Below are 132247 nucleotides of genomic sequence, written 5' to 3'. Positions count from 1 at the left end.
GTGTGTGTGCGCGCGAGACTGTCTCTCGCTCGGTCTCTCTGTCTGTGTGTGTGATTCTGTGTCTCTTTCCTTCTGTGTGTCTCTGTTCCTGTGTGTTTGTGTCTTCTTCTCTCGTCTGTGTGTGTGTGTGTTGTGCCTCTGTCTGTGTGTGTGTGTTGTGTTGTCTGTTCCTGTGTGTGTGTGCCTCTGTCCTGTGTGTGTGTGTGTGTGTTGTGTTGTCTGTTCTGTGTGTGTTGTGCCTCTGTCCTGTGTGTGTTTTCCCGGCAGGGATCAGTCTGCCCGAGGGAGTGGACCCCTCTTTCCTGGCAGCGCTGCCTGAGGATATCCGGAGGGAAGTGCTACAGAACCAGCTGGGAATCCGGCCTCCGAACCGGGTGCGCGAGAGGGAGCGGGAGAGAGAGCGAGACCGGGAGAGAGAGAGAGCGACGGCAGCGACTGTAGCCACTGCTGTCGCTGCTGCTGCTGCTGCTTCTCTGGTGGGTACCCAGCCCGTCAGCGAGGTCAGCCCTGAGTTCCTGGCCGCCCTGCCCCCCGCCATCCAGGAGGAGGTACGTACCCCCTAACACACCCTCACACACACACACTCTCACACATACACCCTCACACATCATCACCCACACACACCCTCACATACACACACACCCTCACACACACACACACACCCTCTCACACACACACGCATCATGTTGATGATGATGTTAGTGTTGATGTTAATGGTGCTATCCCCAGGTCCTTGCCCAGCAGAGAGTAGAGCAGCAGCGGCGAGAGCTGGCGCACACAGCGAACCCTGACACCCCGATGGACCCGGTGACTTTTATCCAGACCTTGCCCTCTGACCTGAGGCGCAGTGTGCTGGAGGACATGGAGGACAGTGTCCTGGCTGTGATGCCCCCGGACATTGCTGCCGAGGCCCAGGCCCTGAGGAGAGAGCAGGAGGCCAGGCAGCGGCAGCTCATGCACGAGAGGCTGTTCAGTCACAGCAGCTCCTCTGCCCTCTCTGCCATCCTCCGCAGCACAGGTAACGAGGAGTTAACTCCGCTCTGTGAGCACTGCAGTCGCCTGTCCACTCCCTCCCCTTGTGTGTCGTGTGTGTGTAATGGTGTGTGTTGTGTGTCTGTGTGAGAGTGTCGTGGTGTGTGAGGGTGTGTATGTGTGTGAAGGGGAGTGTGTGCAACATCTCACTGATATGTACCTGTGTGTGTATATATTGTGTGTGTGTGTGCGCGCACACATGGGTGTATGTGTGTGAGGGTGTGTAACATGTCACTGGCGTGTACCTGTGTTTGTATATATTAGGGTGTGTGTGAGAGTGTGTTTGTGCGTGTGTGTGAGTGTGTGTAACATGTCACTGATATGTACCTGTGTGTGTGCAGGGGTGTATGTGTGTGAGGGTGTGTAACGTGTCACTGACGTGTACTTTGTTTATAACCAGGTTTCACTGGACGGCTGGGAGGAAACCGAGGAGTGCAGTACACACGCCTCGCGGTGCAGCGAAGTGGGGCCTTTCAGTGGGGCAGCGGCAGCCATAACAGGTACCGTAACCACAGCCACAACATCACAGGCACCACAGCCACAGCCACAACATCACAGGCGCCACAGCCACAGCCACAACATCACAGGCGCCACAGCCACAACATCACAGGCACCACAGCCACAGCCACAACATCACAGGCGCCACAGCCACAACATCACAGGCACCACAGCCACAGCCACAACATCACAGGCACCACAGCCACAGCCACAACATCACAGGCACCACAGCCACAGCCACAACATCACAGGCACCACAGCCACAGCCACAGTATGTGTCAGCTTGCCTCAGGGCAAGAGGGAGATGGGTAGAGACTTGGGGGGAGTCGGGGTGTGGATCGAGGTGTAACCTTGAGATGTTCCTCCTCAGAGCCTCGAGCAGCAGTAACGTGGACAGCCTCCTGCGCCTCCGCGGACGCTTGCTGTTGGACCACGAGGCCCTGTCCTGTCTGCTGGTGCTGCTGTTTTGGACGAGCCGAAGCTGAACACCAGCCGCCTTCACCGTGTGCTGAGGAACCTCTGCTATCACACCCAGACCCGCAACTGGGTCATCAAGAGCTTGCTGTCCATCCTGCAGCGGAGCAGCGAGAGCGAGCTGTGCATCGAGATCCCCAAACACCTGGAGGAGAAGGGCAAGAAGGTCAAGAGCTGCCTGGCTTCTCCCCCGCCCCCTCCTCCCCCTGGCACCGGAGCCCTAGCTCTACACGAACAGAAAACCCTGGACCTGCTCCACAAGGTGGAGGCCAAAGCCACCAGCCAGCTGTCGTGGCTCTCCGTGTCCATGGACGCTGCTCTGGGCTGTCGCACCAACATCTTCCAGATACAGCGGTCGGGAGGGCGGAAGCATTCGGAGAAGCATCCCGGCTGTGGCTCCACCGTCCACATCCACCCCCAGGCAGCTCCCGTGGTCTGTAGACACGTGTTAGACACCCTCATCCAGCTCGCCAAGGTAACCTCCCCCCCCCCCTCTCTCTGTGTCTGTCTCCTTCCCTTCTCTCCCCTCTCTCACTCCCTCACACTCCCTCCCCTCCCCCTCCCCTCCCCTCGCTCTCGCTCTTCTCACCCCCTCACCCCATCTCTCTCTCTCACACTCCCTCCCTCTCCCCCTCTCTCTCGCTCTCTCAAGCTGCCTCCCTCTCCCACAAATATACAGTCAATTCACTTTACAGTCTATTCTGTGAAGCGCTTTGGGACGTCCTCCCGACGTGAAAAGCGCTATATCAAATGCAAGGATTATTATTATTATTATTATTATTATTCTCTCTCTCTCGCACTCTCACCCTCTCTCTCTCTCTCTCTCTCTCCCTCAGGTATTCCCCAGTCACTTCACACAGCAGCGCAGTAAAGACAGCTGCGGGGAGACAGACAGAGAGAAGCTGGGGAGGCCGGCAGCGACCAGCCCTGGACAGGGCCAGGGCCAGGCACAGGGACAGAGCCCGAGCCCGGCCGGAGCTGGCTCCACCTCCAGCTCCATCTCCACCGACTTCTGGGACCTTCTGGTCAAACTGGACAACATGAACGTGAGCCGCAAGGGGAAGACCTCAATCAAGGCTCTGCCTCTGCCGGGCAGCGAGGGGGAGAGCAGTCAAGGCAGCCTGGAGTCCTCGCCCCTGGGGCAGCTCATGAACATGCTCTCTCACCCCGTCATCCGCCGCAGCTCGCTGCTCACCGAGAAACTGCTCCGTCTCCTCTCCCTCATCTCCATCGCCCTCCCCGACAACAAGGCCACGGAGATCAGCCCCAACCACAGCAACAGCAACAGCCACAGCAACAGCCACAGCAACAGTAACAGCAGCGCCACCTGCCCCCCCCTCACAGCCACCCCCAACCCTAGCCTTACCCCCAACCCCAACCTCAGCGTCAACACAACAGCCAACGTCACTGCTACACGTGAGTACTGGGGGAGGGAGAGTGAGGGGGGCACAGGGAGAGAGAGAGAGAGAAGGGGAGAGAGGGACAGAGAGAGGGGAAAGAGGGAGGGAGGGAGGGGAAAAGAGACCGAGCAATAGATAGAGAGAGAGAGAGCAGCGAGGCTGATCCCAGTGTAAACGTGTTGCGTGTGTCTTGACGTGTTTTGCAGCGACTCAGAAAGTGGCCAAGTCCCCGGCGAGGGTGGGGGAGACCGGCGGCAGCAGCAGCGACAGCAAAGCCCCCACCTCAGGCCTCACAGAGAAACAGCTCCAGCTGTCAGTGGAGGTAACGTGACTGTGTGTCTGTGTGTGTCTCGTCTCTTCATCTCTCTCTCTCTCTCTCTCTCAGTCTCTATCTCTCTCTGTCTCTCTCTCTCTCTCTCTCTCTCTCTCATGCGTCTCTATCTCTCTCTGTCTCTCTCTCTCTGACTGTCTGTCTCCCCCCCCAACCCTCCCCAATCCCCCCTCTCTCTCTCCCTACTTGCTGGCCGCAGTGACTGAGCCCCTGTGTGTGTGTGTGTGTGTGTGTCTCTCTCTCTCTCTCCCCCCCCCCCCCCCCGGCTGTTACCCACAGTGACTGTTTTCTCCTCTCCTGGCAGGTGTTGACGTCACACTCGTGTTCAGAGGAGGGTCTGGAGGACGCAGCTAACATCCTATTACAGTTGTCCCGCGGGGAACCGGGAACCAGAGACACCGTCCTCAAACTACTACTGAGCGGAGCTCGGCAGCTCGGCTACACCCTGTGTCAGCAGATAGGTAGGTCATCCTGTGGGACGCCTGTAGCTCAGGGGCCGAGAGGTTACCACAATCCCCTCGCAAGTGAGAGGACCTGGGTTCGATTCCCGGCCGGGCTGGACAGGACCCTCCCTCCTCACCTCCAAATCCCACCTAAAGGCCTTCCTTTTTGATGGTGCTGACGGTCACCTCTCCCTCCCTCTCCCCACCCCTACTCCCCCCCCCCACCCCGGCTCGGGGTCAGACTTCACCACCGTCAATCATTCCGGACACTACCCCATGTGAAGGGCGCTGCTGCTGCTGCTGTTGTTGTTGTCGCTGCTCCGGCACAGGCACAGACACGATGGGCTCCAGTGCTGTCGGGCCTGTGGTGTTATGTCTCTCTCTCTCTCTCTCTGCCCACAGGGACGCTGCTGGCTGAGTTACGAGAGTATAACCTGGAGCAGCAGAGACGAGCTCAGGCTGACAGTCAGCCCCCAGAGCTCAGCCACGATGATCAGCCGCACATGGCCAAACTGAAGGGCAAGATGCTGAGCAGGTGAGAAAGGGAGAGTCTGTCACCACTTTTCCCCCCCACCCCCCCACCTCCCTCTCTCTCCCATCGACTGGCGGGGTAGGGGAAGGGGAGAGAGGGGAGCGCTCGGTGTCAGCACGTTCAGTCACCTACAGGCTGATAGAGATAGAGAGAAAGGGAGAGAGAAAGAGATGGAGGGGGAGAGATAGACTGATATACACACACACGGACACACAGAGTGAGAGAGACAGACACAGGGAAAAGGTAACACCCCAGTTTGTCTCTGTCTCTCAGAGAGAGAGAGAGAGACGGAGGGGGAGAGAGTGATAGAGAGACACAGACAGCCATACACACAGACAGACACAGACAGAGGTATCAACACCCCAGTTTGTCTTCGTCTCTCGCCCACGGGCTGACAGAGCGAGAGAGTGATGGAGAGAGACAGAGTGAGAGAGAGAGTGAGACAGGCACAGAGGGGTTACTTCAAAGAAAAAGTTGCTAAAAAAAAAGTATATAGAGTGGGGGGACGGTGGGGGGGGACACAATACCACGACGATTTGCGCAACTGGGTATCTAACTGTCTGGAGTGAAACTTGGCAAAGATTTTACACACTCACACGCGCAGACACACACACACACACACACACACAAAAACACCTGGAAGTTGATCCCTTTAACTCTGCTCTCCTCTCCTCTTTTTTTCCCTCCCCCTCCCTCCCTCTCCTTTCCTCTTACCATCTGCCGACCCCCCCCCTCTCTCTCTCTCACCCACACCCCTCTCTCTCTCGCCTCTTCTTTCCTCCCCTCCCAGAGTTAGGTTGCATTGAAGTTTTGATGTGTGAGCGAGTGAGTGAGTGAGTGAGCGAGTGAGCGAGCGAGTGAGTGAGTGAGTGAGTGAGTGAGCGAGTGAGCGAGCGAGTGAGTGTGCGGTTGTGTGAGCGTGTGAGCGCGCGCGCGGGTGTGTGCGCACTCGCAGTTTCCTTGTGCAGTTTTTGGGGGGAGTGAGGGGAGGGGAGGTGGGGGTGAGCGGGGTGTGGGGGGGGGGTGTGGGGTTCGGGGGGGGGGGTGGGGGGGGAAGGAAATTTAAAATAAAACGAGTCGCTCGGTTGTCGCTAATTCAGAATAATAAAAAGAGCAAAACTCTTGTTACAAAGCACTCCACCTCACTGTGTGTGGTTTTTTAACACAGTGACACACACACTCACACACACACACACACACACACAACACTCACACACACACTCACACACTCACACACACACTCACACACACACACTCACAGACACACACACAGACTCACATACACACACTCATACACACACAGACTCACACACACACACACACTCACACACAGACTCACACACACTCACACACATACACTCACACACACACTCACACACACACACTCACACACATACACTCACACACACACTCACACACACACTCACACACACACACTCACACACATACACTCACACACACACTCACACACACACACTCACACACATACACTCCACACTCACACACACACACAGACTCACATACACACAGACTCACATACACACACTCACACACACACTCACACACACACTCACACACACACACACTCACTCACACACACACAGACACTCACACACACACACACACACTCACACACAGACTCTCACACACACACACACTCACACACACACACTCACACACACACCACACTCACTCACACACACACAGACACTCACACACACACACACACACTCACACACAGACTCTCACACACACACACACTCACACACACACACTCACACACACACACACTCACTCACACACACACAGACACTCACACACACACTCACACACACACACACAGACACTCACACACACACTCACACACACAGACACACACACACACACCGACGCGCGCGCGGACGCAGCGCTTCTGGAACCAAAAACTTCTTTCGCGTTTCCTAAAGTGAAGCGCGAAGCCGTTTCTCTCACAAAACCCACGTCAGGAAATGGTTGTGTTTTGCAGATGTGAGAAGCTTCGGACACAGAGAGAGAGAGAGAGAGACACAGAGAGAGAGACAGAGAGAGAGAGAGAGAGAGAGATGTCAGTACAGTGAGAGAGGCGTTTTGTGGTCGAAACGGTTTAATTGTAATCGCTGTTTTGCGAACTGGAGAACTGGAGAGGAAAGAGGTTCGTATTCGCTTCTCTCTCTCTCTCCGAGTCAGAAGGGCAGTGAGTTGGAGCCCCCACTCCCCCCCCGGACCCCCCCCACCGCCCCTCACACTCCCCCCCACTCCCCCCCACCGGCCCCCCCACACCCACTCCCCCCCCGGACCCCCCACACCGCCCCCCCACCGCCCCCCCCCACTCCCCCCCCCACCGCCCCCCCCGGACCCCCCACTCCCCCCCACCGCCCCCCACACCCACTCCCCCCCCGGCCCCCCCACTCCCCCCACTCCCCCCCCCCGCCCCCACACAACCGTCTGGTGCTCAGCTGACACACACCCTCACACTCCCCCCCCCCCCCCCCCCCACTCCCCCCCCCGGGGCCCCTCCCCTCCCGCCCGGCGCTGTCGGTGGGGCAAAGAGAAGGGCCTTTCTCTCCCCCTCTCTCTCCCTCTCTCCCGGTGTCCTCCCTCCCACTCGCTCCCTTCACGGCTGTTTCCGGGCGCGTCGCTGGCCCTGCAAAACGCACAGTCACTACACTTGGCAGTGATTCGGGCGGAACGCGACCCGCGCGGGAGAGGGAGAGGGAGAGAGAGGGAGAGAGAGAGGGAGAGGGAGAGAGGAACGGACCACCGGGGCCACAACCGCACAGGAAGATGTTGGACGTGTTCCTCGACGACCGCGTAAGAGTCTCTGTCACTGTCTGTCTGTGTGTGTGAGGGGGTGAGGGTGTGAGGGTGTGTGAGGGGGGGTTGAGGGTGAGGGGGGGGTTGAGGGGCTGTGAGGGTGTGAGGGGTTGAGGGGCTGTGAGGGGGGGGTGTGAGGGGGGGTGTGAGGGGGTTGAGGGGCTGTGAGGGTGTGAGGGGTTGAGGGGCTGTGAGGGGGGGGTTGAGGGTGTGAGGGGTTGAGGGGGTGAGGGAGGGGTTGAGGGGGTGTGAGGGGTTGAGGGGGTGTGTGAGTGAGGGGTTGAGAGCGGTGTATCCGCTCGGAATGAGGAGTTGAGGTCACAGAGAACCTCAGACTTTTGTGTTTATTTACAGTTTGACAGTTGGTCACTGTGAGCAGATCCGAGACGTTGGGGGTTTTACCCCTTCACTGCCCCCAACTGCCCCCCCACTGCCCCCCACTGCCCCCCCACTGCCCCACTGCCCCCCCTCTGCCCACTGCCCCCCACTGCCCCCCACTGCCCCCCACTGCCCCCCCACTGCCCCCCCACTGCCCCCCACTGCCCCCCCTCCGCCCACTGCCCCCCCAGTGCCCCCCCACTGCCCCCAACTACCCCCCCACTGCCCCCCCACTACCCCCCCACTGCCCCCCCACTACCCCCCCACTGCCCCCAACTACCCCCCAACTACCCCTTCACTGCCCCCCCACTGCCCCCCACTGCCCCCCCTCCGCCCACTGCCCCCCAACTACCCCTCAACTACCCCCTAACTACCCCCTCACTGCCCTCCACCACCCACTACTATCCCCCACCGCCCGCGGACCCCCCCACCGCCCGCGGCCCCCCACCGCCCGCGGCCCCCCCCACCGCCCGCGGCCCCCCCACCGCCCGCGGCCCCCCCACCGCCCGCGGCCCCCCCCACCGCCCGCGGCCCCCCCACCGCCCCCGGCCCCCCACCGCCCGCGGCCCCCCCACCGCCCGCGGACCCCCACCGCCCGCGGCCCCCCCACCGCCCGCGGACCCCCCACCGCCCGCGGCCCCCCCACCGCCCGCGGACCCCCCACCGCCCGCGGACCCCCCACCGCCCGCGGACCCCCCCACCGCCCGCGACCCCCCACCGCCCGCGGCCCCCCCACCGCCCGCGGCCCCCCCACCGCCCGCGGGACCCCCCACCGCCCGCGGCCCCCCCCACCGCCCGCGGCCCCCCCCACCGCCCGCGGACCCCCCACCGCCCGCGGCCCCCCCACCGCCCGCGGACCCCCACCGCCCGCGGACCCCCCACCGCCTCACTCCCCCGTCCTTTGTGTTTCAGCCCAACAGCTATTACTGTGGATTCTCGTTACAGTCTCACTTCGTGAGTGAGAGGACGTGGAATCAACTCCGTCACAACCTCAGGCAAAGTCTCCTCTCTCACACTCACTCACACTCACACTCACACACACACCCTCACACACACCCTCACACACACCCTCACACACACTCACACACACCCTCACACACTCACACACTCACACACTCACACACACCCTCACACACTCGCACCCACCCTCACACACACCCTCACACACACCCTCACACACACTCACACACACCCTCACACACTCACACACCCTCACACACACCCTCACTCACACTCACACTCACTCACACTCACACTCACTCACACTCACACACACCCTCACACTCACACACACCCTCACACACACACTCACACACACACTCACACACTCACACACACACTCACACACACACTCACACACACCCTCACACACCCTCACACACCCTCTCACACTCGCACACACCCTCACACACACTCACACACACCCTCACACACACTCACACACACCCTCACACACACACACCCTCACACACTCGCACCCACCCTCACACACACCCTCACACACTCGCACCCACCCTCACACACACCCTCACACACACCCTCACACACTCACACACCCTCACACACTCACACTCACACACCCTCTCACACTCACACACACCCTCTCACACTCGCACACACCCTCACACACACTCACACACACCCTCACACACACGCGCACTCACACACGCCTCACACACACCTCACACACACCTCACACACGAATTCACACACACGCACTCACACACGCCCACACACACGCCCACACACACACGCGCCTGTGACGTTGCTGACGTTGTTGTTGTTGTTGTTGTTGATGTTAAACAGGCTGCAGTTGGACGGCCCAGACCACCCCCCAACGTCCCCACAGATGGAGGAGAAGCAGGTGGACAGTGGGGTGAAGGAGAGTGGGGTCAGCGAGCCTCGGACCTCCCATTCCTCATTCCAGGCCCCTCGCCCTGCCCCGCCCTCTGCCCCGTCCACACCCCAGGGCATCTTGAAGCTGGACTCTGCCCGCCACTCCCTGGATTACAGGGAGGAGGAGAAGGACTCCAGGCCTCCCAAGGAACGCAAGTCCAGCTCCTCGTCCAGAAGCTCCTTTGCCCACAGTTTGTGGTCCCTGGGCTGGCTCCGGGGGTGGATATCGGGGCCTCAGGAGGAGAGCGGGAGCCGGGCAGAGGAGGACAGATCGAGATTCGGCTCCAGTCTGAGCCAGAGCCAAGCCTCGGCCAAGCTGGACAAGCAACACGCACAGGACAGCCCCTCCGTGTACTTCGCACGGAAGCCATCCTCCCACAGGGACTCCACGGACAGCTCCGCCGCTCAGTCCCACCCCCCATCCATAGAGCAGCCCCCGCCCGCACCCCAGGCCCAGGCCCCGCCCCAGCCCAGGCCCCGCAGGAAGTCGGTGATCGACACGGTCCTGGGCAGGACGGACTCCGAAGCCGAGCCGGTCAGTGACAAGACCCGGACACCAGGAGAGGAAACCCGCAGGATTTCACTGCCCTGGAATCTGGTCCGAGCCACCAAGGGGGAGCGGAGAGACAAGGTAGGGATCATGATTCCTCTCCCGAGCCCCCCCACTCCCTCCCTCCCTCCCAAACCCCCTCCCAACCATCCCTCCCAAACCCCCTCCCAACCATCCCTCCCAAACCCCCTCCCAACCATCCCTCCCAACACTCCCACACAATTTCCCCTCCCAAACCCCCTCCCAACCATCCCTCCCAACACTCCTACCCAATTTCCCCTCCCAAACCCCCTCCCAACCATCCCTCCCAACACTCCCACCCAATTTCCCCTCCCAAACCCCCTCCCAACCATCCCTCCCAAACCCCCTTCCCAATCATCCCTCCCAACACTCCTACCCAATTCCCCTCCCAAACCCCCTCCCAACCATCCCTCCCAACACTCCTACCCAATTCCCCCTCCCAAACCCCCTCCCAACCATCCCTCCCAACACTCCCACCCAATTTCCCCTCCCAAACCCCCTCCCAACCATCCCTCCCAAACCCCCTTCCCAATCATCCCTCCCAAACCCCCTCCCAACCATCCCTCCCAACACTCCTACCCAATTCCCCCTCCCAAATACCCCTCCCAAACTCCCTCCCCCCCCACCCAAACCCCTTCCCAAATACCCCTCTCAAGGCCCCTCCCAAAACCCCTCCCTCCAACGCCCCTCCCAACCACCTTCCCAACCCCCCCCCCCCACCCCCCACTCCCCTCTCCTTCCCGAACCCCTCATTTTATTATTATTCATCATTGTTTTGCCGTCGTTGTGATGGTATTGATTATCGTTAATGACGCCCATCGTGTGAGATTATTAATGATCCGGTTGCTATTGTCATGAGGAGGGAACGGGCGCCGGGGCCGGGGCCGGGGCGGGCGCCGAATCGATCGACCCCTCGAAGCCGCCCTCGGGCTACGGGGAGATTCCGGACCCGGCTCCGGACGGTTCAGCAGAAGCCCAGCAATGGGAGGAGCTGCGGACGCTGAGGGAACAGCTCAGCAAAAAGGTTCTCGCGGCCTCCGAGCAGATCCGTGTTCTACAAAGTCAGCGCGACATCAACGTGTCCGAGTATCTACGTCTCGTCAGCAACGCCGACCATACGCAAGCCGTCCGTATCAGGTCTGTGTGCGTGCGTGCGCGTGTGTGTGTGTGTGCGCGTGTGTGTGTGTGTCTCTGTGTGTGCGTGTGTGTGCGTGTGTGTGTGTGTCTCTGTGTGTGCGTGTGTGTGTGTGTGTCTCTGTGTGCGCGTGTGTGTGTGTCTGTGTGTGTATGTGTGTGTCTCTCTCTTATTGTTATTGTTTATTATTATTTATTGTTATTATTGATTATTATTTATTTATTGTTCTGGTTATTACTGATTATTATTTATTTATTTATTGTTCTGGTTATTATTGATTATTATTATTGATTGTTCTGGTTATTATTGATTATTATTATTGATTGTTCTGGTTATTATTGATTATTATTATTGATTGTTCTGGTTATTATTGATTATTATTATTGATTGTTCTGGTTATTATTGCCAGGGTCACCTTTGAGAAGCTGAACCAGAGATTGTCTCTGGCCATCGCTCAGTTACAGAAGAAGCTGGACTTGTATCAGCAGAAACTGCAAGAGATGGAAACCCACCTCCTGAGAGATCAGCCCCTGAGCTCGAAACCACCCACACCCATCATCCCCAGCCAGGAAGCCGGCCTGAACCAGTCCCCCCTCTCCCCCGTCTCCCCCCACACCGACACCTCCAAACACAGCCTGGACAGCGAGAACCCCTCCCTGGGCACCAACAGCTTCAACCTCAGCGACTTCCTCGACTCCCTCCAGACCCTGCGCAGAGGCAGCACCTTGTCCCAGACGGGGATGGAGGAGCTGGAGATGGGGCTGGGGCTGAGGGAGAAGTCGGGGGGCCGGAGGCTCAGCTTCCTGACTGTCATGGAGGAGATCCTGGAGGTGAAAGAGGCCCAAACACAACTGGACATTAACCTCAAGAGCTTAGCGGAGATGTACACAACCGACATGACCAACTTCCAGGCCGCCGTCCAGGACGAGAAGCAGAGGTTTGTGACTCCCGCTCGCTCTCCCCCTCCATCCCCCTCGCTCTCCCCCACCCTCCCCCTCGCTCTCTCCCTCGCTCTCCCCCTCCCCCTCTCTCTCCTCCACCATAGATTGATCGGAATATTTAACAGGGAGATGGCTGGAGACTCGGGGCGGTGGGGTGGGGGGGGGTGGCCTTCCGGGGAAGGAGTGAGCGTGAGAGGGAGAGGGGTGGAGAGAGCAGGGAGCGGTGGTGTGAGGGCTGGCGGGGAGAAGGGAGTGGGGTGGGGTGGGGGTGGCGGTGGGGATGTGGGGGTGGGGGGGGGGCGGGGCGCGAGCTCGGGGCGCGAGCTCGGGGCTCGGGGTGCGGACAGCGACACTGAGAGGTCTTGTTGCCGGGTCTGAAGGAACCTCCATCTGGAGACGCAGCTGAACGACCTGACGGAACTGCACCAGAACGAGGTGTTCATCCTGAAGCAGGACCTGGCCAGCCTGGAGGAGAAGATGATGTACCAGGCGTACGAGAACAGCCGCGATATCTGGGTCAGTGACCAAAAATACCCCCCACCCCCACCCCCACGCCCACCCCGCGGCTGTTCGTGAGGACGTCGCCGCGCTCCCGCCCGCAAAAACACACACACACCACACAGTCACTACACTTTACAGCGTGTCCCGCGAAGCGCTTTGAGACGGCTTTCCCGATGTCAATGTGAGGATTATTATTATTATTATTATTATAATATTGTGTGTGCTTTGTCCCCCTCTCTCTCTCTCTCTCTCTCTCTCTCTCGCCCTCTCACCCTCCCCCCCACCCTCCCCCCACCCTCTCTCCCCCTCTCTCTCTCTCTCTCCGTCCCCCCCGACCCCCGGGGAGCAGGAGGTATTGGAGAGCTTACACAGTAAGGTGGGCCGTGTTGAGCAACAGCAGCAGAGTGCGCAGCTGGAGGTGTTGGACCATGTGAACACTCGGGAGCTGGTGGGGAAGGGGGTGAACCTGCTGCTCGCTTTGCTCACTGTCTTACTGATGCTCATCTCCAGCCTGTCCGCCTGCATCATCCCCTTCGTCCGCACCAAACTCCGAGCCACCGGCAGCCTCCTCCTCCTCACAACCTGCGTCCTGGCCTGGAAACACCGGGACCTCCTGAGAGGGGCAGCTCATGCGCACCTCGGCTTCGGGGAGAGAGAGTGAGGGCTCCACCCTCTGCACTGTGCGTCCGTCCACACTCCCAGGTCAGGGCGAGAGACGCACTAAAGCTCCCTCTACACTGTGCGTCCGTCCACACTCCCAGGTCAGGGTTAAGAGACGCAGTAACACAGTCACTACACTCCCAGGTCAGGGTTGGAGGCGCAGTAACACAGTCACTACACTCCCAGGTCAGGGTGAGAGACACAGTAAAGCTCCTCACACTGTGTGTCCACACTCCCAGGTCAGGGTTAGAGACGCAGTAACACAGTCACTACACTCCCAGGTCAGGGTTAGAGACGCAGTAAATTTGCCTCTGACATGTTTCCGAATTGTTGAGATGAGAAAAGACTTAACTTTGCAATTTGCCACATAATTTATTTTAATATATATATATATATAAAAAAAAAGTTTCTCTTATCTGTTGGGACTTCGTGGTGTATATGTTTACTAAATAGATGTAAACGTGTTCCACGGATAACGCGCCCTGTCCAGGGCGGACGTTAAAGCTCTCCCGCGGCCCTGTCGGGGTGAGGAGGGGGGCGGGGGGGGCGGGGGGGGGAAAGAGAAGGGAATTTGTCTCCCTCCTGGTGTCCTGCCCGACAATCCCCCACAAATAAACATCGCTCGCTCACTTGCCGGCTGCTTGCGGGGACGTCACTGTGCGCGTTGCGTGTTGGCTGCGCAACACACAGTCACTACACACTTGAGCAGTGAATGCCGTGAAGCGCCTCGAGACGTCCTCCCGAGTGAAAGGCGCTGTGTCAACGTGAGAATAAGTTTAGTCAAAAGATACCGGGAAACCTCTTCCTCCCCCCACTGACCCCCCCCACCCCCCCCCCCCACCACCCCCTCCCCCTCCCCTCCCATCTTGTGTCAATGACTGTGGAGCAGGTCATCGGCCTGAAGCCAAGTCACTGCTACATGGAGCGCCACCGCCCCCCTGTGGCCTCCTGTGGTAATGCGAGCGGTGAAGGTGAAGACGCGAAACTGTACATTCGCAGTCAACGTCGCCCTCCTGTGGTGGAGATTGGCACTGCGTCAATCTGAACACACGGTCATAATAATAATAATAATAATAATAATAATAATAATCCGTGTGTGTGTGTGTGTGACACAGCGCCTTATCGCGTCTTAAAGCGCCGCACGACATACACTGGAAAGTGCGGTGACTGTTTTGCTGTGGGCGAAACACGGCAGTCGTTTAATAATAATAATAATAATGATAATCCTGGCGTTTGACCCGGCGCCCGATCACGTCGCCGAGGCGTCTCAAAGCGCTTCACGGGATACGCTGTGAAGCGTAGTGACTGTGTGCTTTGTGGGCGAGGCCCCGAGCCAAGGGCGGGTGGGGGGGGGGGGGGAGGCGAATGCAAGCAAATCAAAAGACGTGACCTGAAGGTGGGAGTGGGAAAGGCGGAGGTAATGGGGAACAGAGTTCCAGAGAGAGCGCTTCACCCAAACCCACAGTCACTGCACTTTACACTGTATCCTGTGAAGCGCTTTGAGACGCCCCAAAGCGCTGCACAGGGACACACCGTGTGGTGAATTGACTGTATGTTTGTGGGTGAAGCGCAGCAGTCAATTGCCAAAGCCAAATCCCCGGCCGCGCGGGACAGAGCCAAACCTCACACACACACACAGACACACACACACAGACACACAGACACACACACACACACACACACACACAGACACACACACACACACGACACACACACACAGACACACACACACACACACACACACAGACACACACACAGACACACACACAGACACACACACACACACAGACACACACACACACACAGACACACACACAGACACACACACACACAACACACACACAGACACACACACACACACAGACACACACACACAGACACACAGACACACACACACACACAGACACACACACACAGACACACACACACACACACACACACACAGACACACACACACACACACACACACAGACACACACACACACAGACACACACACACAGACACACACACAGACACACACACACACACACAGACACACACAGACACACACACAGACACACAGACACACACACACAGACACACAGACAGACACAGACATAGTTTCACCCACAAAACATACAGTCACTACACTTCCTCCTGTGGCCCTGAAGCCCCGCCCCTCACCATCAGCCCCCGCCTGTGTCTCTGACGTCACGGTGATGGATGTACCTTTGGGCCAATCACAGTGTTCGGGGTGCGGGGGGGGCGATTGTTCACTGATTGACAGTCCATCAGGGGGCGGGACCCAGGAGGGAGGCGGGGTTTACTATGCGGCTGAGCATTGAACGCCAGCAGTCGCCCCCGCCACCGACCTCCGGCTCGTCCAATCGGATCGCAGATCGATGTGACTGACGCGAGGTGTTCCAATCAGGAGCGAGGGGGCGGGGATCTCGGCCGAGAGTGGGCCAATGGGATTTGTCGGTCGGTTGATGGATGTGTGGGTGTCACTGGGCGGGCGGTGGGGGGGGCTGGTGGGCGGGACGTCGCGCGGTCTGGGCGGGGTGAGTGACGTGGAGGCGGCGGTGGCACGTGACGGGGTGGCGCGGGGGCGCGAGGCGGGTGACGTCAGAGGGTAACGGTCGGACGCCGTTTGAATGCGATTCGAAAGGGGGAGAAGCCCAACGGCCGCGGAGCCTCGCGCCACAGCCACCGGGTAACCGAGGGGTTAAACCCCGTCACTGGGGGTCATGGGGGGGTTTGAGGGGAAAAGTGGCGTTAGTTTGAGTTTTGTTGGGAAGGTTTCTGAGGGTAAACGGGGGTTCAGTTTGAGCAGCAAAAGGGGGGGAATGGGGTTCAGTTCGCGTGAGGGGGGAAGAGGGGTGAGGGGGGAAGAGGGGGTGAGGGGGGAAGAGGGGGTGAGGGGTGAGGGGGGGAAGAGGGGGTGAGGGGGAAAGAGGGGTGAGGGGGGAAAGGGGGGAAGAGGGGGTGAGGGGGAAGAGGGGGTGAGGGGGGAGAGTGCGGGAGGGAAGAGGGGGAAAGGTTTAAAGAGTTTTAGTTGGAAGTGTAAAAGGCGAAGGGACGATGTTTGAGGGGAAAACAAAAAGGGGGTTTTTCAAGTGAACTCCCACGAGTTTTTGGGGCGGAAAACGCGCCGTTTACAGTGTGAAAAGGGGTGTTTGAGGGGAAAAGGATCAAATGCAAAGATTATTGTTGTTACTGTCAGGAGGAAAGTGTGGCGTAAAAGTGTATTTTTTTTGCTGTTCAGGGGATTGGGGGGAAAAGAAGCTCAGATTTGGGGTTAAGGGCTGTTTCGGGGGGAAAAGGGGGCGAAGGGGGAGAATGTTCTTTCCCCCGTGTTTTCTTTTGCGGAGGAAAGTGACACCGAGTGATTTTTTTTTTAAGGAGTTTTCTGAGGGGCAAATGCCGCGTGAAAGGCGCACGAACCTCGAAGGAGAAGTTGCGGCAAAGTTTTATTTAATTTCAGATTTAAAAGAAAAACTATTTCTCTGCGTTATATTTATGTTTCTCTTTCCTTTTTCCCCATTCTCTCCCTCTCTCCCTCCCTCTCTGGTAGATTTTTTTGTGTGTGTGTGGGTTAAAACAGGATAAAGAAAGGAGAAATAAATAAAAGTGCGGGTTTTTGTTTGACAGGAACCAGTCGGGGCTCAGGTTTCCTTTAATTTGGATGTATAAAATTCAAGTGCCGAGAGAGGGCTTTTGAGCTGCGTTTCGGCCGATAATATTGAGGTAAAATGTCAAGGGAGGAAAGCCGAATAGTTTGGGGTTGAAAAGGTTTTTTTTGGGGGGTGAAGGAGAAGGGAAAGGGGGTTTGGTTAGGAAGGAGAGAGGCAGCGAAGAGAGGGCGAAGGTTATTTTTAAGTGAGTGGGAGAGAGAGGGGGTTTGGGGCCGGTTTCGCAAAGAAGGAGCGAAAAGAGCGGAAGGAAGGAAGGAAAATCTTTTTTTTTTTTAAAAAAAACTCCCAACGTCCTTCGGTCTTGAGCTGTGGAAGTGAGAGGGAACGCGTGAAAGAGAAAAGGCTTCAAGGTTGGCTGCGGGGCCCGTGACCGCGGCGGCGGTGAGAGACGGCGGTTTTACAGTGAGGGGAGAGGAGAGGAAAGACCACACGGGGGCAGTTTGTTTGGTCGCCGGTGCGGTGTCAGATGGATGTTTTGGTCGCTGGTGGGAGTGAAGAGGGTGGGGGGGCGGTGTGGGCAGATACCGGGGGAGAGCTGGAGAGACTGAAGGCTGAGTTACGGCGGCTGAGCGCCGAGCTACAGGAAGCCAGTGAGCAGAAGGTGCGGGCGGCGGAGTGCGGGCTGGCCGTGCTGGAGGAGAAGCTGTGTCTGAAGCAACGTTACTGTGAGCTGGAGCAGCAACATGAAAGCACCAAACAGGAGCTCGAGCACCTCAAACAGGTAACGTCTGACACGCACCGAAACCCGTCACCGGGACCGGCCGGGTGTCTGACACACACACACGCGGTAACCCGTCACGGTGACCGGCCGGGTGTCTGACACACACACACGCGGTAACCCGTCACCGTGACCGGCCGGGTGTCTGACACACACACACACACGCGGTAACCCGTCACCGTGACCGGCCGGGTGTCTGACACACACACACACACGGAAACCCGTCACCATGACCAGACGGGTGTCTGACACACACACGCGGAAACCCGTCACCATGACCAGCCGGGTGTCTGACACACACAGTAACCCATTACGGTGATCAGCCTGACACATGTCGAAACCCATCGCTGTGATGACACATAATAATAATTCTGGCATTTGATACAGCGCCTTATCACGTCTTTGAGATGTCTCAAAGCGCTTCACAGAATATACTGTAAAGTGAATTGACTGTATATTTTGTGGGCAAAATGCAGCAGCCAATTGCGCGCAGCAGCGTCCCACAAACAGCAGTGGATTGAGTGACCAAATTATTATTTTTTTGAAAGGATTATAACTATTGGTCATCGAAAGTAATGGGCAACTGCATAACTTTGTGATTGATGTAAAGTAACGGGTAACTTATAGAACTGTGTGAACTGACACCACAGGTAAGTTTTGTGGCACGAAGAGGTAACCACAATGTAAGATTGACGTGTATAACCCGACTGAGACTATTAACACTGTGGAAAGTTCGGATCACGGAGAAGTTTTCTTCCACCTTCCCGCGGGATGATTGCTGTCCCGCCTCCCTCCCATCCCAGGGCTCTGATTGGCTCGGCGAGACTGCCACTCACCATCACCCTTGACAGCCCTGGGTCAGGGGGTGTGCGTCAGGACCGTGTTTACGCTGATCAGCAGTCGGCCTGGGGCTGTTAGCTGGGCCTAAACCAGTACGACCTCTACATTTCATGTCATTTTTAATAATAATAAGCCTTACGTTTGACACAGCGCCTTATCCTGTCAGCGAGACGTCTCAAAGCCCGTCACAGGTTATGCTGTCAAGTGGATTGTATTTTTTATGGGTGAAAAGTGGCAGCCAATTGGATAAATGCCGATTGGCCTTCACGTTTGCCCACAAAATACACAGTCATTACACTTCCCAGCGTATCCCGTGGAGCGCTTTGAGACGGTCTTGACGATGTGACAAGGTGCTGTATCACATGGAAGGATTATTATTGCTGAAAATTCCTGACAACTCAACCCTGACTTAACTTGTCACTACCGCTTGTCATCGTACTGTCAATATCCCAGCCACATTCATTTATGTATTTATACACACATCTAACTCGCTGCTCCTGATATCTAGTCGCTGAGCCCTTTCCCCTTGGAGCGAGGAGTTGTCAGGGTTTAGTGTATTTCATAAGTCTGAAAAGCCCCGAAGTTAAGACAAGTGCAGTCGAGTTATTTTGAGATCTTAGCTACAGGAGAAACTATGGCAGGAATCTGCTGATAATCGGAGATGGTAAAAGCCAGTGCTTCTCCAGCTTTACATCTGTCACAAAAAGAATTTGTGACTTGTGTCTGGAGGCTATTTGGCCTCTGCTTGCACTCTGAGTAACTCTAAAATGATAGCAGGAACCCTCACGTGAACATAGCTTATTGCCTCAATTAGTTTATAAAGATTCACTGTAAAGTGCAGGGTTCGCATATGTTGTGGGTGAACCTGGCGGCCAATTTGCTCACAGCAACGTCCCACAAACAGCTGTGGAGCAAGGGAGCGGGTTTATTTGGGGATTGTTGTTAAGGCCCCAGGAGAGACAGAGAAACTTCCTTCTCTTTTCCTGACAGCGCAGTGGGTGATGTTTAACGTTCACCTGAACAGGGCCCAGACGGGGAGTTTGATTTAACATCTCATCCTCAAGCGATGGTCTCTGGGTGTTGGTGGACTGAATCCTGGTATCAATGTGACTGTGGTTTCATGACTCACTCTCAAACGTTCCTCCTTAAGGCAGTCATCCATTTGTTGCTGTTTGTCTCATTGTTCATGGAAATCATTAGCACATGGTTGAAAAGCCCAGCAGAATTTCTTCCAGCTCTGTGTACAGTTTGCAGCACAGAATGCAATGTGGGGGAGATAAACTCATGTTAATGATTTGCCTAATACTGGATTGCGGTGGCATCTTGGACTATTTGTGGTTCAAATCGTGCTGTTTTTCAACTTAAATTTTCCTCTAAACTTGCCCCATCAACTCTAAACTTGCCTTCAGTTGATCCCTTGAGATTTTGACCTCTGTGACTGAAGGCTATACATTTAAGTGTCTCAGGCTATTTAAATAGCGGGGGGGGGGGGGGCGGGGGGAGTCCAGAGATGGTTATGTTTCTCTATTTACAGTAAGGTAACACTGAGACCAGCTATTTCTATATTACTGTATATTTAGTGCCAGGGAGTATGTAGCAGGAAGCTTAAAATAACATGATGCCATTGAGGTAAAGAAATGCTAGCCTGCTTAGTCTTCCCTCCGGCCTTTACCCTACCTTACCCGCCCCATCATCCACAGCCGGGCTTTCAGCCTATCTGCTCCCGCTCTCTGGAACTCCATCCTCGAGTCCCTTAGCCTCACCCATTCCCTCGCCTCCTTCAAGGTCCACCTCAAGACCTTCCTCTTTGATCATCCTTCCCCTCCTTTGCTCCCACTCCCAACTTGGGCACCAATTCAGTCGAATTAAGCATCTCGGGATGTCCTCCTGGATTGAAAGCTGCTGTGTAAATGTGAATGTATATTGTTAGGATGGAGAGCACTTAACTGTGGACTTTAAGCTCTTCGTTAGTGAATCCTGATCTCTTGTGTTGTGAAATAGTCTGTTTGTCAGTGACGGATTGTTTTTATACAGTGACTCAGTGAGTGGTGATGGATTAATTCCATTCAGTCCTGTTCCAATGGCAGGAATATAGTCCCTGCCGGGTGTAATCTGGGCTGCGGTGGTCAATGTGGCTACAGGGTGCATGTTAAACTCCACTTCAGGATCAGCCAGGAGCAAGGCTTATGTGGGTGTGACTGAGGCTCACAATGCTGCTCTGACTGTTTGTTTTGACCCTATCAAATCAGTCCCAGCTGCAGCAACGGCAAAACGTGAGTCAGACATGCAGACAACTGGCAGGTCAGTCAGGAACTGAGCCACAGCTCCGTCACAGCCTGAGCCACATCACCTCTTATTTGAAGCAGGCAGAAACTATTTGTGATTCAATATGCTCCCTGTTGTGGGAGAGTGTGCCAAAGCTCGTTGCTGCCTCACTTCACAGGGTGTAATGGCAGCCCAGGCTGGTGCATTACATGTCCGAGTTGTCAGGGAGCTAAAGTAAAGGGGCAGTGCTGTGCTAAGTTGGAAGAAGACTGATTCAAACTTCTGTCTCCCTGGCATGTGGCGTGACTATCTCGGAATGGGGCCATGATAGAGGCATTTGCTGGCACGTCTCATGGTTCTGTCCTCAAGGCCAAGAGGAGAGAGAAATGCTTTTGTTCAGTGAAGTTCAAAGCTTCTTTTCCCGAGCTGCGTCCTAGCAGTTACTGTGACACTTTCCAAACCACCATTGTAGACTGGGTTGGTATTTCGGCTGAGTTCTCTCTCTCAGTCTTCACATGCCTCGCTTCACCTCTCCTTCAGTTCCATTTTCCTGCCCGTCCCCTCCCTCTTCCAACTGATAATGAGAACATTACATATGACTCAGCGCCTTTCACGTTGGGAGAGCATCTCAAAGCGCTTCACAGGCGATGCTGTAAAAGTGCAATGACTGCAGGAAAACACAGCAGCCAGTTTACTCACAGCGACGTCCTGCAAACTACCATGAAGGGGGATTGTCAGTCAGGACAACAGAGAGAGTTACTCCCTTCTCTTCTTCAACAGTGCTATAGGATGTTTAACATCCACCTCAACGTCTCGTTCCCCCAGCACTGCACTGGTGTCAACTTAGATTATATGGTTTCCAAGTCTTGACATTCCCCCAAATAAAATCTTATGTTTATTGGGTAAATACCAATTTGATGGTTTTTGCATTGGGGGGGGGGTGGGGGGGGGTTACCACGCGCTCTGGGACGCCAGCCTGCGTAAGGGTGTCATTATCAGAAGCCATGTGTATATATGAGGCGTGTGTTGTTTTACAGGCCTTTGCAGAAGCTTACAGCAATCACAAGAAGGTGGCGGCCGATGGGGAGACGCGTGAGGAGACGTTGTTGCGAGATTCTGCCAAGAAGGAGGCCTTGCTGGTGACCAAGGTGATGGAGCTGCAGGCCGAGGGCAGGCAGGCCAAGCTGGTGGTCACCAACGCCGTGTCTGATATCGAGTGTGTGCATGGCGAGCTCCAGGAACTCAGGAAGGTAAAGCAATCTCTTATAATTATTATAATAATAATAATCCTTGCATTTGATATATGTCTGAAAGAGCTTCACAGAATATGCTGTAAAGTTTTTGTGGGTGAACGTGGCAGCCATTTGGGTACAGGGACGTCCCACGCACTGCCATTGAAGTGAACAAATGTATATATTATTTATTGATAGATATTTACGCTCGTCTCAGACAGTATCAAACCCTTTCTAGAAAAGAAGACGCAACATGTTATTATTCCTGTTATAGAACTCAACAGACCCGGCCCCTCGTGGCGGGTGGGGGGACCTCTGCACATTCCACTTTGGTGAAGGGACCGCCTCGGGCTTCTGCCGCCTTTAACTGGGCACAGTAACAAATGGGGTCTTGTACCTCCCTCCCTATCCCTCCACTCTTAGTGGGGAGTGTGGCTAGGTTTACAGCTCCCAGGTTGTACGCTCGTGTGTCAGCTTAGACCATATGAGTTCCAGGCCCCGATGTGGGGCTTTCACTCGGAGACAAGAACCAGGCTGACACACTTCACATTCAGAGTGCTTGCTCTTCTCAGTGTAACAGCTTTTATACAATCATTGCCCAGTTGGTGGTATCCTGTTAGGCGAGGCTGTTGTTTTGATGTTGGACTAAGCAGAGAGGATTGAATAGCGAGAGCCTTGAGAGGAAATGGGTTGCAGGATGCCATGTCTGAGCACAAACCACAGCGGCATTCAGTGTCTGTGTGTCACGCACAGACGAGGAGGTGGTCCTTACAGAGAGGAAGCCAGGGCGGGGAGCAGGCCAGTGCAGTAACAATAGCTATTAACATGGCTTTGGTTTCTGAGTGACGAGCTCCCATGTGTCCATAGGGAAGTCTGAGATTTGATCTGATCCTCTGTTGTCTATGTAGAGTCCCTGTAGCTTAGTGGTTAGAGTGCTCGCCTCGCAAGTCAGAGGACGCGGGTTCGATTCGCGGGCGGGTGAAACCTTAGACAAGTTTCCTTACTCCACACGCGTAATTCTTTTAGTAGTAAGTAGGAACCCAGTTATCAATTGGCAGATCGCTGTCTGAAGGTAAAAATCCCTCCCCCCCCCAAAAAAGTAATAATGTGGTCACTCAATCCATGACTGATTGTGGTACACTGCTGTGTGCAATTGGCTGCCGCCCACAAAATACACAATCACTACACTTTACAGTATATCCTGTGAAGCACTTTGAGATGTGATAAGGTCATATATCAAGTGCAAGGATTATTATTAGAAGAATTAGGAAACTCAATCCGCATTGTTGGCACAAGCAAAACAAGGACTTGCATTTACACAGCGCCCTTCACACGGGGTAGTGTTTCAGAGCACTTAACAACAGGGAGCTTGAGGCCAAGGCAGAACATGATTGTATGTGGCCGGAGCCAGGGGAGTAATGGACCAATTGAAAGGGTGGTGCGTGCAGTGCTGTTGGAGTCAGTGTGGCAGAATTGGTCTGTCTGCCTGCTGTCTGTGTGGTTGAGTTAACCTGTGTGTGCGTGTGTGTGTGTGTCTGGTTGAGTTAATCTCTCTCTCCCCCCGGCAGAAAAACGAGCAGGTGGAGCTGGAGAAGAGCCACCTACGACAGGAGATCAAGGAGCTGAAGGTGAGGGAGAGTCAGCACCTCCAGGACTGTGTGGACCTGGAGGAGGAGAACATTTCCTTACAGAAGCAGGTGTCTACACTGAAGGAGAGCCAGGTACGTACTGTCATCAGCAGAGAATTATTAGAACCTTACAGCACAGAAGGAGGCCATTCGGCCCACCGTGCCTCTGCTGGCTCTTTCAAAGAGCTACCAACTAGTGCCACTCCTGCACTCTACCCCAACTAGTGCCACTCTCCCTCTGCTCTTACCCCAGCTAGTCCCATTCCCTCACTCTTAATGCAACTAGTCCCACTCCCCTGCTCTTACCCCATAAATCTGCACAGTGTAATGTCTCTTGTGTGTTTCTCCTCCTGTCCCCTCACTATGTATGTGTGTGTGTGCCTTTTACAGTGTAACTAACATCTCTGTGTCTGCTCGTCAGGTGGAGCTTGAGGGACTGAAGCATGAGATCAAGCAGAGAGAAGAGGAGATTGAGATCCTGAACGGGCAGCTGGAGGCAGTGACACGGCTGAGGGAAATCGGGGAACAGCATCTGGACGAAGCTCTGGAGACGCTGAAGACTGAGCGAGAGCAGAAGAACAGCCTCCGCAAGGAGCTCTCGGCCTTCCTCAACAGCAACGACTCACTCAGCAGTGTCCACATCAACCTGGAGGAGTGGAGGTTTGAAGAGAGTGTGAGCCAGGATGAGCTGGACAGCGGCTATAACCATGAGGGTTTGAGAGTGTCCACTCCGCAGGCCGGCCAGACCTTCCACCCTGCTCCCAGCCTGGTGTCTGACCTGCTCACTGAGCTCAACCTGTCTGAGGTGCACAAGCTCAGGCAGCAACTGCAACAGGTGGAAGCAGAGAAGACCTCCCTGGTGTCTGCTGTTCAGGACCTACAGGGGCAGCTCGAGAGAGAGCAGCGAGACAAGGCCGAGAAGCTGGCACAGTGTGCTGAGACACAGCTGCTCAATGGTGGGGAGAGGCTGGGGACTGAGCAGGCCAGCACTCAGCCCAGCGAGGACTATGATGTGGATGTGAATGGGCTGGAGGTTGTCCAGTGTAAATACAGAACTGTGGTGAGAGAGCTCCAGCAGCTAAGGGCAGAACTGGCTGAGCTGCAGGTGAAGTACATGGAGTGTGAGACCCAGCACCAGGAGGGACACCAGAGACAGCGTCTGGAGTGTGAGGAGCTCCTGGGCAGCCTGGCCAAGCACGCACAGAGTAGCCAGGAGGACAGAGACAGCATCGCCAGGCTCCACCGGGAGCTCAGAGCGAGCAGCAAGGTGGCCGCCGAGAGCCAGAGCGGCCTGTCGCTAGCTCAGGAGGAGCTGGTATCACTCAGTGAGGAGCTGGCTAGTCTATATCACCACGTGTGTATGTATAACAACCTGACCCCCAGCCGCGTCATGCTGGACCACTTCAGAGGGAGCTCTCCTCATCGCCGCAAGCGCACCTCCGACCTGTACTGCCGGAGGATCTTGTCTCCCGAGTCCGTGCCTGAGAGTGGGGGGGACCTCTCTCCTCGCTCGCTCCCTCCCTCCCCCCTCCCCGAGCCCCTGGAGTGCCCCAAGGAGCCGATGACCATCCTGAACCTGAGCGCTGTGATCCGCAGCCAACTCAAACACCTGCAGGTGGTGGTGGAGGTGTCCAGGCAGAGAGCAGCCCTCCAGCTGCTCTCCCCCGAGGTGGAGAAGGACAAACAGGCCCTGGTGGAGGAGGTGCTCAAGCTCAAGTCTCTGCTCAGCACCAAGAGAGAACAGATCGCCACGCTGCGGACTGTGCTCAAAGCCAACAAACAGGTCAGGACTTTGTGTGGCAGCCCGACTCACTCAGTCACTCGCTCGGTCAGTCACTCGCTCGGTCAGTCAGTCTCTCGCCTTCTCACTATCTCTCTCACCTCAGGATTTAGAACTCACAGTCCAGGCCAGCTTTCTGGTCGGCCAAAACAATACATTTTCTGATCTACATTCCTTGATTTTTGCCGTAAACCTAGAAATATTCATTCAAGGAAAAAATGGAAATGCACCAGCAATCGAACCCAGACTTACCTGGACCTGTGTGAGTGTTAGTGGGGAGCAGTGGGGAGCACGGATAGCTGTGCTGTCAGTCACCACACCTGAACCTGTGAGACTTTGCCTTTACCCCTCTGCTTTTGCCCCTGTTTAGATCGTACCTAAATTAAACGGGTCACTCAATCCATGACTGTTTGTGGAACGTTGCTGTGCGCAGTTGGCTGCAGCCTCTCACCCACAAAACACACAGTCGCTACACTTTACCTGTGAAGCGCTTTGAGGCTTCTCAATGATGTGATAATGCGCTGCATGAAATACAAGGATTATTATTCCTCTTCGATCGCCTCTCCCTCTCTGGTACTAAGTGCTCCTTGACACTGCCCCGCGTGAAGGATGTCTAGAGTTCTTGTTGTGCTTTACTTGGTTGGAACGAGAGTTCAGTTCAGGATTGTTTGTGGTTACAGACGGCAGAGGTGGCCATGGCTAACCTGAAGAGTAAATATGACAATGAGAAGACTCTGGTGTCAGAGACGATGGTGAAGCTGCGTAACGAGCTGAAGGCTCTGAAGGAGGACGCGGCCACTTTCTCCTCCCTACGCTCCATCTTCGCCAGCAGGTGAGAGTCTTGTACAGGTCAGGGGATAGCTCTGGGGTAGGAGATAGCTGGTCACTGAGAGCTAGCCCTGGGCCAGGAACCTGTCACTGTCAGCCTGTCAGAGCCACTACGTTCTCTTCCCTGTGCTCCATCTTTTCCAGCAGGTGAGAGAGTAGAGCAAACTTTGGGCCAAAAGATAGCCATGGGCCAGCAGCCTGTCAGAGCCACCTTGTCCTTGAAGCTTTCCCACCTTCATTATGGTTTTGGTTCTTCCCCAAGTGAGCAGCCAGGGGCTGATGTGCCAGTGAGCCAGTCTAACCTGATTATATAACCATAGCCCTGGCCCACGCGGCACGCTCACTGTTCACTAGCTCTGTGCCATCCAGTTACATTGTGCCTTGTTCTAATCTGGTGTCCAGCCAACACACAGGGCTGCTTTTCTCTCTCTCTCTCTCTCTCTCTCTCCTCCCACTGTTGTCTCTGCTTCACATTTGATCTGGCTACCAATGTCAGCCTGGCTCAGTGAGTCTCTGGGTTCAAGCTGCCATGTTGGGGCTTGAGATAGTGTAGCTAGCCCCGGGCCAGGGGATAGCGAGTCACTGAGATAGTCTAAGCTGAAGCTCCCCTCCACCCACACCCTTGTGGATCGGGGGCCACAGTGTGAGTGACCGAGCCAGCATGACAGCACAGGAGTTTAAGTAGATGAAACGTTAAAGCTCACTCACTCTTGGTTAAACTTATTAAAGGTGGATGTTAAAGATCTTCTGTTGTGCAGTCAGGGGGGAAAAGAGCAGGGAGTTTCTCTCTGTCACCCTCTCTCTCCTTCAGAGGTGAAAGCGCTACCACTGAGCCAGGCTGATCTGTTGTCAGTCCTCTGAGTGAACGTCCCTGTGGCATGTCAGTTACCGTGCTGTGACGGGTTCTCTTGCTCTAACATGTCCCTGTGCTGTGTGGGTTACTGTGCTGTCGCACGTCCTCTCGCTCTGTGTGGCTTGTTGACCATTGCCTTGTCTCCCGTCTGCCCCAGGTGTGATCAGTATGTCACACAGCTGGACGAGATGCAGAGGCAGTTGGCTGCGGCTGAGGATGAGAAGAAGACGCTGAACTCGCTGTTACGTATGGCCATCCAGCAGAAGCTGGCCCTGACACAGCGCCTGGAGGAGCTGGACTTCAGACCGGAGTCCAGACACTCTCGCAGCAAAGCCAGAGCCAGACCTCTCCGCTACACCCAGCAGGTTAGTGTCCCCCCGGCCCCCAGCTGGACCCATCTGGGCAGCAGGTTAGTGTCTTTCCTCACAGGCTGTTAGTGACCTGGCTCAGCCCTGTCAGCCGCTACCCCACGTGATTACTATGGAGGCCTGGAGTGAAGTGATTTCAGCACTCACCTCGCAAAGCCAGAGAACATGAGTTTCATTGCCGGGCGGGCAGTGTGACACCTTAGGCAAGTTTCCCTTCTCCCCACACACACCTGTTTATCAGCCGTAAGTAGCATCGATCGGCGGATCGCTTTCCGGAGGTAATAATCCCTCAAAATAATAATGTGGTTACTCAATCCACGACTATTTGTGGGACACTGCTGTGTGCAATTGGCTGCTTCACCCACAAAATACACCCTAGTCACTACATTTTACAGTTTATTCTGTGAAGCGCTTTGAATCGTCTTGAAGATGGGATAAGGTGCTGTGTCAAATGCAAGAATTATTGTTACACAAACGCGCCCCCCCCCCCCCTTTCCCAGCTGGGATGCCAGCACAGTGTAAGGCTGAGATCAAGCCGGGCTGTCTCCACACCGGGGTCAGGAGTGGAGTGTGTTTACTGCGCACAGGCAGCAAACAAGCCCTCTCTGTGTGGTCAGGCAGATGTACAATCCCAGAATCCTGGCACAGAAGCAGCCATTCGGCCTGACTCGGTCACTCGCGCTCTGGTCTCTGAGTCAGGAGATTCAGGCCCCGCATCAGGCAGGGCTCTGAGCTCACAGGCTGGCCTTGTTCTTTACTTTTTTTCTCCATGTGAAGCTGAAACTGACTCCCCCGCCCGCTCCCTCTTCACTCAGCCGCCTCCTGCCCGTCCCTCGTCCTCTCCTCTCCACCATGAGCAGCCTTCCGTGCTCTCAGCCACCAAACCTGTCATAATAATAATAATACTTGCATTTGATAGAGTCCAAATTTTGTGTCTTGCCTCCTGTTCAGATCCCACCTGAAGACCTTCCTCTGCGACTGCGCCTACTCTCCCTTCCCCCGACCCTCACCTCCTCTCTCTCTTCCCGCACACTCTCTCTCCCCCTGGCTCGGTGTCAGGCTCCGCCACTGTTAAGCACTCCGAGACACTGCCCTGCCTGATGGGTACTCTGTAACCGTGAGCTGTTTTAGGTTTTACCCTTTGTGTACCTGACATTTTACCTTTTAGAGACAATAACATTGTTTCCTTGTGTTTTTCCAGCAACAGAATATTTGAGTTGGAGGGATCAGTAAAATTGGACAACGCCTTAATCCCATTGACCTTGTGCCTCCCCATTGCTGGCCTCCGAGAGAAAAGGAACAAGAAACCGGAGAGCAGAGGGTACGAGAGAAAGAGAGGAAGCATAGACTGTGTGAGCCAGACTGTTCCTTCCAGGAGCCTTAAGCTCCGCTTCTCCCCATTCACTAGAATGAATGAAAGTTGGCAAAGCTGGGCTCATTTGGTGAATGTATGCACACGTGAAGCAGCCATTAGGGGAAAACTGTCTGTGTCCATAGTTTTAGCCCTTTTTCCCCCCTCTCTCTCCGTGTCACTGATTGCAGTGCGGGCTGTAATGTCCGTGTGCTTCTCGAGCAAATCAGCTCCTCCGGTCCTCACTCACTTCTGGTGAGGCAAGTGTTAAACAGCAGAGAGACACTGTGCCGGGTGTCAGCCCACCTAGTGCTCAGGCAGGAGGAGCTCTAAGCTGCAGTGCCACAATCAGTAATTTTTATTGGATGCACATTTTGATTGAATCTCTGCCCCGTGTGCCTGTCTGGGTATTCCCACCCGAACACGACACTTTATAAACCCCATCCGTGCCTTTAGCATCTGCCTGACGTGCTGAGCGACCTCACACACAGGGCTGTGTTGCGTTTCCTCCCCAAGAAAAGAACGAATGTCAAGCTTCCTGATTGTCCCGGTCACCGCGGCCTGATCAGGGTTAGAGGCTTTGCCCGTCTGCCCGGGTATCAAACCCGGGTCCTCTGGCTGTGAGGCGAGCGCTAACCACTCAAATGAGTTGTGAGGTGAAGGAGTCAGTGTTGCTCTATACTGTAAAATCTCTGCCCCTCCGTGGCAGAGTGAAGCCAAGCGATCACACTGTGCCTTTATTTAGTGGTTCCAACCTTTACAGCGATGATTTCAGGCTGTGAGAAGGCACACACTCGCTCACACTCGCACACACGCTCACACTCGCACACACGCTCGCACTCGCACACACGCTCGCACTCGCACACACGCTCACACTCACGCTCGCTCACACTCGCACACACGCTCACACTCGCACACACGCTCACACTCGCACACACTCTCACACTCGCACACACACTCACATGCACACACACAGGCCCGTGCAGCACAAAAGCCTTTTTATATGTATATTTCCCTCCACCTCCCAGACTGGACCCCAAACCCCATAGCTCAGTCAAGACCTTATGTGTTCACCGTAACCGGATCTGTGCTTTACACCAGATCTCTGTCCATCACTGAAACAAAACAACAAGCTCGGAGTCATTGCTGTCCCTGAAATCTCGGCAGCTCCATATCCCTACTGGTCAGACCAGCACGGTCGTTCCTCTCTCCTCTCTGCAAACAGACAGCGAGCATTAAACTCTAACCCTGCTCACAGGTGCCTTAACTGTAGCTGCAGATTCCTCGCTTGGTGTTCACCCTCCCCGGGATGTAGAGGCCTGGATTCTGTCAGTTCTCACTGTTATATCCGTGTAACCCACAAAGCAGGACAGTAGCTGCTTTAGTCTGGGTTGTCTGACCGATCCCCTCCTCATTGCCCGCGACAGAGATGAACCGTGATTCGGCAATGCTGAGACTTTGTCAGTAAAGAAGCAGAAAAATTTGCCTTTGTTGGATCAGCCTCCAGGACTCGCAAGATCCTGTCAGCTCCTGAACCCAACTTATTAGAGAAGATATTTATTTCAAGAGGAAGGCCGTCCAATGTGTTTGGTCAGTTTTGTTCGAGGAGAGGGAGACTCGGAACGGGTTGAGTCGCTCGTCCTCGCGTCTCCAAGTCAAGACAGTCGTGGGTTTGAGCCCCACCCACATGTGGGGGAGTTTGAGCTCACAGTCCAGGCTGGGGGGGGGGGGGGGGGGGCAGAGAGAGAGAGCGCCACATGGACCTTCCGCCGCATGGAGGCGCCGTCTTTCACTTGAGACATTAAACTCAGCTCCTGTGGGGGTTTTGGAGGCGGATGTTAAAGATCTGACAACAGTTCTGATGGCTGAGATCGAGTATGGAGTGTGTGTGTGTGTGAGAGAAACTGGGGGACACTGTGAGAGGGGTAATCCCTTGTGTGTGTGTGTGAGAGAGAGAGAGAGAGAGAGACTGGGGGGGGACACTGTGAGAGGGGTAATCCCTTGCGTGTGGCTGTGTGTTAGACAGTAACCCTGGAATCCTCACGGCCAGTCTGCACTACAGCAGAACCTTTTTAAATATTCTTTATCATTGCGGTCAATCACTGCCATATTCTTTATACAATTATGTCATCTCGCCTTTGGAGAACTGACAAGCGGTTCATTTCTAATAGGGAAGAAAGAGGCAGAGAGAAGGTGCCATGTGTGTGTGTGTGTGTGTGTGTGTGTATCTCTCTTGACACAAGCAATGAAAACCAATAAATATCTTCTTTAAAAAAAAAGCTTGTTTGGTACTCAATCTCAACTCTTTATTTACATACAACTTGCCTCCTTCAAGGCCCTCCTCTTCAACCGCAAATTCGGTCACCCTCCACCCCTCCTGATCTCAACCACCAGCTCGGGTCCAAATCCCTAACTATCCAGTGCCTTGGGATGTCCTCCTGACATGAAAGACTATATACAAATGTAGTGTGAAGTGCATTGCAGGTAAGAGTGAGGAGTCTGCAACAGAGCCTGTCGAGCCTGGCAAGGATAGGGGTGATGGGTGAACGGAGTGTAGTGTGTGTAATAGGGAGCCTGGCGAGGGCTGGGGTGATGGGATGTGGAGTTTGGTGCAGGTAAGATGGAGTTAATAATAATCCTTGCATTTGATATAATAATATAATAATATAGCGCCTTATCAAGTCGTTGAGACATATCAAAGTGCTTCACAGATATATTGTAAAGTGTAGTGACTATTTTGTGGGCAAAACGCAGCAGCCAATTGGGCACAGTAGTGTCCCACAAACAGTCATATATTGAGTGACCAAATCATTATTTTTTTTTTGAAGGGATTATTACCCCTGGAAAGCAATCTGCCAATCGCCGACTAATAACCAGGTTCCTACTTACTGCTAGGTAAAGAGAGGCACGTGTGCGGAGTAAGGAAACTTGCCTCGGGTTTCGCCATGCCCGGCCAGGAATCAAACCCGGGTCCTCTCGCTCGGAGGTGAGTGCTCTAACCACTACGCCAATCGCAATCGAATTCTGTTCATTTTGCTGCTTTGTGTGGGGACGTCGTCACTGGGCGCAGATTAGCCATAAAATGAACAGTGACTTCACTTTGCAGTGAATCCTATCTATGAAATAGATTATAATTCCTTTTAAAAAAAAAGAAAAATAATGCAGATGCTGTAAATCTGAAAACAAAGACAGAAGACCCTGGGAACACTGAGCGTTCCCTCAACACTGTGCGTCTACACTCCCAGGTCACAGACACAGTAAAGCTCCCCCTATACTCTGCGTCCACACGGTTCCCAGCGACATCTGTTTTTGTTTTCAGATTATAATTCCGATTGTTGCAGTACTGAGCTGCAACCACGAGATGTAGGTGTTTCACTCTCGAGATGATAATGGTGTGTGATCATAAAATTCCAACTGCTTAAAGTGAAGCTATTTAACTCAGCCACAAGGAGCTTATTTACTTTAGAGACACAGTAAAGCTCCTCTACACTGTGCGTCCGTCCACACTCCCAGGTTAGGGTTATAGACACAGTAACGCTCCTCTACACTGTGCGTCCGTCCACACTCCCAGGTCAGGGTTAGAGACACAGTAAAGCTCCTCTACACTGTGTGTCCACACTCCCAGGTCAGGGTTAGAGACACAGTAAAGCTCCTCTACACTGTGTGTCCACACTCCCAGGTCAGGGTTAGAGACACAGTAAAGCTCCTCTACACTGTGTGTCCACACTCCCAGGTCAGGGTTAGAGACACAGTAACGCTCCTCTACACTGTGTGTCCACACTCCCAGGTCAGGGTTACAGACACAGTAACGCTCCCTCTACACTGTGTGTCCACACTCCCGGGTCAGGGTTAGAGACACAGTAAAGCTCCTCTACACTGTGCGTCCACACTCCCAGGTCAGGGTTAGAGACACAGTAACGCTCCTCTACACTGTGTGTCCACACTCCCAGGTCAGGGTTAGAGACACAGTAAAGCTCCTCTACACTGTGTGTCCACACTCCCAGGTCAGGGTTAGAGACACAGTAAAGCTCCTCTACACTGTGCGTCCGTCCACACTCCCAGGTCAGGGTTAGAGACACAGTAAAGCTCTACACTGTGTGTCCACACTCCCAGGTCAGGGTTAGAGACACAGTAAAGCTCCTCTACACTGTGCGTCCACACTCCCAGGTCAGGGTTAGAGACACAGTAAAGCTCCCTCGCACTCCCAGGTTAGATGTTGGAGCACTTGAGATTGTGGTGTGCAGCAGCTTGGAGTAGATTCCTGTTGCCTCGCTTGCTGTCTCCGCTTTAACAAGGAGACTGTTAATGTGAAACACATTCTTTCCACCCTGCTGTGTAAGTCGAGAAAGCCACAGAGGCTGAAACGTTCCTCCCTGGAACCCACATTGCCACAGATATCAGAAAAATATGAAAAAAGATATTTTTTTTCTGTACATACAGTGGGGGCCGCTCAAGTCTCAGTCTGGTTAACCTCGGTCACTGTTTATTTTGGGGCAGAACGCCAGCTCCCAATGCGTTTCTGTTCTGAACCGATTTAATATATTCTGGTTAATTCAGACACGTCGCCTGCTCTGACATGTCCGAATTAGGCAGCCTCCACTGCATAGAAATTTAGTGTTCCCAATGTATTGCTTTCTGATTTTCATCCCACATACACACACATACACACACACACATACATACACACACACGTACACACACACATACACACACACACACATACATACACACACACACACACACACACATACATACACACACACACACACACACACATACATACCTGCTGACATCCTTTGGATGAGACGTTAAACCAAGGTCTCACCTATACCTGTTCAGGTGGACATTAAAGGTCTCCCACAGGGCTATTGATCAGGGAGTTTCTCTCCCGATGTCCTGACTGACAATCCCCCGGATAGAGTTGGTCACTCGCTCCGTGGCTGTTTACGGGACGTTGCTGTGTGCAAACTGCCCACAAATCCACAGTTAATGCATTTCACAGTTATTACCTTCCCCTCTGCTTTGAGAATAACACCCCTCGCATTGCCACACAGCACCTTATCACATCGGGAGGACGTCTCAAAGCACCTCACAGGATATTGGCGTGAAACGTAGTGACTGTGCCATAACGGCAGCCAATTTGCACACGACCTCTCTCCCCCCCCCCACCCCCCCCACCCCCCCACCACCCCACTCCCTTTCTCTACCTTTCAGTCTGTGTATGTGTGTCTCTTGTCTCTATCTGTCTCGACCCCTCTCCGACTCTGTCTCCCACCACCCCCCCCGTTTCCCTCCACCGTCTCTGTACATCTCTCTTCCCCCCCACCTCTTTCTCCCCTCCCTCTCTTCCCTCCTCTCTCTCTCTCTCCCCCCTCTCTCTCTCTCTCCCCTCTCTCTCTCTCTCTCCCCTCTCTCCCTCCCTCCTCCCTCTCTCCCCTCCCTCCCTCTCTCCCCTCCCTCTCTCTCTCCCCCCTCCCTCCCCCTCTCCCAATCTCTGTGCTGTGAGTCCCGCACTGGGCCACATCCTCTATTATTACTATTAAAGTTTTCAGAGGCCGGACTGTGCTGAGTGTGGATTCCCGAGGGGAGAGGGCGGAAGCCATGTGTTAGCCCGTAGTTAACCCTCTCCTCCCGCCCCCCCTTAACCCTCTCCTCCCCCCCCCCCCCCTTAACCCTCTCTCTGCCCCAGGCCAGGATGGGGGCTGAGGCTCACAGATAAAGGGCACGAGCGGGGAGTGAGGTTTATTATTATTATAAGGTTTAAACGTCTCATCCGAAGGGTGGCAATGCCGACAAGACAAACCTCCGCCCAGCGCTGCGCTGGAGCATCAGCTTAGCCTATACCCGACGTGCGTGTGTGTGTGTGTGTGTGTGTGTGTGATGGGGGTGAGTCCCACATAGGGACTCATCTGAAGGACCTCTGACAGTGGGGAGCGCTCTCTCCTCCCCCCCCCCCCCCCCAGAGCTGCACTGGAGCGTCAGCTCAGACTGTGAGCTCAAAGCCTCCCCGTGTGGGGGTGAGGGCTCGGGGTGTGGGTGTGTGTGTGTGTGTGTGTGGAGTTTGCTGAGGGTGAGCAGCTTTTAAGTCGCTGCGCTGGGAGACGAGGAGCCTGAAGGGTTTGTCCTGTGCCTTTAAGGAAAGGGCGTATATCCTGTGCGGAGAGGAATAACTGATTTTTTTGTGTGTGAGTCGGGACAGAGACAGAGAGAGTTTGGGGTCAGTTGAAGGCATCGGTTTGGAGCCCTCAAATTCGGAGCCGCTCCACCGCACAAGAGAACGGGAAACAGATATGTGTTCGTGACCGACACAGATATATGTTTACGCAAAAAAAGAGAAGGAAACGGGGGGGGAGAGAGATAGAGGGTCGGGAAATGTACGTTGTGAATGGAAGCGATCGAGACACAAAGAAACTTTCAAACAAGTTCTGAGGACTTTTCGCTGGTACGGGGGAGGGGCGTCAGTACAGCCACAGGGAAAGGGGGAGAAGGAGAGAGCTTGTGGGTCTGTGTTTGTCTTAAGTGTGTGTGTGTGTGTTTGTGTGTGTGATTGTGAGTGTTTGTGTACGAGTGTGTGTGTGATTGTGAGTGTTTGTGTGCGAGTGTGTGTGTGATTGTGAGTGTTTGTGTGAGAGTGTGTGTGTGATTGTGAGTGTTTGTGTGAGAGTGTGTGTGTGATTGTGAGTGTTTGTGTGCGAGTGTTTGTGAGTGTTTGTGTGCGAGTGTTTGTGAGTGTTTGTGTGTGTGTGATTGTGAGTGTTTGTGTGAGAGTGTGTGTGTGTGTTTGTGTGTGATTGTGAGTGTTTGTGTGAGAGTGTGTGTGTGTGTGTGTGTGTGATTGTGAGTGTTTGTGTGAGAGTGTGTGTGTGTGTGTGTGTGTGATTGTGAGTGTTTGTGTGAGAGTGTGTGTGTGTGATTGTGAGTGTTTGTGTGAGAGTGTGTGTGTGTGTGTGATTGTGAGTGTTTGTGTGAGAGTGTGTGTGTGTGTGATTGTGAGTGTTTGTGTGAGAGTGTGTGTGTGTGTGTGATTGTGAGTGTTTGTGTGAGAGTGTGTGTGTGTGTGATTGTGAGTGTTTGTGTGTGTGATTGTGAGTGTTTGTGTACGAGTGTGAGAGTGTTTGTGTGTGTGTGATTGTGAGTGTTTGTGTGTGTGATTGTGAGTGTTTGTGTGCGAGTGTTTGTGAGTGTTTGTGTGTGTGTGATTGTGAGTGTTTGTGTACGAGTGTGAGAGTGTTTGTGTGTGTGTGTGATTGTGAGTGTTTGTGTGTGAGAGTGTTTGTGTGTGTGCAATTGTGAGTGTTTGTGTGTGAGAGTGTTTGTGTGAGAGAGTGTTTGTATGTGTGTGTTTGTGTGGCAGTCTTTGAGTGTGAGTGTGAGAGTTTATGTGTGAGTGAGTGTTTGTGTGTGTGTGTTTGTGTGGCAGTCTTTGAGTGTGAGTGTGAGAGTTTATGTGTGAGTGTGAGGGAGTGTTTGTGTGTGTGAGTGTTTGTGTGTGAGTGTTTGTGTGGCAGTCTTTGAGTGTGAGTGAGTGTTTGTATGTGTGTGTGTTTGCGTGTGTGAGAGAGTGTTTGTGTACGAGTGTGAGAGTGTTTGTGTGTGTGTTTGTGAGTGTTTGTGTGTGAGAGTGTTTGTGTGTGAGAAAGTGTTTATGTGATTGTGACAGTGTTTGTGTGTGAGTGTATGAGAGTATGTGTGTGTATCAGTGTGAGAGTTTGTGTGTGAGTGTGAGAGTGTTTGTGTGTGAGTGTGACAGTGTTAGTGTTTGTGTGTGAGTGTTTGTGTGTGTTTGTGTGTGAGAGTGTTTGTATGTGTGTGTTTGTGTGGCAGTCTGTGAGTGTGAGAGTTTATGTGTGAGTGTGAGGGAGTGTTTGTGTGTGTGAGTGTTTGTGTGTGAGTGTTTGTGTGGCAGTCTTTGAGTGTGAGTGAGTGTTTGTATGTGTGTGTGTTTGCGTGTGTGAGAGAGTGTTTGTGTACGAGTGTGAGAGTGTTTGTGTGTGTGTTTGTGTGTGAGTGTTTGTGTGAGTGTGACAGTGTGTGAGTGTGAGAGTGGTTGTGTGTGTGTGAGTGTGACAGTGTCTGTGTGTGAGTGTTGTGAGTGTGAGTGTGACAGTGTCTGTGTGTGAGTGTGAGAGTGTTTGTGTGAGTGTGACAGTGTCTGTGTGTGAGTGTGACAGTGTCTGTGTGTGAGTGTTTGTGAGTGTGATAGTGTCTGTGTGTGAGTGTGTGAGTGTGAGTGTGACAGTGTCTGTGTGAGTGTGAGAGTGAGTGTGACAGTGTCTGTGTGTGAGTGTGTGACAGTGTCTGAGTGTGACAGTGTCTGTGTGTGAGTGTGAGAGTGTTTGTGTGTGTGTGAGTGTGACAGTGTGTGTGTGTGAGAGTATTTGTGTGTGTGTGAGTGTGAGAGTGAGAGTGTTTGTGTGTGTCTGAGTGTGAGAGTGTCTGTGTGTGAGTGTGAGAGTGTTTGTGTGTTTGCAGGAGAAGATGCAGCTGAACCCGGTGAGGATGCCTTTGTCAGACCTGCCATCGCCTCCCTGTAGCTGTGAGCCCAGCGCCTCAGCCTCTCCTCGGCAGCTCAGGACCGCCAGCTTCTCTGTGCTCTGCTCAGGTGGTGAGTGTTACTGTGATCACAGGCAACACACAGAGAGAGCGCGAGGGGGGGAGAGAGCGCGAGGGGGAGAGAGAGCGCGAGGGGGGGAGAGAGCGCGAGGGGGGGAGAGAGCGCGAGGGGGTGAGAGAGTGGGTGGCGGGGAGAGAGGGAGAGAGAGAGACACACAGAGAGATAGACAGGGAGTGAGAGGGACACAGAGACAGAGAGATGGACAGAGATAGCGATACACAAGGGGAGTTTTGCTCTATCTCTAACCCTGACCTGGGGAGTGTGGATGGGCAGAGAGAGAGAGAGATCGAGAGGGGGTGGGGTGGGGGGGGGCGTAAAATTAGCTTTGCACAAAGAATCCTGTAAAAGGAGAGGTTTGTGTTAGCGTGTGAGGGGAGTGTGTGTGTGAGGGTGGGGGGAGTGTGTGTGTATGAGGGTGGGTGTGTGTGTGTGTGTGTGTATGAGAGGTGTGTGTGTGTATGAGGGTGTGTGTGTGTATGAGGGGTGTGTGTGTCTGTATGAGGGTGTGTGTGTATGAGGGGTGTGTGTGTGTGTATGAGGGGAGTGTGTGTGTGTATGAAGGGTGTGTGTGTGTATGAAGGTGGGTGTGTGTGTGTGAGGGTGGGGGGTGTATGTGTGTATGAGGGGAGTGTGTGTGAGGGGAGTGTGTGTGTGTGTATGAGGGGAGTGTGTGTGTATGAGGGGAGTGTGTGTGTATGAAGGTGGGGGTGTGTGTGTGAGGGTGGGGGGGTGTATGTGTGTATGAGGGGAGTGTGTGTGAGGGGAGTGTGTGTGTGTGTGAGGGGAGTGTGTGTGTGTGTGTATGAGGGTGGGGATGTGTGTGTATGGGGGTGGGTGTGTGTATGAGGGTGGGGGTGTGTGTATGAGGGTGGGGGTGTGTGTATGAGGGGAGTGTGTGTGTATGAGGGGAGTGTGTGTGTGTGAGGGTGGGGGTGTGTGTGTGAGGGGAGTGTGTGTGTGGCCTGGAGTGGGTTGGCAGGGAAGGTGCTGCTGGGATGGAGAGAGTTGGGGGCACTGGTTGATCACAGAGAGAGAGAGTGTCTGATATCTGAGGGCTGAGTGTGTGTGTGAACAACCTCTCTCTGTCTCTCACTCTCTATATATTGCTGTCTGTCTCTCTGTGTTTCTCTCTGTCTGTGTCTGTGTTTGTGTGTGTATCGCTCTGTGTGTGTGTATCGCTTTGTCTGTCTGTGTGTGTGTGTGTGTGTGTGTCTCTCTGTGTTTGTACGTGTGTGTACCTCCCTCTGTACATGTCTCTCTTTGTGCTTCTCTCTCTCTCTCTCCCTCTCTCTCTGTCTGTGCCGGTGTGCGTGCGTCCCTGTGTATGTGTCTCTAATAATAATAATAATCCCTGCATTTGACATAGCGCTTTTCGTGTCTTCCAGACGTCTCAAAGCGCTTCTTTGAGACACAGTGACACCCCCGTAAACAGTCATTAAAGCGAGCGAGTGATTTTATCTGGAGAGGCTCGTCGGCCAGGGCAAGGGGGTGGTGAGAGAGAGAGATTCCCTTCCCTAAGGTCTAGGTGGGGGAGAAAGAGCGATGGGATGAGAGGAGAGCTGCAGCGTGGGGGTGGGCTTGGGACGAGGTAATGGTTTGCAGACACGTGGGTTTAATAACTAGTTAGTTACCAGAATGGCTCACTCCCATCTGGTAGTGTTTAAACCTCTTCCCCACCCCCCCACCCCCACAAGCTTCAAGCCTTTACTTTTGAATTCATCTCTCTCGTCTCTTTTCCGTACCATTTCTCCCAAATCGCTCTCTCCTGTGTGTGTGTGTGTGTGTGTGTGTGTGTGTGGCTGTGTTTCTCACAGAGACAGACACACGCAGAGAGAGAGGGAGGGAGGAAGAGAGAGAGTCTGGGACGCTACCCTGTGTGAGGGGTGCTGCATAAATGCAAGTTGTTGTTTTGGGAGCGAGAGAGACTGCGAGGCGAGTGTGAAAGCGAGAGGCGCGGCGCGAGACAGAAGACAGAGAGGGAGACAAGCAGAGAGGGGGAGAGAGAGAGAGAGAGAGACAGAAGGGGGAGAGAGAGGGAGAGCCCGAAGAGTGGACAGAGAGAGTGATCGTAGAGCAGTGAGTGTCTCTGTGGACTCTGTGATTGAGAGCAGCTGCACAGTCTGTTAGTTCCAGTTACAGTATCTGTTTGTTTGTCTCACTCGGACTCTGACTCCCTCACAGTCTTTCTCTCTCTCTCTCTCTCTCCCCCTCTCTCTCTGTACTGACCCCCTCTCTCACTGTGTGTCTTTAGGGGTGTCTGCCTCCTGCTCGCTGGTGAGGAGCTTGTCGCTGGAAACCCCACGATGGCCCGAAGGAGGGGCTGAATCCCAACACCCCAGCTTCCCCCCCAACATTGACAGCATTGCCACGGGGGTCAGTGACCCCAAACCAGTCCCCCCCAAAGCCAAACCACAAGGTGAGCATCAGCGATCAATAATACAATCAATAATACTGTGTCAGCCCTGACCCGGACAGTGCAGACAGAGAGAGCTTTACTGTGTCTCTAACCCTGACCTGGGAGTGTGGACACACAGTGTAGAGCTTTACTGTGTCTCTAACCCTGACCTGGGAGTGCGGACACACAGTGTAGTGGAAATGGCTTGTGGTTGTCCTCCAGTGGTCACCTGTAGTATTGCCGGATGCAAAATGTTTCGCAGAATCACTAAAGTGTAGTGACTGTGTGTTGTGCAGCTGTGTTGTGCATGGCGACGTCAAACTGAGCTTCCGCCTGCCTGTTCGGGTGGACGTTAAAGACCTCCCTCAGGCTGTTCAAAAAGAGAAGGGAATCTCTCTCTCTCGCTCTTCTGGTGTCCTGACTGACAATCCAGTCCAATCCCGGCCGATAATAATGTGGTCACTCAACACACGACTGTTTGTGAGACGTCGCTGTGCTCAGTTGGTTACCACGTTTGCCTCAGTCACTACACCTCACAGTAAATGCTGTGAAGCACTTTGAAGTGTCTTGACAATGTGATAAGGTGGTCTATCAAATAGTGTCAGACTCTCTCAATCTCTCTCTGTCTCTGATCTGCCAGTTCCCCCGAAGCCCCCCCACCTGCACAGCGCCCGTCGCTCCCGCCTGCTGGAGCCCATCCCCCCTCCCCCATCCAGACCACTGCCCGCGGACCCCAGGCCTGACAGGACCAAGCCCCCCAGAGCCATGGCCAGAGATGTGGGCAACTCCCCATGTGTGTCCTCACTCATCCAACAGTTTGAGAGGTGAGCTCTCCTTCATCTCTGCCTCTCACTCTCTCCGCCTCTCTCGCTCACACTCACACTCACTCACACGCACACGCACTCTCACACGCACTCTCACACACACAAACACTCACACACACACTCTCTTCATCTCTGCCTCTCTCATACACACATTCTTTCTCTCACACACTCTTCATCTCTCTGCCTCTCACATACACACACACACTCTCACACACTCTCTCACATACACTCTCTCTGCCTCTCTCACACACTCTCTCTCACACACTCCTGGTCTCTCTCTCACACACACAGTGTCACTCACACACACTAACTCCCTCTCTCTGTCTCACTCGCTCGCTGCCTCTCACTCTCTCTCTCTACACCTCTTTCTCTTTCACACTCTCTGTCACACACACATACGCTCTCTCTGCCTCTAACACTCTCTCACACACACTCTCTTCCCCCCACCCCCCCCTCTCTCTCTCACAGGGAGCGGATCCCGCTGGGAGTAGAGATGCTGTGTCCGTGCCCGGGGCTGGGTGGGGAGGTTCCCGGGAAGGCCGCTGTGGGTCTGGAGTGTGGGATCAGCCTGACAGAGCTGCAGGAGTTGATGGAAAGCTCGGAGATGGTGGGCGAGTGTCGCTGGCGTGGGGCCAAGGTCAGGAACAGGGACAGTGGGATTGACAGCCTGAGCTCCCCCTCCACCAGCGACGAGCTGTGCTTTACTGGTGACGAGACCCTCCACACCCAGACTCAGCCCCAGACCCCCACCCAGGGCAGGGGGGCCGGCCTCAGGGACTCCGAGGCTGACAGTGATCTGGGGGAGGGGAGCGGAGAGGAGTCCGAATCCACATCACACGAGATTGCAGAGCCGGGAGAGGTAAAGCCATCAACCAGCTCTGTGTGTGTGTCTGTGAGCGTCTGTGTGTGTGTGTCTGTGAGCGTCTGTGTGTGTGTGTCTGTGAGTTTCTGTGTCTGTGTCTGTGAGCGCTTGTGTGTCTGAGCGCGTGTGTGTCTGAGTGTCTGTGTCTGTGAGTGTCTGTGTGTGTGTCTGTGAGGGTGTGTGTGTGTGTCTGAGCACGTGAGGTGAGTCTCAAATCGTTCTGAGACACCGTCCGGCATGAAGGTTGCTATATAAATGCAACTTGTTGTTGTTGCGAGCGTGAGACGAGTGGGTGTGAGGTGAGTGTGCGTGAGGCGTGTGTAATGAGGGTTTATGTGTGTAACAGCTAACGGCAGCACAGAAAGCTTTCAACGTGGCCAATGAGCTGCTGCAGACGGAGAGAGCGTATGTGTCCAGGCTTCACCTCCTTGACCAGGTAATAAACACTCGTCACTACAGTCATCACGACAGTCGTGCAGTGTCTCTCTCTCTGTCTCTCTCACACCCTCTGTGTCACTGTGTGTGTCTCTCTCACTATCTCTCACACTCTCTCCGTCTCTTTCTGTCTCTCTGTCTCACACTCTGTGTCTCTCTCAGTCTCTCACACTCTGTGTCTCTCTTAGTCTCTCACACTCTATGTCTCTCTCAATCTCTCACACTCTGTGTCTCTCAGTCTCTCACACTCTGTGTCTCTCTCACTATCTCACACACTCTCAGTGTCTCTCTCAGTCTCTCACACTCTGTGTCTCTCTCAGTCTCTCACACTCTGTGTCTCTCTCTCCACACTCTATGTCTCACACTCTCTGTGTCTCTCAGTCTCTCACACTCTGTGTCTCTCTCTCACACACTCTCAGTGTCTCTCTCAGTCTCTCACACTCTGTGTCTCTCTCTGTCTCTCACACTCTGTGTCTCTCTCTGTCTCTCACAATCTGTGTGTCTCTCTGTCTCTCACACTCTCTCTGTCACACCCAGGTGTTCTGTGCACGGTTGCTGGCTGAGTCTCGCTGTAACTCCTCGTTGCCTGGGGAGGTGGTGACGGGAATCTTCTCCAACACCGGCTCCATTTACTGTTTCCATCACAACTTCCTGCTGCCCGCCCTCGAGAGACGCATGGAGGAGTGGTGAGTGGAGGGGCGAGGGAGTGGGAGGGGAGAATGGGGAGGGTGAGAGCGTGGAGTGGGGGGGGGTAGGGATAAGCCTAATTATTTCAATATTCATCTCTTTCCACCCCCACCCCCGCTCTCTCTCTCCCCCCCTATCTCCCCCTCCCTCCCTCTCTCCCCCCCCCCACCCCCCAGGCATGTGACCCCTCGGATTGGGGACATTGTACAGAAGTTGGCCCCCTTCCTCAAGATGTACGGCGAATACGTCAGCAACTTCGACCGAGCTATGGAGCTGGTCAGCAACTGGAGCCAACGTTCCCCCCACTTCACAGCCGTGCTGCAGGCAGTCCAGGTCAGCCATAGCCCCCACACCCCCTCTCTAATATAGAGGAGCTGTGTGTGTGAGTGTGTGTGTGACAGGGTTTGTGTGTGTGTTTGAGAGTGTGTCAGTGTGTGTGAGTGAGTGTGTATGAGTGGGTATGTGTTAGAGTGTGTGTGTGTGTCTGTGTGTGAGTGAGTGTGAGTGAGTGAGTGTGAGTGTGTGTGAGTGTGTATGTGAGAGTATGTGTGAGTGTGTGTGTGTATGTATGTGTGTGAGAGTGTGTGAGTGTGTGTGTGAGTGAGTGTGTGTGTGAGTGAGTGTGTATTGACTCTGTGTCTCTGCCTCACACACAGAAGGAGGATCTCTGTGGGAATCTGACACTGACCCATCACATGTTGGAACCGGTCCAGAGAATCCCTCGTTACCAACTGCTGCTCACAGACTATCTGCGGAAACTGCCCCCCGACTCCCCAGACAGGGGGGACGCTGAGAGTTAGTGTCCCCTAAACCCCCCTCGCTCGGCTCCCCCTCCCCTGCCTGTTCCCGCTAACACCCCCCCCACCACTACGCCCAATTCCCTCCATCACCCCAAATCCCCCAGCCTCCTCCCGTCCTCGCCCTGATGCCCCCCCCACCCCCCGTGACGCGCACCATGTGAACAGTGTTGTGTGTCTCACACTTTCTCTCCCCCTCTCTCTCTCCAACCCACGCCCCCCCCCCCCCGTCTCTCTCCCCCTCACAGAGTCTCTGGAGTTAATATCAACAGCAGCCGATCATTCCAACGCAGCCATCCGTAAAATGGTGAGTATCCACTCCCCCCCCCCCCCACTCCCCACGATGGTGATGATGATGTTAATGAGAATGATGTTGTTGATGATGATGTTGACTCTCTCTCTGACAGGAACGGATGCACAAACTGTTAAAAGTTTACGAGCTTCTTGGGGGAGAGGAGGACATTGTGAACCCGACCAAGGAACTGATCAAAGAGGGTCACATCCTCAAGTTGTCAGCCAAGAACAGGAGCAGCCAAGAGCGTTACCTCATCCTGGTGAGTCATCACCCCATCAGCCCCACCCTCACCCCTTCGCCCCCATCCTTACCCCATCACTCCCATCTTCACCTTGTCAACCCAAAACTTACCCCAACACCCCATCCTTACCATTCAGCATTACCTCATCCCCATCTTCACCCCGTCAGCCCCATCCTCACCCCAACATCCCCATCCTCACCCAGGCACCCCATCCTTACCCCAACACCGTCATCCTCACCAGCCAGGACCACTACATCATCCTGGTGAGTGTGTGAACCAGACATCGCACTCCATCATCACCTCCATCGTGGCTCCATCCTAACCGCGTCACCCCATCCCAACCCGCCAGGACCATCACCTCATCCTTGCGCTTGTGTGTGAGCTCCACTCCTCACCCCATCGTTCTGGTGAGCTGGCAGCCAGGATCCTCGCTACATCAAATGCCAATTATTATTCATATCAAGTGAATAATAAACATTCGCTCCCTCGTCTGATTTCTATGTCTCCACAGTTCAACGACCGATTACTTTACTGTGTCCCGAAACTGCGCCTGATTGGCCAGAAGTTTGGGGTGCGGGCGAGGATTGACGTGGAAGGAATGGAGGTCAGTTTCCATCAGCTGTCTCTACACTGTGCGTCCACACTCCCAGGTCAGGGTTAGAGAGACAGTAATGCTCCTCTACACTGTGTGTCCACACTCCCAGGTCAGGGTTACAGACACAGTAAAGCTCCTCTACACTGTGCGTCCACACTCCCAGGTCAGGGTTAGAGAGACAGTAAAGCTCCTCTACACTGTGCGTCCACACTCCCAGGTCAGGTTAGAGACACAGTAACGCTCCTCTACACTGTGTGTCCACACTCCCAGGTCAGGGTAGAGACACAGTAACGCTCCTCTACGCTGTGTGTCCACACTCCCAGGTCAGGGTTAGAGACACAGTAAAGCTCCTCTACACTGTGCGTCCACACTCCCAGGTCAGGGTTAGAGACACAGTAACGCTCCTCTACACTGTGTGTCCACACTCCCGGGTCAGGGTTAGAGACACAGTAAAGCTCCTCTACACTGTGTGTCCGTCCACACTCCCAGGTCCCAGGTTGTTGATGATTGATTGTTACGATTTGATTCCCAGCTGAAGGAGACAAGTAGCCTGAGTGCTTCCCACACGTTCCTGGTTTCGGGAAAGCAGCGTTCCCTGGAGCTGTTGGCCAGGTGAGCATTTGTATTTATAAGCAAAACACATAATATCACAAACGTGTGACACAGAACCTTTCCCGTCAGGAGGACGTCTCAAGGCGCTCCACCGGATTCACTGTGAAGTGTAGTTAGTGACTGTATGTCTAACGCGGCAGCCAGTTTGCGCTCAGCAACGTCCCCGCAAACAGGCGTGAAGCGAGCCAGCGGTTTTATCTGTCTGCCAGGACACTGGGAAGTTCCCCCCACCCCCCTGGAATGTGCGCCAGGATTTTTTCACGTCTCTTGACGATGCGGAACTCGCTCTCCCTGCTCCCCAGCGCTGGGCTGGAGGGTCAGCCTGGACCGTGAGCTAATACAGGGATGTGTTTCTGTTGAATGAACAGTTACATGTTGGGGCTCAGTTTGAATCCATTTAGATTCCTTATTATGAATTTCTCTCTCCTCACAGAACTGAAGAGGAAAAGAGAGATTGGATTCAGGTAAATCATGTTATTGTTTAAGGACACAGTAAAGCTCCGTCTACACTGTGCGTCCACACTCCCCGGTCAGGGTTAGAGACACAGTAAAGCTGTGTGTGTGTGACACACAGTAGTGTTAGTGACTGTGTGTGTGTTACCCCACAGGCTATACAGGACACTATTGTGAAGCACGAGGAGATGGCACATCTCTTAAACGGTTCATTACGAGACTCGGAGACACCACCAGACTCCCCGGTGAGCCCTCACCAGTGTGTATGTGTAACTGTTGTGTGTGTGTTTGTGAGACAGTGTGAGACAGTGTGTGTATGTAACACAGGTCAGTCAGTGACTGTGTGTGTGTGCCCGGTCAGTGACTGTGTATGTGTGACTGGTCAGTGACTGTGTGTGTGTGTGTGTGACTGGTCAGTGACTGTGTATGTGTGTGTGTGACAGGCCAGTGACTTGGGAAGGAGGGCACCCACCCCGATTAGGGAGAAGGACGTCACTATGTGTATGAAATGTCAGGAGCCTTTCAACTCCATCACTAAACGCCGGCACCACTGCAAGGCGTGTGGCCATGTGAGTACCCAGTGAGCGAGGCGTGTATATGTGTACATATATGTGTGCCCGTGCAACAGATGTGTACATGCTTGGGAGTGTGTGTGTGTCTGGGTATATGCGAGAGTGTAGGTGTTTGGGAGCATGTGTGTACGTGTTTAAGGGTGTGTGTGTAGGTGTTTGGGAGTGTGTCTGGGCATACGTGTGTGTGTGTTTGTGTCTGGGTATACGCGCATTTGTCTGTGTGTACGCGTGTGTGTAGGTGTTTATGTGTGTGTAGGTGTGTGTTTGAGGGCGTTTGTGACAGTATATGCACGAGTGTGCCTCTGCGTACACGCCTGTGTGTACATGTGTTCCCCCCCCCCTCTCGGTTTCTCCGGTGACGTTCCCGGTGCTGCTGTCGCCCACAGGTCGTTTGTGGGAAATGCTCAGAATTCCGGGCGCAGCTCAAGTACGACAATAACCGGTGGAGCCGCGTTTGCTGTGACTGTCACACAGCGCTGCAGGGAACCGCAGCCAGTCCTCCCCAACCAGAACCTCCCTCCCACAGGAGGAGGTCCATCCTGCAGGTCAGAGCAACAACACAGCGTCTCGGGCCGGGGGGTGCGGGGGGGGTGGGGAGCGGGGGGGAGAGGTCTAAGAGGAAGGTCTTCACGTGCGATCTGAAGAGCAAAGTGGAGGCGGTGAGGCAGGGAGTGACGGAGGCTCAGTGGCTTAGGGAAATGGGGTTAGAGGGTGTCAGTGTGGGGGAGAATGGGGTTAGAGGGTGTCAGTGGGGGGGAATGGGGTTAGAGGGTGTCAGTGGGGGGGGAATGGGGTTAGAGGGTGTCAGTGGGGGGGGAATGGGGTTAGAGGGTGTCAGTGGGGGGGGAATGGGGTTAGAGGGTGTCAGTGGGGGGGGAATGGGGTTAGAGGGTGTCAGTGGGGGGGAATGGGTTAGAGGGTGTCAGTGGGGGGAATGGGGTTAGAGGGTGTCAGTGGGGGGGGATGGGGTTGTGGGGGGTGAAACAGACTGCACTGTCGTCACTGTAACCCGTGTCGCCCCCCCCCCCCCCCCCACTCGCGGTGGGATCAGAAACAAGCCTCGCTGGTGGCTGAGAATAGTGTTGTCTGCGGCTACGTCAGTTACATGGAGAAGAGCAGCAAATCCTGGCACCGAGGCTGGTTAGTGATTCCCGACAGCGAACCTCTCGTCCTCTATATCTACGGGGCTCGTCAGGTCAGTATTTCTGTCCCCCTCCGTCTATCCCCAACCCCCCACTCTCTGCCTCGTTCCATCCCCCCCCCCTCCCCCCCCGGTCTCTCTCGGTGCCTCCCACCCAACCTCCATTATCCCTCCCTCTCCCTCTCTCCATCCACTCCCTCTTCCTATACTTTAGTGTATCCAGTGAAGCGCTTTGAGACGTCTCCGCGACGTGATAAGACGCTGTTTGAATGTATTATTAATAATAATAATCCTTATTAGTGTTTTAGTGCTGATGTTGTTGCCGTTGATGTTGTTGCCGTTGTTGATGTTGGTGATGTTGTTGCCGTTGTTGTTGCTGTTGTTGCCGTTGTTGCTGTTGTTGCCGTTGTTGCTGTTGTTGCCGTTGTTGTTGTTGTTGCCGTNGTTGTTGCCGTTGTTGTTGTTGCTGTTGTTGCCGTTGTTGATGCTGGTGTTCTCTCTGGGCCAGGATGTGAAGGCCGCCCGCAGTGTCCCTCTGATCGGGTTCCAGGTCAGCAGACCCGATCCTGGGGAGCGGGTGGAGAGGAGGTTCCCCTTCAGCATCTCTCAGAGCCACCTGACCCTGCGTTTCAGTGTAGAGACCGAAGATCTGCGGACACAGTGGGTGACCGCACTGACCAGAGCCGGACGTGGTGGGGAGGGTGAGGGGCTGTGCAGCCCAGACCAGCGCACGTCAGAGCCACACCCCGAGCGGCCTGAGCCAGGCCAGACGTCATCCAACCCAGGCCAGCCTCCGTCCAACCCAGACCAGTCTCCGTCCAGCCCAGACCAGCCTCCGTCCAACCCAGACCAGCCTCCGTCCAGCCCAGACCAGCCTCCGTCCAGCCCAGACCAGCCTCTGTCCAGCTCAGAGCCCACCAGGTCCCCTCAGCCACCAGGTGAAGAAACTCCCAAGACCAGAGCTCGAGACTCATCATCACCCGACTGAGCAACACACAATCTAGTGTGTGGGTCAGAGCAGAGCACACGTGTGTGTGTGTGTGTGTGAGACAGGGCAGAGTACACGTGTGTGGGTGTGTGTGTGAGACAGGGCAGAGCACACGTGTGTGTGTGTGTGTGTGTGTGTGACAGGGCAGAGCACACGGGTGTGTGTGTGTGTGTGAGAGAGACGGCAGAGCACACGTGTGTGTGTTTGTGTGAGACAGGGCAGAGCACACGCGTGTGTGTGTGTGTGAGAGACAGGGCAGAGTACACGTGTGTGTGCGTGTGAGGGACAGGGCAGAGCACACGGGTGTGTGTGAGACAGGGCAGAGCACACGGGTGTGTGTGTGTGTGTGAGACAGGGCAGAGCACACGTGTGTGTGTGTGAGAAACAGGGCAGAGCACACGTGTGTGTGAGGGACAGGGCAAAGCACACGTGTGTGTGTTTGTGTGAGACAGGGCAGAGCACACGTGTGTGTATGTGAGAGACATAGAGCACTCGTGTGTGTGTGTGTGTGTGTGTGTATGAGACAGGGCAGAGCACACGTGTGTGTGTGTGTGTGTGAGAGACAGGGCAGAGCACACGTGTGTGTGTGTGTGTGTGAGAGATAGGGCAGAGCACACGTGTGTGTGTGTGTGAGAGATAGGGCAGAGCACTCGTGTATTTGAAAGCAGCAATACTTGAAATTTGGAGGCACTTTGACTTTGCTACAGGAACATTAATCATTATATATCGGCCGTGTGAGTGTCTCTCCTCTCCTCCACCAACTCTCACATCATCCAACACACTCCCTCTCCCCTCGTCATTCTTTCCCCATCTCTCGCTCCCTCTCCCCAGAATTCCCTCCCCCTCTTCCTTGCGCTCCCCCCCCACCCCCGCTCCCCCCTCTCTCTCCCCCTTTCCCCGCTGCCCCCCCCCCCCCACCCCCGATGACCTATCACAAGCCGTGGCTGGCCACGGTTTTATTTGTTAAAATGTTTTTTGCCGACAAGAAGTATTAGCGAGAATTGTCTTTTTCACGTATTATTGTTTTTTTTAAAAATATATACAAAATACATTGTGATTCAATCGCTCTCTCTCGTCTCTATCGGGACGTTGTGGGTGTCAGCCCCCACCCCCCCCCCACACACACACACACACGTCGGGGACTTGGAAACCGTCCAGTCTAAGCTGATGCTCCAGGGCAGTGCTGGGGGGGGGGGGGAGAGATAAAGTGAGAGAGCAGCATCGGCGGAGACTCCATCCTTCAGGTGAGACGTTAAATACTAATAATAATGCTTTGCATTTGATATAGCGCTTTTCACGTCTTAGTGACTGTATATTTGTGGGCGAACGCGGCGGCCAATTGCGCACAGCAATGTCCCACAAACGGTCATGGATTGAAAATGACCAATTTATTATTGTTTTTGTTTTGGAGGATTATTATTATTATTATTAGGCTCTGTGTGGAGTAAGGAAACTTGCCCGAGGTTTGGCCCTCTGTCTGAAAATGATCTCACGTCTCTCACTCGCAAAGCGAGTGCTCTAACCCCTGAGCTACAGGACTCCCCCTGAGCGACAGCACTGATTGCAGTGCCACAAGTGACACCAATACAACACGGTGTCACAGCTCTATAACAGGTGGTCCCTATTTGTGACCGAGACTTCACGGAGAAACACGAGTGTAAGACAGTGACTGAGGATTGAAATGGGAATTCAGAAGGAACTTCTTCAGACAGAGGGCAGCACTGTGCGGCACTCACTCCCATCAGTGGCCATTGAAGCAGATAATACACATAGATTTACACAATAATAATAATAATAATAATCTTTGCATTTGATATAGCGCTTTTCACGTCGGGAGGACGTCCCAAAGCGCTTCACAGGACACACTGTAAAGTGAATTGACGGTATATTTGTGAGCGAACGCGGCGGCCGATTGCACACAGCAATGTCCCACAAACAGTCGTGGGTTGAAAATGACCAATTTATTATTGTTTTTGGTTTTTGGAGGATTATTATTAACCTCACTCACTGCTCAGGGCGAACGTTAAAGATCTCCCCCCGCGGAGCTGTCGGTGGGGAACAGAAGGGAATTTCTCTCCCTCTCGTGGTGTTGCGGCCGACAGATAAAATCGCTCGCTCACTCCACGGCTGTTTGTTGGGAGACGTCTCGTGCAAATCGGCTGCTGCGTTTCGCCCACAAAAGACACACACAACAGCAAGTCCTGTGAAGCTCTTTGACACCATAAAGAAAGATGGTATAACGTGGGATTTCTTTTTGAACGAAACAAGAGTTTTAAAAAAAAATTGAACAAAAGTTAAATATTCCGACGGGCCTTCCTCCTCGCTCGCCCCCTCGCTCTCGTCTCCTCCCGTCGCACGCTCCCTCGCTCCTGAAACAGCCCACGTGTTGCCCCGGCTCTTTGTGACCGGACTCGCACGCGGCCCTTCCTCGAGACTGGTTTTATTTTCTTTTTCGATGCACGACTGTCCAGCCGTCCGCCTCCCCCTCCTCCTCGGGTTTGGGCTGGGAGGGGCCTGCGGGCAGCGCGGCCCCTCCCGACAGAGGGCCACAGTGTCCGTCACAATCCATGGCCTGGAGAAGAGTGAAACGCAGTCACTACACTTTACAATGAATCCTGTCAAGGGCTTCACATTGGGTGCGATACTGTAAGTATCCACCGGAGGGCGCCCTTGAGCTGTTGGAGCAAAGCTCCTTCTGCACTGTGTGTCCACACTCCCAGGTCAGGGTTAGAGACACAGTAACACACAGTCACTACACTCCCAGGTCAGGGTTAGAGGCACAGTAACACACAGTCACTACACTCCCAGGTCAGGGTTAGAGACACAGTAACACACAGTCACTACACTCCCAGGTCAGGGTTAGAGGCACAGTAACACACAGTCACTACACTCCCAGGTCAGGGTTAGAGACACAGTAACACACAGTCACTACACTCCCCGGTCAGGGTTAGAGACACAGTAACACACAGTCACTACACTCCCAGGTCAGGGTTAGAGGCACAGTAACACACAGTCACTACACTCCCAGGTCAGGGTTAGAGACACAGTAACACACAGTCACTACACTCCCAGGTCAGGGTTAGAGACACAGTAACACACAGTCACTACACTCCCAGGTCAGGGTTAGAGACACAGTAACACACAGTCACTACACTCCCAGGTCAGGGTTAGAGACACAGTAACACACAGTCACTACACTCCCAGGTCAGGGTTAGAGACACAGTAACACACAGTCACTACACTCCCAGGTCAGGGTTAGAGACACAGTAACACACAGTCACTACACTCCCAGGTCAGGGTTAGAGACACAGTAACACACAGTCACTACACTCCCAGGTCAGGGTTAGAGACACAGTAACACACAGTCACTACACTCCCAGGTCAGGGTTAGAGACACAGTAACACACAGTCACTACACTCCCAGGTCAGGGTTAGAGACACAGTAACACACAGTCACTACACTCCCAGGTCAGGGTTAGAGACACAGTAACACACAGTCACTACACTCCCAGGTCAGGGTTAGAGGCACAGTAACACACAGTCACTACACCCCAGGTCAGGGTTAGAGACACAGTAACACACAGTCACTACACCCCCAGGTCAGGGTTAGAGACACAGTGAAGCTCCTCTACACTGTGCGTCCACACTCAGGAAAGTGACACAAGTTAAACTTACTTCCGCTGCCTCGTCGCTCCCCTCTCCATCCTCACTGCCTTCCTCCTCCTCCTCCTCCTCCTCCTCCCCTGGGCTTTCCCCCTTCGTCACCTCCACTCTGACTCTCTGTCTCTTCTCTGCCAACTGCTGGATCCGATCCCTGACCTCTGCCTCCTGGCCCCGGCAGCACAGATTGTAGAAAGTGCAGGTCTGCGCAGCCACCTGACAGGAAAGGAGAGAGTCAGAAAACCACTCCTGGTAAGTTCGCGTCGCTCACATGTATCTGAACAACGCCTCGCGCTGAGACGAGAGCGCGAGCCACTGACTCAGGCTGACCGACACATTGGAACGGCTGTCCGACTGACTTACCTCAGCCAAGCTGCCGTCCTCAATAACCGTGTCAAACTCATTATACATCAGTTCGGATATATAATCTTCCACCTCCTGTGTGTCCAGATCCGCTGGGGAGAGGGAAAGATTCAGATGGCACCCACTGTCCGTCCGTCAACACACAGTGTCAGCAGCGATTGCTGCTCAGAACATCCCTCACATATGCTTATCCCCCCAAATAAACCTGGGTTTGATTCCTGGCGTTAGGGCGAAAGCTTTGGCAAGTTTCCTTATTCCCCCCACACACACCCACACGCGCCTGTGTCCCTCAGCCGTCAGTAGGAACCCGCTTCTTAGTCGATTGGGGGATCACTTTCCGGGGGTAATAATCCCTTCAAAACAGTAACGACGTGGTTACTGAATCCACGACTGTTTGCCGGACGTCTCTGGGCGCAATTGGCTGCCGCGTTTCGCCCGCAAATATAGTCGCATCACTTCACCGCGTCTCCTGTAAAGACCACTCTTGGTAAGTTCGCGTCGCTCACATGTATCTGAACAACGCCTCGCGCTGAGACGAGTTCGCGTTCGCGAAGATGTGATTAAGGCTTTATCTCGGAGACGTAATTAAGGCACTGAATCAAAGTCAAGGATTACTATTATTAACAGAGCACTCGCTCCCCCAGGAGGGACGCAATGGAGGGTCCGATCAGATAATGGGGGGCTGCAGGAGCCCGGGAAGTGGGGTGGGGGGGCGAGGGGTGGGGGGCGAGGGGGGGAACCAGCATTTTGTGTCTCTCCACACACTCACCGTTGTCGAGGAAATACTGAGCCAGGACTCCGGCCATCCATTCGGCCTTCTGTTGGCTGTACTGACCCCCGAAGCCATTGTCCACCGCAATCTGTAACCCAGACACCAGACCAGACTCAAGACAGTGAGGAGGGTCTAACCCCCTCTGTGTATATATATATATATACACACACGGTGTTAAATTCCTCTTCCTCATGGCGCTAAAATATCGAACATAGTGTATACGCTCGTGTTAATGTAGCGCAGTGTGTTAGTGTGTGTAGGGATGTATATAGTGTATATGTTAGTGTTAATGTAGCGCAGTGTGTGTAGGGATGTATATAGTGTATATTAGGAGCCGAGAGCCCAGAGTGAGCTACGTCCGGAGTGAGGCGAGGCCAGAGTGTGAGGGAATTTGGTGGGAGTGGGAATTGCTGCTGTGAGTGTCGTGAAAACTGCTTTCATGAGTACATAACCCAATTTGTTGTTGTTATTCAAGTCTTGTAGTAGTTGTTGTAGTTGGTTTAAGTCTTGTGTTATTTAAAATTGCCGATACCATCGGTCGGTACATTGGTCTTGTGGGGTAACGTTACAGGGAGAGCAGCTGTCGCCCATTAAGCCAATAACAAGCAATTTACTGATTAAATTGACTTACTGATTAATCACTCGATTGGGAGTTAATTCCAAATCACTGCCGAACAAATCAGAAACCGACCGCACCCGGAAAGCATAAACAGGAGAGAGCTGCGCGGACCTCACTCGAGCCGAGAGCCCAGAGTGAGGCGAGGCCGGAGTGAGGCGAGGCCGGAGGGTGAGGGAACAGGCGATATATCTTTGTGTGTGTGGAGAGTGTGTGAAGGTGGTGCGGCAGGTGGGAACCTGCGAGGTCTGTCACGTGTGGGAGTCAACGGAGGGCGACTTCGTCCCCCACGAGTGTCTGGACATCAGAGAGCTCCATCCGAGAGTAGCTGAGCTGCAGTCTCAGGTGGAGACGCTGCGCAGCATTAGGGATGGAGAAAACTTCCTGGACAGCTTTACCCTGGAGCCGGACAGCCCCCTGAGTCCCAAGGAAGAAGAATGTAGCAGCGACGGACATGACTGGGTGACGGTCAGGCGGGAAGGCAAGCGTTCCCGAAAGAGAGGGGCTGAAGAATCCCAGACTTTCGCCTCATCTGACAGGTATGAAATATTGGCAACCTGTGTGGATAAGGAAATCTGCGAGGAAGACGGGCAAACTGACCCCAACAGCCCTGTGCAGGAGGTTAAAAATGTCATTTGTATTGGGGATGAGACAGTCGGGAGGACTGATACGGTTTTCTGTCGCCGTAGCGGGGAGACAAGAGGACTCTGTTGTCTTCCTGGGGCCGGGGTGAAGGATGTCACCGCCGGGCTGGAGATACATTTGAGGGCATGAGGGAGAGGATCCGATCGTAATGGTACATATAGGGAGGGACCAATGACATTGGTAGGACCAGTAGGGACGAGTTAAGGAGCGAGTTCCGGGAATTGGGAATTAAACTAAGGAATAGAACTTCCAAAGTGATGCTATCGGGACTGTTACCTGAGCCGGGAGCTGACTGGTACAGGCAAAAGAAGATCATAGATCTGAACGCCTGACTAAAAGAGTGGTGCGGAGAGCAGGAATTCCAATTCCTAGTGTTCATTGCCAAAGGTTTAGAATATAAGAGTAGGGAAGTCTTTGCTGCAACTGTATAGGGCTTTGGTGAGACCGCACCGAGAGGATTGTGTGCAGTGTTGGTCCTTATTTATAAAAGGACATACTTGCCCTCGAGGGGGTGCAGCGTAGATTCACTCGGTTAGTGCCTGGGATGAGGGGACTGACCTGTGAGGAGAGGCTGAATAAACTGGGGCTGTAATCTCTGGAGTACAGAAGGATTAGGGGAGATCTTATTGAAATTTATAAGATTATTAAAGGGCGGATAAAGTAGTCACTGAGGGACTGTTTCCCCGGTGGGAGAATCTATAACCTATAACCAGGTCATAGTCTGAAAATTAAGGGTCAGCCCTTTCAGAACAGAGTTGAGGAAACATTTCTTCACTCAGAGGGCAGTGAACGTATGGACTCCACTCCCCCCGAAGGGCTGTAGATGTCAGTCCTCGAACATCTTCAAGGCCGAGACTGAGAGAACAATAGAGGGATTAGGGATATGGGGAGAGGGCAGTAATCAGAGTGAGGGGAGAAGATCGGCCGCGATCTTATTGAAGGGCGGAGCACAGGCTCGAGGGGCTGAATGGCCGACTCCTGCTCCTAATTCTTATGTTTTTATATGTTTTTATGTTTTTATATGTTTGTTTTTATACGCTCGTGTTAATGTTGCGCAGAGTGTTAGTGTGTGTAGGGATGTATATAGTGTGTATATATATATTGTGGGGGTGGGTGTGGGGGCTGTGGGGCGGTACCTGGAGACAGGACCAGTTGTGGGGGTGGGGGTGTGTGTGAGGGGGTGTGGGTGTGTGTGTGAGGGTGTGGGGGGTGTGTGTGAGGGGGGGTGGTGGTGTGGGGGGTGTGTGAGGGAGGGGGTGTGAGGGGGTGTGGTGTGGGGGGGGTGGAGGGTGTGTGTGAGGGGGTGTGTGTGAGGGTGTGTGGTGTGGGGGGTGAGGGTGTGTGTGAGGGTGTGTGGTATTGGGTGTGTGTGAGGGGGTGTGGTGTGGGGGGGGTGTGTGAGGGGAGGGGGGTGTGGGGGGGGTGTGAGGGGGTGTGGTGTGGGGGGTGAGGGGGTGTGTGAGGGGGTGTGTGAGGGGGTGTGGTGTGGGGGGTGAGGGTGTGTGTGAGGGTGTGTGTGAGGGGGTGTGGTGTGGGGGGTGAGGGTGTGTGTGAGGGTGTGTGGGCGCTGTGGGGCGGTACCTGGAGACAGGACCAGTTGTGGAGAAGACTGGAAACACTGTGTGTGAACACCACACGTGACTCTCCGCTCGGCGCCGCCATCACAGCCTGAGCCGAGCATGCGCACTCGCCCGCCCCCGAGCATGCGCACTCCGCCCGGCCCCCGAGCATGCGCACTCCGCCCCGCCCCCGAGCATGCGCACTCCGCCCCGCCCCCGAGCATGCGCTCTCCGTCCCGCCCCCGAGCATGCGCACTCCGCCCCCCCCCCCCCCACTGATGCCCCGGTCCTGTGGCTCAGGGGTCAGACCCCTCGCCCCGGGTTCGAGTCCCGGGCGGGTCGGGTCGGGTCGGGTCGGGGCCAAACCTTTGAGCAACTTTCTTTACTCCGCACGTGTGCGCGCGCTCAGGGGATCACTTTCTGCCATTCATAATTAATTAATATAAATAATATAATAGTAATAATAAATCAAACCGCGTGTGTGAGGGGGTGTGTGTGAGGGGGTGTGTGTGAGGGGGTGTGTGTGAGGGGGGGTGTGTGAGGGGGTATGTGAGGGGGTGTGTTGGGGTGTGAGAGGGTGTATGTGTGTGTGAGGGGGTGTATGTGAGGGGGTGTGTGGGGTGTGTGTGTGTGTTGGGGGTGTGAGGGTGTGTGTGAGGGGGTGTGTGTGTGAGGGGGTGTGTGTGTGTGAGGGGGTGTGAGGGTGTGTGGGGGTGTGTGTGAGGGTGTGTTGGGGTGTGAGGGTGTGTTGGGGTGTGAGGGTGTGTGTGAGGGGGTGTGTGTGTGTGAGGGGGTGTGTGTGTGTGAGGGGGTGTGAGGGTGTGTGGGGGTGTGTGTGAGGGTGTGTTGGGGTGTGAGGGGTGTGTTGGGGTGTGAGGGTGTGTGTGTGTGTGTGTGTGAGGGTGTGTGTGAGGGTGTGTGTGAGGGTGTGTGTGAGGGTGTGTCCAACGCGAGGATTATTATTATCACTATTGAAAGGCAACACAACTTAAACACAAACTTCCCATTTTGAAAGGGAAAGAGAAGGCGGAGAGAGACTCAGAGAGAACAGGCGTCGGCTTTATATAAACTCTTCACAAATGCGCACACACACACACACACACACACACAAACACTTCCGTATCCAATTACTCACAGAGGTAACACAAAGGTGGGACCACGACCGCAGTTTTGGAATCGCACCGTTAACACTCAATCTCTGCACAAACGACACTGAGACATTGAGGATGGACCAAAGGCTCTGCAGAGCCCCTGTGATACCGCAGCGAAGGTGTCGGTGATTGACTGCTCTCCCACTTTACATCTCCTTCGGGGACAAGGATGGGATCCATCCGTCCCCCCGGGATCTGCTGGTGGGGTTGGCGGTGGGGGGGGGGGGGGGTTTGGGGTGTATGTGGCCCACGACTCCTTGTGTTCTCCCCCCACCACCCACTTGAGATAGAGTCGTGTCTCCCACACCATTGCAGCACATCGTCTGATCACTGTGTGACCCCCAGAACAGCAAAGGGGGGGAGAGGGGAACCTCCGAAGTGCACATTTAAGCTTCATTGTCATTTTTAATAATTATTATCTCAAGGCACTGCGATCTGCCGGCAGGAGGGGCAGAGGAGAGGGGGGTGGGGTGGGGGGGAAGCTGGACCAACGCGCAAATGTCTGGCTTTCCCACTGCTTGTCCAGCTCGGACCCCCCCTCCCTGTTAGTTAGTCAGTTGGGGCTTTGGCTGTGGGGTCACCAGGGGCTGAGGATTCCCTGACCCCAGTGACTGGTCGGCCCTTCCAGGTCCTGCCGATGGCAGTGAGTGCCCTGGGATACCGCGGCCCCTCCCGGCTCAGGGACCGGGGGCTGGAGACCGTCACGGGGGGGGGGGGAAGGGGGGCTCGATTCCCATATTCCAGTGACAGCATGTGACCCTGAAGCCAGTTCAGCTCCGAGGAGACCCCAACCAGATGAGGATAGTCACCAGTTGGACATCAGGTGTGCAGACGGGGGGGTGGGATACAGATGGGGGGGGGGGAGGGGAGCGAGATGTGGGTCTGATCTGCAACTGCAAACCGACAAGTAAATGTGCCACTTAACAAAAGCCACACGGAACATATTCATGCAAAATCAGGGGGAGCGGAGGGAGATCGGGGGGAGCGGAGGGAGATCGGGGGGAGCGGACCTCACACCCCCCCTGAACCAGGCTGATGGCCCTCAGCGAGTTCCCTCTCCAGCGGAGACGCTGGGGGTTCACACCACAGCCCTGTCAGTCCCTCCGGCTCGAGTTTAAACACACGGTATCTCAGTACCGTGTGTGCGTGTGAGAGTGTGCAGGCGCGTGTGTCTACGTTTGCACACCTACTCCTGCACGTTTGTGCGCTTACATATGGCTCAGATCACAGTTAGTTTAGAAATAAAATACATCAGTAGGTCAATAATTTACTGTCACCCCACAACCCCCCCCCCACAGCTCTCTCTCCCCCTTCTCTGTCTCCCTCACCCCCCACTGCCCCAATCAAGTGGCTCAGACACAGACACTTGTGAGAAAACTAGAACAGCAACTGCTCCCGAAGTGATTGCTTGGGAGGTACGAGAATCACGGTTATGGTGGGGGGGGGCGCGAGTGGGTGAGGGAGTCATCCCTCGGGGGGTGTGGGCGAGGGGTGGGGGCGGTTTAGTGCCACACTTGGAAAACATCTCAAACCAGGCAAGAGGCAATCCCCCTCCCCCACTTGGAAAACAAATCAAAGCTGGTTTTAATTGACACCAGACTCTCTTGAACACTGGTATTGGTACAGGCACAGCCCCCTCTCCCCCCCACCCACCCCCACCCCCTGTCTGGCCTCCTCGCCTGGTCCTCTGTCCATTCAGATTCCCTCCACGTTCTCGTTGCCAGTCTCTCCCTCTCCCCGGTCTTCTCGCTCTTTGTCGTTCCTGCTTCTTTCTCTGAAAAATCTTCTCCATCCGTGGTCTCCGTTACGCTCCCCTCTCCTCTCTCTCTGTGACGATGAGCCGGGAAGTAGGGGATGGAGGGTGTGTGCGTATGTGTTGGGGGGGGGGGGGGGGAAGGCTAACTGGCCCTCAGTAATGATATCTGAGGTGGTTCTCCACCCAGCTCCAGACGTGCCTTGCCTTGCTGGACCAGGCTGGGCCAAGCTGGGCTGGGCTGTGCCAGGTCGAGCTGGGCTGTACTGGGCTGTGCTGTGCCAGGCCGGACCAGGCCATCTTGTGCTGTACCACCCAGCTCCGCCCTGGTTTATTTTGGCCGAGGGGGGACGGTGGGAGACATCTGCACGGCCCCTGGTGTTGGTGGAGAGGGCGTGGTCCCGGGAGGTTGGGTGCTCGCTCCCCCCGGGACCTGTGGGGTGTAGGGACCCCCGTACTGGCTCAGGCCAGGCAGGGGATAGCAGGGAGGCCTGGGGCCGGGGCTGGGGTAGGAGCTGGAGGAGGACCCGCCCTGTGACAGGCCGACATGTGGCGATCGCTGACCTTGCCAACTCCCACCAGCAACTCCCTGGGAAGACAAGGGAGGTAGGGTTAGGGTTACACACACACACGCAGCTCCAACACACACACACACACAGCTCCAATACAGACACGGCTATATTACAGGGGAGCGTCAACAACAAATCACATGTTTCATGTCAGGAGGACGTTCTGAGGTGGAGAAAGGTTTGCGACTGAACCCAAAGCTCTTTATGGTAATTACTCACGGGATGTGAGAGTGGGAGTGAAGACTGGGAGAGGGTGGAGACAGGGAGTGAGGGGAGTGAGAGGGGTTTAATGGCTGACGTGGGGGGAGATCTTGGGGTACTATAATATAATAATAATAATCCTGGCATTTGACCGGCGCCTTATCACGTCTTCGAGACGTTTCAAAGCGCTTCACAGGGTACACTGCAGAGTGTAGTGACTGTGTGTTTGCGGGCTAGTATATCTTTCTGTTCTCACCTCACAGGGCTGTTGCCAGCTCTCTAGATCGTGCCTGTATTTGATCTCGTTCAGACTGGGCTTCAGGCTCGCCGCCCCCATCCGCTCCTTGGCCCAGTCGTCCACCAGTTTGTGCAGCTCGTCAGTGAAGGTGCCTTTTCTGGCCCCCGGAGCCTGCAGCGCGTCACAGGGGCCCACACAGCAGGAAGGACCTGAGGGGAACAAGTCCAGGGGGAATTACACCTCATTCCTGACAGTCTCTCTCTCTATCTCAGTCAGTAACACACTGTGTGAGGTGTTGCTGTGTGTGCGAGTGTGTGTGTGTGAGAGAGTGGGTGAGGAGTTGCTGTGTGTGTGAGGTGTTGCTGTGTGGGTGAGGTGTTGCTGTGTGTGAGGTGTTGCTGTGTGTGTGATGTTGGCTCTATGAGGGTGTTTGTGTGTGTGTGTGTGTGTGTGTGAGTGACTGACCTGTGCCTGTGAGGGAGGCTGAAGGAGACCGGGAGCTTCTGGCTCTGCTGTTGCTGAGCCTGTGATGCCGAGTGGATGGTGACAGACGCTGTGAGGGATCAGTGGCCTCCGTGAGCAGTTGGAGCCGGTGGTGAAGCTCCTGTAACTCCTGTCTCTGCTGGGCTTGTAGCTCAACAACCTCCTGGATGTGCCTGGGGGTGGGGGTGGCGGGTGGGGGGGCGGTGTGAGAGGGTGAGAGAAACAACAGTCACATCCAGGCCTGGCACAGTTGGGGGTCAGGAGGGCTCACAAACTGGCTGCTGCGTCTTGCCCACGAAACACAGTTACTACGCTTTACAGTGAATCCTGTGGAAGCGCTTTGAGACGTCCTCCTGACGTGAGAGCCACTCGATGGGGAAAAAACATCCTTGCATCTGGCACAGCGCCTTACCACGCCGTCGAAACGAAATGCAGCAGTCAATTGCCACAGCGACGTCCCACACTCAGCCGTGGACTGAGCGACCACATTAGTATATCCATTATCCGTACATATTTTGGAGGCATTATTACCCCCGGAAAGCGATCCAATCGACCACAAGCGGGTTCCTACTTACTGCTGGGTAAACAGAGACGTGTGTCTGCGCGGCGGTGCGGGTGTGTGTCTGAAAAGCTGTCACTGTCCAGAGCCTTGGGATGTCCTCCCGAAGTGAAAGGCGCTAATTAATACACGTGTAATTTTGTCATCGTTGTTGTGTCTGTGTGTGTGTGTCTGTGTGGAGTAAGGAAACTTGCCTAAGGTTTCGCCCTGACCTGTCCCGGCTGGGAATTGAACCCAGGTCCTCTGGCTTGTGAAGCGAGGGGTCTAACCACACTCCAGGACTCCGGCTTGCGAGGCGAGGGCAGTAATCACTACACGACAGAATTCCACATTGCACTGGTCCCCCTCTCCCCCCACTCCCACCCCCGAGGTCGGAGACTCACTTCTCCTGAAGCTTCTGTAGTTCTCGCTTCAGATCCTCGTCCTCCATTTCTGAGTCCTCGTCGCTGCTCATCGGGGAGGAGGGCGAGTTCAGAATCTCCTGGCTGCTGTCGGCCGAACCCCCGCCCTCCTTGAGGTCCTCGGGCAGGGACAGGCTGGGGGGCACGGAGCCCTCCTCGCCCCCCGGGGCCGGGGCCGGCCACTCGCCCTCGGGCTGACTGGGGGACAGGTGATTGTCTGTGGAGCAGTCAGTCTCCCCCACGGTGGGGGCTGCTCTCTGCTCAGAACTGCCTCCCCCCTCGGTCGTGTCACTCTCCTCCCTCTCGAGCCCTGGCCCCCGCTCGGCCTCGGCGCTCTCCTCAGTCGGCTGGAACACTCCCTCTGCGCGCATCTGCAGAGCAAAACCAGAGCCACAGCATTAGCCACACGGTCGGTCAGGGAATAGGCTCCAGTGTGGGGGGAGTGAGCACCAACACAGACACGATGTGGGGGAGACAGAGAGAGAGAGAGAGAGAGACGGTGTGGTGAGAGCGAGGGGAGGGGAGGGAGGGAGCTCCTGCCCTCTGTCTTGCCCCAGTGGGGGACAGGGATGATTGTGAACGTACCTGGAAGCTGCCTCGGTGTCGGGGCAGTGAGCTGACTGACCAGCCAGAGAACCTGGGAAAGGAGCTGCTGGGCTCTAACTGAGGGGAGGCTTTGCTGCCCCTGGTCAGGCTGTCCCCACCTGCAACATAACCCATACGCCAACTTAGCTCATTATAACAATAATAATGATAATAATCATCCTTACATGTGACCCTGCGCCTTATCGTGTCATTGAGACGTCTCAGAGAGAGTCACAGGATACACTGTTAAGTGTAGTGACTGTGTTTTTTGTGAGCGAGATGTGGCAGCCAACTGCGCCCAGCGACGTCCCCACAAACAGCCGTGGGTTGAGTGTCTAATAACAGCAATCTGACACAGCACAAGGAGGATGAACCCAAACTCTTCACGGGAACACTGTAAAGTGTAGTAACTTGACTCGTGGTGAGAGAGAGCAAGCGATGGCCAAATAGGCCGAGATGGCAGGAACTTCAAGTGGTTGAGCAGCTCAGAAACTCAATAGATTTAGTGTAAATTTTCCTGCTTAATACTTCTCTCTCCCTGTGTCGCTCAGACCTCCCTCCCCGGATCCCTGTGTGGCAGTGTGTGTGTGACCTGCCTGTGTGGCAGTGAGTGCCCTCCAGGACAGGTTAGATGCTGATCTCTGCAGTAAGGTCGCTGGATGCAGTAATTTTTTAGCCCATCTTTTAATTGTGATTGTCCAGGTCTGGCTGCCCACTGTGTACGTGGCATCAGAGCCTGTTTTATGACTAGAATAATTTAGACCGTGATATCCACCTCCACTCTGCTGCTGCTGGTGCTGTGCTGATCCGGTGTGAGGCAGGGCAGCCGGGCTCACAGGACACTCACACACCCTCTCCACTGGCTGTACAGCCTGCTGCTAGAGCATAGATGGGGGGGAAGAGGGAGAAGCGGTGGGGAGAGTAAAATAGAAGAGGAAGGACATTAGAAAAAAAGTGCCACAGTTTTACATTTATGCACTTACACAGCGCCCGTCACTCTGGAGCGTCAGTTTGGACATCTCAGAGCGGCCTTGGGTAGGGGAGGGAGGCAGCAGTAGATGGTAATCAAAGGGATGAAGGGAGGGAGGGAGTGAGGGAGAAAGAGTGACAGAGAGAGTGAGGGGGAGAGAGTGAGGGAGAGAGGTTTGGGGTGCAATGGCAGTGCACACGTAGGAGAGGGCGCTGGGTGCTGTGTTACACTCACCTTGATCAGGGTGATGGAGGGTGGAGTGGAGTACTTGGCCTTGATGCCAGGGTGGGAGCTGAGGGCCAATGAGCAGAGCTGGTCCCCGTGCAGTGAGCAGCACATGGTGTCGAGCGGAGGGCTGGGGGGCAGCCTGAGAGGGGGCGAGGCTCTCGCTGGGGGCAGTGTGGGGGGCCGCTCGGGGGGCAGCGTGAAGGGCAGTGTGAGAGGGGGCGAGGCTCTCGATGGGGTCAGTGCGGGGGTCAGTGTGGGACTGGGCATCAGCTCCGACTCCTCAGGGACCAGTGTCGGGGGCCTGTCGTTGGGCAGGAGCGAGAGGTTCAGGGCCTCCCGCTGGGTGGGTGTGTCTGTGGGGTGGCTGGAGGCCAGGTCCTCTCTCTGGCTCTCGGACGGCACACTGGAGTCCTGGGCTTGGGTCTCCTGCTGGGTGACGGATGGCACATTGCTCTGTTGGCTGGAGCCCTGGGTCAGGCCCTCTCTCTGAGTGTCAGTGGGTTGGTTGGAGGGCTCTCTCTGGCTCTTGCTCTCTGCCAGCACACTGCCCTGGACCTGGCCCTCACTGCTCTGTTGGCTAGAGCCCTGGGTCAGGCCCTCCCTCTGAGTGTCGGCCAGCAGAGTCAGGGCCTCGCTGCCCTGTTGGCTGCTGTGCTCCTGATATAACAGTGTCCTCAGCTTCTCATCCAGAGACTTGATGCGGTTGTCAGAGAAATCCACCTTGGGTGGCCCCTCACTGTCTGACTCGGGCACTGAGGGTGGCTGTGTGGCCCCTGGCTGTTGGGGGCTGGTAGGAGGGAGGTCCGGGGCTGAGGAGAGGCCTTCAGGGGGGTCAGGCTGCCGTTCCTGATGAGCCCCATTCCTGTCACTCGCTGGGTAGGTGTCGGATGAGGATGAAGATGAAGGTGAGGAGGAGGAGGGCAGTGGTCTCATGGTGGAGCCAGTGCTGGGAGTATCGAGTGGAATCTGCTTGACGTCCTCCAAGGAGTTTGATGTTGCGAGAACGGGTGCTTGTTCCTTGGTGTCAGGAACTGTTGGGATCAGGGAACAAACATCAAACTCAAACAATAATCTTTGTCGACAATCCATGTTACTGTGAAGCACTTTGTGAACTCTGTGTCGTGATAAGGCGCTGTATCAAGTACAAGGATTATTATTTAGAATGTGTCTCCGATCTTACAGCAGTCGAGGGTTCGGGTTGAAGGTTGGCTTTGGGCTGTGGTTGGGGTCAGGGCTGTGGTTAGAGTTCGGGTTAGGGCTGAGGGTGGGGTTAAGGCTGTGGTTATGGATGTGGTGCTGGGTGGTATCTCACCATTAGCCGCCTCTGTTTCCCTTGTCTTTATCCTCTGGTTGATGAAAAATCTCCAGCGACCGGCGGAGGAGGAGGAGGGGTGAACAGCTTCAGCTGAAATACAGGTTATCATAATAACAATAATAATAATCCCTCCAAAACCCCCCCAAAAATAATAAATTGGTCATTTTCAATCCATGACTGTTTGTGGGACATTGCTGTGCGCAATTGGCTGCCGCGTTCGCCCACAAATATACAGTCAATTTCACTTTACAGTGTGTTCTGTGAAGCGCTTTGGGACGTCCTCCCGACGTGAAAAGCGCTATATCAAATGCAAGGATTATTATTATTATGTTTTATGGGTTTCCGTGTGTGTGACAGACCCCCGGCCGGTCACGGTGACGGGTTTCCGTGTGTGTGTCAGACACCCGGCCGGTCACGGTGACGGGTTTCCGTGTGTGTGACAGACACCCGGCTGACCAAACAAATAATCTCCTGGCAGATGTACACTGTTCGGTACTCACCAGAAGCTTGAGACGGAGTCTGGCCTGGATGTATCTGCTCTGTGGCCATTTGCTAAACACCCAAAACAAAACAAAGAGAGGCTCAGCAACCAAACCTTTTCAACAACAGCACAACCAAACTGGATTATTACTATTACTATAATTATTGTTATGGCCTCCCACGACAAGCAGGTAAAGCCATGGCTTGGTGCCCATCGACCAGGGTTCAATCCTTGGTCTGTGTGAGGTACTGACTAGGTCTACCCAGAGTCACTGCCCAGGTACCAACATGAATCTCCTGTGTGGCACGATCTCACAACCTGCTTGTTATATGGGGGGGGTTGATGGGGTTAGGGAGTAGGGGCTGGGACAGCTCTGAGAGCTGGTGTGGAGTCAATGGGCCGAATGGCCTTCTCCAGTGCTGCAAATGCCTACAACACTATAAGCCGGAAACGGGGAAAGGGGAAACTCCTGTAGTAAATCCACGTCACCATTATAGGTTGGTATCCGAGAGCAGCCTGGGGCTCAGTGGGAAGCTGCCCCGCGGTGTGTGCAGAGCCTGGGGGCCGGGTATAAATCAGCAGAGACAGGAGCAGCAGGGCCCCCATTCTGGCCTCGGGGGAAACTCGTGCCCCGCGGCTCAAAGGCTGTGGGCTTTGTCTGTGGGCACCATGTCCCCAGGCCTGGTCAGGAGCACGTGCTGGAGCGGGGAGAGGGGAGGGGGAAAGAAAGGAGACGGGGAAAAGGGAGAAAAAACAGCAATGTGGCAGTGCACTTCCTGCCCCTCTCTCTTGCTCTCTGGTCAGGCTGGCGGTGAGGGACTGGGATGATGAAGCAGAGGAAGATGAAGAGGGAAATGGATAACGCTGGTCTGTGGCTTTACCGCTCGGCTGGGGGGGTGCAGAGAGAGAGACACACAGGGAAAGGGAAAGACAGGAAGGGAGAAAAATTCAGGGGAGGGAGGGGGGGCGGCGGGGAAATCAAAGGCCTCAAAAAGGCTATAGCAAAAGAAAAAAACCAGCTGATGGGGTTTAACGGGTGGGGGTGGGGGGAGCAATTGTGACACAGGCAACTTATCAGCACCGAAATGCCTCTTTATGAGCTCATGTCTCCCAACTAATCCCAGTGACCGCAAATACACACATACATACACCAAGACATATACACACACACACATACACCAAGACATATACACACAAGCACACACACACACACAGGCAGACAGACACACGTACACTCGCACAGACCAACACACACGCAGACAGAGAGACACACAGACACACACAAACCTACACAGACACACACCAAGACACACACACACACAAGACAGAAAGACAGACACCCACACACACGCAGACACAAACCAAGACACACACAGAGTGAGTAGAAGGGAGTGTCTCTCACTCACCCCGCTGTTGCTGTTGAACACCCTCGGGTCTGTTTGAGGAGTGGGGCCGCTTGTCTCCACGCCTCGCTCGCCTTCTGATAATTTTTGTAGAATTTCTTGGGAATTGGAAATAATATTTCTCATTTCTTCAACAAATTTCTGTTTCTGAATTTCCAATGTGAAGTTATTCTCCACCTGACGGTTACAGGAGAGGTGTCAAAACCTGAACGCTAGAGAGAGAGAGAAAAGCAGAGAGAGCGACACATACGCACACACATATATATATATATATACACACACACACACAGCAGAGACACAGCACAGAGTAAAAAACAGCGACCAGACACACACACAGACACACAGACAGACAGACAGAGGCACAAGCAGATGGACGGAGACACAGACACACACAGCAGCTCTGACCAGGAATCAGGAGCACCGCTGTACAATACAAACCCGACGCCAGCCACTAACGCACCATATAGGCCGCGATATCTTCGGGATCGTCCCCATCCAGGTCGAATTTGAAGGTGACCATCTTGTTGTTGTGGGTCTCCAGTTGGCACTCCACCATGTTGTCACCAACACTGGAAACCTGACAGCAAAATAATAGATGGTAAATCCCAGCCTCCTGAACCCCATCCCACACAAGTCTCTCCAGCTCCCCCCTGCCTCCCTCCCCTACTCGCTCCCTCCCCCCTCCCTCAACCCCTCCACCTCACCACCTTCCTTGCCTGCCCCGCCTCACCCCCTGGCTTGCCTCCTGCGCCTCCCCCACCTCCGAGCCCCCTGAACTCCATCCCACAGTACCTCCACTTCACGCCTCCCTTGCCCCTCTGTCTCACCCCCTTCCCCAGCCTCCCTGACCTGCATCCCAGGGTCTCTCCGTCTCAGCTCCTCCCCGTCTCCTTCAAGACCCATCTCAAGACCTTTCTTGGGACGTCCTCCTGACGTGAAAGGCGCTTTATAAATGGAATCTTGTTGTTGTTGTTGTTGTTTCTCTTCGACCGTGTCTTCGGCCACCTTCCTACCTCCACCCCCTCCCTGATCCGAGCCCTTCTTCCCTCTGCTAATCCTTGGCGTTAACTGCAGCACAGTCACTTTACCTGCAGCACAGTCAGCTGGAACTTTTCTGGTCGGTCCCGGGCACAGGACAGACGCCTCTGCTGGGGTTTTGGGGCCTTCTCCAGCTCTCTCTCGTCAGGAATCCCTCTGAGAAAAGACAAACCGTCTGAGACCAGAAACTCGACTGGTCACTCGATGAGAGAATACAGTGGAGGGATTGGAGTATAAACACAGCGGATTGGTACCATCGATGATTCTAAACTACGAACACCATGTAAGACAGCCACATACCCTGGAGGGTCTGAGCCCAGTCTTGTTGGGCGCTGTGGATGCACCGTCCCTTGTTGGCTCCCAGTCTGTGATCCAGGGAGAATCAGAGAGAAACACAGGTAAATAAATGACAGGGAACACAGATACAGCCTTTACCATGGTCCTGCCCCTCACAAACAGTCACTGTGTGTTGGAGACGAGACAATATAAAGTCTGACCTGCTCCACGTCCCCCCAGCCTGCCCCGCCCCACCACCGGCAGCCGGGCCTTCAGCCTCTCTGTCCCCACCCTCTGGAACTCCTTCCCTCGCCACCTTCACGACCCACCTCAAGACCCTCCTCTTCCACCGTGCTTTCGATCTCCCTGCTTCTACCCCTGCCCTCCACCCTCCCCCACCCCGACCCCCAGCCCAGTTCCGTAACTCTGTCTGTCCTCCGCCATGAAAGGCGCTTCACAAATGTCATTTTGTTGTTGTTAGTTCCCAAATTCTTGGTTACCCACCGCTGCGTACCTGAGGCGAGGCCTGGGCCGGGTGGTGCTGGCCAGGGTGCAGCAGCAGATCCTGGGAGCGAAGCACCTCGGGATGGTCCTGGCCAAGTTGGGTCGGGCTGTACTGGGAGTAAAGGCCCCCAGGATGGTGTTGGCAGGATGGGGGGCAAGTTTCCCCCAGTGGATGCTGAGCGACAACATTGGTTGACATCAGAGGCTCAGAATTCTCCATCGCTGCAGGTTGCTCGGTGTAGGCTGGGAGCTGCTGTGTGACTGACAGGGTCTGGTCAAGCTGGTACTGATCTAGGCCTGGCTGGTACTGGGGCTGGTCTGGGCCAGGCTGGTACTGGGGCTGGTCTGGGCCAGGCTGGTACTGGGGCTGGTCTGGGCCAGGCTGGTACTGGGGCTGGTCTGGGCCAGGCTGGTACTGGGGCTGGTCTGGGCCAGGCTGGTACTGGGGCTGGTCTGGGCCAGGCTGGTACTGGGGCTGGTCTGGCCCAGGCTGGTACTGGGGCTGGTCTGGGCCAGGCTGGTACTGGGGCTGGTCAGGGCCAGGCGGGTACTGGGGCTGGTCTGGGCCAGGCTGGGACTGGGGCTGGTCTAGGCCAGGCTGGGACTGGGGCTGATATGGGCCAGGCTGGGACTGGGGCTGATCTGGGCCAGGCTGGGACTGGGGCTGACCTAGGCCAGGCTGGTACTGGGGCTGACCTAGGCCAGGCTGGGACTGGGGCTGACCTAGGCCAGGCTGGTACTGGGGCTGGTCTGGGCCAGGCTGGTACTGATCTAAGCCTGGCTGGTACTGGGGCTGGCCTGTCTGCTCAGTCCAGGCCTGAGGACACTGCTCTGTCAAAGGCTGTTGGTACTGGACATGGATCTCAAACTGAAGAGGCTGCTGATGTACCTCAGGCTGGAGGAGCTGTTGCTGTGGGGCCTGGGGCTGTTGGCGTAGCTCAGGCTGGGGCTGGGCTGTTGGCAGTGCAGCCTGAGCCAAGAGCTGTGAGGCCTGTTGCTCAGAGGGTTTGTACTGAGCCTCGCTCGCAGGGCGCTGCTGTGGGGGTGGCTGTGGCTGAAGCTGCACAGAGAGGTGTCGGTGGGGCACAGGGTTGAGGTACTCCTGGCCCACAACCTGCTGCGGTTGTTGCTGCTGTACAGAGACATGGAGGTACACGTGCTCTTGACAGACAGGCACCTGGAAGGGCAGTGGCTGCACTAGTGGGTGCGGAGGCTGGCCTGCTGATGAGGGGCTAGTGGCCGGGATCCCGCTGCCTGGCACTGGTTGAGGGTGGAGCGAGGGGCTTGGCAGGTGGTACTGAGCTGGGAGAAGGACATCACTGCCCTGGGGGTGGAGCCCAGCCAGTGGACCGTCAGACGTCTGTTAACAACAAAACACAGAACACAAAGGCAATGATTTGTCGGACTCAGATGCGCTTCACAGGATATACTATAGAGTGTAGTGACTGTGTATTTTGTGGGCAAAATGTGACAGTCAATTGCGCTCAGCGACTTCCCACGCACAGATGTGGATCGAGTGACATTCTCTTGCTGGTCTCACCTGTAGTGAAGGAGCTGGTGGCTGCTGTCTCGGGGGTTGGCAGGTGGTACAGGGAGGCTGGCATTGCTGGCACAGTAACTGTTGGGCTGGGTATCCCCCAGTTGTCAACTGGGTCACCGAGGAGCAGTGCTTAGAGAGAGTAAGAGAGAGAAAGTGAGAATAACTGTCTTTATATTTGTACAGTAAATGTGACTGCCTGACGCTGCTGTGAACTAACTGGCTGCCGGGTTTCCTGATGTGAAAGCCGCTGACAAAGAGGTAAATATGTCACATGGCCAGGACCCTGACATGTCCCCGCTTACCCTCCCACCCCCTGGCACAGCCTGACATGTCCCCGCTTACCCTCCCACCCCCTGGCACAGCCTGACATGTCCCCGCTTACCCTCCCACCCCTGGCACAGCCTGACATGTCCCCACTTACCCCTGTTAGCTGTGTGTACCCTCCCTGGCACGGCTGCAGGCTGGTGGAGATGTGGTGAGGAGACTCCACACTGGAGCTGGAGGAGACCTGCTGGGCTGCCACCAGCTGCTCCGAGATGGACGTGTAGCACATCTGGGGGTCGGAGTAGACAATCGATGCCGCGCTCCCATCAGACACACTGTCAACTGAGAGAGTCCAGAGAGTCCGGTGCGGGGGGTGGGGAGGAGAAATACAGCAATTACTACAGTAAAACTGGCACAGGTCTGATCTGCATAAATAATATAATCGCCCAAGGCGAACATCTGCCCAAGCCTGGCTGGACAGCTTATATTCTGTGACGGAGACGGAGTGAGACGGAGAGGAGTTGAACCCACAACCTTCTGACCTGGAGGGTGACTGACCGGGGCGAGCGAGCGAGTGAGAGAGAGTGAGCGAGCGAGCGAGAATGTGCGTGACCGGGGCTGAGCTGGTGAGCGGCGCTGAGAGTGAGCGAGCGTGACTGAGCGAGTGAGTGAGTCTGAGAGTGACAGTGAGTGTGAGCGAGTAAGTGAGCGAGCGTGTGAGCGAGCGTGTGAGCGAGTGTGTGAGCGAGCGAGGCTGAGTGAGAGTGACAGTGAGAGAGTGCACGAGTCTCACCCGAAGCTGCGCTCCTCAGCAGCTGAGTTTGCCGCACATGCTGATCGACCTCAGGCTCCTCGGGCTCCGGGAGGGGCTGCTGGGCTGCAGTGGGTGTGTGCTGGGGCTGGGGCGGGGGCTGGGGCGGGGCTGCCCCCACGGTCTGTGTCTGCAGCCTCTCCTGCTCCCACAGCTGCTGTGCTCTCTGCCTCTGCCTCTGCCTCTTGATGAAGGACACCCGGTCACGGATAGACTTGGACACCAGTTTGGAGTCGTTCTCGTGGAAAAAACCAGATTTGACCTGTGATCGATCAAAAACGCACCGCAGGTAAAATCATAACAGGAATAATCCTTATACTTAGTATCGTGGTCAGCGCACTCGCCTCGCAAGCGATAAGACCTGACTGGCCCAGCCCCTTCCTTTGCTTCGCGTCCCTACCTAACCCACCATCAGAGAGCAGCCTTTCAGCCTGTGTCCCTGTTCTCTGTCTGTCCCTGTCCTCTGTCCCCGTCCTCCGTCCTCATCACTGTCCTCTGTCTCTGCCCCTGTTCTCCGCCCCTGTTCTCGTTTTCTGTTTCTCTATCCTGGAGTCTCTCCAGCGCCCCCGCCCTCTCCCTCGCCTTGTAACAGTCAGACCAGGCCCTCACCATCTCCTGAGCCACCTCCTCGGGCACGTCCTGCTCCAGGTCGAAGCTGAACTCGATAGCTTCGTTGTCCTTGTGTTTTCCTTTGAGTTTCTTGGGATCTTCCACCCAGATCCTGAGTGCGAGGGAGGGGGTTTGCCCACTGTCCTCTTCCCCCAGCTCGATCCGCAGCCCCGTGTCCTCGGTAAAGAACGGGTAGCTCAGGAGGTCCTTAACAGCAAACCTGCGGGACCGAGCGAGCAGGGGAGTGAACGGTGCTGGACATTCACAACATGTGTGGCAGTGGGAGCCCTCTGGCTCTGAGCCACAGGGTAGTGTGAAGGTCCCACAGCGCCATTGGAGAAGAGAAAGGAGGTTCTCTCTCTCCCCGTGTCCTGGCCAACGATGCCCCAAATTAAAGTGCTCTATTTGTGGGCTACTGCTGCGCGCAAACTGGCTGCCACATTCACCCAAAATATACCCAATCAATTCACTTTACAATACATCCTATGAAGTGCTTTGAGACGTCTCTGGTCGACGTGATCAAGCTCCATTATCAAATGCCAGGACTATTCTCGTCAGTGGCTTCCAGCCCCACGTCAGGACGTGAAACCCATTTAGTCTAAACTGGGGGGTTGGGGGGTGGTTGGACAGAGAGAGAGAGAGAGCCCCGTCTGCGCCCCGTTCGGGCAGGCATTAAAGATCTCCTGCGGCGCTATCAGAAATAGAGAAGGGAGTTTCTCTCTCCCCCTCCCGCCTCCCCCCGTGTCCTGGTTGACAATCTGCAGGGACGTCTCTACGTGCAACTGCAGCAGCCCGCAAAGCACACAGTTACTACACTTTACAGTGAATCCTGTGAAGGGTTTTGGGTTGTCCTCCCGACGCTGTACCAGATGTAGAAGTGGTTACGGTTATTACCTCTCGGTTTTATTCTGACAAATGCAGCCTTCGATGATGTCTTTGATCTCAGGGTCGCTCACCTTGTTGAAGCTCGCTGGTTTGATGCCCTAGGACGGAAAACAAAGGCTACAGCATTTTGACGGTGAGTCAATGAATACTCCTTGATCGCCTTCCGCTTCCCCCTATTGTGGTACCAGCATTTCCTATCCTTACACTCAGTAGCTAATTAAACTTCATTTTGCCACTTACCAGCCTGACAGTAGGACGTGGCACTACAAAGTGTCGGCCTTGCTCAGTACTAATGCTCTCACCTCCGCGTCACAAGGTTGTGGGGGTTGGAGTCACAGTCAAAGCTGACGATATCAAATGTATGGATTCTTATTATTGATAATTTTATTATTAGAAGCTGTTATTGCTGTATGTGCGGAACGCAACAACAAGGTGTCTGCGTTCCCTTCACACAGAGCAGCGTCTCAGAGCACTTCAAATTCTTTTGTCAACCGCTTGGAGGCTCTACGCCACGTAAAGGGCACGGTATAGATACCAGCTATTGTTGTGAGAGCATTGCTGCCTTCTCTTCTGGTCCACACCGTCCCCCCCACCCACCTGCTGACGTAAATGCCTGACAGTGGCTCTGTATGGCGCAGTGCTGTGCAGATAGACTTACGCTGGTGACTTTGCGGTAGATCTGGGCTGGGTTCTGACACTCGGAGTAAGGGTATTCTGAGGTGGCCATCTCCAGCAAGCACATCCCAAAGGCATAGACGTCCACAGACTCGTCGTAATGTTCCTCGTACATCTCCGGGGCCATAAACTCCGGGGTTCCTGGGAGAGAAGAGGGAAGGGAGCACTGGGTTACACACACAGTACCCTCACCTGCCTGCCCCAGCACACCGCTCACCCCCTGCCTGCCCAGCATTCCCCTCCCCTCACCATTCACTTTCTGTTCCTCTTCCCACTGCCTCCCCAATATTCTGTCCCTGGTGTTGCGACAGGTACCTACTTATCGCTATGTTACACAGAGGTGTTCGTGTGTGGAGTAAGGAAACTTGCCTTGGGTCTCACCCTGCCCGGCCGGGAATTGAACCCGGGTCCTCTAACCTCTGCGCTACAGGCCTCCACAGCTTGTGATGGCCTTGCGTTTGAGTCTGTCGGGCAGTTTATGGGCTGTTGCCCATGGGTGAGCACACACAGCAGCTCTGGCCCCGTGTGGGGTAAAGGCACGAACGTTATCACGCGGTTTCCGTTACCGATGACGCTTTTGGCGAATGATGTCCTCATCAAGGTGGCGAGGCCCAGGTCACCGATCTTGACGGAGCCGGTGGGGCCTGTGATGAAGATGTTGTCACACTTGAGGTCGCGGTGTACAATGGGGGGGGTCCGGGTGTGCAGGAAGTGCAGCCCCTTCAGGATCTGCCGACACCAGCTCCGCAGCACCTTTGGCTTCATCACCTTGAACCGCTTCAGGTACCTGTGGAGCAGGAGGGATAATCAGTCTGTGTTACACACACAGTAGCCTCACCTGTCTGCCCGGCCCACCCGGCCAGCCTCCCTACACCAACACACAGCTCAAACCCTACCTACCCAGGGCTCCCCTGCCCTCCCCCCTCTCCCATTGGATCGGTAGCTGTTGAGCTCTGTGCCCCACCCCGTGAGTGACGGCTGCTGTGCAAAGCCAGGCCGGTGGCTGCTGGGTGACTTACGTCTTGAGGGTTCCCGACGTCATGAGCTCAGTGACGAGGACAATGCACTTCTTGCCTCTCAGCGTCGATTCCCAGGAGTCATAGAAACGCACAATGTTGGGGTGCTGCAGCCCCTTCAGCATCTCCGCCTCCTCCTTAAACCTTTGCTGCTCGGCTTTGGTCAGCTTCCTGTCCTGTAAACAACGGGGAAACAAGAGGCTTTCAGGGGTTTGGAACATGCACCCAGCAATGTTTCCACCCAGCAACCATCATCATGATTATTATTATTATTATGTCCTCCCCATGTGAGAGGTACTGTACCAAATGCAAGGATTAATATTAACTATATTTGACAGTGAGGCAGCCTTTGAGATGGTTCCACTTCACAGATGCTATAAACGTGCAAGTTCTCTCCTTTATGTTAGTTCCTCAAACACAGGCTACAGAGGAGCATTTAAAACCACTTGGGGATTTGGTGTTCAGAGACCCATCGAAACTTACAGCACAGAAGGAGGCCATTCAGCCCATCGTTTCTGTGTTGCTCCTTTCAGCCCCATTTCCCCGCCCTTTCTCAAAGTGCCTGACGTGGGGGTTGAACCCACAATCTTCTGACTCAGTGGTGAGAATGCTACCCGCTGAGCCAGGCTTCACGCAGCACCTTACCACATTGAAATGGCTCAGGCATTTCTGTGTCAGAAAGAGAAGAGCGACAGAGAGAATGTGCCGGGTATTAACCGGATTAGCTGTGCATCAGGAGATGTTTTGTACAAACACGAGCACGAGAATGAAAGATCAAAATAAAGGCAGCATTTGCAACATTGGCGATTTTCCTGCTGTCGACACTTTCTGTTGATTGTGATCAGCATCGGATCCTCGCTCGACACCCGCTGGTTATCCTCCAGCACCCAAGCAATCTGCACTCAAAGCACCTTTCACATCGGGAGGACGTCCCAAGGCTCGTGGCAGCTCTGCCCTGGCGACCGAGCTGGGTTTGGGGAGGGAAAAAAATAACCGAAAGTGCGGTCGGTCAAAGAGGTAGATCTTGAGACGGATTTCAACTGAGGTGAGGGAAGCAAGGAGTGCATTGGAGGGGCTTCAAAGTCCCAGAGGTGTGGGCTTGAACCCGAGAGGTGAGAGCTTGACCAGCTGTGCCTTGTGTGGAGAGGAGGAGCAATAAAAGGCTTCCGGGGTGCAGGGTAGTGCAGGGTAGGGGTCCAGTTAAAATGGACATTCACCAATGCATGGCTGCTTTCTTGTGGTGAAAACCCCAGTGCCTCTCTCTCCCTCGAGCCACTGACTAGAAGAGGTTAAGCCAAGCAATGTGTGCCAAGGGAACTGCACCCTTTCTGCCTTTGAAGAGCTGTGACCTTTGTTTGGTCCGCGCTTTGCTCCTCAGCACTTGAAAGCTCCAAACGCACACATTACAAAACACAGTGTGTTTACCTGTAGTTCGCACCAAGCCACTTCCACCCAGGTCTCCGTATCCAGCCCCTTGTAAACCGTCTTAAAGGCTCCCCTCCCCAGCTCGATGTCGAACTTCAGGAACCTGCCCCCGGGCGAGGTGGCCACGGCCTTCATCTCCGCCTCCTCCTCGTTCTCCTTGTCCGTCTTCTCTCGCAGTGTGTCTCTGGATCCCTCGCTGGGTCCTTTGGGAGCTGGCTCAGTCCTGCCGGGCTGGGCACAGGCTGGGGCTGCCTCCTGCTCCCCCGCAGCGATCTCCAGGCTGCTCCTCAGATAGAGATGGTTCTGTGAGGAGCTGCCCTTGTGTGGGCTCAGTGACGAGGGGCTATTGCTGTTGCTGCCCTGACTGCTCTCGCTCCCACTCCTCCCTGCTCTGCACAGCCCCGATATAGACGCACTGCTGCTGCTGCTGCTGCTGCTGGAGCTCGAGCTCTGGCTGGTATTGACGTCTCTGGAGGGGCCTGTGCCGGCCGGCTCTCCCGGTTCTGTGGTCATTCCCCAACGGTTTGTATTTGGCCAGACGCACGGTGAGGGGTTTGGGAATGTCCTCGTTCTCAGACTGAAATGCTTTCACAGTTGATGCATTTAATGTTTAATCTAGGACATCGTGTGCAGACTGCTCCTCAGCACTTGCGCAGGAATCCATGGACAAAATGGCCACTTGTTTCGAGACACGGTAGAGGGAACTCCCCACTTCAGTTTGTAATCCAACACACGGCAGCCACAGGACACCAAATCCTCTGTAAGTAAAACCAAAACAGTTAACAGCAAATCTTGTGAAGCGCTTTGAGACGTCTTGACGTTGCGATACGGCACGGTATGAAATGTAAGGATTATTATAGATAACACTAATGACAGGTCATGTGAGGTTCAACAGTGAATATGCAGATTATCGTCTCCTCCAGTCAGAGCCGGATGGGAGGCATTAATGAGCAGTTTAATTGTAAGGGAATTAAAATATACACCAACTTCTTCAAATGAATGAAGAAACAGTCAGAGGGCAGAAGTCAACTGGAGCAGACCAGATGAAGAGGGGACATGACAGAAGCGTTAATATACTGTCCGGGTGGAGGAAATACTGGTCCCTTTCGTTGGGGAATGGGCGACCGAAACACGTATTTGGGACTGTTGGTAGAAACGGAAGGTTTTTAGGCTTTTAAAAAAGGCATCAACTTCAATATCCACGGCTTGTTCACTCCCCTCTCGACCTCCGCAGCCTCCCCCAGGCCGGCTGTCTCGATGCCACTCTCTATTCTAGTCCACTGCTCCTATCCTCAGGTGTCTCCCATCAGCGGTCCAGCCTTCTGCCGTGACCCTCCCTCCCTTCTCCGGCTGTGGGACATTGCTGTTGCGACAATCGCCTGTAACGTTTGTCCGCAAAAATGCACAGTCACTACACTTTACAATATATCCCCGTGAAGCGCTTTGAGACGTCTCAATGACGCTTTAAGGCGCTGCGTCACACGCCAGGATGATTATAACTCTCACTGCAACTGACATCCATACGTCTTGCGACATCTCCCCCACTGCCGTCAGAACTCTTAAAGGAAAAAATAGCACATCTTTGATCAAAGCCACATCATCCCTGCGAACGCAGAGAGGAAATGCGAGGTGAAAGGCGCCACACAAGCACTCGCTGTAATACAATCAATCTCACATGGGTACAGCTCAGTCAACGGCCATCTCAAGAAGCTCCGCTGCATAAACATTTACGGAGGTTGGCAAAGGGGCGCTCACAATCATGTCTAATTACCCGTTCACACATTCCCGGCTTAAAGTGGACACAGAACGTGCCGCTGGAGGCGACTTTAAAAAGAACTTGGGGGGTGGGGAAAGCTCCACCAATTCTGACGCAGTTTTCCACATCAACTTGCTTTTGTTTTAAGTTAAAACAAATGCAGAGGGCGAGCGCTGCCCCGATTTCCACGAAGTCGCTTACCTTGGGGGGAGAAAAAAATAGCCGCCTCGGCTTTAGATTAAGTTATCCTTTCTCAAAAACTGAAAGGCAGCGCAGTCCCGGCCGGCAGCGCCCAACACACACTCACACTCGTACCAAACTGAAGACCAGCTCAGCAAGTTAAAAGCCACATCCTTTACAAGAAGTGCAAAAACTTTTTTTTTTAAGAAACAGCAAAAAACAAGCGAGATCTCATACTTACGACAAGGCTGCGCACTACAACAGGAGCAGAGGGTACTGCGGTTTAAATACAGGCACTACACACACACCAGATAGGCACAGGATACACACACACACACACCAGATAGGCACAGGATACACACACACACACACACACCAGATACGCACAGGATACACACACACACACACCAGATAGGCACAGGATACAGGCACACAGGACTGTTCTGGACACAAGACACACACCCGTACACGAGTGTGCAAACCTAAAGGGAGCGCCATTCATTTGAAAGAATATGGGGTGGTATCATTCATCCTTTTTTTCCAAATAATACCCGGATGTCATTTGGGTTTGGGGGTCGGATTCCGCCGGTCTGAACGTCTCTCCGAGGCAATAGGAACAAATCTGACCGCATCCCAACCAAATTCCCTCCCAATACAAAGACTTAAAGACAACGTACAGTCATAGTGCCATACTCACGAGGGACAGCAACTGAAGGGAGACGGTTGGGGCCTTTCTCAACCAAGTCCAGGACCACTGGGACAGGTCCATCCTATCATGTGCACTTTGGGACGTCCTCCCGACGCGAAAGGCGCTCTATAAACGCAATTTTGTTGTTGTTTCTGCACCGAGTACTGTAATTATCGGGGTGGCTTGACTTCTTTTTTTGGGGGGGGGGGGAAAAGAAGGGGGGGGTTTGCTTAGGGCAAAGTCTGTTCAGAGTTTAGTACTGTTATAACTGCACAATCTAAACCAGTCGGTCTCTCTCCCGTGTTATACTTAAAATGGAAAGACCCTCAAATATTCTCCCTCCGCCGAAACCTAAGAAATTTCGGAAGAAATCTCTCGTCCCCGAACGTACAAAAGGGCAAGTACAGCGAGACCTGTACCCCCCCCTCCCGAAATACCGTACACAACAAACCCTCAGCCCCTCCTCGAGTACGCACGGTTACGCGCTCGCGCACGTTCTCTCCCACCGCGGTTCACAGACCCTGAGCCCCAAATACACCCAACGCAACTCTCTCCCTCCCTTCCCTAAAGGTACCCAAGGACAGACACAGACCCCCAACTCCCCAAACACACGCGCACATACACACACGAGGCCGACGCAGTTTCCCTCCCCGGGTTTACTCAAGGGTATACGCAAACTCTTCCTCTTCCTCTTCCCCAAATACACAGGCTCTGCCGCCTCTCCCTCACCGAGTGAGGCACCAAGACGTTCACGCGCGGTGAAGACACGCGCGGTGCCACCGCGAGGAAGAGAACTGAGATTGCGCAGCAACGGAGCAAACCGGCCCTCAATAAAAAGTGGGCAGCGAAGCAAAACGATCCCCAGAAACGCTCCAAGTCGAAAGAGAGGATGACATAACTTGTGGTCCGGGAGGAGAAGAGGGAAAACTCGATGATGAAGGGAGAGGAGGGATGAAAAAGGGAGACGAGGAGAGGAGGAGGAAAGAAGTATGTATTATTTTTTTAAAAAGCCGAAGCGATTTGTTTTTATGTCAAATCATAATAAGAAACGTTTCGGGGCGGTGGGGAGTCTCTGCAAGAAAAAAAGGAGAGACGGAAGAGGGGGAAAAGGGACAGGAGGAAAGGCGGAGAAGGAAGAGGAAGAAAGAGGGAAGAATGCAAAGGAGGTTAAAAAAAATTCTCTTCGAGGAGAAAATTGGTGTATTATATATAGATATATATTTATAATATAAAATGTATAAAGGATATTAAAATCTTAAATACATATAGAAAAAATAACAATCTCTCCTCCTCGTCAGAAAACAAAGTGATTCATTTAAAGAAAACATAAATCTATATATATATACACACACACATAGAGAGAAAGATTATATATTAAAGGAGAGCAGGAATCACTATAGATTAAAGGAGAGATAATATATACATTAAAGAGATAAAATATATATTGAAGAAGAGAAAGACGGTATATTTTAAGAGAGAAAAAATGTATTTTTAAAAAAGGAAAAAGTACATAAAGTGCAGAGAGAAAAAAAACATAAAGGAAAGATAATATAAGGAGATAAGATATATATTAAAGAGAAAAATACAGAGATAAAATGCTGAGGGAGAGAGAGGGGGAAAGTACACAATGAGGGAGAAAGATAGGAAAAGGGAAGGTATCAGTGAGGGAGAGAGAGAGAGAGAGGGGGAAGGTATCAGTGAGGGAGAGAGAGAGAGAGAGGGAGAGAGAGAGGGGGAAGGTATCAGTGAGGGAGAGAGAGAGAGAGAGAGGGGGAGAGGGGGAAGGTATCAGTGAGGGATGGAGAGGGGGAGAGAGGGAAGGTATCAGTGAGGGAGAGAGAGGGAGAGGGGGAAGGTATCAGTGAGGGATGGAGAGAGAGGGGGAAGGTATCAGTGAGGGAGAGAGAGGGAGAGGGGGAAGGTATCAGTGAGGGATGGAGAGAGAGGGGGAGAGGGGGAAGGTATCAGTGAGGGATGGAGAGAGAGAGGGAGAGGGGGAAGGTATCAGTGAGGGATGGAGAGAGAGAGAGAGGGGGAAGGTATCAGTGAGGGATGGAGAGAGAGAGAGAGGGGGAAGGTATCAGTGAGGGATGGAGAGAGAGGGGGAAGGTATCAGTGAGGGATGGAGAGAGAGGGGGAGAGGGGGAAGGTATCAGTGAGGGATGGAGAGAGGGGGAAGGTATCAGTGAGGGATGGAGAGAGGGGGAAGGTATCAGTGAGGGATGGAGAGAGAGAGGGAGAGAGGGAAGGTATCAGTGAGGGATGGAGAGAGAGAGAGAGGGGGAAGGTATCAGTGAGGGATGGAGAGAGAGAGAGAGGGGGAAGGTATCAGTGAGGGATGGAGAGAGAGGGGGAAGGTATCAGTGAGGGATGGAGAGAGAGAGAGAGGGGGAAGGTATCAGTGAGGGATGGAGAGAGGGGGAAGGTATCAGTGAGGGATGGAGAGAGAGAGGGAGAGAGGGAAGGTATCAGTGAGGGATGGAGAGAGGGAGAGGGGGAAGGTATCAGTGAGGGATGGAGAGAGGGAGAGAGGATGAAATGACGGTTGAGAACCAGAAGCGCCACAACAACCGCCGCTCGAACTCGACTGACGCGTCTCTCACTGTAACTCACTGCGCCTGCGCGCTCCTATAACTCACTGCGCCTGCGCGCCTCCGCTCGCACTGTAACTCACTGCGCCTGCGCGCCCCCCACTCACTGTAAATCACTGCGCCTGCGCGCTTCTAGAACTCACTGCGCCTGCGCGCCCAGAACACACATACACACACACACTCTCTGTCTCCAGAAGATACAAATGTAATGTTGTTGTTGTTGTATAATAATCCTTGTTTCATGGATTATACACAGGTCTACTCTCCCTCTCCTTTCCTGTATATTTTTTCTTCCCTTCGATATTCTCTCTCTTCACTCAACAACGCACACCACGTCCCGGGACGGCGCGAACAAATTATTGTAACATAATAATAATAATAATCCTCGCATTCGATATCGAGCCCGGCCAACGCCGTCGGCGCGTCCCGAATCGCTCCACGGGTGTGATTCGAAGAGGGGCAAGTCCGGAGGGACCGAGGCGGCAGGTAACAGAGATTCAGGGGCGTAATAACCGAAGCGCTGCCAACCCTACAACCTCAAATCCCCGGCTGACGCTCGTGCCCAGGAAATCCGAGGCCACTCTGCAGACAGACCATCCAAACCTGTCATACAGACTCTTCCCCCTCACCCGTCGCTCACTCCAGGGCTCCACAGCTCGGGTCTGAAATGCTGCACTCTGCCCAGCGCCTTGGGAACGTCCTCCCGACGCGAAAGGCGCGATGCAAATGCGATCTTGTTGTTGTTGTTGTTGCACGGTGGGTGCACAACACACACGGACAGTCAGCACGTGGTTGTGATGTCAGGAGATTGTGACATCAACGGGTTGTGTCTTTGGTTTATGAAGCCACCAGATTGGCACTGAGGTGTTGTGGGATTGGATGACATCAGACAGTAATGATAAACCTTGCGGTTTGATGCAATAATAATCCTTGCGTTCGACACTGCGCCGTATAACTAATGGCTTTGAGATGCCTCAACGCACTTCACGGGATACAAAGTAAAGTGAACTGACTATGAGTATTTTGTGGGTGAAACGCGGCAGTCAATTAATTGCCCACAAACAGTCATGGGTTGAGTAACCAAATTATTTGCCAGTCAAGAACCTCGGCGTCTCATTTCTCCCCCACCTCCGTGTCATGAACCGCTTTGCCTTATCCACCTCTGCAACATTGCCCAACTCCGCCACCCCTCAGGCCGCTGAAACCCTCTTACGTACCTTCATTACAACCAGGCTCGACTATGTCAACGGTCTGCTTGTTGGCCTTCCCAACTCGGTCGGGCCTTCTGCCTCTCTGCCTCCACTCTCCGGAACTCCATCCCACATTCCCCTCGCCTCACTCCCTCCCTTGCCTCCTTCAAGGCACGTCTCAAGACCCTCCTCTTCGACCGCGTCTTCGGCCAACCTTAGCCCCACCCTCCCCGCTCCCCGATGCCATCCCCCACCCCCCCCCCCTCCACTAATCCCTGACTGTTCAACGCCTCGGGAAGTCCTCCCGATGTGAAAGGCGCTTTACAATTTGGTACTGTATTGTTATTATTATTATTGTTTTGAATGGATTATTAGCCCCGGAAAGCGATCCCCCAATCGACTAACAAGCAGGTTCCCGCTGACTGCTGGGGAACACGGGCGCGTGCATGTGGGGTAAGGGAACTTGGCTAAAGTTTCGCCCTGACCCGCCCGGGAATTGAACCCGGGTCCTCTCGCTTGGCGACCCTCAGCCTCCAACCACAACACTACAGGAGCCCCCCCCCCCCCCGCACCACCACGTGCTTAGTGCGCAGGCGCGGCCCGCTCTGGGAACCCTGGGAAATGTAGTCTCCGCTCGTGCAGCGAGCGGCTGGCGCCGTTCATCCTGGGACATGAAGTTGTTTCCCGCGCAACCACCCCGCGGTGCCGGAAGTACTCGCCACATCACCCGTCATGCTTCGAGCGTCCCACCACCAGCCCCGCGGTGGGCGCCGGGATTTGTAGTTCTCTCCCCTCCCATCCTGGCGGCTCAGGTTTGGGTTTGAATGGCGGCGGACTACAGCTCCCGGGGGGGGGGGGGCAGCGGGGCGGGTATAAAATGGCGGGTCCGCGGGCGGCCGGTGGTTAGTCACGGTTCCGGGCGTCCGGGGAAGAAGACATGGTAGAGGCGCGTGGCTAACCGGGCGGGCGGGCGGGGAGGAGGGGGGGGGTGGAGTTAGTGAGGGAGGGGAAGGGGGAGAAGAAATAACAACAATAACCGCCCAGTGCAGGGTATATAATATAATATAAATGTGAACAGGAGAGAGAGAGAGCGAGGGGGTGGGGGGTAAGGAGAGAGAGGCTACAAACCCGACAAAAAATATCCCCCCACACACACACACAAAAAAACGGGGGTCTAACGGTGGACGGATTAAACCCTCCCTCCCCCCCCCCCAAAAAAAAAAAAAAAAATTTTTAACGGATTTTTTTTCCCGCCCCCCCACGAGAATTTCAAACTTTTTAACGGTTTTCCGCCCCCCCCCCCCACCCCGGACCACGCGCTGGAGCTGTAACGGAACGGTCCGGACGGTTTGAATCGTAACGGTCGGTGATTTTAACGGTCGAAATTTTTCTTTCGCGCACCAACGGTTTTTGTTTTAAAAAAAACGGTTTCGACCGTTCGGGGGAGAGAGAGAGAGAGGGAGAGAGAGAGAGAGGGAGAGAGAGAGGGGTTGACATCCACACACGAAGATTTTATTATTTTTATAATTGTGTTGAGAGAGAAGGAGCGAGTGAGTGAGGAAAAGAAGAGGGAGTGAGTGAGGAAAAGAAGAGGGGGAAAGGAGGGAGTGAGCGAGAGAGAGGAAAACGGGAGTGAGAGTAAGGAGAGAGGGAGTGAATGAAGAAAAGGAGAGAGTGAGTGAGGAGAGAGAGAGGGGGGGAGGGAGGGAGGGGGTGAGGAGATTGAGGGGAGGAGTGAGGAGGCGGAGTGAGGAGGGGGTGAGGAGCGGTTTGCGCGCTGTCAGACGGCAGTATTTATTGTGCAGTGTGTGAGCCGCTGATGGGGGTTCAGGGCTTCCAGGAGTTTATTGAGCGCCACTGCTCGGCGGCGGTGGTGCCGGTGGAGCTGCAGAAACTGGCCCGGGCTCGGGCGGCGCGGCACCGGGCGGCGGGGGGTACGCGAGGCCCCGGCTCGGGGCCTTTCCCGCCGCCGCCGCTCCGCCTGTTGCTGGACGCCGAGAGCGGCCTCCACCGGCTGTACGGCGGCTACTTCACGGACTGGGTGAGCGGCGGTCAGTGGAACCAGATGCTCGGCTTCGTGGCCGCGCTGTCTCAGGCCTGTGCGGCCGGCGGCGTCCAACTGGTCGTGGCCTTCAATGGCGCCTTAGCCAAGAGCCGCCTCCCCGACTGGGGCAAACGGCAGCTCCAGCAGCGCCAGAGCAGCCAACTGATCGTCAACCACATCCACAGCAAAGGCACCCCCCCGCCCAAGGTCTGGTTCCTGCCCCCGCCCGGGCTGGCGGCCTGTCTCAGGCTCGCGCTGCTCCGCTTCCGTGTGCAGGTAAGTCAGTCAGTCCGGTCCAGTCCGGTCCAGTCTGCCCACTGTGTGTGCGGCCCCGAGACAGCCGTGTCCCCCCCCCCCCAAACCCCCTCCACCCCCACAGTGCCCCCCCACACCCCCTCCACCCCACAGTGCCCCCCCACACCCCGACAGTCACACCCCCTCAACCCCCACAGTGCCCCCCCACCCCCACAGTGCCCCCCCCCTGCACCCCCTCCACCCCCGCAGTAACCCCCCCACACCCCCACAGTGCCCCCCCACCCCCCTCCACCCCCACAGTGCCCCCCACACCCCCTCCACCCCCACAGTGCCCCCCCCCCGCACCCCCCACACCCCCACAGTGCCCCCCCACACCCCGACAGTCACACCCCCTCCACCCCCACAGTGCCCCCCCACACCCCCTCCACCCCCACAGTGCCCCCCCACACCCCCTCCACCCCCACAGTGCCCCCCCCACACCCCCTCCACCCCCACAGTGCCCCCCCACACCCCCTCCACCCCCACAGTGCCCCCACACCCCCACTACCCCCCCCACACGCTAACCCCCACAGTGACCCCCAACCCCCCCCCACACTAACCCAATAATACAAGCGAGGTGTGTAGAATATGAATTTGCAGAATCTGTGGATCGATAGGGGGTACAGAATCATCTATAATTTCTACATTTTATTTCAATCATCACATACATAACCTATGTAGCTACAGCACAGATACAGACACAGAGTTCATATACTGATGCACATGAGGGCACTGGAGGTTCAGAGGTAATGGCTGTTGGTCACTAAATGGATTCATCTCAGGAAATCATTGGAGTCGCTGTTGCACTCCCGGCCACTGCTGACTTTGGCATTTCAGCACTTGCACTTCCCAAACTTCTAACAAGAAGACGGCAGCCACACACTCTTTGAATTTAGCTCATCTCAGCTACACGACATCTTTAACCCACAAACAACGGAAACGTTTGAATTGATGAAAGAATATGAAGACTTTCTCAACAGTATGAGATCTACACCAGCGACCGAGAAAAGGAGATCGTGGAGAGAAGACAGTGTTGTTCTGGATCCTTTACAATGATGTGGTTGAAATGTTTCTGTTATTCAGCAAAATCTTCTGTACCCACACCCTGATCTATGTATATGTTGTCTGGGCAAGATGTGCACATTATTCTTTGCCACCAGTTGTCCAAATTAAGCAAGATGGATGGCATTGTACCACCTCAAGTTGTTTAATATGGACAACACATCCAGGAGTAAGAGATCGCTTTGGATAGTGGAGCTTTAGCTGACATTTGTATAGCACCTTTCATATCAGGAGGACATCCCAAGGTGCTGAATATCAGGCGCACAAACTATTTCTTTGCCAGAAATCCAGTTGATCTCACACTCGAGCAAAGCGCGAGATCCTCTATGGCATCTCTAATACCTGGGAATGCTGCATTTGGTCAGGATATTCCAGGATCCTATACAAACTATAGTTGTGGGCTGTTATGAGGCTGATGTTTTGGTTGCACTGCTGTTCCACGTGAACAATCAAATGGATACGAGAGGAACAAGACATTACATAGATGTCACATCACTGGCTAAACATCTTGATCAGAATCGAGCCTCGCACTGCCAGCTTCACACTCATTCACTGGATATGATTTACACATTTACCTTCATCTGAGAGAGAAAGGTTCATCCGCTGGAGCTGGTTGAAAACGGGCAAACCTTTGAAGTTTATGGAAATCTTGGATTATCAGAAAATTTTGATCAGCTACAGAAATGTTTGAGGAGATTGTTTGTGCTCTGTGTGGCAAGCCTCAGCTTGGAAACATTGAGGAAGTGTGATACGCTATTCTCAGGTAAAAGTAGCTCCAACAAATCCAAATAAACCTGTGTGGAAGAAACCAGACTTACATTCCAGATCTGCTTGATCCGTGCCAACATGGATGGTGAACATGTGATCAATTGGTTTGAAGGTCAACAAATCCCGCAGGACATCTGCTGCAATTATTGGCACATTATTTCATGATGATGAAAACGGCAGAGTTTCTCTTTATGATGATGATCCGATTCTGACAATGAATGAAGATGCATTACTTTGGGGTTTAGCTGTTATATCTAACCTCTATCTTATAATAATAACAATCCTGGCATTTGATACAGCGCTTTTCACGTCTTCTCGACGTCTCAAAGCGCTTCACAGAATAGACTGTAAAGTGTAGTGACTGTTATATTTGTGGGTGAAACGCGGCGGCCAATTGCGCACAGCGGCGTCTGTCCCACACAGTCGTGGATTGAAAATGACCAATTTATTACTGTTTTGGAGGGTTTATTATTAGGGCTGTGTGTGGAGTGAGGAAACTTGCCCGAGGTTTGGCCCTCTGCCGGGAATCGAACCCCAGGTCTCTCGCTCGCAAAGCGAGTGCTCTAACCACTGAGGTACAGGACTCCACTTACATCTAACAAACAAGTATTATTGTTACTGTTGGTGAATACAGTTAACTGTTTATGTTATTGATTATGTTCATAATAAAATTGCAATATACTGGATTTTGATGTTTCTGTGACCCGCGATGATGTCACCATCATATGAATTATAGATCAGTTGTTTAGTACAATAGTAAAGGGTATATCTGATCAAATCAGAGCAGATTTTGACCCAAAATTAACAGTTACTATTAACTGGCACTTTGCTGACGCTACGCCATCTTTGTTTTACGTAAAAAAGCGTAGTAACTGTAGTAACTGACAAAATTCCATGTCCGATATCACAGAACTGTGCATTCTGCTGCAGCTAAAGCCTTATTCATATTCTACACATTTGTTTATTAACATCCACCTTCAAACCTTCTGTAACCGGACTGAAAAAGCACCCACACCCCCCCCCCACCAACCTGACCCCCACCACCCCAACCCCCCCCTCCCCCACCACCCCCCCCCCACTCCCCCCTCCCCCACCACCTCCACACCCCCCCACCCCCCCACCAACCTGACCCCCACCACCCCAAACCCCTCCCCCACCGCCTCCACCACCCCCACCCCCCATCACCCCTCCCCCCCCACCCCCATCCCCCCCACACCCCCATCCCACTCCCCCCCACCACCCCCCCACCCCACCACCCCCATCCCCCCCACCACCCCATCCCCCCCACCACCCCCATCCCCCCCCACTCCCCCCACCACCCAACCCCCCCTCCTCCACCACCTCCACACCCCCCACCCCCCCCACCAACCTGACCCCCAATCCCCCCCACCACCCCCACCACACCCCCTACCACCCCAACCGCCCCCTCCCCCACCACCCCAACCCCCCCCTCCCCCACCACCCCCATCCCCCCCACTCCCCCCCTCCCCCACCACCCCCCTCCCCCCCCACTCCCCCCCTCCCCCACCACCTCCACTCCCCCCCACCCCCACCACTGCTGCTGTTGATCAATCCAACAAAGTGCTGAGTGACAGAGGCGCTGTCCTTTGGTTGAGACAAATGGACCCGGTGTCCGGGCTTTGTGTTTGGGATCTCACAGAGAGGCGACCAGAACGGCCATCATTGTACCTGACAGAAATAACTAAAACCCTTTGAGATGTTGTGCAAGAAACTGCAGGGCCCCTCCCCCCTCACAGGCCCCTCCCCCTGACCCCTCCCCCCTCACAGGCTCCTCCCCTGACCCCTCCCCCTCACAGGTTCCTCCCCCTCCCTGACTCCTCCCCCTGACCCCTCCCCCCTCACAGGCTCCTCCCCCTGACCCCTCCCCCTCACAGGCTCCTCCCCCTCCATGACTCCTCCCCCTCACAGACTCCTCCCCCTGACCACTCCCCCTCACAAGCTCCTCCCCTCACAGGCTCCTCCCCCTCCATGACTCCTCCCCCTCACAGGCTCCCCCTCACAGGCTCCTCCCCTGACTCCTCCCCCCTCAGGCTTCTCCCCCTGACTCCTTCCCCCTCCCTGACTCCTCCCCCTCACAGGCTCCTCCCCCTGACTCCTCCCTCCTACCTGACTCCTCCCTCCTCACAGGCTCCTCCCCCTGACTCCTCCCCCACCCAGGCTCCCCCTGACTCCTCCCTCCCAGGCTCCTCCCCCTGACTCCTCCCTCTTCCCAGGCTCCTCCTGCCCCCTCCTGGGCTCCTCTCCCCTGACTCCACCCAGGCTCCTCCCCCTCCCAGGCTCCTCCCCCAGCTCCTCCTTCCTCCAGGTTCCTCCTCCCAGGCTCCTCCCCAGCTCCTCCCTCCATGGCTCCTTGTCCCTCCCCCAGCTCCTCCCTTTCTGGTGGCTCCTCCCCATGCCCCCAGCTCCTCCCTCAACTCCAGCTCCTCCCCTGCTCTTCCCTTCTCCTGGCTCTTCCCCCAGCTCCACCCTCCCTAGTTCCTCCCCAACCTGTCTTGTCCTTCTCCCATCTCCACCGTTTGCAGTGTGTTTAAAGCCAGGCCACCATATTGGAGCAATTGGAACTGATATTTCTTCTGTGTTACATTTTCATCCTCACCCGACACATCTGAGTTGTCTTCCGTTGTTGATTTTATATATATATATAACAGTTCTCAGCTTCAGTCTCCACTCCTGGAGCCAGTACACAGCTGTTCTCTTTGTGTCTCTCTGCACAACGGGCAATTGATGAACTTGGCAGATGTCTGAACCTCCCATTCGCTGTGATCCTTTTCACACACTGTCGGTCGTCCCCTCGCCTTGCTTACTGCGTCCTGGTGAGGACACTGCAGTGTTCAGTAATGTCCTGTCATCTCCAGGAGAGATTCATTTAAGAATAATTAATCAATTTCTGTTGGTAAATAATATCTTGGGACACGACATGTGCACGAACAAATCTCATGAACCCGAAGGGCCTCCTTTAACATCTCATACGAAGGATGGCACCTCTGACAATGAACCCCCCCCTCCACTGCAGTGTAGTGTCAGCATGGACTGGGCTTCCACCACTGGGCGGCTCCAACCTTCCAGTTGTGTCGTGGTAAATGATCGCACAGTAAAATTGGTCTTTCACCTCTTGTGCAAATTGTTAGTGACGGTTGCCTACAACAATGTAATTATTCTGATGCTGTGGATATGATAGAGACGCTCTCTCTTGATCTCTCTCTGTGAGGATGGCTTCTCTGTGAGGATGGATTGTGCTCGTCTTTGTGAGGATGGCCTCTGTGTAAGGATGGGCTATGCTGGATTGTGATGGGTGTGAGACTGCTTGGCTGAGGTAAATCCAGTCTGGTCTTCTGTTTGCAGGTGATTCAGAGCACTGAAGATCATCACCAGGAAGTGCTGTCCTTCTACCGGGAGAATGGCTTCCACGGGCTGATCGCCTATGATTCGGAGTATGCCCTGTGTAACGTGCAATGTTACCTCAGCGCGCATGCGCTGAAGCTCAGCTGGAATGGGAAAAGCCTCACCACAAACCAGTTCCTGATGCAGGAAGTGGCCAAACAGCTGAACGTCAACCCTGCCTACTTCAGCATCTTTGCAGCTCTGTTGGGTAGGTATCGAGGGACCCACAAGAAACGTACAGCCAATGTGTAGTGGGGTAGGGTAGGGGGTACAGTTCTGTGTCACTGTGGGGTAGGGTAGGGAGAAGAGTTGTGTTCAGTTGATATAGAACTGCTGACTGTGTAGTAACCTGCTTCTGTGCTGTACAGTCTGATCAGGGCAGATCTCCTGTTTGTGGAGGAAGCTCCGGAGACAGAATTTGAATGGGCGAGCAAGGAGACTCCGGGATGGAGTCCCAAGGGTCAGGGCAGCTCGTCTCAATGCCTGACCCCTGACACACTGTGCTCGGGAATGCTCCGCTCACACTGTTCCTCCTAAGCCTCTGATTTTTCCAGGCAACCACATTCTCCCAGATGAAGATTTGGCGGCTTTCCATTGGAGCCTCCTTGGCCCAGACCATCCTCTGGCATCTCTCAAGGTAAAGCCTGGAAAACCATATCAGATTTCAGAGGGGATGGGGAGGGGTGGGGGGTTTGTTGGGAGATTTTCTCAGACACACCACATCGCAGACACACACACACACACACACACACACGCTCATACAGTCTGACCCTGGCTCCATATTATGACAGTGTCATAATAGTACAGTAATCCTTGCCCTGCCCCCTCCTACCTCTCTGACCTGCTGACTCCTTAACAACCTGCCCGCTCCCTCCGTCCAGCGGGCTCCGGGCTGCTCCATGTCTCCCGCCCGACCCACCCTACCATCGGTGGCCGAGCTTTCAGCCTCTCTGCCCCCACACTCCATCCCACGGTCCCTTCGCTTGGCTTCCTTCCTCGCCTCCTTCAAGGCCGGTCTCAAGACCCTTCTTTTCGATCGTGCCCTCGGTCGCCCTTCCCTCTCTCTGACTTCCCTCATCCCCCCCCCACCACTCCCCCATGCTCGGGTCCTGACCCCTGACTATCCAGCGCCTTGGGACGTCCTCCCGACGTGAAAGGCGCTCTCTAAATGTCATTTTGTTGTTGTTGTGCGTGACTATCAGTGTGTGACTCTCTCCGTGTCTCCAGGTCAGGGCTCAGCAGTTAGTGCTGCCGCCCTGTGACGTGGTTATTAAGTCAGTCGCTGTCTACGTCAGCAACATCCCTGATGTCAGTGACCTGGACACGGTGGCAAGGGACGTCTTCAAACATTCTCAGGTTAGACTCCAGCCTCTCTCCCTGTCTGTACTCTCTCTCCCGACTCCCCACCCTCCTCTCTCCCATCCTCATCTCTATCTGCCCCACCCTCCACTCTCTCCCCACCCTCCACTCTCTTCCCACCCTCCACTCTCTCCCCACCCTCCACTCTCTCCCCACCCTCCACTCTCTCCCCCCCTCCACTCTCTCCCCACCCTCCACTCTCTCCCCACCCTCCACTCTCTCCCCACCCTCCACTCTCTCCCCACCCTCCACTCTCTCCCCACCCTCCACTCTCTCCCCACCCTCCACTCTCTCCCCACCCTCCCTCTCTCCCCACCCTCCCTCTCTCCCTGGGTGTACTCAACAACAATAACAACAACTTGCATTTATACAGCGCCCTTCACACGGGGTAGTGTCCTGGAGCACTTCGCTGCACTACTTTACCCTGCAGACAATCACAGTGAAGGCTGGCCTGTTACAGGTCACACTGTTGGTTCTGGACTGTAAAGGACCCCAAACCTAACCCAAAAAAGAAACACCATCTTTGGCCTTCAAGTGACTTCGCCAGGTGCCTTCCTACAAGGAGAGTGTGTTATTATATCATTTACAGTAAATTTTCACAGTTTAACAAACACCCCTCTCAATCCTTATATCTGATACAGCGCCTAATCACTTTGTCAAAAGGTCTCAGAGTGTTTCACAGGAATGACTGATTCCATAGGTTTTAAACAGGGACCCGATAGAGGTGTTCAGTATTGCAGAAGGGATGGATTAATAGGCTCTTCCCACTTGTTGGGGAGTCCATTACCCGGTGGGATGGGGGGAGTAAACACAGCATGGACTGGTTGGCTGAACAGCATGTCTGCCTGCTGTAAATTTGTGCACAGTGGGGAAGTGCTTGATCAATTTTACCTGGAGGATTATTGCCAGGACACCAGGAGAAACATTTTCAGGGATCTTTAATGTCTGCCTGGCTTTAGGGGAGCCACACACAGCTTTTTTTCATCAAGTAATTTTTTTGGAAATCCAGTCCAGGACCCAGGACAAAATTGATCGTTTCAAGAGAGCTGTGGAGTACTACGCGATGGCCAGCAAACCCCAATCCATCCCCCTCGGGCCAGCACCACTCCTACGTAAGTATTGATCGTGGAGGATTTACGAGATTCCGTGAAGCAGTGGTTTGTGACAGTGTTGGGCAGGGAGTAATGACAGCTGTGACACTGGACTGTGAGAGCTCGGGATTACCTCGGCCAGCCAAGCAGTACACTGTGCCGCCCCGAGCCCCCACCCCCAGGCAGGATGGTGTGCGAGGCTCGGTGCTGTGTCAGTGTAACTGTGTAGGTGTGTATTGCACTGTGTACTGATGTATGATATACTGAGATTGTGGTTGTGATCTGCAGTGCAGGGCTTCGCTCCCAGTCAGTTTGGAATGCCATCGTTTGCTGGAGCCCAGATACCAGGCGTCTCTCAGCCAAAACACGTGGTGAGTCAGACTGTTCCACTCGCTTCATTTCCCTCAGCCCAGACTCCCAGAACATCAATTACAATAGTCACCAATTATATCCAAGGTTTCAAATAGAATACGTACACATAATAATCCAGTCCTTTCATTTGGTTTAATAAAGTCTTTCACGTCGGGAGGACGTCCCAAAGCGATTCACGGGATACACAGTAAAGACTGAGTGTTTTGTGGGCGAACATGGCAGCCTATTTGTGCACAGAAATGTCCAACAAACCGTTGCGGAGCAAATAACCAATATGGGAATTGTTACTTAACACCGGAATATAGTGTTAAGTGTAGCGACTGTGTTTGTGGGCGACCGTACACATTACCGCTTGAGTTGCTGCTCATACCAATTCCCTCTGTGTTACAGTTCCCCCAGCACATGATGCAGAAGCTGCCGTATCAAGCCTTCCCGCCTGGCCACAATCCTGGCCTCTTCTTTTCTCCCTCTCACAGCCACCTAGTCCAGGGGCCATCCTTCGACCCCCAGGCCACTAAGTTACCCCTCGGGCAGAAAGGTCCCGGCCCCCTGCAGCAGGTGGGGAAACACGTCTCATTAAGCAGCTGGTCTGGAACCCCTGTCTCCTCCTCCATCAAGATTAACAACCACATGGTTCCCAAGGACTCCTCACTCTCCTCTCCCGACATGGAGGAGAACAGACATAGAGGGGGAACCTCAACCAAGTAAGTGTGTCCCAGCTTCACTGGATACTGAGGGTCTGGGGGCAAAGAGCAGCCTCCCTCATTGGGCTGAGATTGAGGACAGGGTCTGGTACAGGTACAGGACACACAGCTGCCTCCGCTGCTCTGTGCTCAGTTACTCAGTGGCTTTGGATCCTGTGTTACAGACGGGGGAATTCTCCCACAACACAACTCTCCTGATCAGCAGACACACACCCTCGTCCTGGAAGGTTCATGTAGGGATGTGGGTGAGGACTGCTTTGGGAAGGAAAGAGAGAGTGAGGGAGGGGGAAGATAGAGCGAGGGAGGGAGCGAGAGGGAGGTGAATGACTGGCCTGATTGAGTGCCTGTAGTAACTAAAGTGTGATCGTTCACGCCATCACTCTTGGCTTCTGTCGTTCCACAGCCATATCCCCAAACAACAACCTCCACACAAGGTGACGGGGGCCAGAGAGAGCACAGTAAGAGGCAACCCTGAGGTACTGTACGTGTGTATGTGTATGGGTGTGGGTGTACCTGGGGTGTGAGCTACTGTGTGTGTGTGTGTGTGTGTGTGTGTATGGGTGTGGATATACCTGGGGTGTGAGGTACTGTGTGTGCGTACCTAGGACAGTGGGTAACCTGTGTGCGCTTGTACCTGGGGAGGTGAGGTACTGTGTGTGAGTACGGGGATGGGGGGGGAGTTACTGTGTGCGTGCCTAGGGTGGGGCTAAAGTAATGTGTGCGATGGGGATGGAGAGTAACCTGTGACGTGTATTTGGTTTGGTGCAGGGCTTCCCCGATACCAGGCCTGGGGTTAGGAAGCCCACTGGGTGTGTGACTCCTGTTAGCCCCACAGCTCACATTCCCTCACTACTCTCCATGCAAACCAGGAGCCACATGGACATCACCACCCCTCCCTTGCCTCAGGTGGCCCCTGAGGTGCTCCGTGTGGCTGATCACAGGCACAGGAAGGGCCTCATGTACCCCTACATTTACCAGGTGCTGACAACAGTAAGTACAAGCCCGTCACGCCTGTAGTACAGTGGTTGTTAGAGCGCTCGCCTCACATTTGGTTAGATTCCCAGCCGGGTGGGTCGTGGCGAAACCTTACGCAAGTTTCCTTACTTGCCCCATGTGACAGGGTAGAACAGAGGAGAGAGTGAGCAGGAATATCTCACTGAAAGCTCTGGTGGGAGGAGATCAGTAAGTGTGATGAATGTAAAAGTCTTTAGGGAAGGGGAGGGTTTGGGGGAAGGGGAGGGTTTGGGGGAAGGGGAGGATTTGGGGAAAGGGGAGGGTTTGGGGGAAGGGGAGGCAGGGGCTGAAGGGTGCTGGTCAGACATCATGTCTCTGATGCTCTTTCTGCAGGGGGAGCTCAAGCTGCCGGTGTGTATCGAGGACGAGGCTAACAGTGAGCTGCCTCCAGCCACCCTGTTGTACCGCTCAGCCCGTCAGTACGTGTATGGGGTTCTCTTCAGCTTGTCAGAGACACAGAGGAGAGCCCAGAGGCTGGCCATGAGGAGGAGGATTCCTGTGGAAGGTAGCGGCTCATCGGGGCTGTGTATGTGTGAGGTCATCCCACATGTGTGTGGATAGGAGTCTGTCTGTGTGTGTGTGTGTGTGGTGTGAGGCTATCCAGTGTGTGTGGGGAGGGGAGGTGTGTGTGTGTATGTGCGGTCATCGTGTGTGTGTGGGGTGGGGGGAGGGCCTCCCGTGGGTGCGTGTGCTTGTGTGTCTTGTGTGTGGGTGTCTGTGTGTGGTGTGTGTGTGTGTGAATGCAGTGAGGGAAGGAGGCAGGGAGAGACTGTTACATGACAGCAAAGTAGTCTGTTCTGAATGATATAATAATCCTTGCATTTGATAGGAACCCGGTTGTTACTCAATTGGCGGATCAGTTTCCGTGGATAATAATTCAAAAAAAATTATGAATTATTCGGTCACTCAATCCACGACTGTGTGTAAGACGCTGCTGTACACAGTTTGCTGCTGCGTTTCGCCCACAAAATATACAGTCACTACACTTTACAGTATATCCTGTGAAGCGTTTTGAGACGTCTGGAAGATGTGATAAGGTGCTGCATGAAATGCAAGGATTATTATTATTTTGAGCCTTTTCACATCGTCAACCCCTCAAATCGCTTCACAGCCATGTTCCACAAACATCCGTGAAGTGACTGAGTTTCCGTCTATCACCAGATCACCAACCAGGAGAGAGAAACTTGCTTCATTTCTCAAACTGTGGATCATTAATATCCACCTGAACAGACACCGACCGACTGTACTTCTGGCTAATGACTTATCCAAAGGATATCTCCCAGTTTCTCTCTCTCTCTCCCCCACTCCCCCCTCTCTCTCTCTCTCTCTCTCTCTCACCGCCCCACGCCCTGCAGGGTATCACATCTGGACAGCATTGTACTAATGTAATAACGATTATAATATTGACATTGCGTACAGCTCCTTTCGCAGCGCTTCACAAGATCCACTGTATAGTTTAGTGACTGTTATGTTTTGTGGGTGAAGCTTTGTTATTAGTTCCTGACAATTTGTTAATGCGGGAAGGAGGGAACCTGAATCAGTGAATCTCAGCTCCTTTTCATCTGCGTGTGTGCGTCTCTCTCTGTCTCCTCTCTCCCTCTCTCTCTCTCTCTCGCTCGCTCGCTCCAGTGCCTCCGGTCATCATTAAAGAGTGGGCAGCATACAAAGGCAAGTCTCCGCAGACGCCCGAGCTGGTGACGGGGCTGATTTTCCGTGAGTGGACCTGCCCCAACCTGAGGAAGCTGTGGCTGGGGAAGGCGGTGGAGGACAAGAACAGGAGGATGAGGGCTTTCTTAGCCTGTCTGAAGTCGGACACCCCGGCCATGCTTAACCCGGCCAATGTCCCCACCCACCTACTGCTGCTGTGCTGTGTGCTGCGGTGAGTGACCAACACTCACAACAAGAGAACCCTCAGCAAGCGCAATGTTTACCCCGCACCATTGTCAGCCTGATGGGTTCCAGCCCCTTCACCCACCCACACGTCGGGACTTGGAATTGATGTCGTCTGTGCTGACTGACGCTCCAGTGCAGGACTGTGGGCTGCTCTGCATTGTCAAAGGTGCCATCCTTCAGTTCGGATTCCAGCTCAGATGTCCCATCCCCTAGTGCAGGTTAAAACTCCCGACGCTATTCGACAAAAGCTAGTGTTTCACTCTCCCGGTGTCCTGGCCGACAATAATTGTTGGGATGTCTCTGTGTGTAAAACACACAGTCACTTCTGTTTACAGTATATCCTGTGAAGCGCTTTGAGATGTCTGAAGGATTTGATAAGGCGCTATATCAAGTGCAGAGCTTGTTATTGTTGGTGAAAGCTTCCTGGGCTGGTGGTGAGTGTGGGGGGGATTGTATTTGTTGATGCTGAGTGTGGCTGGTTTGTGCTGACGTTGGTGGTATTGGTGGTGAACGTGGGGGTTTGTTGTTGTTCCAGGTATATGATGCATTGGCCGGGCGGGAGGATTCTGCACCGACAGGAGCTCGATGCCTTCCTGGCCCAGGCCGTGTCCTCCAAGCTGTACGAACCCGACCTCCTGCAGGAGCTAAAGGTAGGGACGATCCCCCCACCTATTGTAAAGAGAAGATTGTGATTGTTCCCCTCGTTGTACAGAGAGCATTGTAATGGCTTGTGTCTCTCTCTCTCTCCTCGTTGTACAGATTGACAAGCTGGATGCCCGGGGTGTAGAGTTGGCTGCCCTGTTTATGAGCGGAGTGGACACAGCGCTGTTTGCTAACGATGCCTGTGGACAGCCCATACCCTGGGAGCACTGCTGCCCCTGGATCTACTTTGACGGGAAACTCTTCCACAGCAAGATGGTGAGAGCCACCCAGCAGAAGGTTCCCCTACTGGAGCTGTGTGATGGTCAGGTATGTTTGCTCACTGTCCTGCCCTGTGTGACTCTCACTCGCTCCTCTCCTGGCCTGTGTGACTCTCACTCGCTCCTCTCCTGGCCTGTGTGACACTCGCTCACTCCTCTCCTGCCCTGTGTGACTGTCACTCGCTTCTCTCCTGGCCTGTGTGATTCTCGCTCGCTCCCCTGCTGTCTTGGTGATGTCAGCATCAAATCCCTCCATGGTCTCAGCCCACCTGTCTCAAACCTTGCAGACCCCATCCCTCCCTACTTCACGTTTCCCATCCTGGCTGCCCCACCTCGCCAGTCAGCCTATCTGCCCCACCTCTTCGGGAACTCCATCCCACAGACCCCTCCCTTGTGCAGGTGGACGTTAAAGATCTCTGTGACATCAGTCAAAGAGAAGGAGGAATTTGTCTCCCAGTGTCTTTGGGATGTCCTCCCAATGTGAAAGGTTCTATACAAAAGTCATTTGTTGTTGTTGTCCGAGCCAAGCAAAATCACCTGCTCACTTCAGGGCTAATATGTACAAATCGGCTGCTGTGTTTGTCAAGAAAAAACCCAGGAGTACACTTCACAGTAAGTCCTGTGAAGCGCTTTGAGACACCTGAACGATGTGCTAAGCTGCATTGACACTGACTGGTCGCTGTTTGTGCTGTAGGCTGACCAGGTTGCCAAGGTGGAGAAGATGAGACAGAGTATCCTGGAGGGGCTGAATTTCAGCCGCCACCCGCTGCCTCCGCCCTCCATGCTGCGTCCCCCCTTCGCTCCTCCAATGATGGGGCCGTTCTACCCAATGCCAGTTTACAGTCGGCCTGTTGGCTCAGTGCCACCCCCTCACGGCAGGGGCCGGTGTTTCGCTGGTAAGAAACCTTTGACCTGTTCTCCCACTAAACTTGTGTGTCGATCTGTCACGTCAGGACTTGGAGCTCACACAGTCTAAGCTGACACGCCAATGCTGCGCTTGTCTGAGGTCCCATCCTTCGGATGACGTAAACCAAGCTCCCCGTCTGCCCATTCAGGTGAACATTAAAGAGCCCGCGGCGCTATACCGAGGTCCTGACCAACAATCGCCAAATAGTATTTGTCACTCATTTCATGGCTGTTTGCGGGACATTGCTGTGCGTAAATTGGCTTCTGCCCATAAAACACACAGTCACTGCAATTTACAGCATATCCTGTGAAGTATGTTGGGACTTCATCCTGACATGAAAGGTGCTGGAGCAAATGTAAGTATTTTTATTATTAACTTGATGGCCTCCTTTGCTGATGGGAAGGACCCCTGGAGGCCACTGATTGGCGAGCAGCTGGCAGGCAGGTGGCAGATACAGTTCGAAGAAAAATCTAAAGCAGTTGTTAGCATTTGTGGCAGTGATTGTTGTTGAGAATTGTAGTTAAACTTGCGCTGCTCTCTCTCCCCCCTCTTTCTCTGCCATCCCATCTGTCCCCAGGTATGGAGCAGATTGCCCACCAGGGCGGGAAACTGGAGATCGCTGGGATGGTGGTGGGGCAGTGGGCTGGGAGCCGCCCAGCCCGGGGGAGAGGGTCCCTCAACCTCCAGGTAGTGTCTGTCGGGGGTCACGGCAAAGGGTAAGTGTCATGACTGGGGGTCTCACTGGCTCACTGGCTGGGCTGGGTAACCGCTCTGGGTCGCTACCCTGCATGAGGGGCGCTATATAAATGTAAGTTTCTGTTCTTGGCTTGGACAAATCTTGCGAAGCGCTTTGAGACATCCTCTCAACGCAATGCGTGGTGAGCCCATCAGTGGTCAGGCCCTCGGCCAATCTGCCCCCGCGCTCTGTAACCCAAGTCCGAGTCAGTCTGACTCACCCCTCTCCCCTCATTCAAGGCCCGGCTAAAGTCCTACCTCTTTGACCATGTTTTCCCCCTCCTTCCATTCCTCCCCCACAGCTCAGTGTCAAGTCTGTTTAGCATTTTGGGACCCCCCCCCCATCCCCCTGTGTAAATGTCCATGTGTTTTGGTGTATTGTTAATAAGACGTTTCTTACCATCTGGGCTGACAGGAGAGGCCGGGATCGAGACCCACTGAGCTCAGCCAGAGCAGCTCGAGGGAGTAGTCACCGCAACCAAGCAAATCCCACTGACAACAGCCAGGTTAGTAGTTGGTCTCTCTGTCTGCCCTAGACGGTGCTAGAGGAGCTGTGTGTGTGTGTATATATATGTGTCTGTACGTGTGTATGTGTCTGTGTGTGAGTACGTACGTGTGTGTGTATATATGTATGAGTGTGTATTTGTGTGTGTATATGTGTGTATGAGAGTATGTGTGTGTGTATCTGTGTATGTGAGTCTCTGCATGTAAATATATGTGTGAGAGCATGTATGTGTGTGCGTATGTGTGTGTGTGTGTATATGTGAGAGTGTATCTGTGCATGTGTGTACATATGTGTGTGTGTGTGCGCAGAGAGTGAAGGGGAGTGGGGACTGAATGGAAAGCTCTTTTAGTGAGCCCCTCCTGTACTATGAATTTCTAGGAGGAATTATTTTCTGTTCTAAGTGAGGAATGAAACACTACTGACCTTCCCCCTACCCACGGCCAAAGCGGAACTAAACCGTGTATTTCCTTCACAAGATTATTATTACTATTAAGATGGGTTTATCCCATCTGATCTCCTGCCTCCAGAACACACAACTGACCGTCCCTCATCACAGTATCCAGCTGCTTTCTAAACAATTCCCAGTGTCCAGACCTCTACCTCTCTCTGGGTCAGGCTGTTACAGCGGTTAATTAGCTTCACAACTGTAAACCTGACCTGTCACAGAGATTTGCACACAATGTGCAGCACATTCTCCATGTTTCTTCTCCACACGAGAAGAGTTTCACAAGCTCCCTGCCCTCTGCAGGAGCAACGTTCCTCCCAGATTCCGTTAGATTTCCCTCAGTAAGATATCGCTCTGCTTTCCTTCTTCAACCCCGTTTCACATGTTCCGCTCAGCAGAACCAGGGAGGGGCTGGGGTGACAGCTCCAGGCGAGACCATGAGAGAGACCCCCGGACCAGCCCCCAGCGAGAACTCCAGCCACCAGGGACCCCCCGAGGAGGTGGACACAGACACTCACGTGCCAGTGGAGCTCCCCAGCGAGGCCGCAGCAGCCCCCATCGATACGCCCAGTGAGATGCCAAGAGAGACCTCGAGAGAGATCCCGAGAGACACGCCCGGACCAGCCCCCAGCGACACCCCCAGCAAGACTCTCGGAGCCGCCCCCAGCGAGACGCCCAGAGAGACCCCCGGACCATCCCTCGAGCAGCAAGGACCCGCTGATGAGGTGGACGCAGACACACACACAGACTCGACAGCGGAGCCAGAGCCAGCGGAGCTACAGTCAGAGCCGGGCTGGGGACAGCCACAGCTGAATGGCCGAGCTGATGGTGCTAACGGGGAGCACAGCCCAGACACACGACCACAAAGTGCCTTAATGAAAGACTGTGACGTGTGCAATAGACCTTCTCATTTACCTTCTGCACTAACCCTGGACGTTGACTGTCACAGTGGTCGGACGGCAGCCGCTGCTGCACAACAGGACGAGGAGTGAAACGCCGCTGCTATAGAGGTTTCTCTCTAATGTATTTTTCCGATTACTTTGTTGGGACGTCAGGCGCAGTGATTCCTTCCCCTCCTCCTGTCTGCCCCAGTGACGTCACTGACTGGGCACCTACCCCTGTGACATCACTGACTGGGCACCTCCCCCTGTGATGTCACTGACTGGGCATCGCCCCCTGTGACATCACCGACTGGGCACCTCCCCCTGTGACATCACTGACGGGGCACCTCCCTCTGTGATGTCACTGACTGGGCACCTCCCCCTGTGACATCACATACTGGGCACCACCCCCTGTGATGTCACTGACTGGGCACCTCCCCCTGTGATGTCACTGAGTGGGAACCTACCCTGTGACGTCACCGACTGGGTGCCTCCCCCTGTGATGTCACTGACGGCATTGCCCCCTGTGACATCACCGACTGGGCACCTCCCCCTGTGACATCACTGACTGGGCACCTCCCACTGTGATGTCACTGACTGGGAACCTCCCCCTGTGACATCACCGACTGGGCACCACCCCCTGTGACGTCACTGACTGGGCACCTCCCCCTGTGATGTCACTGACTGGGAACCTACCCTGTGACGTCACCGACTGGGCGCCTCCCCCTGTGATGTCACTGACTGGGAACCTACCCTGTGATGTCACTGACTGGGAACCGCCCCCCCCTGTGACGTCACTGACGGAACCCCTCCCTGTGATGTCACTGACTGGGAACTTCCCCCTGTGATGTCACTGACTGGGCACCTCCCCCTGTGATGTCACTGACTGGGTACCTCCCCCTGTGATGTCACTGACTGGGCACCTCCCCCTGTGATGTCACTGACTGGGCACCTCTCCCTGTGATGTTTCTGACTGGGCACCTCCCCTATGATGTCACTGGCTGGGTACCTCCCCCTGTGATGTCACTGACTGGGAACCTCCCCCTGTGATGTCACTGACTGGGAACCTCCCCCTGTGATGTCACTAACTGGGAACCTCCCCCTGTGATGTCACTGGCTGGGAACTTCCCCCTGTGATGTCACTGACTGGGAACCTCCCCCTGTGATGTCACTGGCTGGGAACCTCCCCCTGTGATGTCACTGACTGGGAACCTCCCCCTGTGATGTCACTAACTGGGAACCTCCCCCTGTGATGTCACTGGCTGGGAACTTCCCCCTGTGATGTCACTGACGGGGAACCTCCCCCTGTGATGTCACTGACTGGGAACTTCCCCCTGTGATGTCACTGACTGGGAACCTCCCCCTGTGATGTCACTGACTGGGAACTTCCCCCTGTGATGTCACTGACTGGGAACCTCCCCCTGTGATGTCACTGACTGGGAACTTCCCCCTGTGATGTCACTGACTGGGAACCTCCCCCTGTGATGTCACTGACTGGGAACCTCCCCCTGTGATGTCACTGACTGGGAACCTCCCCCTTTAATACTTTGCTGAACCTGGAGAGAATCTGAGCTCATTAATGTTTCTTAAAAAGTGGGGGGTTTTTGTGCCAAATTCACTGAAACCATCAGAAAATCCAGATTTCTTTGAACAGAATTAACATTCTCTCCAAAACAATACGCTGGTGGGAAAGGGAGTGAAAGAGACGCCCTGACACAAACACAGCAATCGCGCGTTGATAGATTATCAACATGCGATAGTCCTTGTGCTGAACAGGGAACGTGGTGCATTTATCTCTTGATGTACAATCCTGGTTAGAGATGTGTTCCAGAAATAGCCCCCCCTCTCCCTCCTCCCTCCCTCTCTGCCTCCTCACCCACCAACTCTCCCAGCCACCCTCCCGCCATCCCTCTCATCCTCCTCACCCACCTACTCTCCCAGTCACCTCCCCCCTGCCCTCCCTCCTCACCCATCCACTCTCCCAGCCACCCTTCCGCCCCTCTCTCCCTACCCCCGCCCTCCATTCCCCCCCCCATTCACTCCTGTCCTCCTTCTCCCCGTCCTCCCTGTCTCTCTCTCTCTCTCTCCTTCCCCTCCTGTATCTTTCCATCCCGTGTTCTGTTTGTTCAGTAATCGGAAAAACACATTCTTCTCCTTTTGTCAAACATTTTATTTTTTAAAAAGAATTAAGGCCGATAGTGAGTTAACAGCAAAGTAATCATTGTTTCTGCTCCCAGGATAGACTAGGATAGGCCAGGCCAGGCCAGGCTGCCTGTCGCCAGGCCAGGAGATTCTACAAAGTGGGAGGGGGGAGGGCTGTATATTTTTAAAAATAATGCGATCATGGTGATGTCTAGTTGACTAAAGACAGAAGATTTAGCAGCCACGTGGTGTGTGAGGGTGGGGTGGGGAGAGAGCTGTATGGGGTGTCTTGACTTAGCCAGACATCAGAAAACAATATAACCGAGGATTGCACTATCACGTCCCTCTGTCACGTCGGGAGGACGTCCTGAGGTGCCTGGCAATGTTGGCCGGCGGAGGGGTGGTGGGTAGTGTAATATTCTAACATTTCTCTCTCTCCCTGCTGACACTCGTGGTCTGTTGATGAGGTTTAACCCAATCTTCGGGGAGGAGCGGTGTGGGGGGGGACTTGGAATCCACACGACACACCTCCCGGCATTGTCAGACCGTTTTCCTCTCACAAGTTCAGATGCTGCAGACTTGTAGAAGTCTGAATTTGAAGCCGGTCTCTCTCGATAAGAACTGATCTTATAAGTTAACAACAACTTGTGTGTATGTATCGCTCCCCACGGGGAACGCCTCCAGCACTTGTTTTTCACAATTTGCCAGTTCTGTGCCGTGAAAGGCTAAGACTAAGGGGAATTGCAGGCCTGGGTTATTTCTGACTGTTTTCACCTCATCAAAAAGAATAATAATTACCCTTGTATTTGATACAGCGCCAAATCACGTCGTCGATACGTCTCAAAGTGCTTCACAGGATACACTGCAAATTGTAGTGACTGTGTGTATTTGTGGGCGAAAATATGACTTTGGATCCGAACACCCGGAGTCACAGTCACAAGTGTGAGTGTGGTCTATGATCTCTCACAGGGGCTGGAGGTGAGAGAGAGATGAGACCAGACTCTGTTAGTGACCACTTTGACATTGTCTTCGTTCCCTCTGAAAACACGAGACCGACCGAGCAGCTGTTACTGTTCCTGTTTGAGAAGGTAACACTGGACTGATGACAGTCACTGGCTCTGCTCCACCACAGCCCATCAGAGAGAGATAGTGTAATTAGTATCATGGCTATTTTTGGTCCAACACCAACAACAACAAGTCCTATTTACACAGCGGCCGTCACGTCAGGAGGACGTCCTAAGGCCCTGGGACTGACTGTCCATTACCATTGCTGTCAGTCTAGCTATTGTCTGGCTGGTAACCTGTCACCTCTGTTGCCGGTCAGACTGTGAATACTTAATGAACGACTGGCATTAAGTAGCTACTCCCCCCGTGCGGGCGGGAATGCGGGGAACCCTGTACTGTCGCTCAGCTCAGGGAGGTGAACCCCCCGCTCAGCCAATCCCAGGCCTGTCTTACAATCTTGTTTTCTCTCCCTGTGAAATCTCATGTTTTGTAGTCATTTATATAAAGAGAGGATCGGGATCGGGATCAGAGATGATGTTTAATGGAGCAGTAGATAGATAGGACAGGTGGCCGCTCAGCCCTGCTCTCAGGCTGACACTGAGCCACTGTACGCTCTGGCTCTCTCCCTCTCTCCCGCTCTCCCTGTTTGATTTGATGCTGAAGGACAAGGCAGCCTTTCCTCAAAACACGAGCAACTGTTGCGGAGTCACTGAGCTCCAGCCAAATCCTGCTCAACTACAGCAGCGGCACATGGGCACAGCCACCGCGTGGCTCGTTGCCTACCCCGCTTAGAGAGTGTGTCTGAGACACTGTAGATGCTTTTTCCAGACGTGAGCGCGTGGGACGCGGGAGGAAGGCCCCTCCCTCTCCATCTGCTCAAACCATCTGATCTGTCAGGTTCCCCTAAACCTCACATCGCAAGCCGCCAGCACCCAACGTGGCAGGATCCCGGGACAGGCCTTGTTTTCCTGTTGCCGTCAGATACCAGATCATAATAACCGTGTGATTTTTTTTAATTAAAAAAATTAGGGTCAGTTAAAATTCTTTGCGTATACAAGTGCAGAAGTGTAATGTAACAGCAACAACAGACACACCGGCCCCTTTCCCCTTGTGAATTTGCTATAAAACAAGACTAACATGATTGGTGTAACGGTTACTTTCACTAATAGAATTAATAAATAATAATCCTTGCATTTGATATAACGTTTTTCACGTCTTCGAGACGTCTCAAAGCGTTTTGCAGAATATACTGTAAAGTGAATTGACTGTATATTTTGTGGGCGAAACGCGGCAGCCAATTGCGCGCAGCAGCGTCCCCACAAACAGTTGTGGTTTGAGTGACCGATTATTTTATTATTTTTTTCCTCGAGGGATCATTATCACGCTAATGGAGTAAGGAAACTTGCCCAAGGTTTCACCCGGCTGGGAATCGAACCCAGGTCTCTTCGCTTGCGAGGCGAGTGCTCTGACCACTGAGCTACAGGACTCCGAACCAAACCCTAACTCTAAGCCTAATATGCATGGGAATGTCCCTTCCCCCCCCCTCTAGTCTCTGCCTCCTTTGTGCACCTGCCAGATTCATTTCAGAGATGCTTTGAGGTGATCGGTTTGGCACCAACACACAGCGGTAAACCATATTGAGACGTAGGGAGTTTGGGCCCTATGTGTGTGTGTGTGTGTTGTGTGCGTTTCACTTTGAAATCTCATCGCAACCTCAAACAAACGTTTCCAGTGATCTCATGAAATAACACTGGTTTTGTCTTAATTTTTGTTAAATTTTCTCAAGGCAAAAAACATAGGCAAAAAAGACTTAGTGTTGATTTTTTTTCCTTTTTTTTTACAAAAAAAGTTCACGCCAATATATATTAAACAATAATAACAATCGCGCTCCTGTCTAGTTGCTGTTAATAAACCTTTTGATTGTGTTTTTCAATAAGTGTTGACGAGGTGATTGTTACATCCAAAAGATAAGGTGTTAACATCTCTTCCCCCCCCCCCCACCCCACCCTCTCGATCAATGAGTTAGCATCTGATTTTAAGTAATATATATATAAATATAGTTTATATCCCCTCTCGCTCAAGGTCTGTAGAAGAAATAAGATGTTAAGAGACAAACTCACTTTTTGTTCACTTCTGTTCATGTTTGCCGTAAGCTAACTGTACTTGGGAGTAAAATATTCAGACAATTTCTCTGTGCCCCGACCCTGCAGCTGATGTCACTGAGTAACCTGCTTCTAATTCTCTTCTGTTTCCTCCTCCTCCTCCGTTACCTTCTCACACCTCCTCTTCCTCCCCCCCCAAAAAAAAATTGTCACAACGGCTACTTAGTTAATATATTGATGTTGTAATGGACTTAAAATTAAAACAAAGTGATTTTTTTTCTGAAGGGCAAACTGAGGTGGATCAATTTTGATGCAGTTAGAATCATGATCTGCTATTGCGATGGTGAAAGAAACTTAGTGCTTAATTAATAAAAAGTCTATTCTTTTAGTATATAAAAAAAAAGCCCGGTCTGCTTGTTTATTTGCATAACAAATATTAATAATAATAACCCTGGTATTTAATACAGTGCTTGTCAGTGATCGCAATGTCATCAGGTTTACAATAGTTATGAAAGAGACGAGGAACAATCCGAGGTGAAGATACTCAACTGACGATGCCCAAGAGAGTTGAAACGTGATCTGGCTAATGTGGATTGGAAACCAAAGATAATTACAATAATCCTTGCATTCGATGTATCGCCTTAGCACAACCTTGAGACGTCTCAAAGCGCTTGGCAGATTGTACAGTACTATATACAGAATGTCTGTCGCGCATCAGGAACCAGTGCAGTCCGTCCAGGACTGGTCTATAGATAAGAAACCCATGTGATGATACTGATTGGTTTCAGCTGTGAAGGGAAGACCTTCAACTGGATCTGGTGAGAAAGGTGATTCCCTCATTGGCCACACAATAAAAATCCTGGCATTTGATACAGAGCTTTTCACGTCCTCTCGACATCTCAAAGCGCTTCACAGAATAGACTGTAAAGTGAATTGACTGTATATTTGTGGGCGAAACATGTCAAACCTGTGGGTATTAAGCCCAGAGGCTGAGCTCAGTTTCAGTCCAACCATCAGAGGAAGGAGTCACCCCATCATCCCAGCAGGAGCAGGTGAGTTTGCTGGAGGCTTGTGGTTCAGAGCAGTGCAATGGTCAGTTTGCTTGTGGTGGGGCTCGGGCCGGTCTCTCTCCGGACTATATCAGGTAAGTTCGTATTTGTGAGAACCTTCAGGTGGACTAAATTGTCTGCAATGTTGATTCTGTTTTGTGAAGTGGTGAAGGGTTTCTGCTGAGATGGGTTCAGAGTTGGGTTTGTGAGGGTTGGTTTCTGTCAGTGTTTTTCCTTCGTGTTGTTGAGAGTTGGGTTTTTTGGGGGGTTTAGTTGAGAGGGTGTTTGAGTGTTGGTTTGTGTCAGGACAGGTTCAGTGCAGTTACACAGTGTAGTTGAGTGAGTGAGGCCAGGGGTTGCTGGGGCGGGGTCGCGGATCGCTGGGGCGGGGTCGCTGGGGCTGGATCGCGGATCGCTGGGGCGGGGTCGCGGATCGCTGGGGCGGGGTCGCTGGGGCGGGGTCGCGGATCGCTGGGGCGGGGTCGCGGATCGCTGGGGCGGGGTCGCTGGGGCGGGGTCGCTGGGGCTGGATCGCGGATCACTGGGGCGGGGTCGCTGGGGCGGGGTCGCGGATCGCTGGGGCGGGTTTCGGGCCGGATTGGGGCTGGTTTGTTGTTGCTGATTGAAAATGACCGATTTATTATTGTTTGGGAGGATTATTATCAGGGCTGTGCGCGGAGTGAGGAAACTTGTCCAAGGTCGCGCTCGGCCTGGAATTGAACCCAGGTGTCTGGTTTGCGAGGCGAGTGCTCTAACCACTACAACAATAATATTAATATCAATGATATAAATACGGTTTTGCATCGACTTTGGGTTTTGATTTTTAACCCCAAACACGGGGACAAACCCAGGAAACACATCCCAGGGTTTACAATGCAAAATATTCCCAATTCTGCATTAATCCCAAATACATAAAAAGCTTTTTCCATTAACTCTCGATCTCTAACACTCCCTCCGCCTCCCTCCCTCTCTGCCTCCCTCACTCCCTCCCCCTCTCTGTCAATCAGCTGCTGGAGGCTCTGCTACAAACAGGAAACAGACAGGGGCGGGGCTGGTGACGAGGGCGGGGCGGAGGGCGGGGCGGGTGACGAGTGCTGGGTGGAGGCGGTGCTGGTGACGAGGGTGGGGTGGGGGCGGGGCTGGTGACGAGGCGGGGTGGGGGCGAGGCTGGTGACGAGGCGGGGTGGGGGCGGAGCTGGTGACGAGTGCGGGGTGGGGCTGGTGACGAGGGCGGGGTGGGGGCGGGGCTTGTGACGAGGGCGGGGTGGGGGCGGGGCTGGTGACGAGTGCGGGGTGGGGCTGGTGACGAGGGTGGGGTGGGGGCGGGGTTGGTGACGAGAGCGGGGTGGGGGCGTGGCTGGTGACGAGGGTGGGGGCGGGGCTGGTGACGAGACGGAGTGGAGGCGGGGCTGGATACGGGGTGGGGGCAGGGTTGGTGACGAGGGTGGGGTGGGGCTGGTGACTGGGGTGGGGGCGGGGTTGGTGACGAGAGCGGGGTGGGGGCGGGGCTGGATACGGGGTGGGGGCGGGGTTGGTGACGAGGGTGGGGTGGGGGCGGGGCTGGTAACGAGGCGGGGTGGGGTCGGGGCTGGTGACGAGGTGGGGTGGGGGCGGGGCTGGTGACGAGCCGGGGGCTGGTGACGAACGAGGGATGGGGGCGGGGCTGGTGACGAGGCGGGGTGGGGGCGGAGCTGGTGACGAGGCGGGGTGGGGGCGGGCTGGATACGGGGTGGGGCGGGGCTGGTGACGAGGGCGGGTGGGGGCGGGGCTGGTGACGAGGGCGGGGTGGGGGCGGGGCTGGATACTGGGTGGGGGCGGGGCTGATGACGAGGCGGGGTGGGGGCGGGGCTCTGACCACTGCACTACAGGACTCCTCTGTGGACTGTAAAGTAATGTCGTTCCCCCTCTTAAAGGGAGGAGCGAACCCCCCCCCAACACACACACACCCACTGCCCCCCACACACACCCACAGCGCCCCCCACAGCGCCCCCCACAGCCCCCCCACAGCCCCCCCACAGCGCCCCACACAGCGCCCCACACAGCGCCCCCCACACAGCGCCCCCCACAGCCCCCCCACAGCGCCCCACACAGCCCCCCCCACAGCCCCCCACACAGCGCCCCCCACAGCCCCCACAGCGCCCCACACAGCCCCCCCCACAGCCCCCCACACAGCGCCCCCCACAGCGCCCCCCACAGCCCCCACACAGCGCCCCCCACAGCCCCCCACAGCGCCCCACACAGCCCCCCCCACAGCCCCCCACACAGCGCCCCCCACAGCCCCCCACAGCGCCCCACCCCATACAGATATAAGTTCTTTCCTTCGCATCTCAAAGCAGATTCCCGTGTGGGCTGTGAAGAACACCGGCTCCTGGAAAACTTTCCCACAGTTCCCGGGACCTCGCAAAAGTCTTCCCACGTTGGGAGCCGTGGACACGGTCTCTCTCCCGTGTGTGTTCGCTGGTGACTCTGCACAGATCCTGGTTCTGTAAAACCCTTTTCTCCAACAGCGTCAGCGATAGATCCCTAACACCCTCTGATGTGAGGATTCTGTGAGGCTGTGGCTGGGGACTAAGCGTCCGGTTTGGGACGAAGCGTCCGGTTGGGGGCTTAGCGTCCGGTTGGGGATAATTCCCCCAGTCTCTGCCTGAAGTGGACCCACATTTACCCTTGACAGCCTCTTCCTCTATTTATTTATAAAAACTCTTGCAGTCTTGAGTTTCAGGGGCTGAGAGTTTCAGGGGCTGTGAGCTTCAGGGGCTGAGAGCTTCGGGCTGAGAGCTTCAGGGGATGAGAGCTTCAGAGCCGAAGAGCTTAAGGGACTGAGAGCTTCACGGGCTCAGAGATTCAGGGGCTGAGACCTTCAGAGGCTGAGACCTCCAGGGACTGAAAGCTTCAGGGGCTTAAAACAATAATAAATCGGTGATTTTCAATCTACGACTGTTTGTGGGACAGACACCGCTGTGCGCAATTGGCTGCCGTGTTCGCCCACAAATATACAGTCAATTTCACTTTACAGCGTGTTCTGCGTAGTGGTTTTGGACGTCCTCCCGACGTGAAAAGCGCTATATCAAATGCAAGGATTATTATTATTATGATGATTCAGGGACTGAGAGCTTCAGGGGCTGAGGGCTGAGGGCTTCAGGGGCTAATAATCCCTCCAAAACAAAAACAATAATAAATTGGTCATTTTCAATCTACGACTGTTTGTGGGACATTGCTGTGCGCAATTGGCTGCCGCGTTCGCCCACAAATATACGGTCAATTCACTTTACAGTGTGTTCTGTGAAGTGCTTTGGGACATCCTCCCGACGTGAAAAGCGCTATATCAAATGCAATGATTATTATTATTATCTCATACTTGTGTTTCTCCGTGAAGTCTCGGTCACAAATAGGAACCACCTATTTGAGCTGTGATACCATGTTGTATTGGTGTCACTTGTGGGATTGCAATCAGTGCTGTCGCTCAGGTGGAGTCCTGTAGCTCAGTGGTTAGAGCACTCGCTTTGCGAGCGAGAGATGTGAGTTCAATCCCCGGGGGGTCAGTCAGGGCCAAACCTCGGGCAAGTTTCCTTACTCCACAATGAGTCTAATAATAATCCCTCCAAAAAAACAAAAACAATAATAAATTGGTCATTTTCAATCTACGACTGTTTGTGGGACATTGCTGTGCGCAATTGGCTGCCGCGTTCACCCACAAATGTACAGTCAATTTCACTTTACAGTGTGTTCTGTGTAGCGCTTTGGGACATCCTCCCAACGTGAAAAGCGCTATATCAAATGCAAGGATTATTATTATTATTATTCAGGGGCTGAGAGCTTCAGGGGCTAATAATCCCTCCAAAGGGGCTGAGTGAAGAGAAGTGAAGAGGTCGTAGAGGTAGGGAGGTGCCAGAGAGTGAAGCAATTTGAACACGAGAGTGAGGATCTTGAGGTCAATCCGTACGGTGATGGGGAGCCAGTGGAGCCTGGGCCAGAGCTGGTGAGATATGGGGACAGAGTTTGGTCGGGGTCAGTATGCGGGTGGCAGAGTTTTGCACGAGCTGATCTTGTGAATGGTGGAGCTGGGGAGACCATGAGAAGTGCGTTGGAGTAATCCAGGCAGGAGGTGACAAGCGCATGCACGAGGGTTTCGGCTGCATTTGGGGTAAGGTACAGTCGGAGACGGGTAATGTGGCGGAGGTGGAGGAAGGTGGTACTGGTCAGGGAGTAGATGTGGGCAAGGAAGGACAGCTGGGGTTCGAACCAGACGCATGGATTGCACACGGTTCGATGAGTCTGAGGGAGAGTCCAGGGAGGTTGAGGAGTTTAGATCTGCAGGAATAAAGACTTTGACGGGGGCCGAGGAGTATGGCTTCCATCTTGTCCACATTCAGCTGCAGGAAGTTTGCAGTCATCCAGGCCCTGATGTTTGCCAGACAAGCTGATAGAACATCAGTAGATTTGTGTGCCCTCCGCATACATGTGGAAGTTTACCCCATGTCTGCAGATGACATTGCCCAGAGGGAGCATATAGATTAGGAAAAGAAGGGGGCTAAGAATGGAGCCCTAGTGTATCCTGCAAGTGATCGGGTGGGGGCGGCAGGAGAAACCATTTGCCGAAATGAAATGGAGACGGATGGTTAAGTAGGACTCGAGCCGTGCGAGCATGGTACACTAAGGTGGATGAGGGAGGAGAGGTGGTAGAGGAGGATGGTGTGGTCAACTGTGTCAAATGTGGCAGAGAGATCCAAGAGGACGAGGAGGCAGAGGAACCCTGGTCACAGACAGAGAGGATGGGAAGTCGTTTGTGACTTTGATAGGCACTATCTCTGTGCTATGGGCAGTCAGGACAAAAATCAGACTGGAGGGGCTCGAGGAGGAAGTGGAGGGAGAGGTGTGATCGAAGTTCACCTGCAACAGTGTGTTCCAGTGTTTTATGTGGGTGATTGTAGTTGAGAGGGAGGAATGGGGGTTTAGGAGTGGCAGGAGCCGTGGCGGAGGGAGAAGGCAGAGTGGATGGTCTGGTTGAGGTGGAAGGGGACATTGTTGGGGTGGGAGGAGGATGCAGCCATACGGATGTTTTCAATTTTTGAAATCTAAGACCTGTCAGAATACCGTATATAGTTTAGGACACAAGATGTCAAGTGACTGCCAGGATGGTGGAAGGCGACATAGATGGATCTTGGTTTTCTTTTGCGTAGCAAATTCTTATTTTCTTATTTCTCGCCCCAGGTTGCAGATTGTGGCTGCATATTATTCACATATTCATTATTTTCCTGTTTTGCAGAAAGCAAAGACGTCAAAGACCATATCTAAACCTACTGCTACTGAAGGTAATTTGTTCGATGAATTGTTAGCCACAAAAAAAATCAATAAAGCGAGGGGCTTAAATCCAATAAATCATTCTGCAGAGGACAGATTTCTGTCAAAGTTGCTTATTGGAAGCTGGTGCTTAATGTAAACTGTGTCCTGCAAGGAGGAGACATAAAAACATAAGTACATAAAAAATTGACCTCATGGCTGCTGGTTGGATATTAGACATTGATTAGTATCGGGTGGTTTGCTGTTGTATCAAAATCAAGGATTCTTGTCTTGTTCCTATTTTCTTCCCACATGAATCCTGCTCGGTGCTTGCTCCCTCATACCCGCCCGCCTCCTCTCCTGATCTCCCAGCTCTATTGCCTTGCCGTCTGCTAACAGATGTTATCAATCTCTCCATGTCCACTTGTGCAGTTCCCACTTCATTTGAATCTGCTGTCACCCCCTCTTCTCAAAAATCCCTCTCTTAGTTACCATCCCACCTCTAACCTGCCAACAACACTCTCTCCTTGTTCTGATCTGTAACCAGGACTCTCTGTACCTTCTTGTTCCCCTTGATCTCTCTCCAGGCTTCAATGTTGTCAACCACTATCCTTTTTCACCACCTCACCTCTCTCAGCTCCACCTTCACAGTTCAGTTCTCTCCTGGTTTCACGCTTACCCATCCCAACTTTGCCTACCCTTTCACAGTTACTTCAGGGCTCTGTCCTCAGTCCTCTTTAATATCTACATGCTCCCGCTCGGTGATGTCTTCTACAGATATGGGGTTAACTTCCATATATATGCAGATGACACCCAAACATGTGATGACTGCATGGATGAAGGTTTTAGCAGCCGGATGGGAGAGATGTTGGAGGAACCGGGCGATGTTGTGGAGATTGGGAAGGCAGAGCGGGTCACGGCATGGATGAGGGGTAGAAAGGACAATTTGACAAGGGTCAAACAAGACGGCAGGTTCCGGACTGGTTCAGTGGGATAGAGTGTGCATCCCTGGATGCTGCCAGTGCCTGAGGTGTGGAGGCACTATCTTGTCCCCTCCCACCTGTGCCATCTCAATTCATACCGATCCGGCTGCTCTCCACACAAAGCTTCCTCCACCCCCTGCACCATCGGGCTTTCAGCCTCTCTGCCACCATTCTGAATGTTAAAAATCCAACAAAATGAATTGTAAAGAGAACAGAGTTTCTTCCCGTGTCCTGGACATTGACAAATTGATCATTCACTTCATAATGTTTTGTAGGATATTGTGTGCAAATTGGCTGCCACGTTTTTCTCCAAATACACTGTTACTACACTTGGTTTTTCTCCAAATACACTGTTACTACACTTGGCGAGTGATCTTCATTTACTCTCTTACAGTAAACGGCCGATCGGTGTCCTCGGGCTCCGGGACTCCCAACACATTCGGCTCCAGCAATGGCAAACGCTCGCGAGCCGACCACAGGCAGAAATCAGAGGCCTACAAATCCATCTTCACCTCCCACAGCTCAGCAAAACGCTCAAAGGACCAGGAGCCAAACTGGATCACTCACACTGCATACTACTTCTGAAACAGCCAGAACCAGATACCATCACCGCCTACTTTAGTTAGTAAACCCAGGAGATTACATTTCTTTCCTCCATGTGGACTTTTTCTCTGGGCTCTCTTCCTAATTATGCCGAGATTCCAGTGGCTCTTGTGTGATTTTAATCCTGGTGGTAATGAAAGAGAAAATGTTTAATTGGTGATGGGATCAGACTGAAGTGGTGAGACTTACCTCAGGTCCAGAGCTCACACTAATTATAATAATAATAATTCTTGCATTTGATATAGCGCTTTTCACGTCGGGAGGACGTCCCAAAGCGCTTCACAGAGCATAGTGTAAAGTGAATTGACTGTATATTTGTGGGCGAACGCGGCAGCCAATTGTGCACAGCAATGTCCCACAAACAGTCATAGATTGAAAATGACCAATTTATTATTGTTTTGGGTTTTTTTTTTTGGAGGGATTATTATTAGGGGTGTGGAGTAAGGAAACTTGCCCAAGGTTTCGCCCTCTGCCTGGAATTGAACTCAGGTCTCTCGCTTGCAAAGCGAGTGCTCTAACCACTGAGCTACAGGACTCCACAATTATTGCTCAAACGCGCTTCCGATTGTCTACTGGTGGCTTTACTCTTATGAAAACTCTTCATTTTGCTTAATAAATCTCACAAAGGATTCTTCATTGTCATCTTCTGTAGCAACACATCTAACAGCAGCTCTCACACATGAGGAAACGATGAACAAGTGCACCAGCGAGGCCCAGAGCACAATCATTCTGTCAGGAAAGCAGTGGTCCTGGGGTTGAGGGTTGAGGCAGAAAGATAGAGTTGGTTGTTACACACACACAGAGCAGAGCCCCCCCCCACCACCACCACACACGCAGAGCAGCCCCCCCCCCCCCCCCCCACACACACACACACACTTTTCTGTAACTTAGGGTGCAGTTATTTGTGTTTTTTAGCAGCTGATTCACGCCACATCCTACGAACAGCTTCTCAGTGAATAATCCACTCAGCACAGTGATGGCGGGCGGTGCTGCACTTTATTTTGTTCCACCAAGCCCTCTGGGACCTCTATCCTGCGCTCTGCGACCCTGCCCTGCGCTCTGGGACTTTGTGTGGTTGGGGGTCTGTGTGTGTGGGACCTGTGTCTAGGGGGGAGGCTACGTTTGGAGGCTTGTCACACGCATGGAACATGCACGGATGTGGGGCAGAAAAGACCAAGATGCCAAGGTTCTGGACCGGCTCAGTGAGGTGGGCTATATAAGGTAAGTCTCAGTGAATGGTGATGCTGTCAGTGCCTGAGGTGTGGAGGAGCTGACCTGAGCCAATCAGCACCCCCACCCCTCCCATACACACAGCCACACACACAACCTCCGGTATAGCATCCTGTTAGTGTAGGGAAGGTTTAACCTGTAAATAAGGCACTCAGCAGGTAATATGAATGACATGATTGGCCACCAGACAGTCTGGGCTATGGTGGCAGGTATAGAAAAGTGCCTTTTCTACCGGATGTGCTGAAACAGGTGGAAAAATCACCTGCCCAACCTGGTTCAACACATAAACATACACATGTAGATGCTTGAAACTTCAGTTGTGTTGATTCAGGACCGAGAGTTGGTTTCTTTTCGGGGGTGCGATGGGGAGAGAGGAAGCGGGGGGTTGGCCTGAATGGCAGCCTCCTGTGCTGTATAATTCTATGATTCTTCCCCAAACCAGGAATGTTATTGGAAACTCAAGCTGTTTGTTCCGATAGCATTGTTTATTTAAACGGAGGCAGAAGCTGAACCGAGTGGCCTCGACCAACAGCTGTGACAAGGGTTGGGGTTCGAATCATAATAATAATTGTGGCGTTTGACCCAGAGCTTGATCACATCATTGAGACATCTCAAAGCGTTTCAGAGGACATGCTGTAAAGTGTAGTGACTGTTTGTGTTTTGCGTTCTAAACAAAACATCATCTGTAAATCTCTGAACCAGCAGCTGATTCACTAAACGAATCAATAGAAAATCGTGTGATTATTGTAAACTAATCAATATAAAACCATGTGAAGTCTGTGAACCAGTCAATAGCAAAGAAACCCATGTGCTGATACTGACTGGTTACAGCTGTGAAGAGTAGATCAACTGGACCTTGTGAGGAATGGGATTCCCTTATTGGCCACATGATAGAACTGACCTTTGGGCATTTAACCCAGAGGCTGAGCACAGTAACAGTCCAACCGGCGGAGGAAGGAGTCATCTCATCAGCTCAGGGAAAGCAGATGAGTTGCTGGAGGCTTGTGGTTCAGCGCAGTGCAATGGTCAGTTTGCGTGTGGTGGAGTGGCTCTGGACGGCCTCTCTATGGACTATATAAGGTAAGTCTGTATTTGTGAGAACCTTCAGATGGACTGTAAACTGCCTGTAATGTTGATTCTCCTTAAAAAGTGGTGAAGGGAAAGTGTCCAAACCTTGGGTGTTGTCTCCTGTGAGCTTCAGAGACATTATCACTGTCCACCTGTCCTTGATGTAAATTGTGAGTAACTGTTGGCCAGTTTGGCTTTTCCTTTTATTGTATAACGTGTCTCAAAAACAATTGCTATTATTTTGTTCCTATCTGGAGTCTGTAGACAACTCCCACCAGAGTCTTAGCCTCCTTTGCTGTTCCTTAATTCTACCCATAGTGTTTCCACAGCCTGATCACCTTTACTAAAGTCCTTTCTATCTACTGCTGTACTTGAGTGTTATCCATATTGCTGTTCCTCCTTACCCAATCCTTTCTAAAGATCTTATAGCCTGGAATATTTAGCTCCCAGTAATGCCCGGCTTGTAGCCAGGTCTCTGTAATGGCTACTACATCAGACCCTTAAAGCTGAATTTGTGTTTCTAACTTGTTTTATTTTTTATGCTACGTATTTGTTAGTTCATACCATACGAGAGCTGGATTTCCATACGTCAATGAACTTTGGAGACCTTGTCCCCATCCATCTGTTTGATATAGATTGGGACCACTCTTGACCAGTCTGGAACAGGGTTCTCTCTATTACAATCATTCTCCTCTTATGTCGCACTTTCTCTCCTACAAACTTTTCCCTCTCTCACTCTTTCTATCAGAATCTTTCTCCTCTCTATCACACTTTCTCTCTATCGCAATCTTTCTCCTCTTTATCATACTCTTGTCTATTGCAATCTTTCTCCTTCTCTATCACACTCTATGTCCTTCTCTCCATCACACTTTCTCTCTATTTTAATCTCTTTCCTCTCTATCACTCTTTCTATCAGGACTCTTTGTGGAGTCCTGTAGCTCAGTGGTTAGAGCACTCGCTTTGCAAGCGAGAGACCTGAGTTCAATTCCAGGCAGAGGGCGAAACCTTGGGCAAGTTTCCTTACTCCACACAGAGCCTAATAATAATCCCTCCAAAACAATAACAAATTGGTCATTTTCAATCTACGACTGTTTGTGGGACATTGCTGTGCGCAATTGGCTGCCGCGTTGGCCCACAAATATACAGTGAATTCACTTTACAGTCTATTCTGTGAAGCGCTTTGGGACGTCCTCCCGACGTGAAAAGCGCTATATCAAATGCAAGGATTATTATTATTATTATCAGAACCTTTCTCCTCTCTATTACAACCTTTTCCATCTCTGTCGCACTTTCTTTGTATTGCAATGTTTCTCCTTTCTAACACACTTTCTCTCTAATACACTTTCTCTCTCTATTACAACCTTTTCCGTCTCTGTCGCACTTTCTGTGGATCACAATATCTCTCCTCTTTCACACTTTCTCTCTCTGCATTCCAATCTTTTTCTTTCTAACACACTTTCTCTCCCTCTCACACTTTCTCACTATTGTACTTTGCCTCTGTATATTACAATCTTTCTCCTCTCTATCACACTTTCTCTCTAATGTAATCTTTCTCCTTCTCTCCATCATACTTTGTCTCTCTATTACAAATATTGCCCTCTCTCTCACTATCAGAATCTTTCGCCTTCTCTATTACAAACTTTTCCGTCTCTTTCGCACTTTCTGTGTATCACAATATTTCTCCTTCTCGCCGTCACAATGTTTCTCCTTCTTTCTAACATACTTTCTCTCTATTACAAGAGAGCTTTTCCCTCTCTATCAGAATCTTTCTCCATACCACACTCTCTCTCTATCGCAATCTTTCTCCTCTTTCACTTTCCTCTCTATTCCAATCCTTCTAACACACTCTCTCTATCGCTCTCCTTCTCTCGCCCAATTTTTCTCCTCTCACATTTCTTCTTTATCGCAATTTTTCTGCTTCTATTATACGTTCTCTCTCTCTCTATCACAATCTTTCTCCTTTCTATCAGAATCGTTCTATTTCTCTGTCACACTTTCTATCAGAATCTTTCTCTATCACACTTTCTCTCTAATGCAATCTTTCTCCTCTCTATTACAACCTTTTCCGTCTCTGTCGCACTTTCTGTGTATTGTTAGAAAGTAAAATCAGCCAATTCTGTAAGGAAATAACGCTAATTCCTCTAACCAGATATCAGACTGTTTTATTGTTATTCCCCAATATCCTGATGGGTCAGACCAAAGGCCGGTACAATCAACACCACTATAGATATCTCAAGTTCAACACTGTCTTCACAGCACACAAGCTTAATTCTTCTTGTATACAGCTTTCCATCTGATATCCTCAGTCTTAGTGACGGCCCTGTTCACAGAACTCTTATACCGATGTTCATCCAGTCATGGTGCGGACATTAGATCACCTGCTGAAATCACGTGAACACCTCATGGGGTGTAGTGCCTCACACACATACACGTTGTCCTTAAGACCTGTGTTATCTGATCTAATTGTCTAAGATATAGGATTGATCAGTTTAAGTCTGTATCTGGTGCTCATTATTTTGTGGTGTGGGATCATTAGTACATTCCTTTTAAGTGACTGGTTATTTCTTATCAGTATCCCGGGATGGTACCGAGGTCCTCTAGTTTAAGCAACTTGCTCATTAGTTGCTATTCTTGAGGGTTGCCTTCTGTCGCTCGGCCCTGTCAGAATCTAGCGACTTATTGCTCAGTCGAGATCCTGTGTCGACTGGTACCTTGGACCGTTACCTCTGTGGCTTGTTGTCATTTACTGATAAGAGGTGACCCCCGGCCCCTGTCCGTTATTCCTTCAAAAACAGAGAAAACCAGATGAGTCCTATCCCATGACTGTCAGTCCAGTTGTCCCCCAACACTTAGCTTAAAAGTTAAACCATTCACAACATCTATTATGATTCTAGCAGTATACAAAAAGTATATATTCTAATAGTATCACAATATTTCTCCTTCTCACCATCACAATGTTTCTCCTTTCTAACACACTTTCTCTCTGTCATACTTACTATCTCTATTACAACCTTTTCCCTCTCTATCATAATCTTTCTCCTTCTCTCCATCATACTTTGTCTCTCTATTACAAACGTTGCCGTCTCTCTCACTCCTATCAGAATCTTTCGCCTTCTCTCTATTACAACCTTTTCCGTCTCTGTCGCACTTTCTGTGTATCACAATATTTCTCCTCTTTCACACTTTCTCTCTCTGCATTCCAATCTTTCTCCTTCTTTCTAACACTTTCTCTCCCTCCCACACTTTCTCACTCTATCGTACTTTGCCTCTGTATATTACAATCTTTCTCCTCTTTATCACACTTTCTCTATTGCCGTCTTTCTCCTTCTCTCTACCACAATCTTTCTAACACACTTTATCGCATTCTTTCTCCTCTCTATCACACTTTCTCTCTAACACAATCTTTCTCCTCTTTTAGTTTGTCTTTTTCTATTACAATCTTTTTCCTTCTTTCTAACACACTTTCTCTCCATCAAACGTTCTCTCTATTGCAATCTTTATCCTCTCTATCGTACGTTGTCTCTCTCTATTAATCTTTATCCTTGTTTCTAATACACTTTCTCTCTCCAGAATCTTTCTCCTTCTCTCTACCACACTTGCTCTCTCTATTAAACTTTTGCCCTCTCTATCACTCTTTCTATCGGAATCTTTCTCCTCCCTATTACAACCTTTTCTGTCTCTGTCACACTTTCTCTCTATCACACTTTTTCTCTCTCTCTATCGCAATCTTTCAACTCTCTATCACACTTTCTCCCTCTCGCTTTCACACTTTCTCTCTCTGCATTCCAATCTTTCTCCTTTCTATCGTACTTTACCTCTGTATATCACAATCTTTCTTCTCTTTATCACACTTTCTTTCTATTGCAATCTTTTTCTTTCTCACTATTGCAATCTTTCTCCTTCACTATCACACTTTCTCTCTATCAATCTTTCTTCACTTTCCCTCTCTATTCCAAACTTTCTCTTCTCCATCACACTTTCTCTCTATTTTAATCTCTCTGCTTTCTATCAGAATCTTTCTCCTCTCTATTACAACCTTTTCTGTCTCTGTCACACGTTCTCTGTCACACCTTCTCTCCATCACACACTCTCTCTATTACAAACTTTTCTCTCTATCACTCTTTCTATCAGAATCTTTCTCCTCTCTCTATTGCAATTTTCTCCTCTCTATCACACTTTGGAGTCCTGTAGCTCAGTGGTTAGAGCACTCGCTTTGCAAGTAAGAGACCTGAGTTCAATCGCCGGGGGGTCAGGGCCAAACCTTGGGCAAGTTTCCTTACCCCACACGGAGCCCTAATAATAACCCTCCAAAAAAAAACCACAATAATAAATTGGTCATTTTCAATCTACGACTGTTTGTGGGACATTGCTGTGCGCAATTGGCCGCCGCGTTCGCCCACAAATATACAATCACTTCACTTTACAGTGTGTTCTGTGAAGCGCTTTGGGACATCCTCCCGACGTGAAAAGCGCTATATCAAATGCAATGATTATTATTATTATTATTATCTCATACTTGTGTTTCTCCGTGAAGTCTCGGTCACAAATAGGAACCACCTATTTGAGCTGTGATACCATGTTGTATTGGTGTCACTTGTGGGATTGCAATCAGTGCTGTCGCTCAGGTGGAGTCCTGTAGCTCAGTGGTTAGAGCACTCGCTTTGCGAGCGAGAGACGTGAGTTCAATCCCCGGGGGGTCAGTCAGGGCCAAACCTCGGGCAAGTTTCCTTACTCCACAATGAGTCTAATAATAATCCCTCCAAAAAAAAAACCACAATAATAAATTGGTCATTTTCAATCTACGACTGTTTTTGGGACATTGCTGTGCGCAATTGGCTGCCGCGTTCGCCCACAAATATACAATCACTTCACTTTACAGTGTGTTCTGTGTAGCGCTTTGGGACGTCCTCCTGACATGAAAAGCACTATATCAAATGCAAAGATTATTTTATTTGTCTCTCTATTCCAATCCTTCTAACACACTTTCTCTCTCTATCACTCTCCTTCTGTCGCCCAATTTTCCTCCTCTCTCACATTTCTTCTTTATCCAATTTTTCTGCTCTCTATTACACTTTCTCTCTCTATTACAATCTTTCTCCTTCTTTCTAACACACTTTCTCTCGCTATCAGAATCGTTCTCTTTCTCTCTATCACACTTTCTCTCTATCAGAAACTTTCTCCTCTCTAGCACTTTTTCTGTTACAATCTTTCTTCCTCTATCGCAATCTTTCTCCTCTCTATTGTGATCACTCTCCTCTCTATCAATCTTTGTCCTCTATTACAATTTTTTTCCCTCTATCTCACTTTCTCTCTATTGCAATCTTTCTCCTCTCTTTCACTTTCTCTCTCTCTGCATTCCAATCTTTCTCCTTCTTTCTAACACACTTTCTCTCCCTATCACACTTTCTCACTCTATCATACTTTGCCTCTGTATACTACAATCTTTCTCCTCTATCACACTTTCTCTATTGCTATTTTTCTCTTTCTCACTGTTGCAAACTTTCTTCTCTCTATTACAATATTTTCCGTCTCTGTCACAATCTTCCTCCGCTCTATCACACTTTTTCTCTGTTACGATCTTTCTTTCTCCTATTGCGATCACTCTCCTCTCTATCAGAATCTTTGTCCTCTCCATTACATCCTTTTCCCTCTCTATTACACTTTCACTCTATCGCACTCTTTCTCCTTCTCTTTCGCACTTTCTCTCTCTGCATTCCAAACTTTCTCCTTTCTAACACACTTTCTCTCCCTATCACACGTTCTCACTATCGTACTTTGCCTCTGTATATTACAATCTTTCTCCTCTTTATCACACTTTCTCTCTATCGCAATCTTTCTCTCTCACTATTGCAATCTTTCTCCTCTCTATTCCAATCTTTCTCCTTCTAGCACACTCTCTCTATTGCAATCTTTCTCCTCTATCACTCTCTCTCTATTGCAATCCTTCTCCTTCTCTATCACTTTCTCTCTATTCTAATCTCTCTCCTCTCTATCACTCTTTCTATCAGAACCTTTCTTCTTCTCTCTATTGCAATCTTCCTCCTCTCTATCATACTTTGTCTCTCTCTATTCCCATCCTTCTAACACACTTTGTTTTTCTATCGCTCTCCTTCTGTCGCCCATTTTCCTCCTCTCTCACATTTCTTCTTTATCCAATTTTTCTGCTACTCTGTTACACTTTCTCTCTCTCTATTACAATCTTTCTCCTTCTTTCTAACACACTCTCTATCAGAATCGTTCTCTTTCTCTCTATCACACTTTCTATTTTAATCTCTCTCCTCTTTTTCACTCTTTCTATCAGAATCTTTCTCCTCTATTTCAACCTTTTCCCTCTCTGTCACTCTCTCTATTGCAATCTTTCTCCTTCTCTTCATTGCAATCTTTCTCCTTCTCTCTATCACACTCTCTCTATTCCAATCTTTCTCCTTCTTTCTAACACATTTTCTCTCCCTCTCACACTTTCTCACTCTATCGTACTTTGCCTCTGTATATTACAATCTTTCTTCTCTTTATCACACTTTCTCTCTATTGCAATCTTTCTCACTATTGCAATCTTTCTCCTTCTCTCTATCAAACTTTCTTTCTCTCTATTCCAATCTTTCTAACACACTTTATCGCATTCTTTCTCCTCTCTATTGTAATCTTTCTCCTCTATCACACTTTCTCTCTAACGCAATCTTTCTCCTTCTCTCTTTCAGTTTGTCTTTTTCTATTACAATCTTTTCCTTCTTTCTAACACACTTTCTCTATCAGAATTTCTCTCCATCTCTCTATCAAACTTTCTCTCTATTGCAATCTTTATCCTCTCTATCATACGTTGTCTCTCTATTAAAATCTTTATCCTTCTTTCTGATACACTTTCTCTCTATCACAATCTTTCTCCTCTCTATCACACTTTCACTCTCTAATGCAATCTTTCTCCTTCTCTCCATCATACTTTGTCTCTCTCTCACTCCTATCAGAATCTTTTGCCTTCTCTCTATTACAACATTTTCCATCTGTGTCGCACTTTCTGTCTATCACAATATTTCTCCTTCTCGCCATCGCAATGTTTCTCCTTTCTAACCCACTTTCTCTCTATCACACTTGCTCTCTATTACAATCTTTTCCCTCTCTATCGCCATCTTTCTCCTCTTTATTGCGATCACTCTTCTCTATCAGAATCTTTGTCCTCTATATTACAACCTTTTCCCTCAATCCCACATTCTCTCTATTGCAATCTTTCTCCCTCTCTTTCACACTTTCTTTCTCTCTATTCCAATCTTTCTCCTTCTTTCTAACACACTTTCTCTCCCTCTCACTTTCTCACTCTATCGAACTTTGCCTCTGTATATTAATCTTTCTCCTCTTTATCACTCTCTCTATCGCAATCTTTCTCTTTCTCACGATTGCAATCTTTCTCCTCTCTATCACACTTTGTCTCTCTCTATTCCAATCCTTCTAACACACTCTCTTTCTCTATCGTTCTACTTCTGTCACCCAATTTTCCTCCTCTCTCATTTCTTCTTTCTCGCAATTTTTCTGGTTCTCTCTATACTTTCCTTCTCTTCATCACAATCTTTCTCCTTCTTTCTAACACACTTTCTATCAGAATCGTTCTCTCTCACACTTGTTCTCTCTATTACAACCTTTTCCCTCTATCACACTTTCTATCAGAATATTTCTCCTCTCTCTCACACTTTCTCTCTCTGCATTGCAATCTTTCTCCTTCTTTCTAACACACTTTCTCTCCCTCTCACTTTCTCACTCTGTCGTACTTTGCCTCTGTATATTACAATCTTTCTTCTCTTTATCACACTTTCTCTCTATCGCAATATTTCTCTCCATTATACTTTCTCTCTCTCTCTATTAGAATCTTTCTCCTTTCTAACACACTTTCTTTATCAGAATCGTTCTCTTTCCCTCTATTACACACTTTGCCCTCTCTATCACTCTTTCTATCAGAATTTTTCTCCTCTCTATTACAACCTTTCCCGTCTCTGTCACACTTTCTCTCTATCACAATCTCTCTCCTCTCTATCACACTTTCACTCTCTAATGCAATCTTTCTCCTTCTCTCCATCATACTTTCTCTCTATTACAAACGTTGCCCTCTCTCACTCCTATCAGAATCTTTCTCCTTACGACAGGCTCTCTCTATTGCAATCTTTCTCCTTCCCTCTATTGCAATTTTTTTCCTTTTTCACTTTCTCTCTCTCTATTCCAAACTTTCTCCTACTTTCTAACACGTTCTTTCCCTCTCACACTTTCTCACTCTATCGTACTTTACCTCTGTATATTACAATCTTTCTCCTTTATCACACTTTCTATCGCAATCTTTCTCACTATTGCAATCTTTCTCCTTCTCTCTATCACAATCTTTCTTCTCTCTTTCACACTTTCTCTCTCCATTCCAAACTTTTATTCTCTATTACACTTTCTCTCTATTTTCATCGCTCTCCTCTCTATGACTCTTTCTCCTCTCTATTACAAACTTTTCCCTCTGTATCAATCGTTCTATCAGAATCTTTCTCCTCTATTACTTTCTCTCTATTGCAATCTTTCTCCTCTCTATCACACTTTGTCTCTCTCTATTCCAATCCTTCTAACACTCTATCGCTCTCCCCTTCTGTCGCCCAATTTTCCTCCTCTCTCTCATTTCTTCTTTATCACAATTTTTCTGCTTCTCTGTATTATACTTTCTCTCTCCATCAGAATCGTTTTCTTTCTCTCACACTTTCTCTCTCTATTACAACCTTTTCCGTCTATGTCACACTTTCTCTCTATCACACTTTCTCTCTCTATTACAAGCTTTTCCCTCTCTATCACACTTTCTCTCTATCAGAATATTTCTCCTTACCGCACTCTCTCTCTATTGCAATCTTTCTCTCTCTCTATTCCAATCTTTCTAACACTTTCTCTCTATCGTATTCTTTCTTCTCTCTATCACACTTTCTCTCCATCACAATCTTTCTTCTCTTTTTCACTTACCCTCTCTTTTCCAAACTTTCTCTTCTCTGTCATACTTTCTATTTTCATCTCTCTCCTTTCTATCACTCTTTCTATCAGAATCTTTCTCCTCTCCTTCTCCTTCTCTTTATCACACTTTCTCTCTATTGCAATCTTTCTCCTTCTCTCAATCACACTTTCTCTCTATCAGAATCTTTCTCCTTACCACACGCTCCCTCTACTGCAATCTTTCTCCTCTCTATCAAACTTTCTCTCTATCGCAATCTTTCTCCTCTTTCACACTTTCTCTACATTCCAATCTTTCTCCTTTCTAACACTTTCTCTCCCTCTCACGCTTTCTCACTCTATCGTACTTTACCTCTGTGTATTACAATCTTTCTCCTCTTTATCACACTTTCTCTCTGTCACAATCTTTCTCACTATTGCAATCTTTCTCCTTCTCTCCATCACTCTCTCTCTATTGCAATCTTTCTCCTTCTCTCTATAATACTTGGTCTCTCTATCACTTTCTCTCTAACACAATCTTTCTACTTCTCTTTCAGTTTCTTTTTCTATTACAATCTTTTTCCTTCTTTCTAACACTTTCTCTCTCTATCAGAATCGTTCTCTTTCTCTCTATCACACTTTCTCTCTCTATTGCAATCTTTTTCCCTCTCTATCACTCTTTCTATTGGAATCTTTCTCCTCTCCATTACAACCTTTTCCGTCTCTGTCACACTTGCCCTCTATCACTATCTTTCTCCTCTCTATTACATTTATTCTCTGTTGCAATCTTTCTTTCCCTCTATTGCAATCTTTCTCCTCTCTATCACTTGCACTCTATTGCAATCACTTTCTCTATCGCATTCTTTCTCCTTTTCTCTATCACAATCTTTCTCCTCTCTATCACACTTTTACTCTCCAATGCAATCTTTCTCCTTCTCTCCATCATACTTTGTCTCTCTATTACAAACGTTGCCCTCTCTCTCACTCCTATCAGAATCTTTCACCTTCTCTCTATTACAACCTTTTCCATCTCTGTCGCACTTTCTGTGTATCACAATATTTCTCCTTCTCGCCATCACAATGTTTCTCCTTCTTTCTAACCCACTTTCTCTCTATCACACTTGCTCTCTCTATTACAACCCTTTCCCTCTATCATACTTTCTCTCTATCGCGATCTTCCTCCTCTCTTTCACTTTCTCTCTCTGCATTCCATTCTTTGTCCTTCTTTCTAACACACTTTCTCTTCTTTATCACACTTTCTCTCTATCGCAATCTTTCTCACTATTGCAATCTTTCTCACTATTGCAATCTTTCTCCTTCTCTGTCATACCTTCTGTCTATTGCAATCTTTCTCCTCCTTATCACACTCTCTCTCTCTATTCAATCTTTCTCCTCTATCACACTCTCTCTATTGCAATCTTTCTCCTTCTCTATCACACTCTCTCTATTGCAATCTTTCTCCTCTCTATCACACTTTCTCTATTCCAATCTTTCTAACACTTTCTCTCTATCGTATTCTTTCACACTTTCTCTCTATTAGAACATTTCTCCTCTCTGTCACACTTTCTCTCTCTATTACAAACGTTTCCCTCTCTGTCACTCTTTCTATCAGAATCTTTCTCTTTTACACTTTCTCTTTATCGCAATCTTTCTCCTCTCTATCACACTTACACTCTCTAATGCAATCTTTCTCCTTCTCTCCATCATACTTTGTCTCTCTGTAACACAAACGTTGTGCTCTCTCTCACTCCTATCAGAATCTTTCACCTTCTCTCTATTACAACCTTTTCCGTCTCTGTCGCACTTTGTCTATCACAATATTTCTCATTCTCGCCATCGCACCTTCTCACCATCGCAATGTTTCTCTCTCTATCACACTTGCTCTCTATTACAACCTTTTCCCTCTAGCAGAATCTTTCTCCTTACCACACACTCTCTCTATTACAATCTTTCTCCTCTATTGCGATCACTGTCCTCTCTATCAGAATCTTTGTCCTCTCTATCACACGTTCTCTCTATCACGATCTTTCTTCTCTCTTTCACACTTTCTCTCTCTGAATTACACTCTTTCTCCTTTTTAAAACACTTTCTCTACTTATCACATTTTGTCTCTATTGCAATCTTTCTCCTCTCTGTCAGTTTCTCTCTATGCAATCTTTCTGCTCTCTATTGCAATATTATCTCTATAATACTTTGTCTCTCTCTATTCCAATCCTTCTAACACACTTTTTCTCTCTATCGCTCTCCTCTCGCCCAATTTTCCACCTCTCTCACATTTCTTCTTTATCGCAATTTTTCTGCTTCTCTCCATTATACTTTCTCTCTCTCTACCACAATCTTTCTCCTTCTTTCTGACACACTTTCTCTCTCAATCAGATTCCTTCTCTTTTTCTATCACACAAGATCCTCATCCTCACCTACAAGGCCATTCACGGCCTCGCTCCCTCCTACCTCTCCAACCTACTATCCCCCTACCTACCTGCCCGTAACCTCCGTTCCTCTGGCTCCGGTCTGCTCCACGTCCCCCGCCCCAACCGCCCTACTATCGGTGGTCGGGCCTTCAGCCTCTCAGCCCCGAGGCTCTGGAACTCCATCCCCAGTGCCTTCGCCGCTTCCTCCCTTTCCTCCTTCAAGGCCGGTCTCAAAACCTTTCTCTTTGACCGAGCCTTCAGCTCCACTCTCGACTCTCTTCCCCCTCCTCGCTCCCTCCCTTCCCTCCCCTCACCATTTCCCCCCTCCTCTCTCCCTCCCTTCCCTCCCCTCACCCTGACCATTTCCCCCCTGCTCGGGTCATGACCCAACTGTGCAGCGCCTTGGGACGTCCTCCTGACGTGAAAGGCGCTCTATAAATGGAATCTTGTTGTTGTTTCTCTCTATTGCAATCTTTCTCCTTCTGTGTCACACTTTCTATTGCAATCTTTTTCCTTCTCTCTTTCACACTTTCTCTCTATCGCAATCTTTCTCCTTCTGTATCCCGATTTTCCTCCTCTCTCACATTTCCTTTTTTTGCAAACGTTTTCGTTCTCTGTCACAATTGCTCTGTATCTGTTGCAACCTTTCTCCTTTTCCCTTTCACACTTTCTCTCCCTCTATCACAATTTTTCTCTTTCTTTCTCTCTAATACAATCTTTCTGCTCTTTATCGTACTTTGTCTCCCTCTATTTGAATCTTTCTCCTTCTTTCTAACACACTTTCGCTCTATCACACTTGCTCTCTCTATTACAACCCTTTCCCTCTCCATCACTCTTTCTCTCTCTCAGAATCTTTCTCCTTACCACACTCTCTCTCTATTCCAATCTTTGTCCTCTCTTTCACACTTTCTCTCTCTATTTCAATCTTTCTCCTTCTCTATCACATTTTCTCTATCAGACTTTCTCTCTACTGCCATCTCTCTCCTCTCTATCACACTTTCTCTTTATCAGAATCGTTCTTCTCTCTATCACTTTTTCTATTGCAATCTTTCTCCTCTATGATACTTTGTTTCTCTCTATTCCAATCTTTCGAACACACTTTCTCTCTCTATCGCAAAGTTTCTGCTTTTCTTTCACATTTTCTCTCTCTATTCCAATCTGTCTAACAAACTATCTCTCTCTATCACACCTTCTGTCTATTACACCTTCTCTCTATTGCAATTGTTCTCCTTCTTTCTCACACTTTTTGTGTTTGTGATCTGATTTGATGGTGTGTTTGATGGTGTCTCTGAAGCATTCAATAGGAAATTCTAGAAAAGGGTAAATGCTCTAAAGTAATGAATATAAACCCTGTGAATTATCTGAACCATCCAATAGCCAACAGCCCATGTGATGATACTGACTGTTTCCAGCTGTGACGGGAGGACCTTCAACTGGACCTTGTGAGGAATGTGATTCGCTCATTGGCCACAAGTCAAACCTGAGCCTTTGGGTATTTAACCCAGAGGCTGAGCTCAGTCAAATCATTGTAGGAAGGAGTTACTTCATCAGCTCAGAGAGAGCCGATGAGTTGCTGGAGGCTTGTGGTTCAGAGCAGTGAAATGGTCAGTTTGAGTGTGGTGGAGCTTGGCTCAGGCTGGTCTTTCTATGGACTATGTCAAGTAAGTCTGTATTTGTGGGAACTTTCTGGTGGGCTGTAAATTGTCAGTAATGTTTGTGAAGGGAAGTTGTCCAAACCTTGGGTCTTGTCAGCCCTGTGAGCTTCAGAGACATTAACACTGTCCACCTGCTCTCCATGTAAATTGTAAGCAACTCTTGGCCAGTTTAGCTTCTCCTTTTATTGTGTAATTTGTCTCAAAACAATTGCAGTTTTGTTTCTCTCTGGAGTCAGTTGACAACTCCCACCATAGTCTTCCCTCCTTTACTTTTCCTTAATTCTACCCATAGTGTTCCCACAGCCTGATCACCTTTGTTAAAGTCCTTTATATCTGCTAGTATTATTAGTATTATTGTGTATTATCGATATTGCTCTTCCTACTTTCCCAATTTCCTTATCCTTTCTGAAGATCTTACAGCCTGGAATATTTAGCTTCCAGTAATTTCTGGCTTGTAGTCAGGTCTCTGTAATGGCTACTACATTACACCTTTAAAGCTGAATTTGAACTTATTGGAGTAACTCTCCTCACTTGCCCATACGCCCAATGGTGTTTTTGTTTGCTTTTTTGTTTATTTTCTTAAGCTGTTTATCTTTCTGGAGAAACTCAGTTATTTATCACTTTTTGTTTTCTAACCTTTGAACTTTAAAGACCTTGTTGCCATCCAACTATTTAATGGAGATTGTAAACAACTCTCAAACAATCTGGCTTTTCTTTTTATTGTATAACTCATCTCAGAGATGGCGATGACAGAATCGTTATGTAGAATTACTATTTTGCAGTGTTAGTCTTTAAATCATCATCTAGATTTTGGTCAAAGATGTCCAACTAGGAATCGTTTGGAGATGAGATGCAGCTGAAAACCGTGGGAGATGTAAGTGATTAATGGGCTGAGCTCAGTTGCTCGGTGGAATCCTGTAGTTCAGTGGTTAGAGCGCTCGCCTTGCAAGTGAGACACCTGGGTTCAATTCCAGGCAGAGTGAAATCTTGGATAAGTTTCCTTACTCCACACGCCTAATAATAATCGCTCCAAAAAACAAAACAATAATAAATTGGTCATTTTCTATCCATGACTGTTTGTGGGACGCTGCTATGCGCAATTGGCTGCTGCGTTTCACCCACAAATAAATAGTTGATTTGCTTTATGGTCCATTCTGTGAAGTGCTTTGAGACGTCAGACATGATAAGCGCTATATCAAATACAAGGTTATTATAATTGTCACCGGAAGCCAAGTCTGTACTAATGAGAACCAAAAACTGTCGACTGAAACCAACGCCCTGTTTCTCTCTCTAGCACCTTGGGATTCAAGGAGGGTAAGTAAGTTAAGTCTGTACTAGTCGGAACCCTGTAATGATGGCAAAGGTTGTATATCGTTCTTTCCTGCACCATTCCACACTCCAGAGGTTTGGCAACACTGTGTGGACTTCATGCAGGATGTCTGACATTCAAACATATGAGTCTTAACTCTGGTTCGCACTGGAGGTTGAGATTAGAAGTCGTTAATAAAAGAGACTGGGGTTTGAGAGGGACAGGATGGAGGAGATCTTGCTGGATTAATGTGTTAAGCTCACAGTTTGGGTCAAGGGTTTAATTCATCTACACAGATTATAGGAATATCAGAGATTGAAGTTACACACTTTTGTTAGATGGTGTAAAATCAGATTTGATGGTATCTGTTATAATCTTTGGATTACAGTGAATTTGCTTGGTTTTGGGTAATCTCGAATAGCTGTGTGAAGGTTGGTTTTGTTTGCCCAGAGCCAGTGTCTGTCCGGGTAGGTTCAGTTTACTGGTTGAGCGTCAGTTTATGCGACAGATGGTTTGGAGCACTTGTCGATCATCAGTTTGTGTCCAAGTTGGTTCAGTGCAGGTTGTGAGGTAGTAAAGGGCTAATCAAAATAAGGTGAATGTTTGGGATCACAGAAAGGGGTCCCAGGTGCTCAGGATTGATTGGGTAAAAGTGTTTTGGCACGTTTGAGGTATAAAAGGGAGGAGGTGGAGATGAACCAGAGTTCTTGAGGTTTGGAGTTTTCACTGACACTTGACTCTAACATTACTAATTATACAAACTCTGAATTTCAGGAACTTGTAAGAGATTTAAGTCTGGGGTAAGGTTACTCTATTGGTTACTGCCTCACAACCTGCAAAATTGTGAAGAGAGGGATGTCTCCTTCAAGAGTGCACTTAAACAGCATGTAATTCTCAGCAAGCAATAAGATACCATGACAAGGCGTGGAGTCGGTGTCTGTCAAGGTTGGTTCAGGGCAGTTGTAGAGAGTTAGTGTATGTCAGAGGATCATTTGTTGTTGATGCTTTTTATCCTGAGATTGGTTCAGTGTAGAGTTGGTTTGTGTTGGGGCTGATTCAATATAGGTAAACAGCCTATTAGTTTAGAGCAGTGTCTGATTTGGATGTGTTGCACTACGTTGGACTACATGGTAAGTGAAGATTCCTGGAAACCTTAGGGGGACGACTGAAGCTCATGCCCTGTTTCTCTCTCTCTCTAGCTCCTTGGGACTCGTGGAGGATAAGTTAAGTCTGTATCTGTGCGAACCAACCCAGTGATGATGGCAAAGGTTGTATATCTTTCTTTCTTGCAACTTTCCACACTCCAGAGGTTTGGCAACACTATGTGGACTTCATGCAGGATGTCTGACATCTGAACACATATGAGCCAAACTCTGGTTCACACTAGAGGTTGAGATTAGAAGTTGTTAGTAACAGACTGAGGTTTGAGAGGGACAAGATGGGGAGATGTTGCTGAGTTAATGTGGTGAGGTGACATTTTGGATTGTGGATAGAATTAATTGGTACAGATTGTATGAATGGCAGAGATTGAAGTCAGACACTGTAGTTAGATGGTGTAAGATTAGATTTGATAACATCTAGTACAAGAGTTTGATCAGAGTGAGTTTGTGTGTCGGGTAATATAGAGTCGCTGTGTGAAGGTTGGTTTATTAGCACAGAGTGGGTGTCCGTCGAGATTGGTTGGGGTGAGTGGCTGAGAGTCGGTTTGTGTTGGGGCTGGTTGCGGAACATCAGTTTGTGTGCGAGTTGGTTCAGGGCAGGTGTGTAGAGTCGGTGCCTGTCTGAGGTCGGTCGAGGGCAGTTGTTGAGGGTTAGTCTTTCAGGCCTGGCTCAGTGCAGTTGCCTCGGGTCAGTCGCTGCCAGGGCTGGGTCGGAGCAGTTTGCACGGCTGGTTTGCTAGTAATCGGCAATGTGTAGCTGCCGAGAGTCAGTCGCTGCCGGGTCTGGGTCAGTGTGGCTGCCACGAGTCAGGTTCTGTTCAGACTGGTTTAGTGTAGTTGTTGAGTC

General features: G+C 52.3%; 7 protein-coding genes across 11 annotated transcripts in view; 5 read left to right on the top strand and 2 right to left on the bottom strand.

Moving 5' to 3' along the window:
- LOC121851560 (E3 ubiquitin-protein ligase HUWE1-like) overlaps nucleotides 1-4745 on the top strand; it is a 7060-nt gene extending 2315 nt beyond the window's left edge. The window contains 9 exon segments of the mRNA XM_042345511.1: nucleotides 268-548; nucleotides 730-1018; nucleotides 1433-1532; nucleotides 1901-1995; nucleotides 1998-2479; nucleotides 2841-3420; nucleotides 3611-3726; nucleotides 4040-4196; nucleotides 4581-4745. Coding sequence (XP_042201445.1) covers nucleotides 268-548; nucleotides 730-1018; nucleotides 1433-1532; nucleotides 1901-1995; nucleotides 1998-2479; nucleotides 2841-3420; nucleotides 3611-3726; nucleotides 4040-4196; nucleotides 4581-4717 — 2237 coding nt within the window. The 3' untranslated portion in view covers nucleotides 4718-4745.
- Nucleotides 4746-9769: 5024 nt separating this feature from the next.
- Nucleotides 9770-13650, top strand: LOC121851559 (transmembrane and coiled-coil domain protein 3-like). Its single transcript, XM_042345510.1, has 5 exons — nucleotides 9770-10447; nucleotides 11247-11524; nucleotides 11932-12459; nucleotides 12844-12979; nucleotides 13314-13650. Exons 1-5 carry the CDS (start codon nucleotides 9770-9772, stop codon nucleotides 13623-13625), a joined length of 1932 nt encoding a protein of 643 aa, XP_042201444.1. The 3' UTR covers nucleotides 13626-13650.
- Nucleotides 13651-17190: 3540 nt separating this feature from the next.
- LOC103188642 (protein bicaudal D homolog 2) lies at nucleotides 17191-31441 on the top strand. Its single transcript, XM_007908693.2, has 7 exons — nucleotides 17191-18020; nucleotides 22160-22372; nucleotides 23923-24075; nucleotides 24404-25765; nucleotides 26443-26594; nucleotides 27601-27808; nucleotides 29013-31441. Exons 1-7 carry the CDS (start codon nucleotides 17766-17768, stop codon nucleotides 29025-29027), a joined length of 2358 nt encoding a protein of 785 aa, XP_007906884.1. The 5' UTR covers nucleotides 17191-17765; the 3' UTR covers nucleotides 29028-31441.
- Nucleotides 31442-35177: 3736 nt separating this feature from the next.
- fgd1 (FYVE, RhoGEF and PH domain containing 1) lies at nucleotides 35178-48760 on the top strand. 3 transcript variants are annotated; one of them, XM_042345528.1, is made up of 19 exons: nucleotides 35178-35604; nucleotides 37635-37767; nucleotides 40028-40192; nucleotides 40812-40995; nucleotides 41464-41854; nucleotides 42204-42293; nucleotides 42830-42978; nucleotides 43156-43312; nucleotides 43636-43774; nucleotides 44025-44083; nucleotides 44184-44330; nucleotides 44824-44916; nucleotides 45440-45519; nucleotides 45953-45983; nucleotides 46128-46217; nucleotides 46416-46541; nucleotides 46931-47089; nucleotides 47596-47739; nucleotides 48194-48760. In XM_042345528.1, the coding sequence occupies exons 1-19, from the start codon at nucleotides 35548-35550 to the stop codon at nucleotides 48671-48673; spliced, it is 2874 nt and encodes a 957-aa protein (XP_042201462.1). In that variant the 5' UTR covers nucleotides 35178-35547; the 3' UTR covers nucleotides 48674-48760. The 3 variants fall into 3 exon arrangements, with proteins under 3 accessions (XP_042201462.1, XP_042201461.1, XP_042201463.1); XM_042345527.1 differs by having other exon boundaries at nucleotides 35178-35664; XM_042345529.1 differs by lacking the exon at nucleotides 35178-35604 and adding an exon at nucleotides 35606-35660.
- A 2160-nt stretch (nucleotides 48761-50920) lies between these two features.
- Nucleotides 50921-56441, bottom strand: tsr2 (TSR2 ribosome maturation factor). Its single transcript, XM_042345523.1, has 5 exons — nucleotides 56311-56441; nucleotides 53466-53556; nucleotides 52697-52788; nucleotides 52349-52549; nucleotides 50921-51245 (listed from the first exon to the last, which is right to left on the bottom strand). The coding sequence occupies exons 1-5, from the start codon at nucleotides 56389-56391 to the stop codon at nucleotides 51114-51116; spliced, it is 597 nt and encodes a 198-aa protein (XP_042201457.1). The 5' UTR covers nucleotides 56392-56441; the 3' UTR covers nucleotides 50921-51113.
- A 2652-nt stretch (nucleotides 56442-59093) lies between these two features.
- On the bottom strand, nucleotides 59094-77939 carry LOC103191536 (serine/threonine-protein kinase WNK3-like). The gene is made up of 24 exons (XM_042345509.1): nucleotides 77626-77939; nucleotides 75669-76426; nucleotides 74247-74419; nucleotides 73794-74014; nucleotides 73211-73368; nucleotides 72562-72650; nucleotides 71668-71887; nucleotides 71041-71320; nucleotides 70405-70589; nucleotides 69984-70112; nucleotides 68454-69803; nucleotides 67964-68028; nucleotides 67714-67819; nucleotides 67086-67202; nucleotides 66629-66802; nucleotides 65242-65293; nucleotides 64739-64831; nucleotides 63433-64457; nucleotides 63004-63106; nucleotides 62229-62347; nucleotides 61626-62014; nucleotides 60666-60856; nucleotides 60219-60409; nucleotides 59094-59781 (listed from the first exon to the last, which is right to left on the bottom strand). Exons 2-24 carry the CDS (start codon nucleotides 76179-76181, stop codon nucleotides 59524-59526), a joined length of 6201 nt encoding a protein of 2066 aa, XP_042201443.1. The 5' UTR covers nucleotides 76182-76426; nucleotides 77626-77939; the 3' UTR covers nucleotides 59094-59523.
- Nucleotides 77940-83787: 5848 nt separating this feature from the next.
- On the top strand, nucleotides 83788-100732 carry LOC103191196 (constitutive coactivator of PPAR-gamma-like protein 1 homolog). Of its 3 annotated transcripts, none has more exons than XM_042345515.1 (17): nucleotides 83788-84393; nucleotides 89605-89851; nucleotides 90198-90280; nucleotides 90871-90999; nucleotides 92012-92114; nucleotides 92382-92464; nucleotides 92856-93169; nucleotides 93573-93645; nucleotides 93938-94159; nucleotides 94517-94688; nucleotides 95813-96062; nucleotides 96612-96726; nucleotides 96836-97045; nucleotides 97691-97892; nucleotides 98481-98619; nucleotides 99054-99144; nucleotides 99987-100732. In XM_042345515.1, exons 1-17 carry the CDS (start codon nucleotides 83893-83895, stop codon nucleotides 100578-100580), a joined length of 3528 nt encoding a protein of 1175 aa, XP_042201449.1. In that variant the 5' UTR covers nucleotides 83788-83892; the 3' UTR covers nucleotides 100581-100732. The 3 variants fall into 3 exon arrangements, with proteins under 3 accessions (XP_042201449.1, XP_042201448.1, XP_042201450.1); XM_042345514.1 differs by having other exon boundaries at nucleotides 99984-100732; XM_042345516.1 differs by lacking the exon at nucleotides 93938-94159 and having other exon boundaries at nucleotides 99984-100732.
- The last annotated feature ends 31515 nt before the right edge of the window (nucleotides 100733-132247 follow it).

The sequence above is a fragment of the Callorhinchus milii genome, unplaced genomic scaffold, assembly GCF_018977255.1.
Source record: "Callorhinchus milii isolate IMCB2004 unplaced genomic scaffold, IMCB_Cmil_1.0 Scaffold56, whole genome shotgun sequence".
NCBI lineage: Eukaryota > Metazoa > Chordata > Chondrichthyes > Chimaeriformes > Callorhinchidae > Callorhinchus > Callorhinchus milii.
The sequence above is the reverse complement of the archived record's forward strand: the minus strand, read 5'-3'. Positions and strand labels throughout refer to the sequence as shown.

What these genes read in the sequence shown, in the direction of transcription:
- LOC121851559 (XM_042345510.1), top strand. Translation starts at nt 9,770, where the DNA reads ATGGAGGAGAAGCAGGTGGACAGTGGGGTGAAGGAGAGTGGGGTCAGC. An exon ending in AGGGGGAGCGGAGAGACAAG is followed by an intron (nt 10,448 to 11,246) that starts GTAGGGATCATG and finishes TATTGTCATGAG; the next exon opens with GAGGGAACGGGCGCCGGGGC. An exon ending in GTCCAGGACGAGAAGCAGAG is followed by an intron (nt 12,460 to 12,843) that starts GTTTGTGACTCC and finishes CCGGGTCTGAAG; the next exon opens with GAACCTCCATCTGGAGACGC.
- LOC103188642 (XM_007908693.2), top strand. Translation starts at nt 17,766, where the DNA reads ATGGATGTTTTGGTCGCTGGTGGGAGTGAAGAGGGTGGGGGGGCGGTG. An exon ending in AGCTCGAGCACCTCAAACAG is followed by an intron (nt 18,021 to 22,159) that starts GTAACGTCTGAC and finishes GTTGTTTTACAG; the next exon opens with GCCTTTGCAGAAGCTTACAG. An exon ending in CGCTCCATCTTCGCCAGCAG is followed by an intron (nt 26,595 to 27,600) that starts GTGAGAGTCTTG and finishes CGTCTGCCCCAG; the next exon opens with GTGTGATCAGTATGTCACAC.
- fgd1 (XM_042345527.1), top strand. Translation starts at nt 35,548, where the DNA reads ATGGAAGCGATCGAGACACAAAGAAACTTTCAAACAAGTTCTGAGGAC. An exon ending in GAGAAGGAGAGAGCTTGTGG is followed by an intron (nt 35,665 to 37,634) that starts GTCTGTGTTTGT and finishes GTGTGTTTGCAG; the next exon opens with GAGAAGATGCAGCTGAACCC. An exon ending in CCGTGCTGCAGGCAGTCCAG is followed by an intron (nt 43,313 to 43,635) that starts GTCAGCCATAGC and finishes CCTCACACACAG; the next exon opens with AAGGAGGATCTCTGTGGGAA.
- tsr2 (XM_042345523.1), bottom strand. Translation starts at nt 56,391, where the DNA reads ATGGCGGCGCCGAGCGGAGAGTCACGTGTGGTGTTCACACACAGTGTT. An exon ending in AGGACGGCAGCTTGGCTGAG is followed by an intron (nt 52,550 to 52,696) that starts GTAAGTCAGTCG and finishes CTTTCCTGTCAG; the next exon opens with GTGGCTGCGCAGACCTGCAC. An exon ending in GGAGCGACGAGGCAGCGGAA is followed by an intron (nt 51,246 to 52,348) that starts GTAAGTTTAACT and finishes ACTCTTCTCCAG; the next exon opens with GCCATGGATTGTGACGGACA.
- LOC103191536 (XM_042345509.1), bottom strand. Translation starts at nt 76,181, where the DNA reads ATGACCACAGAACCGGGAGAGCCGGCCGGCACAGGCCCCTCCAGAGAC. An exon ending in TCCAGCTGACTGTGCTGCAG is followed by an intron (nt 67,203 to 67,713) that starts GTAAAGTGACTG and finishes TTTTGCTGTCAG; the next exon opens with GTTTCCAGTGTTGGTGACAA. An exon ending in GGAAACAGAGGCGGCTAATG is followed by an intron (nt 64,458 to 64,738) that starts GTGAGATACCAC and finishes TGATCCCAACAG; the next exon opens with TTCCTGACACCAAGGAACAA.
- LOC103191196 (XM_042345514.1), top strand. Translation starts at nt 83,893, where the DNA reads ATGGGGGTTCAGGGCTTCCAGGAGTTTATTGAGCGCCACTGCTCGGCG. An exon ending in CATCTTTGCAGCTCTGTTGG is followed by an intron (nt 89,852 to 90,197) that starts GTAGGTATCGAG and finishes TGATTTTTCCAG; the next exon opens with GCAACCACATTCTCCCAGAT. An exon ending in AGAGGGGGAACCTCAACCAA is followed by an intron (nt 93,170 to 93,572) that starts GTAAGTGTGTCC and finishes GTCGTTCCACAG; the next exon opens with CCATATCCCCAAACAACAAC.